Source organism: Choloepus didactylus, chromosome 8, assembly GCF_015220235.1.
Source record: "Choloepus didactylus isolate mChoDid1 chromosome 8, mChoDid1.pri, whole genome shotgun sequence".
NCBI classification, from domain to species: domain Eukaryota; kingdom Metazoa; phylum Chordata; class Mammalia; order Pilosa; family Megalonychidae; genus Choloepus; species Choloepus didactylus.
In genome coordinates this window covers 81,546,064-81,683,411 of record NC_051314.1, presented here as the reverse complement: position 1 = coordinate 81,683,411, position 137,348 = coordinate 81,546,064, and the positions used below count along the sequence as shown (strand labels likewise).

Below are 137,348 nucleotides of genomic sequence, written 5' to 3'. Positions count from 1 at the left end.
TTCCACCAGAAATTTCTGGAACTTCTCATATGGGGAGATGATAGAAAGATAGATAGATAGATAGACAGATAGACAGACAGGATACACACACACATACAGATATATAAAAATTCTAAGACTATTTCTATTTCGCAGGTTGTATAGCTGGAAGGGACCTTAGATTTTACAGTTAACTTTGGCATTTGATAGATAAGGAAACAGAGCCAGAGAGAAAGTGACTTACCAAAAAAGATATTTTGATACACTGCTATTAAGGACACATATGGGCTAATAATCCATATATTTTGACTCTTGAGTCAGTGCTCTTCCCTGTACAATACACATGATAGTAGGGGCTAGAGGCTAGCACTAATATCCTGTAGATCTTTCAGAAACTAAGGTGTTATTTTGCTTGTAGTTGGTTAGCTGGTGTTCTTTCTATACAGACAAAAGAATAAACAAGATTACTTAAATCCCTTTTTAATTGAGTAACATATATAACATAAAATTTGTTATCTTAACCATTTTAAGTGTACAATTCAGTGGCATTAATTACATTTACAATGTGTACCACCATCCATTACCAAATTATTTTTATGACCTAATAAATACAATTTTAAGTCTACTATCTTCTTAATCTTTTTGATAGCATACCTGTGAAATGAATAGCAGTTTTTCAACTATACTTGTGTCCTTATCTAGATGATAAATGTAGCTATGTATATCTGCATTTCTAATATATACTCAAAGGTTATTCAACATCTGTTTGTGTGGTATGGGGGGGTAGTATTTGTTTTTCCCTGTGGGTATGTTACTCAAAGTCTATCATTAGTCTACCTACTAATTTAATGCTCTAGTCTGTTGTTGTGCATTTTTTGAACAATTTTCTAGCGTTCTAAAGGAAACACAGTTTAAACACATAAAGATATATACATGCAGTTGTAGACATACATGCATACGCATAGACATATAGACAGACACTTGCTACCACACATTCCATAGCTCTTCCTTGGATATTCCTGCCAAAGCTGTCCAGATATTATTCAGACTGCAACCAGGGAAGCCATTTGATTTTTCTGTATCTGCCCTATATGGCTGACCAGAAATGACTGCATCTCCCTTGTTGACTTAGACTTTCTTTTCTAAAAGTAGGCAAAGCAAAGGCTTCTTCCTGTGAGTATTTTTGTCAGAAACACCTTTTTCCCAGAAATTTGTGTTTGGTTTCACCCTTTCCAACCAGCTTTATAATTCATCAGTTTCTCAACCTCTTCTCTCAGTACTCCCTGATGCAGAATGCTCAACCATACTCCTGCATTCTCTTCATGAACACATGCCTTGTCCTCTCCAATCTCTAAACTCACAAGTCATTGCCCAACTTAGGAACAAGTCTTTTTCTACTTCTATCCTCAATCCCATTCCAGCTCTCCTCCCCAACTCTGAGAGATTCTCCCCACCTCTGGGTCACTGCCTTGCCTGATTCCTTCAGCTTTTGCTGTAGCCCTCGCTCCTCCTCACCCTGCGTGGCTTTCTCTCACTTTTCTTGCCTCAGTTTTCTTATCTACCTTTTTGTCTGGGTCACATAGATGGAGTGAGGGCTCCCCAAATACAGGGATTGGCTTTATCTCTTGTTTTGTAAGAGATAAAACACCTCCCCCCTCCCCAAGGCAGTACCTCGTTCCTGACAGGGTGTTGATTGACAGACCGGCTGGAGTGGAAGCTACAGCCTTAATACATCTCCTATCTCTTTTCTTAATTAATTCGATGTGTTTGGCACCAGCTTTGCTGCTGGAGGGTTATTTTCTAGGAGGCAGAGGAGTGTTGGAGGCCTTGCTCCTTTTCCTTCCCTTCCCAAATAGACTAGTATTTCAACCTGACAGCTCCCAGCCGGTCCTCTGGCTATGGAGCATTGAATGTTTATTTTCCTGAAGTTTTTATTCCAAAGTCTTTGCCAGGGTCATGCTGTTGAATTCTGTCAAGTGACAGCAGCCCCTGACCCTGCTGCTGAATCTGACACATTTTACAGGTGCAGTTGTTGTCAGAAAATTATAAAAGCCAAAGGCAAAAATAGAGGCCTTGAGAGGTCATTTTGGACATGCCCCTCCCTGCAGTCTAGTATCCATTCATTTCTACTCAGGTAAATTAGAAAAGATTTAGTATTCAAAGTGCTATATAAGGGAAATGGATGTTCCACTCTTCATTCCCATTCTATTGTCTAGCAGACCTCACTGTCAGAATATATACCATTTTATGGACCCACAATCTCTCCTTTTGAATGTCAGGTCCTTTCCACTTCTGTTGCTCCTAGAAAGCAGATGATAGTGAGTATAACCCACTATACACTTGAAAAAGTGATTGGAAGACAGGAAATCATCCAGAGGAAGTGGGCCAATTGGTCACCCATGATGTAAATTCAGTGTTCAACCACTCTACATTCTTTCCAAAGATTGGAATAATTTCCAGACAGAGATTTAGCTATTAACTGTGGAATGCAAAACCTTCCCCGGTTCACAAGGATAAGCATGTTTCCAAGTTTGGATTAGTCTCAACCTTAGATTTCAGTGCATTTTGTCTGCCCACATCCACTCTACAGCTCTTCCCAGGCTCAGAGAGTGCTGGTGCCACTCAATAGCATGCACTTAATCAGGGTCTGTATAATTCCAAGAAACTGGTATTAAGAAGGAGGAAAATGTTATCTGGTTAATCCTTCCACTTGCTACCAAATATCTGGATATTTGGAAATAACCCTATGAAGGATTGAAGTTTTTCTTTTGCCAGCATGTAGACAGCCCTAGTATATTGTAGTTGAGCAGCATCCATAGAGAAAGTTATGTGCATCAATAACACTTCTTTTCTTCACTCTGCATGCTCTGACTGGACAGGCTTTATCCCACCTGATGACCCCAAGGCTGGTACAAGTGAGCACTGGTTATAAAGAGAGATGCCAGTGTTTTAAAAGTGCCAAGTCAGTGTGACTATCAGATGCTGTGATTTCCATAAGATAATAAGCAGAATGCAAAGCAGAACTTCAGGAAATATGTTGCCCAATTCTTGGTATTAGTAGGGGCCAAACAACAGGAACTCATTTCCTAAGATTATGTCTGTACATCCAGAGGAGAGGATGGGGAGAGATTGCATGAGGAATTTGAGTGAACCAATCCAAAGAAGTGTATCCTCATTACCTTTGAAGAAAATGCTTTCATACAAGCTACCTTTGCAAGGGACCAATTGGGGATGTTTCTACACACTCTGGTGAAATGAATGGTAGTTCTTTACTTAGATCTGAACATATTTCAAACTGAATAATTCAGAAAATCTACTTAAAATCCCAAATTATCCAGATCTATACTCTCTTGTGTATATGTCAAATTAACCAACTAAACTGCCAAAGCTCTGCTTCATTTGTAGCTATGTAGAGTTTTCACTATACTAGCCTTGACCTAGTGGGTTTTTCTCCACAACTCAAAATCACCCCCCACCCCCACTCTCTCTCTCCATCCCTTGAACCACTAGTAGGTCTGAAACAGCAGCTGGGAGTGGGAAGAGAAATACAAAAGATTAAGAAATAGAGAAGCCCAAAACACCTCCTATTTCCCTTGACAGGCTTCCCGACTGAAGCAATCCTGAGCTAGGGAAGGGAGAAGATTTAACATTACATCAAGCTCAGAGTATTGAAGAGACATTGGACTCGACATTCTAACCACTGGTTTGAAATTGTGCATGTGACTTGAAGTTGCTATAGGACTGTCTGTTACCTAAGAGCAAGCAGAAGAGTTGTGTGGCCTCCTGGAGTTTTAATCTGAGGGCAAGGAGGGGTTATTAACACCCATCAACATTTATAAGGGGTGATGGAAGATGAAATTAAGTTGCATTTTGTCTTTTAAAGACAGTGTGTTAGTTAAGGATGAACTGGGCTGTATTAATAAATAGACCCCAAAATATATAGTGGCTCACACTCAATGGGAGTTTATTTGTCCCTGAGATAAACAGTCCTAGGCAGATGATTCCTGTCAGTGGGCAGCTCTCCTCCACACGTGATTCAGGAACCCAGGCTCTTCCCACGTCATATCTCCACTATTCCCTAGAGTCTCAGGGTCTGCATTCAGACAAAGGAAGGGGACAGAGCGCATGGGAGAGGGGAATGGGGACACATCCACTTGTTAAATGCCTTGGCTGGGAAATGGCACACACATTTCATTGACTAGAACTTAGTCACATGGCCACATCAAACTGCAAAGGAAGCTGGGGGATGTAGTCTAGCTGTGGGCTTTGGAGAAGAGCTGCCAGATTTGGGAAGCAGAAGATGCCATAGAGACCAGCCTGAAAGATCTTCATGGAGAACCAGTGGTCCAACCAATGTAGAGTATACTTGATAATTACATTCTTCAAAAGGAACCCCAAAGGGATTTTTTCCAGATGGTGTGTGTGGATGGAGGGAGGGAATAAAGAGGAAATGGGGAGGAGGGGGAGAAAAGAGAGAATTCCTGTGGAAGATCAGTAGCAGAGGTGGCTGCTATCAACTGTGCCACAAAGATGGACAAGGCTGCTATAGCTTGACACTGAGACCTTCCACTTGCAGAAAACTAGTTCCTTTCCCCATGCAACTACTGGCCTCTTGTGTAATGAAGATGTGCCTGAAATCCCTAGGTGTAAGGAGCTTGAAAGGGGACACAAACCTTAAAAAAAAAAAAAAAAAAAAGCAACAATGACAACAACAATTTAAAAACATCCTTTTGCTACTGATAAGAATCCAGTAAAATTTGCCACTGGACACGGACATCAATAAAATTCATGAGGGCAAAAGAATTGTCTGTCCCTTCAACAAAATAAACATAGTCTACATTAGACTAATTCCAAAACTGGACTTAATCTTTTTTAAGTGCTTCATTCCAGTAGGGTCAGAAGACACATCTGGCAGGGATGAGGCCATCCTGAGAGGAGTCTGAATATTTACAAGAAAAGACACCCTCCCCCCTTGGATCCTCACTCGTGGTGGGGAGAAAAGACAGCTTCGGTGGATGGATCACGGAAGGCAAAGCGTCCGGCAGCTTGATCCCCGTTATCTATATTCCTGACTCTAGTTCGCTATTAAAACTAAAAGGGTATCTCCATTTGTCCCCCAAATGCATCGTTCTGCAGCAACACTCACTACTTTATTTACGTCTTTGTGAAGCGAATATTTTCCTGTTCTCCTATTTTCACTGGAATTTTGTTTTAAGCGTTCTTCCCTGCCTCGTTTCTAGAGAGGAGCTGGAACACAAGCTGGAAAAACAAATGGGGCGCGGGGCGTCAAATCCCAAAGCAAAGAGCAGCCAAAGGCTCCCTAAGTAAATGAAAAAGGACTTTGGGAAGAAATGATCCGTTAGTGTCGACACTTAGCAGTTGAAATTACTCCCCCCTCCCTCCAATACCATAACTAAGAAATAACTAGTAGACACCTTTTCGCTTGTGCAGTTCTGAGGGTCAAGAAGTTGGAACCTGCGGTCTTTAGAGACCGAGGTAGTCAGCAACTCGTGCGCGGTCTTCCCGCTCCGGCTGCTCCTTTTCGCTAGTGCACGCGCAGCCCTCGACGGTCTCCCCGACCCGCGCGGAAAGTGGGCTCGGCTTGCGAGGCGCCACATAACCTCTCCACCTCCCGCCCGCCGCGCTAGCCTCAGCTCCAATGCTGCCTGGAGAAGGGAAGGGACTGCCTCTCTTGAAAACCGGCTTTTGAGGACAGTGGGTCCAGGTAGAAAGAATGCGGGAACGTGACTTTCTGTCCCCTAATAATGGAGACACTTCAGCGGGACTCAGCTCCTGGGGAGGACGGGGTGGCGCTGGGCGAATGCCCGGCTCCAATGCAGCGCCAAGAGTCAGACGTTCCTCTAGAAATGTTTGAAAATACAAGTTTCTCCCCGGTTCGGGTTTTTTTCTTTTAAGCTATTCCCTTCAAAACAAAAACAGAACAAAAAAAAAAAAAAACAAAAAAAAAACAAAGATGTGGACAGACAGGCGCCACACGGTCTGGAAACTGAGGTTCAGGTTCGTGCTGTAGATTTCGTTTCATTCAGGTTGAACGAATAAGGGTCACTCTGACCCAGGCTGGGAATGTGGGGAGTCTTGTCTCCGAACTGCGCAAACCGTCTGGGGTTCCCTCTAAGGAGAGCACTCTCCCGGCCTGCCCAAAGCCTGGAGAAGGTTCCGTGGAGGCCGTGTCGGGACCACTGGAGTCCACATCATTAGAGAAGCAGTGATGAGAAAAAGCACTAACGCACCCCTCAAAGCCGCGAGCCAAAGCGCGCGGGTCTAAGGCACGCGTCTGTGTGGCGGGAAGGAAAAGGCGAAACCTCAACTGCGAGCCGGTGGTGCTGTTTCTGCCATTCCCTCCGCCTGATTTCGGCTGAAGGAGGTCCTCAGTTCTGAGGGGCGGAAAACGAAGCTTCTGGGATAATAGGTAGAGAGGCAATGTTCCCGGGCTCTTACAACAGCCCTGAGAGAGAGAGCAATTAAATAATGCGACTGTGTCTCTACAGCGAAGATCTGGATCGAGATTATGATCCCACTGGCTTTTCTGCTGAGCCTTCACGTCTGGATGGCTCCTTCCCGGAGGGGAGGTAAAGGAAACCTTTTCGACCTTGAGAAGGGGGACTGTCACCCGCAGCTTTGCATACTTGAAGCTGAAGCTGAGGCTGAAGTAACAGTTGAAGAAATGGTGGAGAGAGGGGTGCTGAGGGTGTTTTTCCCAATGTCCTAGGTGATTGCAACCAAGGAAGATTTTAAGGTTATTACAAATTTGTTCCCTGCTCAAATAGCAGGGACTTCATTCTGTAATCTCCACTGCCTGGGGGCGGGTCACAGTCCCCAAGCTTCTCCACGGCGTTGAGGAAGGGGCGCAGGAGGAGGGGAATATGCCAGCTTTCTAAGAAATGCCCTCAATGCGAAATTGTCGAAGAAGTGGGACAACTCTTCCTCTCCCTTCAGAAAAAGGTGAATTCTAATTTCTTATGGCGACTCACCACTGGAGCGGGAAAAGAGGGGGGGTGGGGAGGAAAACTCTAATAGAGACCCGTGCAGTGTCCTCCGAGATGGAGGAGAGGGTCCTCTGTGCGTTTTTCCTGGTGTATAAGGACAGAGTCTGTCTTCCTGGGAGCATCAATTCCTGAAGGATATTGTTTGTGTTGGGATAGAGGGCCTAGAAATAGATGAAATTATCAAAATGCAAATACATGAAGGCTTAGAGAGAAAGAAAACAAGCATTTTCTACTTGTGTCTATTGAAAACATATTGTCTGGGGGGAATATTTGTGTTACAGATTTTCCAAGATGGTAGATCCTGGGTGGGAGCACCAGCCCCCTCCACACCCTCCTTAGGCTTTGTAAGCACTTAAAGAGTGAGGTTGGGGCTTCAAACCACACAGCCTTCAGGTGAAAACTCGGCTTGAAACCACAGACTCACACCGGGTATCCCAGGCGCACAGGGCAGAGCATCTGAGAAATTCCTGCAGGTTTTAGAACCTTAGGAGTCAGCCCTGCCAGGCCAGCCAGAGACGGTAGGGGTGTCTCTGGACCTGGCCAGGGGCCCATTCTCCTAAAGGCTGCACCCAGAGGGCTCCTGAGGACCCACCAAACAGAGCAGTCATCTTGGGAGGAGAGATGCTGGGGTTGGGCTTTCGTCTTTTCAGGATAAATCGCATTTGGAAAACTTTTTTCAAGCGTGGAGGTAGCTTTGAAAGGTAGCGAGTCTGTTTTTCTAACTGGCAATCTTTGAAAGGAGAAATTCACCACTGTGTGTGGTCCTGTCCCTACTCTTTAAAGTAAAGAGGATTCTGAAGAAAAGATCTAATGTAGGATATATGTATACCCACAGTGCATCAGGTTTAGAGGTAAATTTGAAACGTGACCAGCTGTAGGGGGGATTGTGAGGATGGGTTTCTATAGGAAACCTCACCATCCAGCTTCATAGTTATTATATACAGCAAATGGCAACAAATACACAGTCACATAGAAATTAATACTGAGATTACAAACTTCTGTATAATTTGCTCTCCTTCTTTACCATTAGACCAGCTAAAATTTATCCAGTTTTGTCAAAGTCTGTTCCCACTGCCTTTCTCCCAACTTCCCTCTGCCCCCCTCCCCCACCCTTAAAAAATCCTTCATGTTTAATCATATTATTAATTTTGAGCCAGGGATTCTCCCTTTTCTGAGAAATCATTGTAGTTGTATGATTTTATTTTTACCACACTCCTCCCCCCAGACAGGGAATAGGGAACAGAAAAACGGTTGTATTTTTTTCTTTCCCCATTCTGAAGGTTCTCTTCTCACAGGAACGGAAAGCTGCTTCTTGGTCCTGGCAGTGGTTGATGATTGCTAATAGAGATCCTCAATCAGGAGGTGTCCCTGTAGATGATAAGCACATGAGTCTCGTAGGTTCAGGGACATAACTCCCATCTCTCTTTGCACACAACACGCCGTGAATGCCCAGGCACTCGCGTAAGAGCTCTCACGGATCTACCTCACGAATAAATGGACCCACCTGTGTGCTCAGCTGTAGGTGCACATAGTGCGCACGCCGTGCATCAGGATTACCTGTGTAACTGTGCGGGTTGCTCCTCAGCTCCCGCGGCGCCGCGGGGAGTGGGGCCGGCGCTTCCCAACGCGGGCACTCCTCCCGCTGTCCCCAGCGTGTCGGCCATTTATTGTCCTGTGTGGAAGCGGTTTTCGCCAAGCGTAAGCTTGGTGGGAGTTATTGTAATCAAATACTAAATAATTACCACACAACCGAAAAAAAAAATCAGTCCATTAAAGTAAACCGAGGAACTCAGAGTCTCGAGGTCTTGGGAGCAATCCAGAGAGAAAGAAAGAGCAGACATTAGATGCCGGTGCCCAGTTTCTGGCAGAGCCAGGCGGCGGCTGCCTATTTTGGCTGAAGAGACTCGCCATCGCGGCTCTGGGAGTGACCCGAATCTCCCAAAATCCGTGGGGAAAAAAAACTGCCCTGAAAGAACAATGCCAACGACAGGATACGGCCAAATTTGGCGAGATGGCAAGTTGGTTCAAGTGGCACAATTCCGTTAAATGATGGCTGGGGTTGAGGGTGGGGGTGGATCTGAAAATCATAGACTGTAAAGTTGCTCCTGGATAACCTCGGACCTCTTGTCTTTTTTTCTCTCCTAAAAATAATTTTTTTTAACTTCTCTTCACTTATGTATGCCTGAGTACCATTTCTACTTAGTAGCTAATTGCATCAGAGAAAACTGGTGGGGGTGGATTTTAATAAACTTATCTGTGCCAACATATGTCCTTACCCACAGAACTACAGATCCACCAACCCACTCACTGACCCATCCCCCACACACACACATCTCAGCATGGCCATAAAGACACTTAGAGGTTTTTAAATTTTTAACTAAACATGAGTATATTGTGATATTCAAGGGCAATAAAATTAAAAGAAAAAACAATATTTTTAAAAATTACCTAATTATATAGATATGAGTATCTGAAGGCACATATATTAATATTTGTCTAAGGTTCCCTTAACACCTAGCAACGCTTATATTACGCACTTATTTGTCTAGAGACAATGTCTATAATAAATGAGAAATAAATCTGTATAAATTCTTTGAAGAGAAACTAATTAATAAGCCAAGCACTGAAAGGAGCTACAAGTGTTTTAAATCACAAATGCAGAGTCTAGCAGAGAAAGATTTTCCTGGGTCCTTGGAGTAGGAGATGAATTTCACAAGCCCCCTTCCCCCAAGCCTTAAGAATTGTATCTCTGCAAAATCTGAGGATTGTCTTTCCTCCCCTGCATTTGCTTATGTGCTTATGGTGGCTCAGGTGGGCAAGAGATGACCGCTCATGGAGAGAGTGAAGGTTCACAGACTCACAGGGTCTCCCCTAAACTCATTCTAACAGTGCTTCCTTTCCTTTTGTCTCCACCCCATCACTCTGCCCCAACCAGCACCTGTCATGACTGACCTGCAGATCTCTCCATGCTACACATGCGCATGCACGGCTACCACAATACCTGTTACCGGGATGTTCACTGTCTAGTAGTTTCCAAACACCAGGATCCAGCAATCATGCACCTTGGAAATGCTGAAAGCCATCAAGCACAAGGACCCTGGGTTGGTCTCTATATCTTGAGAGGTATTTCCTCTTCTCTGAGTTGAATTTTCTCAGACTATGCAAGTGAGTGGAATAATCTTTGGGGAAAGGGAAAATGGATGTGCCCATCCTCTATTTCTGTTTTTTTTTTGTGTGTGTGTGTGTGTTTTTTTTTTTTTTAATTCTATCAGCTTTGCCACAAATACAAGGCAAAACCACATCTAGGGTGAAAAGTGCCTCTAAATACTCCTTAAAGAAGTAGGAAAAAAAAGAGTTAGGAAAAATCTAACAGCCCCCCCTCCCCTTGAACCCCCACTCAAGGAGAACAGAGTGACTGTTGCCTTCCAGCCACTAAAAGTGCACCAAGTATATCTTTTTAAGGAAGATTTAATTAAAATTGTCACCAGCAGGAATCTTGCCCCAGATGCTCCCAGACATACAACCTCCCTCCTGCCTTTCTGCTCCAAAGATCCCAAACAGAATTGGCCATTTTAGCCAAAAGGAGTTTCTTTTTCCCCTTTAGTTGATCCTTGTGTCTACTCTTTCTTGGAGATGGGGTAATTAAATTTTCTTTCTTTGGATGAGGTAGCTTCAGAAAGTCCTTCAATTTCTTGTGTTCTGCTCAATGATTTTCAAATTAAAGTGATTAGAATGTGCTTTCTGCTGCGACTGCTGAGGGTTTCTGGAAATGAGGAGGACTGACTGTAACCCTTTTAGGTTGTAATTTCTCTTCTTCCTCTGTAGTAAAATTTGCATACTGCCTCCACCATCTGACTTTTACAGTTTCACCAAACTCCAGTTCCCAACATCACAATGACATTAAGGGGATCGCTACACCTTTTCTCTTGCATAGTTAGAGATGAAATACTCAGCCCTTCTTAATTTTAGTCATTCTTTGGGACAGGTTAAACAATCCACTTTGACCCAGAAGAACGTGTATTGGATCCACAACTCCCTGCCCTGAGGGGGAAAATGTTATTTTTCAATATCTATTTTTTTTTAAATAACTGGAAATCTTTAAAAAGAAAACAACAACAACAACAACAAAAAAGAGTGACTGATCTGCCTCCCTTCTAGGAGCCCCGAACTTAAACTTTAAAAGATGGAGGAAATGATCAAAAGTGATAAATACCTTTTCCAGGCATTCAGTTTATTGGCTTTCTGACCAAAAGGGGCCTTTGTTAGATCGCTGCAAGGAAGCTAAATCCAGCCCCCAGCAAACACTCCTCCATCTCTTCCCCAACCCCCCTCAGCTCCCTTGTCTAACTTGAAAATGAACTTGGCCTTCTCTCTCAGACAGGCCCTAAAACCAGGAGAGATTTTATTTGTCTGTTTCTAAGGGCTTTCTAAAAGAGGTGTTGGGGGGGAGGGAGGGGGACAGAGAGCCCACTCATGAAGCAGAGGAAGGGGGGGATAGGGGTTGTGTGGAAGAGAGAAGAGGGAGGAGATACTTTGCTAATTTCTTAACTCTGCATCTTTTCCCTGAACTTCTTTTGTCAAAGGGAGGTGAGGGTAAGGGACCAAGTGACAGACGGAGATGTTGCAGAAAAAAAAAAAAAAAAAACAGGGGATGGAAAGGGTGAGGATTAGACCAAGGAAGGGGCTAGGGAAGGAGGAGATGAGGAGAATTGGGGAAAGGGCTCTTTGATGAGCTTGGAGGGGCTAGGAGGGCATGGAAGTTGTGGAAGCAAAAGGGTTAGGGCTGGGGACCCAGAGGCCATTCGGGGGATGCTTCCTGAGGGTTCCCCATGGAAGGGACCACTTGACCCTCCCAACCAAACCCAGTGCACCACAAGGCAGAGTCTGTGACTGGGGCAGGCTGGAGGGGAAGCCAGAAGATTGATGATAACAGCCTAAACCCAGACCCAGAATGGATCCCGGTGGAGCCAGAGAGAAAAAGTTGGGGATGGCCCCCAAACCTGGGGCCAGCACTGCAAGTCCTAACCAGGCAGCAGACAGGAATGGATTTCCCTGGTGTCTAAAAGGGGGAAGTGAGTGGGGACTGGAGGAAGGCAAGTTTGGGTTTGAGAGTGGAAAACTCTGAAACAAGGAGCAAAGTGATGCCTCAGACGCACTGATCCATCTTCCCTCAAGCTGGGGGCTGAGGAAGGGAGAACAATAAAGGTGGAAGACGCCAGAATGGCAGCTGCTGTCCAGGAGGTGAGTTCCCAGGCTGAGAGGAGAGGCTTGGCTGTGGGGGTGGAGAGATCAAAGTAGCGCAGGTTCCTGAGGGATAGAGGAGCCTGGGAGGCAGCATCGCGTCTGCACGCTCCTCAGGCCACCCCCGACATTTGCTGGGCCTGGAGAAGTGAATGGAATGAAGCAGGGAGGAGACTAGGCAGGGTCAAGGAGCCCTAGGATCAGCCACTTTTCTGTTCTTTCCCAACAATAACACCTTTTGCGGCCCACCAGGAATTTCCCGAGTATGTGGGAGGGTCTCCCTACTCAGACACACTCCCAAGGGGTGCCCCTCTCAGGCCTTCCCTGAATCCCCAATCCCTCCTTGTAAGTGGTCCTTCTCAATCTCATTCCTTTCTTTCCTGGATAGCTCAGATCCTGTGGCTTCTGTCCTCCACAAATCTCTCTCATTCCTGCAGCAGGGAACCTGCCCGGGAATGGGCCCCCCAAACTCTATGCCTGCCCACCAAGGCCCCAAGTCTGGGCCAGAATCCAGACCCCATGATGGTGAGGCTCTTTGTTCTCCTGCAGCCTCAACCCACCCTGTCCTTTTTTAAAAAAAACTGGAATTTCTCCCATAAAAGGGGAGGGGGGCAGGAGCTTCAGAGCTTGAAGCTCTTTTTTTCTAGGTAATATGGAGGAAACAGAGGAAAGGGGGCAGGAAGGGAAATCAACTAATGCTTAATCTCCAGAGCAGGGAATCTGACAGTTGAGCAGGGGGCACATGGGCCCCATTTCTCTCTTCCTTTTCCCTGGCCTGGTATTCAAGCTACACCTAGCCCTCAAGTATGTGCATCAGGTTTGCATCCTCCTGCTGCAGATGTTGCTAACTTACACCTCTGACTTTCCTCTTTAATACAGTGGGCTAGGAATTCCACCACTCAACTTCGGAAAGACACAGGTATCTGCCCCTTTATTTTCCAAGTATTTTGCTGGGGGATGTCTTTGTAAATAGAGACCAGGATGAGCATGTAAACATTCATTAAATGTGTAGACAGAGATAAGCAGACAAGGCCAGATCTTTATTTGCATATAGAGGTCATCGGCAGAAAGCTGGTTTCTTAATGAACATATTTGGGCCTGCATCCACAAGGGCATGAGCTGGAACACTGCGTGCAGCCTGCACACATTCCCAAACCCACAGGTACGCACGCACACACACAAGCACACACACACACAAACTTCCAGTGAGAAGGCACGTTGAATATCTCCTTTATATGTTGGAGCCTTTGAAAGGAAGAATTTCAGAGTTGAGCTTAGCCAGGAACTCGGCTCCCTGGAGGAATATAAGGACAAAATGTTTCCTGCCAGCCCCGTCGACTCGCCGTCGCAAACATCCCTTCGGAGCCTGGGCTTCCAGATCGAGCTGAGGGGCTGTTTTCCATTTTCCTTCGGTATAATTAAATGCGCGGTCTTTTTCCCCACACCAGCAGCTCAGGCAGAGACCAAGGAGCCACATTCCACCTCATTTCTCTTGATTTTCTCTAAACTTCATCCACGGGCAAGCCCCACAGTCCCATCTCCGAAGCCCGGCGGGGCGAGGTGTGGCCGCTTGGTGGGGGTGAGCGCCGCAACCGAGGGTTTCGGCGCCCGGCTTTCTAGGGCGGGATCGCCTCGGAGGTGTAATTACTACGTTTCCAGTGGCGTGTATTCTCCTGGAGTGTTTAATTTGGTTTTATTTGTGTCTCAGCGAGATCCACATTTTTTTGGGGGGGGAGGTGGGAGAAGCGACCCCAGGCTTAAAGTTAATCAACCAACAAAGCTTTACTTCCTGCCGCCTGCCCGCGGGCTCTTCCTTCCGTGCCTCCCTCTCGCTCCGGGTGCGCCCCAGCAGTGGAGCCTGCCATTGCAGGAGCGGAAGGTCTTGGGGAACCTAGCGGAAGATCGGAGCTAGTTCAGAGCATGCTGGCGCTTCCACAGCCGCTTTTAGCGCCTTTTGCCCCGAAACTTGCCCCTTCAGCCTTCCTATTCCCCCAAGTCGCTTCGGGGATCCCAGATTTGGGCTGGTCTTCTTGACGAAGGCAACTTAGATTCCCTCTCTTTCCTCTCGCCGCTAAATTTTGGCCGCACAGTGCACCTAATAAATGGAATTGTAAAGTTGCCGGGTTAATTAAATCTGTATCTCATTGCAAGAGGAATACTTAATGCCCTTATATAAACCTGGAAAAGAACATACTATTAATTTTATTTATTGCTGGGCCGCTGTGCACCCAGATCCTTCCCGGTGTTCTGTCCCCAAAGGCTAGAGGCCCTGTCTTTGGGTCTAGGCTTTGGGGGTACACTGAGCTGGAGAGTTATTGAACTGGGGAGGAAGCCGCAGGAATGGGGTGGATGTAGATGTTTCAGGTCCTTTGTTCCTCCTGGCGGTCCCACCAGCCGGGTCCTCATCGCCCGGGTTCTCCACGAAGGCCTGGCACTTCGTAGGAGGGGATGCAGGGGCCTCTACACCACCCCTAAGATCCAAAGACCTCCCCCTCACCAGCAGCCCAGCCACAGGCCAACCTGGGGGCCAAGGTCACTGGACCCAGTCTAGACTTGACCAGGCAGTGTTTGCTCTCCTCTTACCTTGACCTTGGACTCCCTGGGACAGGGAAGCCTGTTTCCTAGCTTAGAGCCCACTCCCAGTAAGACCCCACCTTCCCTGGGGCTCAGCTCTTCTCTCCCATTATCATCTTCAACACACATCCAGGTTGGCCTGAGTATGTTTCAAACCTCTTTCGTTTGTATTTTCCTTCTACTGCCAGCCCAGCCCAGCCTGCTTTCTGAACTTTGAACTGACCCTTCCGGATGAAGATCGCACTGATAAGAATTACATTTCTGGAGATCAGACATCCTAACTCACACACGCCTGGGGCTCTCCACCGTGAAACACCACCTTCCACCTACAGGGAGGAGGGAGACGGCCCGTGAGCCAGATCCCAGCGCAGACCCGGCCATTTGCTCTCAGGTTCGAGGGGTCCGGTGGGTCCCGCTTGGCTGGGCGCTATGTGGCCACGGCCTGGGCGCCGTCCAGAAGACGCGGGAACCCAGCATTTAAAAGCCGTGGCAGAGGCAGGAAAGCTTATACGCTTTGGGCTCTTTTTTCTCTCTCTTTATTATCTCTTCTCCTCAGGGAGGCCCTGTGCTGAAAGAGAACTTCCCTCAATTCCGTAGAGATGTGCCCAGAAAAGGGGTGACTCTATTGAGGCCCCAAGCTGAGCAAAGGAGGCCCGAAATGTTGAGAGACTGGGAAGGAAGAAGAGGGAGGGCTTTTGAAAAATCCGTACGTTGGTGTTAACTTTTTCTTTAAAATGGCGAGGGTGGGGGGTACAGCTTGAAAACACTCCACACTAAGAAGGAGTGACCCCAAGAAAGCCGTGGGAGCTAGGGTGGGGTTGCCAAGCTGGGCACTGCGTTGGTCTAGGTTCTCCCGGCCTCTCGACTCTCATCCGCCCGGCCCAGATCAGGCCGCTAAGGGGCCGAGGCAGAACCCGCGGAACTGAGGTCCCCCAGCCCGGACCCCCCCCCCCCCCGCCCCCAGAGTTGTCTCCGGGAAGGGTCCTTCCACTCTCCACGTTTCCTTTTGTACACTAAGCAGAGGGCACATGCTCTCATTCTCATCCAGGGCTTTGTAGCTTTCCTAGAACGAATCTATTTCCCCCAATATTCTTCGAAAAATCTCATTCTGGGACTTTTATTTCTATTGTATTTTGAAATATCAGTCTGTTTTATTTCACTCCTTTTATTCTTTCTCCATTTCTTGCTGAGAATAGTCCATCGCTTTCCTACCCCCCCCCCCTTCATGTAATGATGTGTGTGTTTTGGGGCTGTCACGTCCCCTCAGCCCCTTCCGCTCCGCTTGAGGAAGACCTGAGGATGAGGAGAGGAATGGGCCCATCTCAGACAATTGGGGCTTTGGGGAAAGTGGCTAAAGGTTGAAAATGAAAACAGAATCCCTGCATCAAAGTCTCGCTGCGCGTCATCGGGCTCCTTCCAGCAGCGAGCTGGACGGGAGTCTGCGGTGCTGAAGTCAAGGCTCCCCACACCCTGTACGCGCGCTCCTGCCCATTTTCCAGTTTCCTCATTTATTAAAAAAAAAAAAAAATCAGCTTTCTTCTCCACCCTTGGTCCCAAATCCCAATCCAGAGATTCTGGCAGTCACAGCAAGCAAACTTGGGGTAGGGGTCCGTCTACCCCCGACACATCCTAAGCCTAGAGGGAGGTGCCTAGGAACAGCCTTTGCCTCCCCAGATCCCTTTGCGTCGGCCAAATTTGGCTGCCCCCTCCTCCCTCTCCCTCCTGGGGGACCTACCAGGGGGCGTCGCCCTGTCCCTTTAAATCTCCCAGCTCCCTCCTCTTTGCCCCTTCTGAGAGCCAATCAGTAGAGGCCTCTTCCCTTCCGCCCCGCCCCACCTAAAGAAGAGAAAACCCCAGGGGATCAGGCCTGTGCATCACGTGCGCTGGCCGCGTCACGTGGGCGCGGGAGGGGTGCGAAGGGGAGGCATGCGGAAGCCGGAGGATTTCTTAATGAAGTGTCTCCGCATGCGTAGAGGGAATCTGGGGAAGGAGGTGGAAGCATCAGGAGGAGGAGGAGGGAAGAGGTGGGGAAGGGAGGAGGGATGGGGGAGGGGAAAAAAGAGCGAGGTGTCTCCCTAGCTCGCTGCCTCTGGCAAGTGGAGTTTTTAAAAAGCTTGAGCAGATCATGTCATGACGACTTCGCTGCTCCTGCATCCGCGCTGGCCAGAGAGCCTTATGTACGTCTATGAGGACAGCGCGGCGGAGAGCGGCGGCGGCGGCGGGGGAGGCGGCGGCGCTGGCGGAGCGGGGGGCGGCTGCAGCGGAGCGAGCCCCGGCAAAGCCCAAAGCATGGACGGGCTGGGCAGCAGCTGCCCTGCCAGCCACTGCCGCGACCTGCTTCCGCACCCCGTGCTGGGACGCCCGCCGGCTCCCCTGGGCGCTCCTCAGAGCGCCGTCTACACGGACATCCCAGCCCCCGAGGCGGCGCGCCAGTGCGCCCCGCCGCCGGCGCCCCCCACCTCTTCCAGCGCCACCCTGGGCTACGGCTACCCATTCGGGGGCAGCTACTACGGCTGCCGCCTGTCGCACAACGTGAACCTGCAGCAGAAGCCTTGCGCCTACCACCCGGGCGATAAGTATCCGGAGCCGTCGGGCGCCCTGCCCGGTGACGACCTATCCTCCAGGGCCAAGGAGTTCGCCTTCTACCCCAGCTTCGCCAGCTCTTACCAGGCGATGCCCGGCTACCTGGACGTGTCGGTGGTGCCCGGGATCAGCGGGCACCCGGAGCCGCGTCACGACGCGCTCATCCCCGTCGAAGGCTACCAGCACTGGGCTCTCTCCAACGGCTGGGACAGTCAGGTGTACTGCTCCAAGGAGCAGTCGCAGTCCGCCCACCTCTGGAAGTCTCCCTTCCCAGGTAAGGTAGGGGCCCGGCTGCCGCCGCCGCCGGGGACCCCTCCCCGCCCTGACTGCCCCGGGGCTTCGCGCCTCAGCCACCCCCGCCGTCTGGCCCCGGCGCGCCGGCTCGGCTGGGCTGCCGATGGAGCCGGCCGGGCGAGCTGCGCTAAGGAATGCGTCGGGGAAGAAATCTGCTCCGACACGTTCCCCGGAGCTGCCCGGCCGAGAGTGAAGCAATCACAGGCGCCCGAGCGCCAGGCTGCTGGCTCAACTCGGGTCGGGAGCTTGCCTCCTCCTCTCCCTGCCCGCTCCAGCTTCACGTGCTGCTCCGGGCCCCCGAAGCCGGCTTCCAGCCAGGAGTGGGGGTGGAGTGGGCCTCGGAAGCCACAAGCTCCAGGACAAAACCCTCAATCTACCGAAAAATTGAGGGGAAGGGGAATAAGAACCCCAAACATTTCTTTGCCCGAATTTTAGGGATCATTCAGGCACTCGACAGATTTTTCTTTTTAATAAGGATCTAATTTTCCGGGGGTCTACAGAAATGTAGGATGTTTTCATTTTTCTTTTCTTGATTTATTTTTCAAAATCCAACCACAAATTTCCCGATTGTTGAGGGAGCAGAAGAGCTAAAATCTCAGGAGAGGGTCTGGAGGGAAGGGGGTTGCATCTTTCTCCTGGAATGTAAGATTTTCTTTCTTCTCTGGTATATTGAGCTCCAATCAGTGGACTTTCCCAATACCAATTCTCCAAAATGTGGGCGAAAAAGAGAGTTAGTAACCCTGCCCCAGAAGAGAGGCTTGTAAGGATGGGACGTGGGGACCAAGACCTGTTCTGGGGTGAGACTGGGTTGGGGACCCGTTGTTCTTGTCCGACTGTGTATAGGGGGATTCACAGATGCCCTGCGCCCTCCTCTGTTGAGGCTATTTCTGAACAGGACAAGATCCTGAATCCCCATTGCTCCCCAAGGGAGAAAGACCAGTCCAGGTTTCCCAAAATCACATCAGAGCATCGGGATCCGCGCTGCGCTGAGAAATCCCAATTGTAGTTGAGCGAGTAGAGCGCTTGAGTCTGCTCTTGCCGCTGAGTGCAGTGAGAGAGGGTTGACTGGATCCTCCCTTCTGGTGCAGAGGAGTCCTGGGGGGCCCTGAGCTGCCACGGAGGTCTCTCCATGCTGTCTATACCCTCTCCCCCACTTCCACATGCTGGACCCAGGGACATTTTCATTGGAAAGTATAGAACTGAGGGCCTCCTCAGGGTGGGCCTGAAATTCCTTTGCAACTGGGCTTGGGAAGGGAGGCAGAGAGCGAAAAATTCCTGGGTGGTGGCAGTGAGTAGCAAATAGTATTCTTGTAAATATTATGAAATTACTTAGTATAACATAACTCAGTGCCAGGGTGGGACTCACACTAGGCAGTCCCCTTCTGGCTGCCGGAAAATTTAAGGATGTCAGGATTGTAGTGCGTGGTATCGTGCATTACCTACTCTGCATTGGCTGTAATACAATACATGATTCCTTGTAACTACCTCATGTGAAACATACAATAACACATTTCTAGAAGATAGGCAATTCACAGGTAGGTATGCCGTAGTGAATTATAAAGAGAAGGGCCCTTACTTCCCCACCTCACCCAAATGGAAAGCTCCTGAGGAGATAGGGGTACAGCAGGAATTCCTGCAAGGGGAGCTGGATTTGTCATGTCAATGAGCCCAGGGACCAAGGAGTCAAGGGATTGAGGGGCAAGGGAGCAGATGCCCACTGGCCCACTGTGGGTGGGGGCACAGGCCTGGAGTACTGGGCAGTGGGTTTAATGTGAGGAAGGAGAAGAGAGGAAGCTGCTCTGGCATCCCCATGTGTGCATGTGGCGTGGCATGGAATGAAAGGCTGGAGAGAAGCTCCGTAATATCTTTGAGCAAAATAAACATCTGGTAGATTCCCAGGGAAAAAAAAAAAAACCCTGCTAAAAGTAAACAATTCTTGATCACAGCCTCCTAGAGAAAAATATCTTTGAAATTTAAAAAAATACTGCTCAACTGAGATTTAATATACTTGCAAATTACAGCATGGAAATTAATATAAAACCCAGTATGTCTCAGCAGCTATGTGCTCACACACTCCCAGTGTGGAAATAGAATCAGGCTGGTGTATCTCAATGAGTAGAGAGGTCCAGGCAAGAGGCAGATGAAAAAGAAATTATCTTCAGACACCTTCCATCTTTCTACCCACACAGAGATCCTTTAGAAGTAGTGAGATTTTCAGATAACTCTGTCTATGCAATTGTGGTTTGTTCAGCAACATATAGGCATAAACACTACTGTCTCTCTTCAGCGCCTCTGGCTGAGAAACCTCATCTGTGGCAGTCTGGCCTGCTGTGGGAGATGGAGGCAATTGTTCAGAAAGATCCAGATAATTAGAGCCAAGATGTGTTGTGGCTTCTTCCTTCTCCCGAATATACAGACCCTTGCCTCATTTCTCCGTGATTTTTTTTTCTTCTCCCTGTTGTGAGTTAGACATTCTTTTTTTGACACAGAGAGGCAGAAAATTCCAAGGGAGAGTCAGAGGGGAGAGGAGGCTGGGGAGAGTGTAATAGAAGCTCTTTGGGCCTTTCCGAATAACCCTCCTGACAAGCCTTTGGGTTTAGGTTGAGAGGAGCAGCTAGGATTTCTCGCCCGAATGGACCAAAACAAGTTCCTCTTCAGTGCCCAGAGCCAGATGGTAGCGGTGAGCGGTCAAGAGCGGGTGGGCAATGGGGGGCTGTGCACGGAGGACACTCAGCCCCAAGAGCAAGCTACGGCTGAACATTGATCTGATTTTCTTTTGGTTCTCAAAGGTGTCTACTAAATTCCCAGGTATGGAGTGGTTTGTGTGTGTGTTCTGATGGAAAAGCTGACTGTAAAATTAATAGCCAAATCCCCACTCACTTTAGGCAGTACAGACACAATTCGAGTTCTAAGTTACCAGATGTTTCCATGTTTGTAGATCACAATTCCTTTCCAGACAAGGCACCAGACAGTGCAAAGGGGCTTCTCTGAGAAGGCAAGACAGGAGCTGTTGTCCCAGAAGGCCAAAACAACCAGTCCATGAAAACCTTGGCCAAATCAATCCTTGGCATCCTATAGAGAAAAAAATAACTGGTTTAGATCAGCTGTCTATTTGTTCTCTGATTATTATTTTGTTTGTTTGTTTTAGGGTTGTGTCGATTAAGCCTCAGTGAAAATTTAGAACTGGGGCTCAGGATACCCAAAATTGGGTAGGTAAATGGGAGAGTTTCCAGAAAGAGAAGTAAAAAAAAATTAGGAACAATAATCTGAGTAATTCAGGAACCCTAACCCAACTTTATTCTGCTTTGCTCTCAAGGGAAAGGAGGTGTTTTGAAGTTGGAATGTAGCAGGTGGACTGTTTCCATTTTAAAACTTACTGTATCATTGTTTAGAGTTAGAAAATCTGTGTTTAAAATCTGGTTCTGCCACTTACGTTATTTTACCCACTTTAAGCCTCGGATTCCTGATCTTGTAAAATGGATTTAATAAACTAAGCCTGAAGAAATGTTCTGAGGGGGAGGAAGAACTCACAGTATCACTAATTACTCCCTTCTTTTTACTTGTGTCCCCAAATCATCAGTTTCTTGAATCATATTTACATCTGTAAGAGGAAAACAAATGTGAGAACCAAGGGATTTTTTTTTAAAGTCACCTTATAGAAAAAAAATCCTTTTTCACCTAAAGGGTCTTAGTTATTTTGTTTCTCTGATTCGTTTTTAAATCCTTGGCCTAGTCAGTGAGAAATGATAAGTCCAATAATTTCCCTGAGAAATTGTCACCATGAAGACAGCCCAATCAGGCCATTGGAACTCCCTCTCTCCCATTTTCTTCCTAAGTATTTTTATTTTTCCCTGAGTTTGATTGTGACTTGTCTCCCCATCCTGTATAGACAGAGGTTCCTGGAGAGAGCAGAACCAATGGAAAAGGGAACAGGGAAGGTGTTTTGTGTGGGTGGGATGGGAACAAGCCTTTTAGGAAGAGCTCTGTCTTCACTCTGGGCTGTGTCGACACATTGAGAGCAGTGAGAATGAAGGGGAAACCCCAAGTATTCAGACCTCCTCATAAGCTTCCTCCTGAAGAAGTCTAATATGAAAAAAAAAAAATGAGGGATGAATTATTCACATAATCTCTCTAATTCCCCATTTCCCATTTAAAGTGTTGCTATGACTTTTTATTGGCAAGGGATGAGGGTGGAGTGGAAGGGGGGTGTAAGTGGCATATTATTATTATTATTATTATTATTATTATTATTATTATTATTATTATTATTATTATTATTATTATTATTATTTTAGTTCCTGTGAAATCCTCAGAGCCTAAAGAAAGGAGAGATTGGACTGGTAGTTGGGATGACAAGATATTCAGGGTTTAGGATTAGGGTTGGTGCATGGGGTAGAGAAGGTTCCCACCAGCCTTGCAGGAATGGAGAGGGGCGGAGGTTGGAGCAGAATTTGCTCTACTTTGATGGGTGGGAATTTGTGGGGGTGGGAGTGGGAATTGGGTTCATTTTTTAGAGGATTTATGCAAACAGCTAGTTTTAATCCAAGAAGGAAGCAACTGGAGTCTCCACTGACGAGCAGACATTGGGGTATGGACCTCCTACTTCCAGAGATTGGATTCCCTACATCTGAGTGCTAGGATTCCCTGCCTTGGGTATTGTGAGGTGCCTGTTGGGGATCATTGGGCCCCAATTTCTAGAGTGATTGCCCCCCGGGCAGTCTGACTTTACCCTGACACTTTTCTTCTATCTGTTGATGCAGGCTAGGGGACCTAGTGCAGAACCAGTGCCCAAAGGCATGAGGCCCCACTTGGTGGTCTGTGCCCAGTGAAGCTGTTCCTCCCTGCCATGCTGTACCCCAAACATACAACAGAACACTTTCTCCTGCTAATGGGGTAAATCGTAAGCTGACGGGCACCAAATAATCTAACTGCAGGGAAGAGGGATTTTTCTGAATTCCTGCAATTCTGCAAGGAACACAGGCCAGGGTGGAAATTGGGGTATGGGGTATGGGGGGAGGACTCCTCCCAGGGTCTGAGGGTCCTAATAGCCAGTGCTGCTCAGAGTCATATTGGAGTCTGAGGCAAAAGGAAAAATCGGTAGTACTGATCCTCTGTTTATTTCAATTTTTGATATTTTGTTCATCATAGACTTTTTGTATTCATTTTGATTGTTAAAACCATCGCATTAAAATGTTATCTACCTTGATCACTGAGTCTTTGGGTGCCCCATACTTAAATATTGCGCCCGAGAAAAGTGTCTCACTGGCCTCAGCCTAGTAGTGCCCTCGCTAATAACAGAGCTGCAAAATATTTGAGGGCTTAGCCAGACTGCGAGATCCGCCGGTCCCCTTCGAGTGCCTGCTCGCACCCTGCGCCTCCGCAGGGCGCCCCGGCCGGCCGCGCATCTCACTCCCGCCCGCCCTCTCTTCTCCTCAGATGTGGTTCCCCTACAGCCCGAAGTGAGCAGCTACCGGCGCGGGCGCAAGAAACGTGTGCCCTACACCAAGGTGCAGCTGAAGGAGCTAGAGAAAGAGTACGCGGCCAGCAAATTCATCACCAAAGAGAAGCGCCGGCGCATCTCCGCCACCACGAACCTCTCGGAGCGCCAGGTCACCATCTGGTTCCAGAACCGCCGGGTCAAAGAGAAAAAGGTGGTCAGCAAATCGAAAGCGCCTCACCTCCACTCCACTTGACCTCCCACACGGCCGCCCGCCCCGTCTATTTATGTCACAGCTTTGTAGCATAACCTAACCCACCGAAGGACGCTTCGCCGGTGCAGACAAATATTTAACAAAAAAAAGGAACCGCGCCGCCAGGAGGCAGAGAGGATCAGAGGCTGAGCTCTAGTGCTCCCTACTCCCCACTCCCATTCCCCCCACTCCCATCCAGACGGAACCCTCTGGCCTCGGCCTCGACAGCTTTGGAGATGGGTCCGGGTGGGCTATGGGAGAAAGGCTGTCGGCCACCACTCCCCCTACCCCTCACCCTAGCCGCGCCAGAAAGCTGAGTGGCAGCGAAAAAGAGCCCATTCTCTCCAGCCAAAGCAGGACTGGGGAGCTCCGGACGACCCCGATTCTTGCCTCCTTCTTTGCCCAGGAGGGTAGAAGATTCTCCTGAGCCTGCGGCCTCGAGGCAGGACCTGGCGAGTTCATACTGCCAGTTCCTCCTCCTTCTCCCTTCCTTCCCGCACTCCTTCGGCAAGATTTTCCAGTTAAGGTTTTCTGTGCATATCTTTAAAGTCGTATTAACATTCATAATAATTATTAAGGATCTGGCAGTGTGATTGGAGTTCAGACAGCGCACTAATTTTTCTTTCTTTCCTATTCGTTTCAACAAAAGCTGGAATTGGCAGAGCCCCTGTGCCCACCCCAACCAAGAAATGCTGAATTTCTCCACCTTTATTCTCACTGCCTCCCCTGTTCTGCTCTCTAAGTCAATAGCAAAAATACAAGGAAGACAAAAACTCCAATCATGCTGCTAAATTCATCTTACATCTCCCCTCTCTCTCTCTCTCTCTCTTTCTCTCTGTCAGTGGTGAGGTTGGGAATCAGGCCAGACACGGAAGCAGAACGTTTTTTGTTTGTTTGTTCGTTTCATTTTGTTTTTTTCTGAGGAAAAGACAAATTTCTCCTCCAAGGGGCTGAAGAGTGGGTCCCTCAGCAGAGTTTCTCTCAAGTCTCCCCCTTTCAGTTGCCTCTCTACCAAGGCAACAGCTCCGGAGGGGCCTCACACTTTCGCTTTTACTGATTGTCCAGGCGAAAGCAGTTTTCTTCCAGGAGGCTGGAATAACTGGCCTCCAATTATCCAGCTAGTATAGATGCTGCCTAACATTTCCCTCCTCAAAGGCCAACTTGGTGCTGTGGGGCCCCCTCACCTCCCCTTTTCCCACTGGCACATAACAAAAGTGTTTTTGGAAATGTTGGTCAGAAATAGACTCTCTTTTTTTTTAAATGTTGTGTATCTGTATATAGTATTGTGATGTCAGAATGGCAATGTAATGAATGCAAAAAGAAAAAAACCCACAAACTGTTTTTGAAATAAAATATCTTTTTTTTTCGGGCCTTGATTTTATCGCTCAGATTCCTTCTGAAGCCCCTTCTATCCAGCAGTTCTCTGAAGAACTGTCTAGGACACCCTGACCCAGCCAGTGTGGACAAGGGGGGAGAGTACAGACATCACCCCCAGCTGGGTAGATCCCAAACCCAGAATTTTGCTCCACTTAAGTTTTTTAGTGAGATATTCGGGTTGTCGATAATACAGGAGAAAATTCCTTCCCATCCTGAAACCCAACATAGATGAATGTGTGTTGAAGGGAGAGGAAATAATCAGCAACTGGAAAGCCTGGGAGCAGGTAAGTTAGAAAATTATTGCCATTCATGTCAATTAATAGTTGGAGCTCCAATCTGGATCTGGGTGCTGAGAATGTGGCTTCCTAGCTGGGTCACCAAAGTGGTTATGGGGAGCCAACCCTAGGCTTCTAGGGTACCACTGCCCCCAGAAGGTCCTGAATCCTTCCAGCCAGTTCCCTAACTGGGACTGGGGTGATGTGGCACAGGCTGCCAGAGGCAGCTCTGAACTCTGTGTCCCCTGTTCCCTCCTTGCTCTTGTAACTTCCCCATAAACTTACACAGAGACGTCGGATTGCTAGGACTCCTTGCATCCCCAAGCTGCCAAGTCAACCCACTTTTACTCTCCAGCTCCCAGGGAACCCCAGTCTTCCAGGGAATCAGGAGCCTGTGTAGACTCTGCCACTAATTTGTTTTCCCTGTCGCGTCGTGCCTATCTCCCTATCTGGCAGAGTTAATGAGATTGTTAAGTTGTCAGGTTAAGAGACTTTTAAAAAGCAATATAGCCTAAAACAATGTTATCTTAGATTAAATCTTTACTGCAGCAATTTTTATTTATATGTAATATTTTTCCTCTCCCAAGACGCTGAAAGACCGGAGGCATCAGGCTGGAAATCAGAGTTCTCCGATCTCCCTTTGCCTGATGGCTGAAGCTTTTTAAAATCTGATTTAAATAAATGGTTCTGGGGGTGAACACCCCCCCATAGATACACACGCACGCGCGCGTGCACACACACACACACACACACACACACACACACAGTCTGAGAGACAAAGAGCCTGAAGAATTCACCATCTGCAGAGGCTCCGCTACTGATCTGGCCAGCAGTCCTGTCCTACTTGGTCTCAACTCTGAGTTACCTACCACAGAACCACACACTGGGCAGCAGGATTTGGGAGGGAATAGGTGAATCACTAGGGAATAAGTTTCATTTTTAATTCCATTTCCCTTTCTATCTCCACCCTCCACCCCAACCTTTCTCCAGAATTCCTGTAGTCTTCCCTCAGATGGAAAGGGTTGAAGACTAAATGTGTGTGTTTGGTCAGAAAATGGAACTGAATGGACAAAAGGCCTGGGGTTCTTTTGGTATGGGCCCCCAACCCTCTTGACCTGAGAGTACATTTGGTAGTCCCATCATACAACTGTAGATGCCGGTGGATGTTGGGAGCTCAGTGGGGAAAGAAATCCAGAGTTCTCCTAGGGACCTCTCCACTTCAGCACACAAATCCACACATAAGCAAATCGGTGAATCTTCCCTTAGTAAGGGCCCCACCCTGAGGCCCCAGAAGGGGACAATGGAAAAGAGAAGGGGAATGCTTATGCAGGGTCATTGGGGGTGCATCAGGACACCCGCAAACCAGACATGGTTTGGAGTCCCTGTGAGCTACAGTGTGCCAGGTTGTTTAGGACCGTCTCATGCACTGGATTAATTATGCCTGGATTGATTTTGGAGACTCCTCTCCCATAAAAATAAGCAAGAATGTGAATGGAAATTCTTGTGTGCCAGAGGTATTGCATGGGTGTATGTGCATGCACGCGCGTGCGTGCACTCTGGGGAGGCAAATTCAAGAAGTATATAATTCTTTGCTTGATTGTGTTGGTCCTTTACCTTCCTTTCCCTCCCCCAAGAGTCTGTATTCTCCTTGGAAAACTCTGAGATACTCCTGTGAAGGGGGTTGGGGTGAGGGTGTATGGGAGAAGAGCTTCGATCAGCAGAGAATTCCCTTGGCCTTTCTTACCTGCATCTGTGTGAATGTGTAAGTAGGAACACTCATCTCAGGGTGTAAAATGTGTTTTCTTCTCTTTATCCAAACCTTTTTAAAAACCTTTCCCTCCAAGGCTACTCTACTAGCGTTTGTGAGAATGATCTGTGTGTGAGGGCAGACAGGAGGGTGCAGGGGGTAGGAGAGGTATGAAGGATTGTGAGCCCAGAGCTCACAACAGTCAGATGGCCCTTCTCCTTTGGGACTGAGGTGCCTGCTATCCTTTCTCACAATCCTCACAATCCTCACAATCCGAGCGTGCTGGGGCCTCACAAGACTTTCCGACCAGACGTCTTTCTCCCAGGCTGCCAGGGAGGGCTCAGCTGGACTCTTTCTTGAGCCTGGTGGAAAAACCCTTTCTCTCCCTCATCTTAGTCCCCAGACCCAGGGCCAGCAGAGTGAGCCTTTCAGCCAGTATTCCCATGACAGCAGGGAACCCACCTGAGGGGGCAAGTCCAGGGGTTCTCAGGAGATCCCTCAGCCACTGTCTTGAAGACCTTCTGCTTCTGAGGCTGAACAACAGGCAGCTGGGTGAGCGGTGTCAGGCCAGCAGGCCAGTGTGAGCACAAGGCAGGGGACAGGCCCCTGGGGCAACAGCCATCTCTCTGAACAGCCCTCCCCTTGGAGCTGGGGATTCTGCAGCAGCCCCCTCCGTGGATTCATCCTGTTCAAAAGAGAACTCCCCATGCTAGAATCCTCCTGGGCTGGTTTTGGATGGTGTTGGAACCCACACCCCCAAAACTCCAAGTGCTGGTTCAGACTGATGTGTATCCAGACCCACACTGGTGGAAGATTGAGGGACCCCGGGGAGCGAGGGGCTTCTGGGAGGAGGAGGGGGCCAGAGCCTTTTCCCAACCAACCAGGCTCTTCCTCTTTTAGCCTTGACCGTGACTAGGTCTTTCTGACCTTGACATCACAGGGCGCACAGAGAAGGGGGAGGGTGGAAAAGGCCTTGATCTTCCGGTGGCCAGCGAAGGGGAGGGCCGCTCACTCCCCTGACGCGCCGTCCCCCTTCCCGCCGGAGCCCGCCGCCTCTGTTTACACACAGAGGAGGTGTCGTCTCCAGTCTAGACAGGGGAGCTAATAACGCCCATAAAAGGCGGCCCCTCCAGAGATGCCGTGCAACTCAGCTCCCGGGCGCTGCCCATAGCCGCTCCCTCCGCCTCCCCCGCCCCGCCCTCCTCGGATACCTCGACTGGGCCTGCGGACCGCCTTGGGGAGGGGGGACCCAGAGGGATTCTAGAGGCAGAGAACCCCTGCCCCGCACCCGTCGGTCTCCAAAGGTAAGTGGACTCCTCTCTCCCTGTCCAGCCAGCCTCGGGTTTGGCAGTCTGTTCCCCCACCATCACCACCACCACCATCAGCCATCTAGGCTCGCCGGCTGTCCCTTCCGGATCCGCGGGCGCGCTCCACCCCGGGCTAGGGGCCTGGGTTTGGAAAGCAGCTGAGTTGCTGAGTCGAGCAGAACCCAAGCAGAGCTCAGCCCCTCCCCAGAGCTGGACATGGTTAAAGGCCATGGTCATGGCCAGCGGGGCCGGACTGAGGGGATAGAGCCCCCAGGATAGTCCTCACCCCACCCTGCCCATCAGGCTTCCAGGCCGGCGGAGACCAGGCCCAGGGCTCCCGGCTATGTTGCCGGCAGCTGTGGGTGTGGCATTTGAGGAGACTGTTTTTTTTAACTTGGTCCCCACACCTTTTCCTGACACTCAGTAATTCACTAGGTGGAGGAGATCCTCTGCTGGCGGAGGGAGAAAATGTCAGAGCCACGAAATTATTTAATGGCTATTGGACCTAAAGGAGAGAGAAAATGGGGGCCATTTAGGGAGGCTAGGGTGGGAGGTAGAAGGTCTCCCAGTTGCTCTGGCCTGGAAGCCCCCAACCCCTCCCCATTTCTGAGTTGTAATGTGGATGGGGTCTGGTGGTAGGAGGAGCTGCAGGAAGATTGGAGGTGGTAAGGACACTGCTGGCCCCAAGCCTCCTGTTTGAACCTGAAAGCCTGGCTTGTCCCCTTCACCCTGACAATAGTCCAAGCCCTCCCTCCCTCTCTCCCCCAGGCTACAGAAGTAAAGAAAGGAGAGGGGTGTCTCAATCTTCTCCTTAAGTCCTGGCATCCTCAGACAGCGCTGGGAGCCAGGTCGGTGAGCTCCCACCGCTGGAGGAATCTGTGAATCCACAAAAGAGGAGATTGAGCCCATCCCCACCCACAGCTTCATCTGGACCCGAATGTCCTTCCCAAACCTAAGCGGCCCCAAAGGGACGAAAATGGGAGGGCTGAGGAGTCGATCCCGGGCCAGAGCCTTCTCAACAGCCGCTTTTCATCTCCCCTCCTTCTGCCCTCCCGGCTGCTGCTCACATACCTTCGAGGCCCAGGTCCTGCCTTATTTGCATACGCGGCAGAACCGCTTTCTGCAGACCAGACAGTGAACTTGAACTGGGCCGCCGCGGCCTCTCGGTCCACCAGGGAGAAGGCAGTACCGCGCCTAATAGTTCCGACCTTGGGTGGGCTGGGAGCCGGAAAGCGGCTGCTCACAGCCGCCCCGCGGCGGCCTCGCCTCCCGCAGTCGCCTTGCCCTTGCCATCGGAGCCGGCGTAGATTTTACAATTAACTTCTTCCGCCAGGCTCGGCCGCAGCAGGGACTCGAGGCCCAATGCAGAGGCCGGGAGCTTGCGGGAGGGATAGAGACAGACAGAGAAGGCGCGGGAGAGGCGGTGAGGCATCCAGCCGGTGGATGCGCTGAAGGACGCGGACTGCCGAGGGTCTTCAAGGAAAGCCTTGGAACGCATCCTTGCCTTCAGCTTTAATTAACCCAGGAGTTAATGAGCGGGGCATGGTTGAGTCGGGCCATCTGCGGCGGGCGCCCATGGTCGGGGGATGGATAGGCAGGAGACCCCTTAATGAATATATGTAAGAGTGGGCGCAACCACCGCTCTGCGGTTCCGGAGCCTCGGCCCGGCCAATTACAGTTTTGCTTGTGGGCAGCGAAGTGCGGGCAGATTAATCTCCGGCTAGACGCTGCTGCCCAAGGCGTTGGGCTGCGACTTCCTACCAGTCTTCTCACCCAGCCCCAGCCGGCTCCGGGCTAGCAGTTCACGCTGGCCGAAGCTGGAATTAGATTTGAAGCTTCACACCCGAGCCTCCCGCCGGCCCCGGCGATCCAGGCTGGGAGCGGGGCTCTGGGGCCTTTTTGTCCCACTAAGAAGGGGGCTCCTGAGCTGCGCTTGCGGTGGAGTTCCTGAAAGACAGAGCAGTGCCGATGCACGGGGAAGCTAGGCGTTTAGATTGCCCGGGTCCTCGCCAGGGTCCTGGAAACGCCTACGTTTACAGGGGGTCTTGGGGAGCAGGATACTGGGGATGAGAATTTTGCTGACGGTTCTCGGCAACTCTCCCTGAGCGATATCGGGACCTACCGCTCGGAGGGGAGAGGGGTTTGTATGCGCCTGTGTGTTCAGCGTCGGAAACTTGGAGAAAACAGACTGGCGGCTGCCCACTGGACTCGGAGAAATGCATCTCTGGAAAAAGGAAGCCCTCATCCCATCCTCATTTTCCCGGCGTTGCCTCTGCCGCCCTGTGGCCGCTGCTCTGCGAGCTCAGCGGCCTGGCCCGGGAGGGCAGAGGGCAGAGCTCCAGCCTGAGGTCTGCGAGCGGGAAGGCAATGGGAAGAAGCTGAGACCCTCCTCCTGGGGTCACCCTTCTGGGAAACTGGAGTCATCTGGGAGGGGGCAAGAGAGTGGAAAGAAGCCCCATCTCCCACAAGGGCTAGTGCAGCCGGTCTCTGTATCCCTCACGCCAACAATAGCGGCAGAGAGCCGAGGCCTGGAGAGCCAGGACGGAGACCTCGCCGCCGACACAGTGTTGTGTTTGAAAACAGCAACAATATTAAACATCAACCCTCTTTATGACCAAAATAACCCCCAAATGATATTTTTAAAAAACTGAATTCTTAGTGGGGTTCATTAGTGCATCTTGAAAAGGCGGGTTATATAAGATGTTGGAGATGCTGTGACATGGAATTTGCAGCTGAAGGATGCTCCTTTCCTCATCCGCGCAGCCCCTTAATCAACTAAGGACAAAAAAGCCAGTCTCTGGCCCGCTCCTCGGTTCCCGGGCTCACCCGGCTCTGACCGGAGGTGGCTGCGCCGGGTTGGCATCCCACCACTCCTCCCCAGCTCCGGCCTCTGGGCCGGACTCAGGGCGGGCTTCTTGGGGCGGGAGGGGCCAGGCCCGGCAGCCTGGAAGACCAGGGCGGGGAAGGGGAACCGGCCAAGCGGGGAGAGGGGAGGGCGCCGAGCTGTGAGCTATGAGTTGCGCTCTGCGCGGGCCGCACGGCGCCCGCGGGGACACATTTCTGTCGGAGTGAGCAGCTATGGTTTTGGGATATGAAATCGCCCCGGGAGCAGTGGAATTCGAAGAATCTGTGTTTCTCCGTGCCGTGCCCTGCAGAGGAGCGAGGGGAAAGGAGAGAAAAGCAAAAGAGGGGGATGAGAATCCTCTCTGCTTCGATCTGCTTTTGTAGCTTGAGCTTATTCTCAGATATTTAATTTTCACCTACATGGGTTTCTCTTTCTTGTATCTCTCGGATTCCCTGGTCTCTTCAGTTTTCTCCAGATCATCCAGTGTTTTTTCATATTTAGCTGTTTGCTGTGCTATTTATTTAACCTTGTATTACTTGAAGTCCAAAACGATCACAGAGAAATCTATGTATTTTTTCTACTAGACCCCAGTGGGATACATCTCGTTTTGGAGGATTTTGTTTGGTTTTTATTTGATTTTCATTTTAATCTGCCTGCTGTGTTCTGTGGACCTAATTGAGATGGGATTGTGGTTTCACAGATGCCGATTATTCTCACCAATGGGCAGCGCTGGGTGCTCAGCCTTCTCCCAAACGAGCTGCTGAGATTAGCACCGTAAATATAATTTTAAATACCCAACAGGTATTTCCCTCATTCTCAGGTCATCTCAGGAGGTAACCTAATGCTGGCCTCTGTGTCCCTATCTGGTGGCCCCAGAGGCAAGGCTGGGCAGGGTCTGGGGTATAGCTGTCTTCTCCAGTGGGAATCAGGAGCCTCTTAGACCGGCCAAGCCCTGCTGGGAGCCCAGAGCCTCCAGTCACAAAAATGCTGGTGAACCCCAGCAGCCCCTCAGACTCTGGGAAGTCACAGCAGAAGAGTAGTTTGAGGTCCCTCACCCCCAGATTTTCAACAGCAGACAAGCGGGTCTACACCGAGCCTGGCTCCTCCTTTTTCTGCTTCTTCTGTCTCCTTTTTGCATTCCTCTTCTAATGGTAAGTGGAGGTAGGAGGCTGGGGTGGCTGCCTGATCCGAGGTAAGACTCTGCATTATCAATTCTGCCTGAGTGCTTTCTGGAGCAGAGGACCCCAGATGCCTCTCCAGATTCGTGAGAAGAAAGAGCTGAGGAAGACAAGGGAAGCAGCAGCAGGGTGGAGAGAGGCAGCGCAGGGAAACCTGTCCTTCCTCCCACTTCGCCTCTACTGTAAATAAACCCCGAGCCAAAGGGCTCATCCGTCTCCTTAAACAGCCAGTAAACTTTATATGACACAATATCTAATAGTAATTTATTGGGGAGATATTGTAAATTCCAACGGTTTTAGTTAATAAAGAAGCTAATTAAAGAGGGGCGGGCTGCACTCCGCCAGCTGTTGGCGAGAAGATAATACATCTGGGGGGTGTGGGGTGCAGGGGTGTTATGTACGTGTACTTTTGGTGTGGCTTTTTTCTCTTTTCCTCTAGCCCCGTGTCGGGCGGTTGCCTCACTCCGCCTTGGATTTTTATATGATTTTTTAAAAACCAGAATCCAGCGAATAAACTTGCCTCCTCCCTTCGCCACCCCCCCCACCCATGGGGAAGGGGGAATGTTGGAGTTGGCGCGGAGTGGTGGGTAGGGGGGTGATCCGCTGTCCCCACCCCTCCCCCTGGCGGCGGCGCCCACGTGAGCCGGGCGGCCAATGGGTGGATGGCGCAGGTTTAACTATGTTTAATGTCAGATAGCAATAAAGTAGAAGCTGCCGGTCGGGCCCCGCGGAAATGGGCGAGCATAATCTCCTGAATCCTGGGTTTGTGGGGCCGCTGGTGAACATCCACACTGGAGACACCTTCTATTTCCCCAACTTCCGCACGTCCGGGGCGCAGCTGCCCGGGCTGCCTTCGCTGTCCTACCCGCGCCGCGACAACGTGTGCTCGCTGCCCTGGCCGTCGGCGGAGCCTTGCAATGGCTACCCGCAGCCCTATCTCGGCAGCCCAGTGTCGCTCAACCCGCCCTTTGGCCGCACGTGCGAGCTGGCGCGCGTGGAGGACAGCAAGAGTTACTATCGCGAGCCGTGCGCTGAGGGCTCGGGAGGGGGCCTGAAACGTGAGGAGCGCGGGCGCGATCCGGTCCCGGGGGCCGGGCCTGGGACAGCACTGCTGCCGCTCGAGCCGTCGGGGCCGCCTACGCTTGGCTTCAAGTACGACTACGCGGCGGGCGGCGGCGGTGGCGACGGCGGCGCGGGACCCCCGCACAATCCGCCGTCGTGTCAGTCGCTGGAATCCGACTCTAGTTCGTCCCTGCTCAACGAGGGTAACAAGGGCGCCGGTGGCGGCGACTCCGGGAGCTTGGTGTCGCCACTGAACCCCGGCGGCGGGCTCTCGGCCAGCGGTAAGGACCCGGTTCCACCGGTGTAGCTCACAACAGGAGGTACATCTTACTAGGGCAGTCAGGGTAGGACAGATCTAGGGCAGCCCGGGGTGACAGAATGTGTGCTAAGGCCTTGTTTCTTTTAAAAAGTAGTGCGGATGCGGGAGAGCCCTATAAACGTGTAAATATTCCCATAAAAGAACTGGAGAGAGTCCTTTTTTCACCAGCCTGTGGCTGGAGGGGGCAGGGAGCTCTGGAAAGGGGGGAGAGATCCTGGTAGGGGTTTCCCCAGGCCTGAGAGGGTGGAGGCGGGAAAGTCTTGTCCCTGTTCTGGCAGGCGGCTCTCCCTCCTCCTTCCATAAGCCCCCATTACCTGCATTTTTCTTTTAAGAAACACCAGTGCACGTAACTGTTACAATTGCTCAGACGCCCAGTCCTAGAGGTTGTGGGAAGATGGGGACAGGAAACTGGGGGAAAGGAAAGAAGGAAGAAGCTTGGGGAGAGGTGATGGGCTTGGAACATCGAGGGATCAGAGATAGTGTGGCCAAAGGGTAGGGTTGAGGAGGCAATGGGAGGGATGAAAGATAAAGAAAGAGGGTGGTGAAGATTGGGGATTTGGTGGGAATGGGGGTCTGGGTAGAAGAGGATATGGCATGCCTGGCAGGGAGGAGAAGAGCCTAGGGCCTGGCGTGAGGCCAAAGTGAAAGGAATTGGGGAAGGACCGAGGGCGCTGGGCTGGTCACCCCTTGGTCCACCAGCCAACCTACGGTTCATCTCCACCCAGGCGCGCCCTGGTACCCTATCCACAGTCGATCACGGAAGAAGCGCAAGCCCTATTCGAAGTTGCAGCTGGCAGAGCTGGAGGGCGAGTTTCTGGTGAACGAGTTCATCACACGCCAGCGCCGGAGAGAACTCTCGGACCGCTTGAATCTTAGTGACCAGCAGGTCAAGATCTGGTTTCAGAACCGTAGAATGAAAAAGAAAAGACTTCTGTTGAGGGAGCAAGCCCTGTCTTTCTTTTAGGGGACGGGGACCGGGCGCTAGCCCCAGACTGAGCCTGGCCCTGGCAGACAGCAAAAGGGGGCGCCGCCTGGGACACTGTTCCCGCTTAGAACGCCAGGCGTCTCTGGCAGGCGCTCCCTGGACGTCCTCTTGTCTGTTTTGTTCGTGGTTCCCTCCCACATACACCCCAAGACCCTGCCAGGTCCCAGAGAGAAGGGAAGAAACCCAGCCAGGGAGAGAGGAAGCCCACAGCTACGGGAGGGTGTAAGGGATAAGGCTGAGGCGCTGCGGAGAGGTTCGTTTATTTGAGAACAGAGAGACTCGTTTATTTGGGACTGGGGAGCTGCTCCCCCGCTGCTGAGGATCTGGAGGAGCAGAGGCACAGGCGCTCCCACCCCCTTCCCACCACTTCCCTTCCCAGGTCTCAAGTCTCTCTGCCTGCAGTAGCAGGCGAGGGTGAGAACAGCAGAACCAAAGGGTCCCCAAACGCAGTTGGTGGGATTAGGAGAGGCTTGGGTGAGAGAAGGAGAGTGGAGGTTAAGTGAAGAGAGCGGAGGGGATCTAGGGTAGCTCCGGGAGGGAAGGAGGAAGTGAGGAACCAAGGAAGAAGTGCGATTTGGGTGAATAGAGTATGATCGGCAAGGCCCAACTCCGCTTGGGTCTGGGTCCTCCAGGCCCGGACTCCAAGAGGCAGAGGTGCAGGCGTTGGACAGACGGAGCTGACGACAAGGAGACATCAGCCTTACGTCCCTGTAGGGGAGTTGCCTGAACGGTCTCCTCGTCTGCAACCCTCTTCCAAGCCCCTGTCCGCTCCGGACGAACATCCGCTCCCAGGTGTGCCGCCATCCACTCTTCCCGGCGCCTAGGAGGCTGCGGACCCGAAACAGCAAGTGGGGAATGGAGAGCCCGGCGGATACAGCCCCAGGTTCAGTAGCCACTCCAGGTACCCCCACCTGGCTCTCTGAGAAGTTCAAGAGGCTGCGGAAGAGACTGCGGAGCATGGAATTGATTGGCCGGCAGAGTTTCTGGCAGCCTCGGAGGTGGTCGCTGATTCTCCCTTCCCTGCTGGCGTTCACGGTCACGGCCGGAGGCTGGACTGTAATTTACGATGCGGGAGGAGAAACCGCCCTTAAGGGGGCTACCGGCCTCGGAGGCTCCGCTCAGCCCCAGTTTCCCAGGCTGGTGACAATGAAGGAAGGGGACTCTGTGTCTCCCCCACCTCCTTTCTCTCTTTCCCCCACCCTCACCCCATCCACCCCCAACGTCGCCCTTTGTCTCCGGCCGGCCTGCCTCCGCCTCCAGCCCTGCAAGCCACCGAGTACAAGGAGCAGAGAAGAGGGAGGGGCCCATCCCAGGACCGGTTGGAGGCCAGAAAGTGGCTTCAAGCAAGTGGGGAGGCCTTTAATCCATAAGTACCTCCTGGTCCCAAACTCAGCCCAATAGATCCTGGGCTGGCTTCAGAGAAGAGAGCAGTGAAGAAGCCGCTGGCCTCCCTGCACTCATTTTTATCTTTCTATGTGACAGTCCCCCCACCCTCCCATCTTCTGTCCAGCCCTTGCCTTGCCGGGAGCAAGAAGGGTTAGAAACAAGGGACCGAGGGAATTAAGCCTGGCCTGGAGAGTGTGAAACTGACCTCTGGCATAGAGTTCTTCCCACCTGGAGAGGATCTCCCCTAACTCACCCTCCCACAGTAACCCAGGGAGCCCCCCACTCTCCCATCAGCACACAGCTTCAAGCCTCTGTACAGGATCGTGTAGAGGCGCTGGCAAACATTTTCACACACACACCCCTGGGCACATCCCACTCTCCCTACTGCACTTGCAGCCAGGCAGTCTCATACCCCCAGTACAGCCCTGCACAGTGGTGGCACAATCAAACTCCCCATCCCCATTGGGCACCTGACATCTGGCACACTTCTCCACCTATGCACACTTGCTTTGCCCACATACAAGTTCTCAGAAATCACAGCCATTCCAGCTGCCTGCAGAGTTCCCAACGGGCTGGACCAGGGTATGAGGCACCTCCCCCCCTTGCCTGGTCACTCACTGTGCCCTTCTGTGCATCCCTTGCTATGAGCTCATGGGGTCTGGAGTGCTGGGTTCCAGCTCCATCACCAGAAAGTGACTCCCACAGGCAGTACAGAAAAGAGACCAGAACACTCCAAAAGGGTTGGGGGGACAAAGATATGCAACATTCTCTTTCCGGCGCTTTAAACTTGACTTCCGTAAGCTTCTCTGTCAAGCTGTGTCCTGTTATCTGTGTCTGTCGCTAGTACCTAGTGTAGTCCCCACGGTTAGTCATCTCTCTCTTATTCCTTTTCCTGTCTCTGTAGTGTGCCCTTCTATTGAAACATCTGTCTGTAGCACGTTTTCCCTTTATATAGTCCTTGTACAGAATTGCTTCATCATATTAATATTAATAATAATTAAAACATGAATTATGATGATGTGATTTTTTGGTAACTTTTTTTAAAATGGGTCCCCCCACACATGATCTCCTCTACCCAGAAAGAATGGTTACCCCAGCCTCCTGGCTGTTTCCTACTTTATTTTCTCAACTTCAGGTGAATAATAAAAATAATAAAATGTACAATAATAATGGAAGAGCAGTTGCAACAAAAACATAAGAGCAACCAAGATCCACTGATAAGTCACCATCTCCAGTCCCAAGCAATTACTAGCAGAGAGATTGAGGAGAAAAGGGGTAGAACTGAGGAGGTGTGGGGCTGTCAAAATGTGGACAGCAGAAAGGTGGCTAATATCAATTTCAGAGCCAGGAAAGGGGGTCTGTATAGCAGGAACTCGAAGAAGAGAAGCCAGAGTGGGGTGGGAGTGTGTCTGGGCTGTGATTTGGAAGTGGTGAGAGTGTTCCAGGAGCTTGGATGGGGGGATGGTCCACAGCTCAGACTCTGTGGTCCTAGATCCCACAGCTTCACTCTGAGAGGACATTTTGTGCATTGCAAGATGAGTGATCTGAGGGCTAAAGACCCCTTGGGGCTGGTGAAATAGGCTCCACCTCTCACAGCCAACCACCCCCTCCAGGTCACGCCAGGAATAGCTCTGGGTCCAGGCCAGTGGAGGCCTTTGGCAGAGCCCAAGAGCCCTCGGCGCCTCCACACTACCACCCCGGCATGTTCTTTCCAGGTGTGATGCTTTCCTCTGCCTCCACCCTTGCGCCTCTGCCCTCCAAGTTTCCCTTTCTTGTCTCCTGGCTCCAGTCACTGAGTCTCCTCCAAATTCCCCCTCCAGCCTCCCAGGCTTGCACCAGAATACCAGAGGCCCCACTGAGCCCAGCCTCCGAGCCACGCCTGCTGCCCTGAAATCTTTCCCTCCCTCCCTTTCCTTATTTCTTTATGCCTGCAACTAAAGAAACTAACATACTTAGACCAGATCCCATTCTCCGTTTGCCCTTATTCCCAGCTGCCCTGCACGACTGAGAGGTGCAGGCAGGAAGGAGATTGCAAGCTTTGGGGGTACTCCTATAAACGTCCCACAGAGTGCACGAGGGGCAAGGGTGCTGAAAGCTTCAGGCAGCCATGGGTCTAAATAAAGGGGTGCAGGCTGGTAGAGCCCCAGTAAACCTAGGCAAGAGGCTACCTGCTTCTTAAAATGTGTCTACACAGGAAGGATCAACAATGGAGGCATTTTTGGGTAAAAAGGAAGGAGGGGATTTAGGAGAGTCCTGAATTTATTTCTGGGGACAAGGCACCTTGTTGGGTAGTGTCTTCCAGGCCCTAAGACTCATGGGGAAGCTGTCAGAGGTGGAAAGACACTATAGTCTCCTCCCGCTGGGCTAAAAAGCAAGTCTTGGGTCTCCCGGTCAAAGAGGAGGTCATGGTTTGAGCCACTACCCAAATACAGCGAAGGGAGGCTGAGGCCTGGATCTGGGTGAGGATTGCATCTATTTTGCAACTCTTTGGTTTAAGCCCCCAAACTATAATTTATTCTGCTAACTGGGTCTTGAGGAGCAAGTAAAAGGAGAGTCGTATCTGGATGATTTCGATAGAAAACAATTCTGTTGCTGTGTTGTGTAAACGTGTATCCAAATGGGTTGCCGTACTTGGCCCTGGTTATCCACACAATTGCTCTACTTGGCTCTGACTTGCATAGATGCCGCTAGGTTATTTAAAGCCACTATTGAGTCGACAGGAGATGGGCTCGGCGGCCTGGGTTCTGTGGATGCTAATGCAGCCGGAAACCCGGACAGATCGATGGCTCAGACCCGGATCGGAGCAGGGACCGCCGCGCTTCATCCGAGAACAAAGCAAACCCCTGGGACCTTGGGTTCCGGCCAGTCCTGAGCCTCCACCTCCTCTCTCCGCCATGTCCAGGAAAGCAGGAGCTGCTTTTAGGGCCCGGGCCGCGGGGGAAACGCACCCTGGAGCCCCCAGCCCTCTCGGAGCGGAAGGCAGGCAGAGGCGCCGAAGGTTCTGGTGTAATTCGGCGCGGCGACTGCCTGCAGGCCCGGGATTTCACAGCCGCGCGTATGACAAGCCTTAGGCACGAGTGGCAGCCTTTCTACCTCTGTCTTTGTCGAGACTGAGTGGCCAGTGTTCTGCGGAGAGGCGTGCGGGACCCGCCCGGGTCTCTCCCGCTGCCCCACCGCTGCAGCCCGGCGCTCGCGGTTGCTGTTCAAGGGGAGGCCTCCGAGACAAAGGCGCATAGGCCGCTGATGGATGACGCGGAGGTCTGAGCAGCTCCCTAACCCACGCCTGGAGCCCTCAGTGCTTGGGTGCGGTGGAGAGGGCGCTGGGACCCCGGTCCGACTGCCCGCAGGCCCGGGATCCGGTCCGCTCTAGAGTCAGGAGGAGACAAAACCCCGCGCGCCTCCTAGCCCCGGGTGAACCACGTAGCTCCCAGCGCAAGAGCGCCGGCAGCTCCGTCGCTGCCCGAGGGCCTCCAGGCCCCCGCAAAGGACGGGATGACCCCTGCTGGCCGGAGCAGTGGAGGCTGCCGCGCCGAGACTCGACCCGGGCCCGCCCAGCCGCCAACCCTGCGCACCCCGGGCCCCGGGGCCGCCCCTTGAGTTTGTGAGAGCTCTCGAAGAGCAGCCGGGTTCTGTGGCACTCGCGGGCTGTGGGAACCAGACCTTTCTCCTTAAGTGCGCTCTCTCTACCCGGCATGCGGCAGACCCACAGCAGCGGCCCGCCAGCCCGCCCGGCTTTTCCCCGCCGGCTGCTCTGCGGCGGGAGACTCCTCAGGCCTGGGCCGCCTGATGGAGTCTGGCACAGGAGCCGAGGAACTGGGCTTCGAGGAGACCGAACCAACCAGACCTTTGGTCAGTATGACCCAGCCTGTTGGCGGTAGGTGATTTCTCCTCTCTGAGACTGAGTCGGCTTCCGAGGTGCCTCGAAGACAAGCCTTCGCTCTGTCAGTTTCCCGGAAGGAGAGTGGAGAAGTTCTTTCAAGGGACAGGACTGTGCAGAAAAAACCCGCAGACAGCCCTGGCTGGGGAAGCTCTCTGTGAAAGGTGCATAGTCTACATGCGGAATGTGGAAAACATGTTTCGTAAAATACACACCCGGCTGTAGTACAGCCAGAACCAATATATTGAAATAAAGTCTAAAATGCACAGGCATCTATATTACATGCACAATCTGGGCACGGAAAATATATTTCTCTACCAAAAATATATACAGAGACACTTTTATCTACTGTGTGGGAAAGCAATCTACTGTGAAAAGATTACATATAGCATGCATTTCCACCACATGTAAAAATTCATGTACATATATAAACAGTACACTTGCATACATCCTACACGGAGAATGTACTATTTAGCTACATGTGCTTATACACTCCAAAGGGTATATAAAATCAATGCATGGAAAATGCATCCAGATATTTATATATCCACAAAAAAGACTTCATGGAAAATACATCATGTTATTATACATATACACAAAGTGCATATCCAGCCAGTGTATGAAAAATATATAAAAATTCTGTAAATTATGTCTATACACGTGGTGTGCATCTACCAAATACTCTGAAAGTACGTGGTTTGGATTAATATATTATTGTGTTTATAAGACAGATTTCTCTCATGACCATTAAAACAGGAGTGGGAGGAAGCTCAGGCATTGACAGTGGCAATCTCCATCTGCTGAGCTCCTTCCTTATCCTTCTGTATTTCTATCTGTCTATGAGTCCCATCTTTTAAAGCTCCCTTCTGTGTCTACCTGAATTCTTCATATAGGTGGGTCTCCTATCTCTTTGACTGTAACATCTCCTGTCTGAAGTCAGGGTCTATATTTAGAGCCATGAATCCTCTTTGCAGCCATGTCAGACTGATTGGCCTCTATAGAATCAGCCCTAGATAATTAGGTCCCTCCATGCTTCTCAGAACACATTCTCCTAGACCTCATATAAATATAGCGTTATTCTGTGCCACCAGTTAGGAAAGGGGGGTGCAACGGGCAGACTGATTCCCCGGTGTGTGCTGGGGGCTCAGGAACTCCCTGAAGGCCCTATCAGCTAAAGTTTATTTTGAATTTTAAAAATTTATGTTTTAACCCCAAGTCAAGGGGGCAGTGGGAAACAAAGGCTGGACCTCGACTTCTATGCTCCTTGAAAACAGGGAAACAATCTCCACACCCCCTCCCATCAACTTCTGGTCTACTAAGAGTCCTGGCTCCCATCTTTAACCCGGGTTCCACACGAACAGCAGGGAAAGGTGATCTCATAATCTAAGGTTTCCCCTACAAAACGCATGCCCAATGCTTTTTGAGAGCCAGTACTAACCCAAAGCATTTTCTGGTGCTGATCTAATTCTGTTTGACCCTCTACAAATTAGTCCCACTCGGTCTTTCCTTAGCAGCTAAAATTCAGGTCTACCTGATACATGTCTATGGAAAATTTCCTTGAGAGACTGTGTACTCACACTCAGCCGAGATATTGTTTATGAGTCAATGGGTTCCGTGTAGACGCGGCCATATTTTACCTTCCAAAGGAATCAATTAATTAACGCCTAGCCACCAGTTCCCCTACTGCCTCTGCTCGGCTGAGCGCTCGCGGCTGAGATAGATGTGCATGGCCAGCTCGCTGGTCTTGTTAACAAGCCTCGTCATAAAGATGGAGATGATAAGGAGAGCGAGGAAGCCCCGGAGGCTGGGAGGGGGGCTACCAGGGCTCAACCGGGCAGTCTACCGGGCCGAACCTGACCCGAACCCTGTGATGACCTGGCTCCTGCACGGGTTTATCCAGCCTTCTCCTCTTCTAGAACGTTCACGTTGTGACCAAGGACCTAGGTAATTCTGTCTTCCCACCCCTTTCTCAACTTTTCCCTTTTCTTCAGGAGCCCCCAATGGAGATTTTAAAAATATATATGAAAATATATGAACCTCAGTCCATGAGTGCCTGCCTTGCTCTTTGCCCAGTTCAGTCCAGGACCTGTCGCATCTCCTCCCCACATTTCTCTGCATGGCTTCCTTTCATCAATTTCTGGTGCTTTCTTCCCTCCTTTGACTCTCTCTCTGGCTTCTGGTTGCTTTTTCTATCGGATCAGCAGTGGCTCAGTCCCCAACGAGCTTGTAAAAAAAAAAAAATCCCCTGTTATCTGACAGCGGAGGGAACACCCCAGATAAGCCAGACCCAATGAAATTAAAATTAAAAAAAAAAAAAAAACCTTGAATGTAATTGCTGGTTTGGGTCGCAGCACTTAATTCTGTTTATTCTCACCAATGTGCATACTTAACTGAGAGATATTGATATTAAAGGGCAGGGGGAATTAATTTTACTTTTATAGTCATCTATTAAGAGCAGAAGATGATCTGAGTCTCCTTTAAAGGGACCAAAAAAAGGAGAGCGGGAGAGAGAAAGAAGGGAGGGGGAACAAAGATCTTTGCCTGAAGAAACAATGTAACACTAGACAGAACTATAAAGTCTGGGAATGTAAGAACGGAGGACTCGCTCATCTCCTCCCCACCCCCCATTTGGAATCCTGTCCCCTACACTTCCGGCTGAAATCTTGATCCTTACTACACAGCAGTATTCAAGGAAGAATTCATGCAATTATCTGAATAGTTGTAGGGGAGACAGAAAGCATTTCCCTCTGGTGTTTGTGCAGAGGAGGAGGGGCAGGGGCATACGGGGGATACAGAGGATTAGGAGGTGGCAGGATCTCCTAGTGTCACCCTACCACTACACAAAATGGCTATCCTAAACCAAGGAGGTCTAGGTAGGATTTAACAGATTCTGGAACATACTCAAGAAGGGACAAGAGATTTTGAATGCCCAATTGCTCCAGTTTCATTTCCTAGGATATTTGCTTAGCTTTACTTGATCGGCGGAGACATGCCTCCTCTAGTATTGTAATCATCACAAGTAAGCGGATAATAGATAATTACAGGGGTGTCGATAATATTATTTTGTAGCCACACAAGATATGATTAGTGTTAATGTTGAAGGCTCTATATTGGAGCTGGGAAGCAGCAAAAGTCCTTGGAGTTCAAGGTAGAGAGGGCCCGGTAGTCCTTCTTTTTCCTATTTTTATGTGTGCATGAATCTTCAGAAATCCCCAAATTTCTAGATTCCCTCCCCAGATCTTAAGGAAAATCTCTAGGATTTTAAGGACTGTAAGCCCAGAGAAGGGCAAACAACAATTTGGAAATTGAACCCCCCCAGCTCCCCCACCCCCGCTTAGTCCCAGGAGCTGTGGGCTCTGTTCTTCCCATGCCCCCACAATTGAGGGCTTCACCCCCCTGCAGGCCACCTAGGTCACAGAGTCTTGGCAGGTGAGGCCAGAAAGGGAAAGACAGGGTCTTAGCATTGAACCAAGTTCATTATTGTCCCTGGGTGGGCACCGGGCCCCCAGACCGGCTTTCTTTCATGGAGCCTCCTCCCCAGGGTCATTTGGATGGGGGAAGAAGCTAGGAAGGCGCTGAGAAGGACAGTTGGTGGGGTGGAGGCTTGAAAATATTTTTCCTTGTTTCTGGGATTCAAGACAACAGAAGGCCGTGGGAAAGAAAGAAATTGATAGAGGCAGTGCCTGGGAGCCAGGCGAGAGAGAATCAAGGTGAGCCATGAACCCAGGAGGCAAGAACAAAAAGAAAGAGTGAAAGAAAAGGAACAGGAAGAGGAACATAAAAAGGTTTTTTGTTTTCTTTTTTTTTAAGGAAGGAAAAGACAGAAGGACAAAGGGGGGAATGAAAAAAAGGAAAGAAGAGAAAGAGAAAGACGGAGAGGGAAAGAGAAAAGGAGGGAGGGAGGCAGGGGCGAGGGTCGGCGGTTGATTTCGCTCTGCCTGGCTGCCTGCTGCAGTCTGGGTGGGCGGGGGGTGCCATGACAAAGTGAAGGTCAAGTTAGCTTCGTACCTTATAAGGAAGGCGTCGGTCCTCCATTTCAGCCTTTCTCTGTGCCAGGACGTGGCCATGGCATTTCTGGGCTTGTAAACACCGGACTCTTTGGGGTCTTAAAAAAAAAAATAAAGACCCCCTCCTTCCTTTATTGGGGGTGAGCTCGGCCAGCTGGGAGAAGCGGCGGACAGAGAAGTCGGCTAATGAAGACTCCAGGAAACTTTTCTCTCCTTTTCTCTCTCTCTGGCTCCCCTCCCCGCCAGCTGGGGCCCCCTCCGTCCCTCCCTCCTCCCCACCTCAACGCCTCTTTTTCTCTCTGTGTCTGGCTTCTTCCAGTATCTCTCGCCACTGTCTGTAACTCTGGGCTCGGTCTCTCCACTACCTTCCTTCCCCTACTGCAGACTTCTAAATCCGTTCCGTTCCACAGCGAAGCAGAAACAGGACATAAGAATTGGAGAGAAAATTAAACGTCATAAAGAAAATGTCATTTACAGCTTAAATGTCTGAATATTACGGTGTCCTTCAGAAAACAAGGCGGTACACTCGGTAAGGAGGAGGAGAAGTGAGGCAGCAGGGGAGGGAAGGGCTGGAATGGTAGGAGACTTGGATGTATTTATTTCTCAGATCCAGAGGCGGAAAGAAAAGGGGAGAAGCAGGGAAGCGAGAGAGAAGCCTTTTAAACCGGCAACTAGCAAAGAAGAAGGCTGCAGCCTATGGGGTGGGGAGCAAAGCCCACTTCGGCAGCAATCCGCGAGCGACGGGCGGGCTCAGCGGAGGCCTTGGGTATGGAGAAACAAGTATATTAAATGTTTGTTAGTCTGAGAAGAGGGTGGAGGTAGGGACGGGGGCTAGGAAGAGAGAGCCGGGGAGTAAGGCTGAGCCGCAGCGGGCTGGCGAGACAGAACGTGAGCTTCGGAGCGGCGGCGGCGGCGGCGACCCCCGGCGGCGGGCAGCGGGCGGGCTCTGCGGAAACCGCTGGGAGGAAGGAGCCTGAACTGGGATCCTTTCCCTCCAGGTTAGCACGGGGACCGGGGGTGGTGCAGATGGAGAGCGCGCGCGCCAGAGAGACAGAGAAACTGGTAAGGGAGGTATTTCCGGAGGACTCACCTTCTTTCTCCTGGAACTCACAGCTTGTTTTCGTCTCCTCTGTGCCTGCGGAGCCCTTTTTAGGCCTAATCATTGCTTTTTTAATTAGAATTTTAATGACAGAGGAAGGGAGGAGTGCTCTGAAAGCAATGATGGGGGCTTCTGGTTAAATCTGATGTTCCATAAGTCTCTAATTGTTGTCACCTCCGCCCTCCCCACCTGGAAAACTGGCCGCTGAGATCAACCCCCTCCCACTTTACCTACCTGGCCGAGGGTGCTCAAGGGCTGTTAGGGACCTGAGGTGTGGTCCGGGGCCTGGGAGGAAGTAGGCAGGAGCAGCAGAGGCAGACAGTGGAGCTCCCAGGCCTCAATGCCTGGCGCCCTCCCACCCTGTGTTCTGATAATGAAAAACAAAGGGGAAGGATTTGATGATTTCTGTTGATGTTAGAGGAACCTGGCTTTCAAAACAGCTTTTGACCCCGGGATCTAAAGTGATAAGCTTCTCTCCTGCAGACATCTAATCTGGGCAAAGTGCCACTTACATCCAATTGCTTGGGCTCAAGGGGCTAAAGGGGTGGCCAGTGTGGGAATATTTGCTGCCAGGAAGCTCCCGGAAGGGAGCAGCAGGCCCTCTTTGGCAATATCTAGAGTTCCATGGAGAGTATTCCAAAAGGCCAGAATGGACTGGGGAAACACTTTCCGATGCCCCCGCAGCCCTGGGTAGAAGGGCCCCTGGAAGTGAGGGGGTTTCCAAGCTGGGGAGCTTCCCCCTAGTGTGGGAAGACAAAGACAGCCAGACCTCACCCCACAAAATACAATAATGTGCTTGTGTCTGTGACAAAAAAAAAATTAATTTAAATTTTTAAAGAATTGGCAGTCACTTGGATGATTTAGGGCTTTGCAGGGAGTGGGGTAGAATCAGACACCCTGGTGAAGGCAGAGGCTAAGTGTGATTCAGGGTAGGCGGGGGAATCTGAGGGGGTAAGTCTGGGAAGGTGCCCCCCAAACCCATTTCCTCCAAGAAGCCAAACACAATAGGACTCAATATTGAAAAACACCAGATCATCTGCTTCTAAGGGGCATAAACAGGCCAAGCGGATGCATGTTAATAAAACCCGCAAAAGCCCAGACAGGAACACTTAAAATGCCCCAGAAACAAAGCACACCGTGACAAATTCTCCCCAGCACACAAGGACATGCACCAGAATGTTCCCAGGCACGGAGAGACCTTCCCCACCTCAGACCTTCACCCGAGGATACTCAGGTGTACCTGCCCACCAAGAACACATGCAAATTTGTGCACTCTCCTAACCCTACCCACAGAAACCCGGGGGTGGGGTAGGGTGGGGGTGTCAAGGGGACAGTCACCCGCTGCACACATACCCCACAGAGCCAGGCCGGTGTCTCCTGAGCCTCGCTAATACACGATCCATACCCGGAGATAGAAGTCTAGACAATAGACGGCTGTTTATGACAAGAAGGCTCTCCAAGTTTGGGGCTGGGCGATAAATCTCTGGCGAATCTTCCTGTAACTCAACTTCTGGCTGTAGTGGCGAGAGATCCACAGAGACCACAGAGAGGAAAGCAGCAAAATGGGGGAGTCTTTAAAATCATGAGCAGAGACTGCTTGCCCGCTGGGGTTAGCGCAGGCCGCCACCCTCGCCCCCCTCACGCCATGCAGCGTGTCCACACTGTGGAAGCTTTCGGATTAAGCCTCAGAACACAGGGAAGTCAGCCCGCCCTGGCTTCCAGGCTCCCGGAAGGAAATCAGGGTTAAATGTGTAGGCAGACAGCAGACACTGGAGGCTGGAACAGACTCAAAAACCGTTCTTACTGGAGGCAAAACGTCTTTTTTGTTGATGACTGGAGATCTTGCTATGTGTCACCTGAATTTTTTCACCCTACGCCTCTCTCTCATTCTCTCTCCCCCTTTTCCTTTTTGGATTGATGGGCTGTTCCCTTTTGCATTTTCCACCCAGGCGTCTGATTACAAGTAAAGAGCCACTGAAGTTGATCTCATAAAAATGCCACGGGCTCACTTTGATCAGCTTAGACTGGGTCCGAGCCTAAATAGGCGCTAAAGTCAGGGAATGGAGGCCTCGGTCAACCGGTCCCGGATCCCGCCGCTGCGAAATGGGAGATCCAGGTGGCCCGGCGACGCAAGCCCTCTGGGAAAAGGCATTTTCTGTGCTGCTACAACTGGGTTTAGGTACTGAGGCCCAGTGATAACGGCTCTATTTTCAGACTGTTTTAAAGACAGTTCCTTCATTTTAGAGCATTTGGCAAGGGGGCCAATGAAACTGGCTCGTAAAATGGTTTTTTTATAGGGAGAAATGGGACCGCTTGCTAGCCTCCTGGGACAATCTCTCCGCTGAGGAAGCTGGGTGGGGTCGCGGGGGTGGAGTAGCTGTGGTTCTCCCCCCCACTCCCAGGCGGCTCATGGGCCAGAGGAACTTCCAAGCCGGGTCCAATTCCCTTAGGTGCTCTGACTTGGGGACCGCAGGCTTGGGATGCCCAGGGTTAAGGGGAGGTGGGAGTCCTGAACCCGCGATGCCTGCCCCTTTCCACTTCCCTGGTTGAGAGTCCAGAGTGTCCCCAGTGCCTGATAAACCTCTGGCCTGAGAATCCCACTGGCACACTAAAGGCAAGGATTATTCTCTAAGGGAGGGAAATATGCTCAAAAAGGTGCAAGCCAATTTCTAAGGAAGATTCCTCTTCGACATCCCAGCCTCGGTACCACTGAGAGTGTCCCTGTGTGGGACTCTCTCTCTCTGCCTATCTTATGACTCCACGCAGGGGCTGAACTCACAGCCCAAACCTAAGGGAGCTCTAACAGCTCCATTTCTCACCCCAGAGTTTTCCTCTCTGCTCATGGTCTATGGGGTGGGCCCCTTTCCCTACCACGATCTGCTTTCTAGAACCCAGGAGGTGGACATTCTGCTTTCCAGCACCCAGGAGGTAAACAGTCTGCAAGGCAGCTCCAGCGCCGTGTGCAGGAGGCTGAGCTGGGAATCTCCCAAGCTGGAATTCAGGAGATACTGCCCCTTCTGAAGTCACCCCTGGTGTATGTGTGTGGGAGGCAAGGGCACTGGAGTCCGTGGTGGCTCTGGCCAGACTAAAGCGGCTGCCGCCCAGACCGCAGCTGCCTGCTAGCGGCAAGGCTGGAGGGCGGTGCTGACCGAGGCCATCGAGAGCCAGTAGGGAGGACAGGATGGATGCTGCTTCTGAGGATTTCAGGTGAAGGCTGGAACTCCAGGTCTTTGGAGGGGCCCGAGGCCCCACAGGGTGAAAAAAAAAAAAAAAAAAAAAACCGCCTCCACTCTAGGGAGTGGGGTCTACAGGGCTGTTGGGGAGGAATTTTGGGGGCCACAGATGGATCCCAGGTTGGGGGAAGTGTGTGTGCCCTGGCCAGAAGCCGCTGTGAGAGAGTGCAGCCTGGGGCAAGCAGCTTAGCAATGCTTCAGGGTGGCCTAGACCCAGGACCTGTCAGGGAGGCCGCTACCCCACACCACGGGCATTTTTGCCAATCAACACCTTGCTGACCTCAGCGGCCAGAGCTCTCTCTCCTTGACCCCAGCAGGTACTGCCAGTTGCTGGAATTTTTTAAAGTTGTTGAAAAATTAAATCAGACCAAAACCAGAAAAAAAATTAAATTTGGTGCCTCATTTTTAGGGAAACAGTACTGTTTCCCAGAAACCTCAGTTGGGAGACCCGAGAGTTTCCTGGAGATCAACTCCTTTGACATTCTTTCTTGCCTTCCTTTTTTGTTTCAAGGAAACAGAGCCGCCAGCAGCTCCTTGCAGCTGCCCGGGTCACTTTTATGGTGGCCCTGGAATAAACTTTGGTGGTCAAATTCAAGTGCTCAGGCCCACAGCTGTTTCTTTACAGGAAGCCCCCCACCCCCAACCATCAGCCCCTGGCTGGGTAGAATTCACCCAGGGGACTTGGGCCCTACATGGCCCTGAAAGCCGGGAAGGGGAAGAAGGCAGGGCCTTGGGTGGCACATGGGAAAAGTGGGAGCTAAGACTCTGGACTCTCACCCATACCTCTGCAAGGGATAGGGGTACTTCTCACCTCCTCTCACTGGTTCATATCACTGGGGAACAGTTTGCCTCCAATACACTGGAGTTTAATGATGACAGTGTGGACCCCATAAAAGGCACAGTCTGTAGTTCCCCACCATTATAATTTAAAACGCTGGCCCCAGCTCACCCTATAAAAAGGACTAGAGGAAGGAGGACAAGCAACAGATTCTTCTTCTCCAGGCCCCTTCCTAACCAAGAAGTCCCACACTTTTGATCCTCCAATCTATTTCCTCTATGCCTTCAGTTAAGATCTGGTCCGGAATAAAGAAGCACGTGGGAAGCAACACCAGGTACTGAGTGGAGAGAGGGTGCCAGAGGCCTGTCTCCAGAAATTTCACAGCCACTCTGAGAAGCCCACCTCACAGAAGGGACCCATGGCCAAGGAAGACTCTACCTTAGTTGTTACTCTAAAGGATGAGCAAGTTTGGGGAGGCAGGAAGGTTAAGGAGGAATGAATTTGGGGGGTAGTATTTGGAGACAAGGTACCATTTTTAGTGCCCCTTCCCCCTTATGTTTTGGGGACCTCAGTACCCCTTCCTGCTTAGGAAAGAAAAATCAAGCCCAAATACAAATTTACAGTGAAAACCAATTTTAATCAAGATATAAAGAGGGTTTGGATCATTTGGGGCTTTCCTTGAGACACAGTGGACTGAGTCTTTGGAGGCTTTAGTTCCTCCCCTCCTTCCCAAACAAATTGTGCCCAGTTTGGATCCCAGTTGTGCTCCTCCTTGGATCTAAGGTTGCTTTCTGTTCATGCTGGTTGCCCCGGCTCCTTGGACTCAGTCCAGAACCTTTCAATAAACAGATTTTCAGCTGTCCAGCTGTGCCCTGTGGTGCCCAGAGGGATGGGGAGCAAGTGAGGGCAGAACCGCCAAGTCTGCCCCTTGGTCACAGCCATCTAAGAGGCAGGCAGATGTGAAGGAGGGCAGGACAGGGCTAAGAGAGAGGAAGGGGGCACCACAGAGTGGCTGCAATTTTAGGGAGCCGAGCTGGGGGCTTTCACTACAGAACAGCCCTTGGCCCTTTCCTGCCAACCCGGGGACCACAGCTTTCTTCCATTGCCCTGCTCCTCTGTCCTAAAGACCCAGTCCTGGCCCCACCGCCCACTGCATAACCCCCAAATCAGTGAAGGATGGGAGTCCCAAACCCAGTCCCTCCACCATACCCTTCCTGAGTCCTGACCCCAGGCTCCTTTTCAGTCCACTGACTGAGGCTGAGCCTTCAACCCAAAGGGCCCTGACAGAGAAGATACATAGCTCTGGTTCCAACCTTTTTCCTTGGGGCTTGGGATTTTTTAAATCCACAGTGGATGCAGCTTTCTGCACATTGATTGACAATAAAGGCAGGCATGAAATATTCACCCAGGGCCACTCTCTCATACTAAATATTTAACACAACATTAGAGAAGGTTTTTCCCAGACTTCGCCAGGCACCGGCTGGGCGGCTGGCGCACTGCTCACCACTCGTTTATGACTAATTCGGAGTCCCTGGCTGGCGGCAGCACAGCAAGCCAGGCAAAGTTGGGACTCTGGCTTGCAGCTGGGCTGCCTCACCTTTGGGAAACTTCATATACTCTTCTCAGAGAGTCTCCCCAAAGGAGAAAGGGAGTCTTGACACCCAGCCCCGGCCAGGAGAAGAACCAACTTCAAACTCTTGTAAACAGACACTGACCTTCTGTGGGTCGGAGGGGTAAGAGTCCCTGAGACTTGGGGTGGGGAGGTAAGGATTCACTTCTCTCTGGAAATCAGGCAGAGGGGAAAGATTTCCTCGTCCCCAGCCCCCACCTCAGTAGTGGGCTGATCACTGGGAGGAGGCAAGACCCCCCCATAGGAGAGCGCTCCCCTCCATCCCCCAATCCTGGGGAAAAAAAAAAAAAGCGAGAGAGCAGCAGCTAGAAAAAAACACAATTACCCCCTCCCAGCCGCCGCCCCCGCCCATCCCACCGCCCACCCCACCCCAACCCTCTCTCTCCTCCTTTGCTCGCTCTATGGAATGGAGAGGAGGGGAGTGAGGAAAGAAAAACGAATACAAATCTGCAATTGATTTTCATAATGTTTCTGCGGTGTTTGCAAACCAATCGCCTGAACGTCCCCGATCTTACCTAAGAGAGAACCCCTCCTACGTCTGCGAAGTGCTCGGAACTGATATATGACAATATCTACTTTGGATCACGTGCTCGGGGAGAGAGACTAAGACGGATAACGCGTCATCTTGCCTTCCCAAATTTTCCCCCCTCGCTACACCGGGTCCAAAACCTCCATCCGGAGCCGGCAGGAGAGGAGAACGATGTTTAACTCGGTCAACCTGGGCAACTTCTGCTCGCCGTCGCGCAAGGAAAGGGGCGCTGATTTCGGCGAGCGAGGGAGCTGCGCCTCCAACCTCTATCTGCCCAGTTGCACTTACTACGTGCCCGAGTTCTCCACGGTCTCCTCGTTCCTGCCCCAGGGCCCCTCTCGTCAGATTTCCTATCCCTACTCGGCCCAAGTGCCCCCGGTCCGGGAGGTCTCCTACGGCCTGGAGCCATCCGGCAAGTGGCACCACCGGAACAGCTACTCCTCCTGCTATGCGGCGGCCGACGAGCTTATGCACCGAGAATGCCTGCCTCCTTCCACCGTCACTGAGATCCTCATGAAAAACGAAGGCTCCTACGGCGGCCACCACCACCCCAGCGCCCCGCACGCAGCCCCCGCCGGCTTCTACTCCTCAGTCAACAAGAACAGCGTCCTGCCTCAAGCTTTCGACCGCTTCTTCGACAACGCCTACTGCGGTGGCGGCGACGCACCCGCCGAGCCCCCCTGCTCCGGCAAGGGCGAGGCCAAGGGGGAGCCCGAGGCGCCCCCGGCCTCGGGACTGGCGTCCCGGGCCGAGGCGGGTGCCGAAGCCGAGGAGGAGAACACGAATCCCAGCTCGTCCGGTTCAGCCCACTCGGCCGCCAAGGAGCCGGTCAAGGGAGCCGCCCCCAGTAGGTAGCAGCGGCCGGGAACTGGAGGGCAGCGAGGGAAGGAAGGGCAGAGGGAGGGCGAGAGTAGGGGCGAGGCGAGGGGAGTGGGGACGGCCTCGTGTTTTGGGTCAGTCCGATTTTATGTGGAGTTTTATAAGCATTCAAAGGATTTTATTATAACCTACAAAGCCCTGTCTCCCAACGACTCGACTTTTTACGATGGAGAAGGGGTGGGGAGGGAGGGAAAAGGGCTCTTTAGAAAAGCCGGGTGAACCCCCCTCCCCCGTTATGCCCCTCGGTCTGTGAAATTTTTAAAAGTGCCACCATCGCGGACGATATTAACTTTGATCGTGAACTTAGAGGAGCATTTAAGGACGGATGGGGAGCCGGGCTGCCGTGGGGTGGGAGGGAGGGGAGGGGTGGAGGGGGAGAAAGGGAGGGCGAGGGAAAGACACAGGGAGAAACCCAGAGAGGGGGAGAGGTGGGGGAGAGGCAATGGAGCAGAACCTGAGGCCAGAGAGGCGAGCCAGGGCCGCTCTGCTTCTTTTAAAAACAAATTTTGAAAATGTTCAAACTATGTGTCCGCGGGTCCTGGAGCAGAAACCTCAGCAGCCCAGGGGTCGGCGGCCGCACGGGAATGGGGTGAGGAGGCTCAGAGGCCACTCTGTTGCAAGCGGGGGTCTCAGCGCTTCTCCCGGGTCCCGGACCTCCGCGCCGGCCTAGCCCGGCAGCTTGGAAGGAGCGGCCCCGCCGGCGTCCCGCGGCGCCAGGGCCCCGGAAGCGGCTCTCGGGTGTCTTTGGGGTCTGTTGTCTCTCTTCCTCCCCGCCACCCCAGTGCTCTCTTCGGATCTCACTTCTTCGCGCCTATTCTCCGGGGTTCCCCCAGATTTCTGGGGGAGGGGATGGGGGGTTTTCAGAGCCACTGGGAGGGCAGCAGGGTCGAGACTGAGCAGGCAGGGGGCCCGCGGGCACGCACGTGGCTCCGGCGGCTGGCTCTCCTTCTCCCCCAGACCCCGTCTGCCCCGGCTCTCAGGCTCTCGCGTGGGGGGCGAAGTGGGGCGCGGGTCCCTCAGCAGCCGGGGATTGGGATGAGCTGTTAGACACGGCAGGGTGGTCGCGGCTTCCCCACGCGCTGCGGACCCGCAAGGAGAGCCGGCCGGCCTGGCGGGAGGGCTGGGAGAAGGGCCTCTGAGCGCTCCGCGGGCTGGGGTCGCCCGGGTCTCACGTGTCTCTCTCCCCCTCTCCTCGCACTTGCCCCCTCTCCTCCCTCCAGACGCCCCCCGCACCCGCAAGAAGCGCTGTCCTTATTCGAAATTCCAGATCCGGGAACTGGAGCGAGAATTTTTCTTCAACGTGTATATCAACAAAGAGAAGCGGCTGCAGCTGTCCCGGATGCTGAACCTGACGGACCGACAAGTGAAAATTTGGTTTCAGAACAGAAGGATGAAAGAAAAAAAACTGAGCAGAGACCGGCTGCAGTATTTCTCGGGAAATCCTCTGCTGTAACCGCAGACCAGGCCCTTTTACGGGACGGGGGAGAGGGGGAAATTATTTTATTTTATTTTTTATTTTTATTTTCGAACTCGCCTTCTTTCCGCGGGTGGAAGACTAGACTGTGGCCCCGGCTGGCCCCCACTCTCCTTGCCGACACTTCTTTCGGGAATCTCCTTCACCTACGACCTAACTCTCGCTGTGGGCCCGGGGACCAGGCCTGAAAGGGGGTAAAGGGAAGTGTCTGACCCACGGCGAGTGGACACCGTTGGCGCCGAGGCCAAGACTCTTGATTTAAAAGAAAACTCGCCTCGCGACAAATGTCTTGCTGCTCGGATTGGGTGGGGGGAGGGGCGAGAGTAGTGGGCGCCTGAGACCAACAATCCTTGAACTAAAAGCCTTCCCTTGCCCAAGTGAAAGAATTCGCCAAGACACCGTGTCTGCGAGGGAAAACCTCTCGGGCTCCACGCCCCTACCCCACCTCGCCCCACTGCTAGGGGGCAGCTAAATGTGATCCTGCCTTGCTGTGAAATTTCTGTAACTTTGACCTGATGTTAAGTGTGCAAAGTCCGTGTCCTACCTCCGTCTGTGCCCAGACCCCGCCCGAGCCTAGCTGTTCTCCCTGTAAATGTGTAGAGCCCTCCTTTGAAATTTCTTAAGTGGTGCACTGAGGTTTCCTAACCTTTTTCCAAGCCTTGCCCCACTCCATGGGTTTATAGCTATACTCTATGCAGTTGTTACCTCTTTTTTTTTTTTTTTTTAAGAAAAAAAAAAAAGATTGGGGTGGAGGTAGCTTTAAGGAGTTGGGTTTGGGCGCCTCCCCCATGCTGGGGCCTGAATATTTGTAAATACATTTCGCAAGCGTTTCTTTCTACCCGAAGGGGATGGGGGTGGGGGGACGCGCCTGGAATGAGATTCCAATCGCCCACCCCTCTCCATGTGCGTGGGTGAGTGTGTACATGTGCAATCCCTGTCCTGCTCCTGTCCCAGAGGGATTGCTGTGAATTTTTTTTTTTTGGTGGCAAATAAAGATATTTCATTCTGTTCAATATTATGATTTTATTTGACCCTTTTATTCTCCCATCTCCTCTTAAAACCCTGGGTGCTCCCAAGATAGAGGAGAATGGGCAGGAGTGGGGTCGGAGAGCACAGGCCTGAAGAGGTGAAGTAGGCCGGTAGGCCGGAGCCCGCGGGCCTGCACCATTCTGCGCTGGCAGGGGCATGAGTGTGCGGGAGCTTTCTCCCGCTCTCAAGCTGCGGATATTCCACAGTTACTCTTAAGCTCTCCTTTCTCACGTGCAGCTCGAGCTGTGTCCAAACGCCCAGCAATGCTTTCCGTTTAAGTACACGTTTGTTGTGGAGTTAATTGTAACCATCATCGAATTTAAATTTATAGGAATTTTCTTGGCTCCACCGCCCTCCCACCAGATGTCTCCGTCTGTCGCAGTTAAATGTGTAGGGCTGAGGATAGGGCTTTCGTTTTTTTCTCTGTGAGATGACTGTATTAGAATTTTTATATACAGTTTTGAAGGAAGGAGGGGAGAGGAGGGGAAACCAGCCCCCTCCTTTTCCTTTCAGATGCCCCTGGGGGTAGGAAGGTGGGGCCAGGCTCTTCCCTTCAGGCACAAATGGCTCCTCCAGAGACAACAAGATGCCTAGGCTGGGGCACCATGAGGTTTATACATTGGGTCTCCTAGAGCAGAGAACCCCAGAGATTAGTTTTGTATGGGGCTGGCATGTGGAGCGGCCCTGGGGAAGGAGGCGACCCATGGTGACAGTTGCCACACCCATCTATATTTGCTGCATGTTTCTTCTGTATAAAGATAACCATGGTCCTTTCAGTGCTTTCGGTAAGGGGACTTGGGCAGTGTATGTTACCAAATTTGTTGTTTGGGGGCAGAGGTTAGGAAACAGTACTCTCATCATTCCCCTCTCTTTCAACTGTTCTTGTGTAATTCACAGAAAATGTTTTTGTCACTATAATTCTGTTGGATGAAAGATAAAAGCACCATGACTGTCGCTTCTGGGGTCCATCATTTTTAATGGCAGGGATTCTGCAGTTTAGGTGTCTGAATCCTTAATTTGCAAATGTGGGTTTCGAGACAAGATACACAAACTTGGGTGTACATATAGCCCCACAATTTCCCCATGTGCCCTCATAAGTAGTTTATTTTAGTCAATGTGCCTGTGGGTACACATGAGAAAGAATGTTATTTGTACACTTTTGCCTATAATATGGAGTAAATATGAGCACTTGCCCCACTGGTGTCCTCCAGCATGTGTGACCATCCACAGTGTTTGGTGAGTGCCGGCAGGAATGCAACTGAGGGTCTTGTGTATGTATGTGTGTGTGTGTGTGTGTGTGTGCACGCACCCGAGCACGACAATTCTCTGGCTGTATTTATCCACTAATCACAACGGGAAGCATTGGCCTGCTAGCTATGTTTTCTGTAGAACAGGATGGAGATAATTCTTTAGAATGGACCAGTTTATAAAGCAAAATATTAATCTCCAACTGACTCCTGATTTGGGAGAAAAATATTTAAAATCCACAGTTGCCACTTTCCTTGCCTTGTGCAGCCCCAGAATGGGTTTCTGAAGGAGTGGTGGTCATCTTGAAGGAAAAACAAAGGTTTCTGTGATCCAAGCCCAGCAACCTGTCAGTCTTTAGCTACCCTATGAAAAGAAGAAAAAAGGGGGTCTCTGTCCCCCAAACAAACCCACCTTCTGGCCCCTAGGATGTCCAGCCCCCCATGCCTTGGGCACAGCTTCTCTGGGTAATCCCCTTCAGCAGTGGCGCTGCCAGGGAACAAAAGAACCTCGTCTAGACGCCGCCATAAAGCGCCCCCCCTCCCCGCCTTCTAAACCCAGTTTCATTTCGCCCTTAACGACCCAGTCTGGCCTGTGTTAGAAAACGCTTCCGCCCTAAATAGTAAACAAATCTGCAGCGGACGGTCTTGGCTCCTCCAGCCCACCCCAGGCCCCCCTCCCCTTGCCCCACATTTTCCTTCTTCTTCAGCCTTTCTCAGCTCCCCAGCCTCTCCAACCCCCCCCCCCCAGTAAATAAACCCGAGGCCGAGTTCAAAGTTTCCTGGAGCTAAGGAGGAATGTTGGTTGTAAAAATCCAAGTTTATAGCGCACGTGGGAGTTTACAAGGGTATTAAGTGGTGTGGGCTGAGAAAGAGCGCCCCGGATCCCTCCCCTCCCTCTATGGGCTTTGGGGGTGCATGGGGAACCTGGGGGACTTGAAAGGAGAAATCGGTTGGGGAAACCCACATTTGGTGTTACTTTGTCTCTCAGACCCCCTAGTTTGTTGGGGAAGGGCAGTGCAAAGGCCTCTTGGAAGAAAGCTCACAACCCCCACTGAGCATCTCTGAGAGAAAGCCCCCAGGTCTTGGGTGTCCTATATGGAGGCTTTGGGGGAACTCTGCTTTGCAGGAAGCCAGAAAGGTGCAGACCAGGCATCTGCAAGGTGAGCAGATTTGGAGATACCTAGATCCAGTATTCAAGCAGAGGGGAAGGAACTACCTTGGGCTAATTTCTCGAGTGGGCTGAGGGCAGAGAGGGTTTTTCTCACCAGGGCAAAGAACTTTGAACTTCAAGGGAGTCAAGGGCACCTCCCCTTTCCTCTCTCCGCCCCTCTCAGGAATCTGTAGGACAATTCCTTTCTGGACCAATATTCCCTGAAGGGGGCAGCCCCTGAGGTTTTCTGGTGCCCCCGGGCTGGATAACTCTGCTACACCCTCCCTGCTCATAGCCTGCCAGAACTGTGTACACGCGACTGCACTCTTTATTATTCATATAAACCTTTGCAAAAGGCAACGCCTGGGAAGTTTTTATAACTTTGTTTGGTATAAAAGTTTTACAAGATTCTCCCCTCCTTTAAAAAAAAAAAACTTAAAGTTTTGGTCCTGCCATGGAATAAACTCTCAGAATCCTGGGGAGGGAAAGGAAAGAGGGGCTCTGGGACCCAGAGGGTGTCTGGGGTGGCCTCTTTTTGCCTAAAGCAAACAAGTCTTGAAGATTTGGATCAATCCTTTCTGAGGTCCACTTTGAACTCTGCTTTTGGGGCTGCCAGCTGGCAGGGGCTGCAGACCTCAGGAGATTCCTGTCGATGTTGTTCTTGAGATGTGCCCTCAGAGCCCCCAAAGTTTGGAGATATATGTATATATATATATAAAATGTCTTCTGGGGTTGCCTAAAAATGAACAAGAACCCGTATCAGCATGACCAGACTTTTCCTATCACAACTGCTTGTCCTCATCCAGGCACTATGCTTTCTCTCTCTCTCACACACACACACATACACTCACATGCACACACACACAGCCCTGCATACACACCCCAATCCACTACACAGACTAGAGACCCATAACCTTGACCCAGACCGCCAGTTTGTGAGGGTCTGTGCACACACAGCCCTGCAGCCCACCGCCTGCAAAGTTAACAATGGGTTTGAAGAAAGGCAGAATCCAAAAAGCCAAGAAACTCCTGGTTGCAGGAGTGAAGGAGACAGAGGCCGGCAGGCTGCAACCCAGGATCCAGGAGAACAAAGCTGCCCGTGTGGCAATATAGCCTTGGGCTGCCGAGCTCACAGTGACCCCTCGGGCTTGCCCCCACCCGGGACCAACAGAGCCCCACACCCTCATTTCCTCTAACTCCAGCCTTGGGGACACCAATAGGGCTCAATTGGAGCCATTTTAGTGTTTGATTCTGGAAGTCCGGACACAGATGGGGCGACTTCTCCAAAGGCAGCCCTGTTGGACAAGGCTCCTTTGGGGTGAAGGAAGAGAAGATACCTCACCCCTGGAACTGGGAGCTTCAGGGAGCCATCTGTGTCAAAGGAGAAGTCCCCAGAGCCCACTTTTCCTTCCTTCTAATGGCGACTGCGGAGGCCCGGCTGCTGGAGGCACCTTGTGGGGAGCCAAGCTAAGACTGAAGGCGGAAGAAAGTCAACTCAAGCCTTAGCGGCAGGGCTGGGAAGCAATGCGACTGAGCCTGGTGCTTTCCCCCTCATCAAGTCCAATACAACAGAGAAAAATAAGAACGGCCAGGGGAGAAAGTCAAGAGGGAGGAAAAAAAATAGGGAAGAAAGAAAAGTTCAGACTAAATTGTGCAATAAAGAAAGAAGGAAAGATAAGAGGAAACTGTGAAATCAGAAAAACGAATTAAGAAAGAAAGAATGGATCGGGAAAAGAGAAGAAAGAAAAAAGTATTTTAAAAAAATGAAAAAGAAGGGAAGAAGGAAAGAGAAATGGAAAGAGAAAGAAGCAAATAAAGAGAAAGGATGAGGAAGACATGAGAAAGAAAGAAAGAAAGAAAGAAAGGAGATGGAAAACAGAGCAGACTGGCTAGGTCTCTGGATCCTCTGAAAGAAATTTAGCCGGTGAAGGAGGAGCCGGGTTTTCCTTCCGAGAAAGCTGATCCAACTGCAGCCCCCACTGCGGCTGGAAACTCGACCTTCTGGGACAACTTGGAAGCAAACCATTTAAGTGGGGAGCAGAGGCCTCCCTCCCCCCAAATATCCTCCCATCCATCTCCTCCTCCCAAAGCTTCTCTCCGAGGTGTTTGCTGTCTGGTTTCGATTCAGGAGGCAAAAGTTAAATAACTGGCAGTCTTCAGCAGAGCCAGGAAGCAGTCGGGCTGGTGGGATTTCAGACCTCGGGATGCAGGGATCGCAGGGAGTACTTTGGGTAAAAGTGAATATTTGTGGCTGTGTACACACAATTAAATGTAAGGTAAACACGTGTATAGATGCACAACTCCAGAGCATCTGTGTGCAAGTGTGTACTACATCCAGATGTGATAGCGGATTCCGCTGACTTGGCTGCTACCGGTGTGGCTGCAAGATCCGGAGTAGACCAAGTAGGCACTCCAAGTGTCCGTGGCCTCCCGCTCCCTCTTCTACCTGTTTAATAATCTTTTTCTCCGAGCCTCGGAGCACACCGCATTTCGCCTGGGATTTCCCTGATCCCAATTCAGCAGGAGCTGAGCCTGGTGCTGGTGAGAAAAGAAGCAAATCTTTCCTTCAAGTTTTGGGAAGAGCATGATTTATCTGTGCCTCCAAAATGAGAGGGGGAAAAATTCTGCAATCGCCGCCACTAGTTTGATTTTGTTTTCCATTTCGCTTGAAGAGATTTCGATACCCACTTTATCATTTTATTTTATCATTTTACCCTTAAGGTAGAGACACTCTTCCTGTTTCACTTCATCGTTGGAATTTCCCAAATGGCTTCCTTAACCTCATGGAGAAACTCCACTAATTTTCAATGGAGAAATCAGGGTGCTTCTGGGAGTAGTTTGAGGGCAAGAGCCCCCAAACCAGCCGAGCTTGAGCTTCGTTTCTGTTCGTTGAGCACGACATCTTCCTTCTTCTGCTTTCACATGGGGACCCCTAGCGCCCCAGACCTCCGCATGCCCTCTGCAAACCCACCGGATCCTCCTGGAGCAGGCAAAGAGCACCCACACCTCGAAAACTGTGCTGCCTCTGCGTCCTTGCTCATAGCCCCGCGGGCGGCAGGAGGCCCGCCCTCCTCCCTGCTGCGCCTCCGGGTTCTGGATAGCATAGCCGGAGGAAGGGCGCCACGGGCAAGGGCTCTCGGGGTGGGTGGGATTGGTGAAGACATAGGTGTTGTCTAAGCCCCTCTGTGGCCCACCAACCCCTGGATGTTCACATCTCCAAACTGAGGCAAGAAGGGGGAGTCCCGGAGCCAGGCAAAGGCGCAGTTCTCTCCTCACCGGTGGAAAGTTGGGGAAATAGCTCAACAGGGTCCGTAAGGGGGTGATCGTGGCAACACAGAGACGTCCCCTGGACCCCATCCAGACTCCCTGAGGGTTCAGGAGGAAGGGTCCCGACCATGTGGGCCAGGGCCTCTGGGTGCCTGGCAGCAGTGGCAGGCGGGATGGCCAGGGCGGCCCGCGTGCCTTTGAACGCCAGGCGGGGACAATAGGACGGAAACGGCCCTTTGCTCGTGGCCTCGGGAAAGACGGATCCCAAAGGGGCAGGGCTGGGACCCAGACCCGGCTGGATTTTCCAGGATCAGCACAAATGCTCCCCTCGCCAGGTCCTCGTGCTCACTTCTTTCTTTTTGCCTTCACCGGGGCAGAATTCAAAGTCTGCGAAAACCCAACAAGTTACACAAGTCTGCGGCAGCTCTGGCTCTTAACAGCTCCGGGTTTGCGTTTATCCTGCGTAATTAGAGGCAAACATTTGTCCCACCGGGGGTCCCACTTAGGCTGATGAATTTGATTTCTTTTTTCATTAATGGGCCGTGTTTATCATACTTCTAATTATTTCAACTTTAAACACTATTTGTTCTTGTGAGGAGGTAGGAGTAAAGGCGGGAGGCTCCTTCTCCCCCCCGGGATTATTTCCATCAGTAATGATATGGATTGTGAAGACACTCCATCCCTTCTTGTCGCCGAAGTGAGGGGTGGACTTGGAGTCCGGGTCTGGCTGAGAGGGGAAGACAGGCCTCAAGGCCGAGTAACTCCTGTCCTGTCTGGCAGGTTCCCGAGGTTAAACCTCCTGGCTGGTTGTTTTCAAGGAGAAATCTGGAGTTTCTCTCCTTCGCCCTCCTCCGTCGCCTCCCCGACACTCTCCCAGGCTGGGCTCAGATTCATCCCCTGTGCGGCTCTTCCCGACCTTCCATGGCCCCAGCTTAGTCCCAGCCTGTCTTCGGGAGAGACTGTGATAGTGCAGCCGGGCGCCCAGCTACTAACAAGGAGAGAAAAGCCAGGAGAAGTTGAGGTCAAGTGGCACCTAGACCCAGGGGAAAGGGCCCACCAGGACCCCAAACCGGGGGGCAAGGGCAGGGGACCGGTTGGCCAAACACCAGGGACAGGCACACTAAGCAGGAAAATAAAGGAGACGTGAAAGAGGGGGGAGGGAACCCCTTAAAGCCATATAATTCTCAATTGCTTTGGTCTTTAATTTCATCGCCCCATAAATGAGGAAATATCAGTTCCCATACTAAATTTTTATCCCCGGCTGATAAATATGATGGGGAATTTTCGTTGGGTCCTCGTAAAAACGAAGGGTTTCGATCAAACTGGTGGGGAAAGACTTATGCAGATAATACAAACAGAGTGGCCATAAAGTCTCAGCCGCTTCCCGCGGGGTGGGCGGTGGGACAAATGGCTCCCTGGCTTGGTTGCTGCCGGGGCTGTCCCAAGTCGCGTCCGGGGCCTAAACAGCCTAACCTTGCCCGGGACAACACCCCGTGCCAGAGCCCACACCAACCCCTGCAAAGGAAAACACAAAACTATTTCGAATCTCCCCTGGCCGGCCTTGAAAATAAGTCACACGCTCTGCATTTCCTTCCAGTTTCCCGGGGTTCAGGGAGCCCTCCAGCCTTCTCTCTTGTCCCCTGGATGGGAAAATTCGGCGGAATTCTTTCCGCGGTCCCCTTCTAGCAGCTGCTGGTTTGAGCTTCTCTAGCTGCGGTCGAGCCTCCTCACTCCTCCAGCCAGGGCGTCTGGAGCCCCGGTCCTTTCCCCGCCAGGCTCCAGCCCTTCCGAAAGTCCAAATCGCAGGCTCGGTCCAGGGAAAAACGAGAAGCGACAGGAAAGACAACTTATTCTTCAGATTCCGTTTCCTGAGGAAGGGGTGGAGAGTTTAGCTTGCTTTGGGAGAAAGGCGACGGAGGAATGGAGAAAAAAACTATTTGGAGCACACATTTCCCCTTATTTCTCGCTTCCCTTTATTAAACAACAGCCAAAACAACAAAAATGCACTGACCACTCTTCTTTCAAAAATGCCCCCTACCCATTCCTTCAGTAAAGGACGCTTCTGTAGATCGCATTTTGTCCGTCTCCTGTCCTGATTTCCCGTGTGATACGTGGCTCTCTCAAACCAGCCGAGGCCCCGCTGGTTCCCACTTTCTCTCCGAGAATATTCCCTGTTTTAGTGGGGGCAAGGTCAAGAGGCAAGAGAGGGCCGCCAGGGCCTGGGGCAAAGCCGCTGAGCCCTGTCCAAGGCCAAAGCCTTCCCACCCCTGAGATGGTGACCCAGGAGCCGCCCACCCAGCCAGGCCCAGGCCACAGCTCCCGAGACCCCGGAGCTGACGCCTCCGGTCGCCAGCCGGTTTCCTTGTACCCGGCCCCTACACCCGCTCAGAACCTCCTTTCCTGAGCAACCCTGAAGTGACCGTGACCCCTCACTGGTCCACCCCTGACACGGGAGTTTTCCTGCCAACCCCCATTGGAAACTTGCAACTCAACCAACCTCGGAAACAGGCGGTCCACGGAGCGCCCAGACTCAAGGGCCGAGCCAGAGGGAAGAGGAGGCAGGGGGGTAGAAACTTTAGTCCTCTTGGGGATTCCTTAACTTTTCTCCCTTTCTCTGCTCACAGAAGCACCCCCCGCCAAACCTCACCCCACTCCCACCCCCGGGGAAGAAGCGGAGAAGGGGGGTGCGAGGAGAGGAAAAGGAAAGGTGAGGAGAGGGAAAGAAGTACCTGAATCGTGTCTTGACCTTTTAATTTGAATTTGACTGTTTTGAGCCCCGAGTTGAGTTGCCTAGCTCTCTCCCTCTCTCCTGCATTTCCCCCCTCTCCGCCCCCCTCTCCCCAGGAGTTACAGACTGGTTCCCGAGTAAACAAACCCCATTCTACCCAGAAACCGCACCCCCCTCCCTCCACTCCCCTCCCGCCCTTGCCGCCCCGGGGGCGCTTCCTTTGTTCGCGGGGAAGGGCTCCGGCACCCCTACCCGGAGGTGGCTGCTAGGTGGCGCTGTTACTCCATGCTGCGCGCTCCGCCTGTCGACAACTTGACCCCGCTGACGTCACGGCCGTCTGAATCATCAAGGCCATTTTCAAATCCCATTGGTCTAGCCGTCACATGGTGAGGACCGAATGCGCGGATAATTATGGAGCTGATATTTCCCCCCCTCCCCTTCTTTTCCCTCCAGCCCCTCCAACCGCCCCCCCCCTCCCGGATGGGGAAAAAAAAGATGTCAGCTCCTCCGCTGTAGTGTTGCTCCTTAAAAACCCCTCTCTCTGAAAATGACATGCCCTCGCAATGTAACTCCGAACTCGTACGCGGAGCCCTTGGCTGTGCCGGGCGGAGGAGAGCGCTATAGCCGGAGCGCAGGCATGTATATGCAATCTGGAAATGAGTTCAACTGCGGGGTGATGAGGGGCTGCGGGCTCGCGCCCTCGCTCTCCAAGAGGGACGAGGGCGGCAGCCCTAACCTGGCCCTCAATACCTACCCGTCCTACCTCTCGCAGCTGGACTCCTGGGGCGATCCCAAAGCCACCTACCGCCTGGAACAACCTGTTGGCAGGCCGCTGTCCTCCTGCTCCTACCCACCTAGTGTCAAGGAGGAGAATGTCTGTTGCATGTACAGCGCAGAGAAGCGAGCGAAAAGTGGCCCCGAGGCAGCTCTCTACTCCCACCCCCTGCCGGAGTCCTGCCTCGGGGAGCACGAGGTGCCCGTGCCCAGCTACTACCGCGCCAGCCCGAGCTACTCGGCGCTGGACAAGCCGCCCCACTGTGCCGGGGCCAACGACTTCGAAGCCCCTTTCGAGCAGCGTGCCAGTCTTAACCCGCGCGCCGAACATCTGGAGTCACCCCAGCTCGGGGGCAAAGTGAGTTTCCCTGAGACCCCCAAGTCCGACAGCCAGACCCCTAGCCCCAATGAGATCAAGACCGAGCACAGCCTGGGGGGCCCCAAAGGCAGCCCCTCAGAGAGCGAAAAGGAGCGGGCCAAGACCGCTGAATCCAGCCCAGACACCTCGGATAACGAAGCGAAAGGTAAGGACGCCTGGGCCGCGGGCCGGGCTGGGACGCTTGGGCACTTGGTCTTCCTGGCTGGGGCGAGGGGCGGAGGGGGCGGGGGTTGGGCCGAGGAGGCCCTGGACTGTCTTGGGAATGCGACCCCAGCTTGAGACTCGTGTCTGTTGAGCGCCGGGCTGGTGGTGCATTATTTGGCTAGAGAAGGTAAGCGGCGATGTGGAAGTGCCGGGCGGGCCGCGATCGCCAGCGCTGAGGCGGGGTGGTGCGCACCGCGGGAGGCCTGCGGGCGCGGAGGGCTGCCCGGGGCGGGTGTTCGCTCCCGGGCGCCTGCTGGCTTTGGTTTGCTTGCTCTAGGCTGGTGTCCTGGGGGGCTGATTTCCCCTCTCAGGTCAGAGGCTTGCAAAAAGCTTAAAATGGCGTTCTTGGGCCAGGGTCTAGAGAAGTCTTGGGAGAAGGAGAATATCGCTTTACCGCGTTTTCCCAGTTGAAAATTGTTTCCTGCGAAACACGATTTGTTGTTTGTGGGTCTGATTTGTGCGTGCGGTTTGGGCTCCTGCGGTTTTTGACTCCGCCCGGCCTCGGGCAGCGGGGCTGGGTCCGGAAGAGGTGGAGGTGAAGGGCTGCCTGCCACGTCCCTCCTGCCCCCAAATACCCGCTTAGGGGTGGCATTGGAGCAGGACATTTAGAATGTTCCAAGTTTGTTTTTGTTTGAGGTTTTATTTTTCTATCTTTTTTTTTTTTTCCTTTTCCTTTTTTTCTGGTTAATTTTTTTTCTTTGGTTTCCAAAAGCAGCTTTATAAATGAGTGGTTGGGAAATTTCGGTGTGCGTGGCAAGCGGTTTTCTCTGGAAGGGGAATGTGAGTTTGGCGGATTTCATTGTGGTTTGGGTTGGAGAGAGAAAACCTAGTCAGAGTTCAAGCTCAGGGTTCAAGATTCATTTCTACTGCAGGAACTGGGGGCCTCTAGGACCTTTCTCTGACACCTGGAGAAAAACATGTGGAGGAAACCGGAGCAGGAGAGGAAGGTGGAAGAGAACGACTTTCCCTGAAAAGTTGGTGCAAACAGCATTAGAAAAGGCCCAATGGGAAGAATAAACTTGTTCCCCCAATACTGAGGGCTGCATATAAGAGTAGCTCATTTGGGTGTAGAGACAAATGAAATATCGAGAGCAAAGCAGGTTGAGGGCGGCCTGGATCTTGTGGTGCTTTGTATATGGATGCGGCACACACATGCATGCCTGGAGGCGACCTGTGTCACACTCACATACACCCCTCTCACACACTTTGCGTACACTCACGCATGTCCGTTCACACAGGCATACACTCTTTTGGCGGGCAAGGGCAGAGCCTCACCCTCTTGGGTCTGCTCTGCAGAGGTGGCCTTGGCAATTCAGCCCACAGAGACCCTGTTCAGAAAATGAGCAAGGGTGTGTGCACAAGGGTGAGGAGGAGAGTGGAGGTACCCACATTCTTGAAACCTTCATTGTAGCACGTTAAGAATTGTGAGGGTTTAATTTTACACCCACTCCCCAAACTCTGGGTGTGGGTGGGGTGCAGATTTTGGGCAGGAAAACCTGTGTTCTAGCTTTACCGAATGCAAAGTCAAGGTTAACAAGCCCACTTCTTAACTGAGACTGCCCCCGTTCTGGTAGATGCCCCTTTCTTTCCTGCCCTCCCCCAACAGCTTAAGCCCCCCATTCCCCCAGCTAGGCCGCTCTCAGCCTGCACTTTTCTTGTGTCCTTCTTGTCCCCCACTTTGGTGTCTCCTCCAGGCCAGAGTCAAGAGGGCATGATTAAACCTTCCTCATTTGTAATTGCTGTCTTTCCCCCAAAAAACCCAACAACCCCAATAAGAAAATAAGCAGGACAGAATTTGATATGCAGAGGGTTTAAACAAGTTGGCAGGAGACTGCAGATGCAGAGGCGAGAGAAGAATTAAGGAAATTCAGATTTTTTAGAGAGCAGCTTCAAGTTTGCATTTTTCTGGTGATTTCTGGTTCTCTTAGAGCCCTGCAAATAAGATCCAGGAACCAGACAGCTTCATTTGGCATAAGGAGGATATCAGAGCACAGAGCCATCAGCAGAACCCTTTGATGGGTGTGCCCCTCTGGAGTCTCCAGATTCAAGGTTTTTCCCTAGAAAAGATGACCAAAGTCCCTTCTGCTGCTTAAGGAGCAGGGCTGGTCCATTTCAGCAAGAATGTGTGCCAGAGAGAGAAGCTGTCAATAAGATCATGGGAAATACACACTATCCTTACAGTGTCTCCTTATATAAATAGACACATGTGTACTTATCTATGTGTGTAGGTGTATGTACATCTGTAGAGGTATGCACATGTACATACACATAGATTGGGCAGGAGGTTTCCAGGAGACTGTGTTTCCTCAGATATCTCTCCCCCTTGACCTTAGCTCCTATGGCCAGGGGAGTTGTTTGAGGGCCCCTCAGTGTGCCCTAGAGCTGTTGCCCCTGACCTCTGCTGCCACATACAAGCTCCCCTTCCCCAGCTACATAAACCTGAGGGAAATGGCCAGGAGAGGAAGAGCTGGCAATGGGGAGATCAAGTGGGACAGAGTGGGTCTCAGACACCTCAGGTGGGAGCAAGGGCTGGGGACCTAATGAAGGGAAAGTTTGCAATGGCTTCTGGCCACAGAGACTGGGGCAAAGTACCTCCACCGAGTTTAGAGAGGTCAAAGCTCTCTGGGAATTGTTCTGGGCAGTGGGATGGACTCTGCACCCCTGTCTGGGGCCTGGAGAACTCTTTCCCTTCTGGTTGGATTTTTCCAGAGTTGTAGTGGAGCAGAGAGGAGGGAGGGCCTGGTGAGGTTTCAGGCATCCACTAGAATCAGCAATCTGCGGGAAAGCAAGAAAACGCAGGTCTGCTAGGTCAAGATGGACTTGGGTAATTAAAATTCAATAAGTGTTTGGATGCAAGGACCTCCTCTCTTTCTCCCCTTTAAGTCTAGACCCCAAGGAAAATCTAAGAGCCTTGAGCCCCCAGAGGACCCCACCGGCCAGGCCGGTGAGGAGAGAGCAGCTCCCCTGAGCTCCCTCGGCCGCCCCCACAGCAGGCTGGCAAAGGCTGCCGCGCGCTGCGAGGGTTTGCGTCTTCGAGGGATACTTATGTAAATAATGTTATTTTTAACAGAGGAGATAAAGGCAGAGAACACCACAGGAAACTGGCTGACAGCAAAGAGCGGAAGGAAGAAGAGGTGCCCCTATACTAAACACCAGACGCTGGAATTGGAGAAAGAATTTCTGTTCAATATGTATTTGACGCGAGAGCGCCGCCTGGAGATTAGCAAGACCATTAACCTTACAGACAGACAAGTCAAAATCTGGTTTCAAAATCGCAGAATGAAACTCAAGAAAATGAACCGAGAGAATCGGATCCGGGAACTGACCTCCAATTTTAATTTCACCTGAGCGCGCTGCCCTCCCCTCCCCCTCCCCTCTCCCCCCTTCCTTTCCCCGCCCCTCCTCCCTTTGTGCCTGGTGGTATATTTTTTTTCCTCCCTGAGTATAAATGCAAAAAGGGCAAAGACCTCAGACTCTCCTTCCAAAGGACCTATGGTTCGTGCTGCGAAGATGCTGCCATCTAAATCAGGAGAAACGGGGTGCTGGGGTGCGGGGTGTGGTGTGTGCCCGCATAGAGGGGGTGGGAGTGTGGCTGATGTGTGTGTCAACCCTTCACTCACCCACGCACTCACACACAGCATCCTGTTCTCCATGCAAAGTTAAGGTCGAATCCACCCGATTGTAGGGGGAAAAAGAGGGGAAAAAATCAGTCAGAGAGGGTCTGTAATTCCGCAGAGCACAGTCAGAATCGCTCCGTCCTTGCTGTATTTCCTCCTTAGAATAATAGATGTTTCAGAAAGTTCAGCTAGTGTTTGTGTGTTTGTCCTAGCGCCCAGCGCCTCCACGGAACCCCTCTCCATGTCTTTAGCTCCCAGTCGCTCTGAGAATCTGCTTGAAGTCTCTTATTTGTACTGCTTTCTGCTTTTCTCTCATCCGTCCCAGCACCCCCATATCCCCCTTTCCATTGACATCTCAGAAATTCCCTCCAAAAGAAAAAAAAATTAAAAATGAGAAAGAACATAGTGAAGCAAAGACAGAATGCCCCCCCCCCCAAAAAAAACCACCCTGTCCCTGTCTGGGAATTGCGTTATTTAAAGATATTCTGTATGTTGTATCTTTTGCATGTAGCTTCCTTAATGGAGAAAAAAATCTTAATAAATTTCCAGAATCGTAGTCCTCAAATGGATGTTTTCTTTTTAGTGTCTTTTAGCGACACCCCCCCCCCCATAAAGAGGCTGACTGTGTGGATGTGTGTGTTTTGTGTTTGACTCATCTCCTAGAGTCTTTCTAGAATGTCTCTTGGCGGGTTTAATGTAAGTGAGAGACCATAACGTTGATTTAAATATTATCCAGGTGACCACAATAAGTCAAGGTCATAAAACAGTAATGTCAGGACGGTCTTGGTGCGCGCGAGAGGTGGATTTTATGATCTGCAAATATAATGTGGTGCTGCAGTAAAAGATGCATTTAAAGGTGACTGGAGGAGGGAAAGAGGCAGAGAGCAAACTGCAATCTTGAGGAGCAGACGGATCTGATTGCCTGGGGTGCTGGGCCGGGCGCACCCCACCACTGCTGGGGGCACCCCAAGAGCCCCACCCCCACCCCCAAGGAGAGGAATAAACTTAACCGCCGGAGGGGGACGAGGAGCTCAGCCTCCCCCCCCCCTCGCCCCGACAGCAGCAGCAGAAGCGCGGGCAGCGGCAGGAGGAGGCGGCGACAAGGTAAGAGAAGCGGTTTCTTGTTCTTCTCTTGGCGGCGGAGTGGGGACTAGCGGCGTCCCCAGGTGCCCGGCGCGCGGCGGGCAGATCAGGAGGGAAGATGTTTCGGGCATCCGGGCTTGCTGAGAGCCCAGGATTGCCCTGTGGCTGCTCGCAGCGGAGGGTAGCGCTGTGAGCTCCCTCTCTTCCCGTCCCCGGCCTGTTGCCGCGGGGTTCGGCTGTTGAAGGGGTGAATTGGTGGTTTTTGGCTTCTTTCTCCTAGCGGATGCTTAGGGTCGCCTCGAGGTGGAAACAAGGGGCTAGGTGTTGCTCAGTTTGGTCATCTGCTAGACAGGAGTGGGCTAGAAAGGATTGGGGTTTGAAGCTTGGGTTTTCCTGCTAATTTTACTGGTTTGGTCATGAACCTTGTCTTGGCTCTCAGCCCCCACGTTCCCTGGCTGCAGGGCTTTGCCAGACAAGTGACCTAATTGGAAGTGGCTTCAGAGCTCAGGCACGATGGTTCCGCCACCCATAGAAGCTGGAGCTCAGCTGTGAGAGAGAAGGGATGAAAGAGAGTCTAGGAGAGGAGGACAGGAGAGACAGATGAACCCGACAGGAGACCCAGCTCCAGAGTTAAAGGACACTCCAGCTGCCCCCAGGGCCAGGGCCAGAGGCAGGGGAATCTCTCCACTGCCAAGTGGTGTGGGGTGGGGGGGCGGGGCAGGGGTTTGGTGGCCAGCAGTCCCATTTCACCAGATTTTCCCTTAGCGATTTACTTAGACCGCAGAAGCTGATGAGGCATTCAGAGCCCCCTACCCACCCAACCACCTAAAGTCTATTCTCTAGTCCTTAGGGAGGTTGTGGGGGCGGAAAGGGGGACGGGGCTGAATTTCTTCCTTCCCCAACCCCCTTCCCTTCTCCTCCGGATAGATGCAAAGCCGAATCTCCCGCCCTGCTCGCTCAGCTGATCTGTGGCTTAGGTAGTTTCATGTTGTTGGGATTGAGTTTTGAACTCGGCAACAAGAAACTGCCTGAGTTACATCAGTCGGTTTTCGTCGAGGGCCCCAACCCTTCTGCCCCAGAGGACTCCTTTCTTCCCAATGGGACTGCCCCTTAGCCCCCGGCTAGATAGGGCAAAGTGGGTACAGACCTAGGAGGACAAGCTGTGAGTTGGGCTGTGGGACCATTCTGCAGAGGCCTGCTTTATACCATCCCCTTCTCATACTGTCCCAATCCCTGTGGCTGAAGGAGAGTTCTCCCTGAAGCTATTGTCTCCTGGGCCCAGCTGATGGAGACAGACAAAGAAGGTCCAGTCAATTCCTAGGAAATTCAGGAGTTTCAGTAAGAGGTGGCCTGGCAGCTGAGTTGGGCAGCAGGGTGGGGCAGGACCATTAGGAAAGAGAGAGGCATAGAAAGAGAAGGGAATCTCTGGAAAGATTAGCTTCTCCCACCTACCATGTCTAAGGAAAGAATCTGCTTCTGGTAGGTTGGGGCTGGGGCTTCCCTTCAGAAAAGTAGGGTGTGTGGGGGTCCCAAGAGTTGGGGAACTCTGAGCAACAGCCCAGCCACCTCCCCTTTCCCTTCCAAAGCTTCATCTCCAGGGGAAAGGGCATATTTTGGTGGCTGGTAGGTTAGAGGAAAGCCATCAAGTCCAAGTAGGAACCCACCCCCCCACACACAAACACACACCCACACACCCTACTGGCTCTGGTCTCTGTCTAGCTGTCTGTGGCTGTAGGCCTTGGTCTGTGTGTCCGTTTGTCTGTGGTTGTCAGGCGGCTGCCTGTCCTTGCATCATGTGGAAATGTCTGGGTGCAGGGAGGCTGCCAGCGCCCACCATCACCATGCTGGGAAGGCTGTAGACTGATGCCACGAGGAGGAGGGAGGATAATGGGGGGAAGGGAATCTGAGAAATGTAAAAACTTTGCAAATATTCCTCTCTTTTTTACCTCTGGTTCCTCAATTCCACCTGGTTACTAGAGAGAAGGCCCTCAGAAGAGGTTTCACTGACTGCAGCAAAAAATGGGGGATCAGGGATCAGCGGGATGGGGAGATGCACCCATGTTCTCAGAGAGTCTGAGAAAGAGAAAGCCAAAAGGAGGGCAGATTCTTGGTTCTCTTACTTTGGAATTATTGAAATTGTTGGAATATTTTAAACTTTCAAACAGGGGAACAAACCATGTCCCTGTAATAATATATATGCTTTGAGTTCTATATTTCAGTGGTCTGCTAGGGGCATATATGTGACCTGTGTGAGTGGAGGTCTCTGTTCTTTATATCTCTGCCTCCTGCAGGCTCTCTTAAACCCCATGTACCCATTTACTTCTCTCTCTCTCTCTCTCTCCTCCTCTCCCTCTCCCTCTCTCTCATACAAAGGCATCTCTTTTAACCCCATGGAGATTGGAGGAGAAAATGGAAATAAAGCCTTTCCTCTCTCCAACTGAATTTGTCAGTCTGTCTTTCTGTCTGTCACTATCCTTTTCTGGGGGGAAAATAAATCTCTACTTCCCTGGGGGGGGGGAAGTTTTCAAACCCCTTCGTGGCTTTGAGAGAAATGGGGAGACTTCCAGAGAAGCAGGCCAGCTGGTTGGAGATAGGCAAGGGGCTCCCCTGGCTTGGGATCCACTAGCAGCCTCTAGGTCTTCAGGCTGCTGGAGGCACGGGGTGCCAGTTGGGGTGAAGGGAGTCTCAAGACAGGGGCGGGGCGCTCTGGTGTTCCTGGTCTGGAGACAGCGTCCCCCGATGGGCCGAAATTCACCAATGAACGACTTCTGAGCTCTGGGTCTTTCTGCCCCCATTTCTGCTTCAGAGCCCGTGGGCTTATAGGGGTTGTGGATGGCCACAGAGTCGGGGGCCAGGTTCCCCTCTCCCCAAATCCCAGGAAATGGGGGAAGGTCTCCTAGGGCCAAGGTGAGGACCAGCCTGGTGGCTAGAGTCCACCCCCGGGGCCCTGGGGCCGTGGATCATGGCTAAGACGATGGTGATTATTTATTCGCTTCGCTGGAAGGGAGTCTTCAGAAGGAACAGCGTGAAGAGGAGGGAAAAAATGATCTCTCTCCTCTGCGGATATTAAGATGGATTTTTATTTCTTAAAGGACCCTCCCCGCCGAGAGCGCATAAGCGTAAACTTAATATATGCTCCGCGGCCCAACTCCAGAAATCGCAATAAAAGTTAAAACCTCCCCTACTGGTTTTTTTTAATTATGATACGGGAAAGAGGAGCAGGATTTATAGAGCTGAACTCTCGGCGTGTGTTTGAGACCTGCGGGAGAAGGAGGAAAAGGCAAGAGCTCGCCAAGGAAAGCCTTGGTCTCAGAGATCTCGCCGGCTTCGGGGGCTTCAGCTCGACCCGGGCGGATCCCTGGGGTGGCCTGCAGGGGACCTCGGCTCCCTCGCACCCGCCGCCCCGGTCCATGGCCTGGCCTCGGCTCCGAGATGCAGCCCTTCTCGGGAACAGGTGAAGGGCGGCGGCGATCGAGGACTGGAGGCTGTGGGTGGAACGCCAGGGCGGGGTCTTTGTGTGGGTTCCGTGCAGGGGACGAGATGAGATTTGAAGGCCGAGTGTGGTCGGCGGACGGCTTGGGTAGGAGCGCGGTCGGGGCAGGGCGGAGAGCACCGACAAGGTGGATTGCATGTGGACTTTGGCCGCAGACGGAGCCGAGTGAGCTCCCGGGAAGAGGCCGGCGGCGAGGCGGGCAACCGGATGCTGAGTCAGTTGGAAGGACCTTGAGGTCTGCTTGGTGTTTGGGCGGCCGGAGTGGGGAGGCAGGGGGTGGCCCAGAGTGTGGAGCGCGCGGTGCGCTGGGCGCGGTGGTCAGCCTGCGCAAGGCGGCAGGCCCCGCACACCTCTGCGACTGGAGGGCCGTGTCCAGTACGACGGAACTGAGGCCGACCAATGATTAGAGTATGAAAAATAAATGCAGTTAAGGGTCTTTCTTTTTTCTTTCTTTCTTTTTTTCTTTTCCACATAAGAGGTCCTTTCTTTTTTCTCTCTTTCGGAGATACCTGGATTTGGTCCAGAGCAGGTTGCCCGCGGGAGGGCCCGGCGAGCGGCAGCGCGCGAGGGAGGGCGAGAGGAAGGGAGGGCGAGAAGGAGGGAGGGAAGAAAGGAGGGCGGGCGGCGGCAGCGGTGGCCGGGGCTTCCCTCCCCTGATGGGAGGCGGCTGCCCTGCATCTGTGGCCCTGGGGAACCGAGGAGCAGGTGACGAAGGAGCTTCCCGAGGCGGGGCTGGACCAAGCTCGAGGGACCGAGTCTTCCGGGTCTCGGCCCCAGGCCATAGAAGGGAGAGAAGGTAGGGAGATCGGCGTCCGCTGGGACTGGCAGAGAGGCCTCGGAAAATGTTGAACCTGTATTTGATTTCAGGCTCACACTCATGTTGTGCGTCTGTATACCTCGGGAGATGCGGTTTGTCTGTCTGTCTGTTTGAGGTGTCCCAAACCCTGGGTTCTCCTTCAAAACGCTGGGGGGAAAAGCAGGAAAATTCCTCGGGTCGTGCACTTTACATTCATTGAAATCTCTGCAATTCAGAGGGACTGGTTGCCGCGCCCCCCAGCTGAAAGGGAGCTTTCCTCCTGCGTTCTGGATGCGGGGTCCTCTGGCTCCCTCCGCCACGGGCTGAGTTTCCGGCTCCAGGTTCGCGGGTCGCCCTGAGGTTTGAGGCCAGACAGCTCTCAGTCGGGCAGGCAGGGCGGGGGAGAGACGAACGGCTCTGGCCCCTTAATTGTACTTCGGTCCCGTATTGTCTCTCCTTTCGCCACCTCCATTTCCTCAGTCTGGGCTCCAAAGTCACTGCAAATTTCTTTGCGACACACATCACACAAAAGATCAGGTAACAACGCGCTCAGGGCCATGGAGGTTCCCTGCAGAGAGCACCCCTAGCTCTGGGGCCGCTCCCTCTGCAACCACTCCCTAGGCTGGGAAACCAGACCGGGTTGGGGGAGCCGGAAATAGCCCCGTTTGGAAAGGGGAGGCAGGGCGGGGGCGCCGGCGGGAATGCAGGCCCCGCAGGCCGTGGCGTTGAGGGCCATGTTCACAGGCCCTGGGGGGTTTACTCCTGCTGAGCTTGGGGGCCTGACTCCTGGTGTGTAGGGATCCCGGATACCCACCTGGGGTGGGGGCAGAACGTGGATCTCCTCTCCGCAGGCTAGGAGAACTCAGTTTCTTCTTCCAGCGCAGGCCTTTGCTAGGAGGAGTTTTGTGTGGGTGTTTTGTTGTTTTTTTTTTTTTCCCAACAAAGAGGAATCAGGGAAGAGAAGGGGGGAAAGTAGAGGGGAACCGGGGAGGGGGTGGGGAGGGGGAGAGGGCAGCGGAGAGGAGGTGAAATGAGCCCATTTCAGGGAGAGAAGAAAAATGAAAGCAAATGGAGCACGGCCTCCTCCGTGCGGGGCGGGTGCTGACGAGCCCGGGAGAGGGCTCCCTGCCTGAGGCGGCTGGGGATGGCCCGCTGGGGGCACCAAGAAAAGCCTGTTTTAAATTTAATCCGAACTTGACGGTGTGGATTGAACCGGAGGGAATTTAAATCACTAAAAGGGAGGCGCAGGGCAGGGGGAGGAGACGACTTCAGCCTGTCTGTCTTTCTGTCTGTCCTTCCCGCCGAGCTGGCCCTGTCTTGGATGTGGCTGCAGCTGCCCAGGTTTGAGGTGACGGAGTACGGGTGCCCCTCCCCCTTAGGAGGCTCTTGCGTGCCCCAGTGAGAAATCTTTTGGGGTGGGAGGAGAGCTCTAAGAACCAGAATAAATGCAGAGCTCCTAGCTAAAGCTGGGGTCCCCCCCTCCCAAACAGAAACCCCCAGCAGCCTCTAGTCCCTCGGATTTGCCCCAACAGTGCTGAGGAAAATTGAAGGGAGTGGTGGGGGGTGAAAAGGAGTCATGGAATCTGGCAGGAAATTCAGGGGTAACTGAACCTGGTAAGATGAGCCCCTCCTTCCGGGTGTCCCACCACACCCACAGGCTTGGGTTTGGGGGGAGCCTGAAGGTCTGTTTCAGCTCCCTGACCTGCCACCCCACCTCCAAATGTGAAGAATGGGGGCTAAAACCCACATGCAGTTGTGGAACCCGCGGATCCTGGCCTGGTGGGCACCAGGACTCAGCCTCTTCCAGCCCCCCTCCCCAATGCCCCCACACACAAGGAATTGGCGAGATGGGGCTTTCTCAGGGAGGGGGCATGGGCGAGGTCTGCTTCCTGATCTACAGCTGTGCCTAAGCCTGTGTGGGGAGGGTCCGAGTTCACCGTCCTAAAGGAAGGTGACAATCTCCCCTCGGTTTCACGGGAGATTTGACAGCAGCAGGGAGCGTGGCCCGGGTGATCCCAGCTGCCCCGCTGCTGCTGTCGCCTCTTCCGCCAGGTGGGTAAGGCAGGGTGGGCAGACAGCTCTAGAGTTGAAAAGAAGGTGGTGGCCAAAGGAGATGGAAAGGGGCGTCTATTTACAGCCACCATGTCTATTTGAGGGGCTCTCCCAAATAGGAGGCCCATAGGAAAGAGTCCTGAGGGGAGAATGTCCTCTAGGAAAGCTGATGCTCGGGACAGACGGGCCCTGCCGCCTAGCGAAGACGCAAAAGAGGAGCGGGGCATCAAACCTTCTCGGTCTTCTTCGCTCCTAGAATAGAACGTGGCTCAGCCGGAGCCGCCTGGGTCAAGACAGGGTTCTCTATCCCGGAGGCCTAGTGTGCCCACCAGAGCAGGTCGCCCGGGAGGGGCAGGAGAGGAGGCCTCTTCCTCCTTTGTGTCGGGCTGAAGTGGCTGCCGCGCGCGGAGCGGGTCCCGCGGCAAAGGCCCGGCAAGCGGCGTGCACAATGCCACGGCTGCGCCGGCAGCCCGCGCCCGGCCCGGTCCTGCCTGCGTCTTGCCTGGGGCTCGCCGCCTTTCCTCGGCCTCGCTCCCCGCGCGCCTTCCTTTCCCGGCTCTCCTGTCTCTTTTTATCTTGCCTTATTTCTTTTCTTTAATTCTCCCGCTCGTTTTGTTCCTTTCTTTCCTAATCCTCCGTTGCCTTCTTTCCGTCCCTCCTTCCTGCCCTCCTCTCTGCGGGCCCGGCGCCGTGTTTCAGTTGGTCTGTCTCAGGCTGTCTCAGGCTCGGTCTCTCTCGGGATCTGTCCCCTGACGTCCTCTTGGTCGCAGTCTGGCCCCGGGCCCCGCTGAAGGCTAAATGTCCCTGTTCATCGCTGCCAGTAACCGCCCAAGAGCCGGTCCGCGTCTTCAGCCACCCGAGGCTGGGGGAGGTGCTGGCAGCGATGGGGATTTGGAGAAAGCCTCAGCAAGGGGACGGGAACCTCCTGTCTTTTCCTTGAACTAGTGAGGGAGATTTTTTGATTGACAGCTAACCCGACTCCATCAAGGCCAAAGAGATATTCTGTTTCTTGCTGCAATTTGGGTCTCCCATCTCGGTGGAGCCCGGGGGAGGGGAAGACAGTCGGAGCCAGGGCAGCGAGGCTGAGGCCTGAGGTCGCCTCTCCCCAGCCAGGCACTTCCCTCATGCCCCCGTGCGTCGAAATCCCAGCCCCGCTTGACCGAAAAGGAAAGAACTGGCGAGGGGGAGGAGCAGAGGCTGGGGAGGGGGCCTAGCCATGCCGTGGGCTCCAGCTCTACCCTCCCCCCCAACTCTCCCCCACCCCCCATATGCACCCTTTCAGACACCACACTCCAGCCCTTCTCCACCCCAGAGGAGGAAGGTCCAGAGATGCGGGAGAAAACCAGCCCCCGCCCCCACCCCTGGCATTTGGTCCCCTCCTGGGGACAGAGAGGAAAGAAGGGCAGGCGTCTGGGGTCTGGGAAGACGCCTTCCCTGCTGCCTCAGAGCCTACCTCTCAGCCTCAGCTCTTGCCTATTTCCCCCAGCAAGGTCTGGCTCTCTTCCCCTCTGACCCTGAAATTGCACCCCTCCTTCAAACTCACTCTGCCCCACCTCACCTCCGGTGCACGGTGTCTCTGGGGACATATCCTTACCTGCCCCTCTCCCCCCAGCTAACCTCCTGCTCCATTTCCTGCACCCAGTGAGAATTTCCTGCCTGTCTAAAGTCCCCCTTTACTAAGCCACTTTGGGGCAGCCTAATGGAAAGCAGGGAGCTGGGCAACGAATCCCAAATTCAAGAGGGAGGGTAGCAACCAAACTTATTGGGGGGAGGAATCCAACTGCCTAATCTTCCCCTAAATCACACTGCCCCCTCCGGAATTCCTGCATCCGACCCCAAAGAAATTGCTCTTTCCCATCCTTCCGTTGCCTTTTTTCCCGTTCCAAAAACAGCCTACAATTTTATTTAATGAAAGACACATTTATGAACAATCAAATGATCCTCATAAAAATTTTATTGAAGGACGTAAAAACAAGCTACTTGCCCACGACCGAGGTCGCTCTCCTGCCTTGCCCGCTCTCACCCTGGCTCTCTGCAGACTGAGCCTGGGAGTGACTTCTCTTTTTTGGGGGGAGGGGGGGTCGCAGAGATGGAGTTGGGGGCAAAGGAGGGTGAGCAGGAAGATGGGATGGGGATGCCCCACTTAAGTTGTGTAGGTCTCTCCTCCACTTCTTCGAACTGGCAAAGAAAGATAAATAGATACAGACAATAAATTTAAAATAAAGGCGCTTGTATTATCTGTGCCAAGGCAAAAAGAGGACTTCTGAGGCTGATGATAAAGGTGTATGAGATCCCGAGGTCCCACCCCTCCCACCCCTGGATCACCTTCCCCAAGCTTTCCCTGCCCCAGATTTGGGGGGCTGAGTTGGCCAGTGGCAGAAGGACGCTCCCCTTTCCCTCCTTCCCGCCCTCCACCCCAGCTTCCCCAGTCCCCTCCCACCCTCCCTCCCTCCCTCGCTGCTGCTGCTCCTGAAAGAAATACATACATACACACTATTTAAAAACGCATTTTTAAAAGCCACGTTCCGAACTGACAATCGCTGATCTCGGCTCGCGCAGAGACTGCGGGAGCGTCGGGGCCGACAGAGACGGATTACGTCAAGAAATAGTTCCTCCACCTACCTCGGCCGGCCTCCCCGCCCCTGAGCGGCTCCTGCGCCCGGCTTGGCCCTGGGGGTCTTGAGACCCGGGTTTCGGGGACAGGCATTTTCACCCACTAAAAAAAATCCTCCTGAGCGGGGGCGTGGAGGCCCTCTGGTTACGAGTGGACATGGGCCAAGGGGGGTCTCTGATGAGATAGGAGCCGTCCTGAGGGGGTAGCCGGCGCCTTGAGTCCAGTGTTCTGGACCCCCAGGAAAACGCAGGTCGCGGGGATCAGCAGAGAGAAGAGTGTGGGTGAAGGGGGGAAAAAAAAAAAAAAAAGCAAGGGAAAAAAAAAAAGCCCCTGCGCATTGATCCGCGCCGTATTTTTGGGTAAATACGATCACGTGGGGGCCGGGGAACCAATGAGCTGCGGGGAAAAGGCTGGAAAAATAATTACCTGCCTTGATTGTTCTGTGAGCAGATAAAAAGTACATATACAGTTCATACAATAATCTTATGTATGTAAAACCCTGTTACGATGTCGGCGACGGGGCCCATCAGTAACTATTACGTGGACTCGCTCATCTCTCACGACAATGAAGACCTCCTAGCGTCCAGGTTTCCGGCCACCGGGGCTCACCCCGCCGCCGCCAGACCCAGCGGTTTGGTGCCGGACTGTAGCGATTTTCCGTCCTGTAGCTTCGCGCCCAAGCCGGCAGTGTTCAGCACGTCGTGGGCGCCCGTGCCCTCGCAGTCGTCCGTGGTATACCACCCGTACGGCCCCCAGCCCCACCTCGGCGCCGACACGCGCTACATGCGGACTTGGCTCGAGCCGCTGTCCGGCGCCGTCTCCTTCCCCAGCTTCCCGGCCGGGGGCCGTCACTACGCCCTCAAGCCGGACGCCTACCCCGGGCGCCGCGCTGACTGCGGCCCAGGAGACGGCCGCAGCTACCCGGACTACATGTACGGCTCTCCCGGGGAGCTGCGCGACCGCGCCCCGCAGACACTGCCCTCGCCCGAGGCGGACGCCCTCGCCGGCAGCAAGCACAAAGAGGAGAAGGCCGACCTGGACCCCAGTAAGTTGGGAGCAATTTTCCTTTACAACCGGCGCGGGAGGGGAGAGGAGGACGGGCAGGGGGGGGAGCCGGATTACAGCCCCTCTGAGCGGCCGCAGGGAGCGCGGGAGAGGGGCGAGGGCGAGGGGGCGAGGACTCAATAAAAGCGAATTACCTTAGGGAGCTTTCAGGGACACGGAGGTCTGAGAAGGGGGCCCAGGGAGCCAGGCTGGGAGAGGGCTGAGGGGGGCTCCTCTCCCTGGAGCTGGCTTTGATGAGAGACCCCCCTCCACCCCCACCCCAAGCTTTTTTGGCTCAGTCGCCACTTTCGAAGAAATGCAGCCAGGGCCAGGAGGAGAGATTCATTTTATAGTTTGAGGTGGGCTGGGGGAAAGGTGGGGAGGGCACTGGAGACAGAGGGGAAGTACCCCGGGGAGAAAAATCACTCCTACCTCCCAGCCAGCATGGGTCCTCACCCCACCAGAGAGTCATAAAACAGAAGGTCCATAGACTTTTCCCCCAAGAGCACTGGGGTAAGAGGTCGGGGGGAATTTCGCAGCTTGGGAACTTGGAGGGATCAGGACTTCCAGAGTTGGGGGCAAGTAGTGGGATCTGAGTCTCCTGAAACTTGGAGTACCCTCTTTTGATGGTCTGCAGGAGAAAGGGTTGAGAATGAGGTCCAGGGATGAGGAGTGAGGGAGGCTTCTCCCCAGATTAGAGAATTCTGCAAACACACACACGCACTCCAGTCAGCAGGAAAAGTCTTCTGAGCATTGCAGAGAAGTGCTGGGGTAGTTGTGGGGCAGGTGGGAGCTGCAGGACCAGAGAAAGGAGAAAGAAGGAGAAACAGCAGGAGAGGGAGAGCAGTCCCTTGGGGGTGAGGAAGTGTCTAGGGGAGTCCCAGGATGGGGCTGCAGGAAATCCTTTCCTTCAGCTCCACAAGGGGCCAGGGCCTATTATCCTCCTCTGAAGGCTCCCCTCCCTGTCCTCAGCTACTCCCATAAACCTGAAATTGGAGACTTGGCTCCTGCAGAGCCTGTCCTAGGACTGGTAGAGGGGGCACTGGAAGCCAAATAGGGGAGCTAAGGGATGTAGGAGAGCCTGTCCCCAAGGCCAGCAGCTTTCGTGGGGAGAGGAGAAAGGCGTTCCTCATCCCAACATCACCCTGAGAATTCGCCTCAGCAGGGTTGAACTCCGAGCGGGAGGCGGGCGCTGGAGAGGGTGGTGAGGGGCTTGAGAACTCTCAGGGTCAGGAAGCAGAATTGCTGAAATTTCAGGACTTGGTCGTGGGCTGGGAGGATGGGAGGGGGCAGAGGAGGAGGGAGGTGGGGAGGAGAGGGACCTCGCTATAAAAATAAAAAACAAGAGAGAGAAGCGTTTATGGTCCTATGAAACGGTTGGGAATTTGGACTTTTTTATGAGGATATTCTCGAATTACTACTCTTGAAGCTGAGGACCAGACTTCAGGGGCTTTGATAGCTTCTGATTTCCTATAATTTAAGGTGCTGGAAACTGCAAAGAGAGGAGATGGGGAGGGGGGAGAATGCAAAAGGAGGAAGGGGGGAAATTCCTAAAGCAAAACAAAACGTGTCCAAATTCAGGTTCAATTATTGGGTTTGGGGAGCCTGGCTAAGCCTGGGGGTGGGGTTGCAGGGGACCTGGGCTGGAAAGGGGCTCCACTGACCCCTGCCTGTGTTTGGCCCTCCAGGCAACCCCGTGGCCAACTGGATCCACGCCCGCTCCACAAGGAAGAAGCGCTGCCCCTACACAAAGTACCAGACGCTGGAACTGGAGAAGGAGTTTCTCTTCAATATGTATTTAACCAGGGACCGTCGGTACGAGGTGGCCCGGGTGCTCAACCTGACCGAGAGGCAGGTCAAAATCTGGTTTCAGAACCGGAGGATGAAGATGAAAAAGATGAACAAAGAGAAAACCGACAAGGAGCAATCCTAAACCCTGCCCCGGCCTGCTGCCTCGGCACAGCCAAGGGAAAAACAAAAATCCCACAAAAAAATACCCTAACCCAGGCGGGAGAGAGCACGAAAAGGAAAAGGAAAGAGCAAGATAGAGAGAAGCCAATCAGCTTAAAAAGAAAAAAAAAAAAAGAGAGAGAGAGAAGGGGAAAAAGAAAACTCTTTCGATTTGGGAGGGTTCAGTGTTAAGAAATTGGTGTTTTAGAGTTAGTTCTATCCAGCGAGGAGGAGGCAGGGAGAGAAACCGAGTTCTCTTCCCTCAGCGCAACTGAAATAAATGACACACACAAATGTGATTTTCCCCCCTCCTTTCTTCAGAGAAGCCAGTACTTGAATCGCTATATTTCTGTTTTTTGTTTTGTTTTGTTGTTTTGTTTTGTTTTGTTTTTCTTGTATCGTATTTGGTCCAGGCTATCCCTCCCTGGGCCTGGGGCACTCTGCGTGCAGATTTTGTACAAAAAAGACACACACGCACACACACACACATACACAATAGTGATTCCCAGCCCAGGAGCTGAGGGGTGAGGGCTCAGGACCGAGCTGCAGGCCGAGTCTGGCAGAGCAGGCCGGCGCCTCGGGCATGTACATAGCAGTGTTTCCTCTCATCCCCAGCACCCGTCCCCAGCGTCCGTCTGTAATGTGCTTCTGTTTGTTATGGTAGAACAGCTCTGTGTTAATATATCGAAGTCACTTAAAAAAACAGAAACCCAACTGCATCCAGTTCTCGTTATTTCTCCTCCCTGTGGCTCCCAGGCTGCTGTCGTGGAGGAGGCAAGTGCTCTCAGATCTTCTGAGGGAGGCCGAAGCTGGAGAAGGGGCTCCCTCCATCTCAGAAGTGCAAGTGCCTGCCCCTTCTCTCCAGGCAGGGCGGGGGGCTTGAGGGGCGGGGTGGAGGCTGCTGAGGCCGGGGCCCAGCTTCTGCCTGCCCGGGCTGGCTGCCTGCGAGCTTTCTGGTGGATAGATGGAGCCTGGGGAGTGGGGGGGGGGCAGGGAGCGACAAGGCAAGAATGGTTTTCCCTGGCTGTAATTAATTGTAATAATTTATGAGTACATGAGATCGGAGGGAAGAGATAGGTGAAGATGAAAGTTGGGTGCTGGGTGAGGGCTTGGGCTGGATTCTTGCCTAGCTGCATCGGTGCTTAAAGAGATGGCTGGGAAAAAAGGCTGGAGGGGAGGGTGCGGTGAGGAGAGAGGCCGAGCAGGCCTCAGGGAGCAGGACAGGCCCTGGGGGACCCTGTTGAGAGAAAAAGAAAGGAAAATGCAGAGAGAGAGAGAGAAGAGAAGGAAGGAAGGAAGGGAGGGTGGGTGGAAGGAAGGAAGGAAGGAAGAGGAAGGGAAGGAGAGAAAGAAGTAGGGAAGGAAGAAAGGGAGAACAAGAGGAGAAAGATGGTAATACCAGTACAATTAGAATTGGATTGATTTCTACTTCTTATTGCTTCTCAGCTCCTCTCTCTCTCCATTTCCTATTTCTTTCTTTTCCTCTCAGTCTCTCTCCCTGGTGTTTATTTTGAATGTTGGTCATAGGGTGACCAGGATTGTGCTGAGCTGGCTGCAGCATTTCTGGGGAGATGGTGCAGCCAAGCGCCAGAGGAAGCATGGTCAGGGATTAGCCAAGGGTGGGGTGCTCCCTGGTGGCTGTGGGACCCCCAGGTGCAAGAATGTGCGTATGTGTGTGTAATAGCCCGGTGGGGCTGGTCCACTGCATTGCACCCCAGAGCGTCTTCCCCAGAACCGACAGTTTCCATCTGCTAATCAGAAGCAGACACAAGCTGCCGGGTATGCCTCAGCCAGGCGCCCCCTTTCTCGGAAATCCCCCAATCTGGAAACTATTAAACTCAGACTGCTTGAAATATAGCCCCTTAATATCTTAGGCTGCCCATTCTGGCGAGAGTGCAGGGTGTCGCTCTGAATACTTAGGGTAACAGTAATGTAAAATAAAATAATTGGGGTGCCCAGTCCATTTGCAGCTTCCCCCCTCCCCCCCTTGAATCACCTTACAGGATGGGTGAGGCCCTTGAAGAGACCTGCCCCTTCTCCGTCATTTGAATCTCCACCCCTTCCCTCCGTTAAATACGCCAGTTTCGGGGCTGGAGAAAGATGGGAATGGGAATGGGGTGAAATTTTTGTTTCGATAATATTTTGAAGAGGGCAATCAGAAATCGTAAACAATGGACTTCGCAGTCGCTGCATTTGCCTTTCCCGCTTGGAACTCCAACCCAATTCCAGAGGCGCTTGTTTTCTTGGTCCTTTTGAAAGATGTTTTGCCTGTAGTTTTCTGTCTTTCCTCGGTTCCTCGCTTCTTCCCCCTGGCCTTTTCTTGTTCTGGGACCCTGGCCCCAGTTCAGCACCGCGTGGAGGCCAAGGCACCCTTCTCCCTCCGTGAGTGCAAGCGCGACCCGAACTTCTCTCCGAGCCCGAGCCCGGCAGCGTTTCCCGGCTTCCATCCCGTCCCTGTTCCAAGGCCCCGTCGCCTACCCTTAGCGTCCGTCTGCGCGGCCTGTTTCCTGCAGCCCGCCCGAGCCGGCCTTCCTGCGGACAGGAAGGAGGGCCGCAGGGCTCCGAGGGCCCTGGCCAGAGCTTGGAATCTAGAGCCAGGCCCTCCCGGCCTCGGCCCACTGTTCAGTCCCAACCCATCCCCCAGCCTGCAGGTCAGGATTGGATTCGATTTTTATTCATTACCATTTATGAATTAACCACAGCATAACACGCATCCGGGGAAAGGAATGAAAGCTGAGGGAGAGAGGGGTTGGCAAATGCCCTCCTTCCCTAACCTTCCCCTCCCACCTCTCCTCTGCTCCTTTGTCAGAATCACAAAACCTAAAGGTTGTTCCACTCGGGAAGGCAGCGGATAGGTACATTTCCGCAGCTCCGAAATGCCACTTTTATGGCGCTGTTTGTCTCCCTGCGCTGGATTCTGAATGGAGCCGAACAAAACAGCAGCGCGGAGCTGGCTAGACGTCTGGGCTTAATTGTTTTATGGTTTAAATAAGGTGGACACTCTTCCCTTTGAAATCGGATTATAGGAATGTTTTGTCTATGGCCCACGGAGAACAGGACCTCACTGGCTGGGAGGGAGAGGTGGAGAGAGTGCGCGCAAGAGAGGGCTGGGCTACAAACCAGGGGGCAAACCGCCGTGGGAAGTCAGAGTCCCACCCCAAAGTCCGGCAGGCGGCGGCGGAATAGCGGTGCGGGTCCAGCATCAGGGTAAGAGGAGCGAAGACCTTAGGGTGCGCGCCGCGGGCAGGTGGTCGTGGGAGCCCCCGAGTGTGCATCTGCGTGCGCGGAGGTTCTCGGAGCCCCGAAATGCGCCGGAATGGGGGGAGATCGAGGCAGTTCCTTTGCACCGTCTCTCTCAACGCGGGAAGGGAGGTTAACGAAAAAGAGAAAACAGTGTGGAACCTTTGACAAGGTTTATTTCAAGAACTTAGAAAACAAACTAACAGCGGCCGGGGGGGGGGCGGGAATTCCTTTCCGGGGAATCCCTCTCTCGCGCACCTATTTAGAGTCTCCTTCCTCCTACTTCCCACCTTTGGGCCAAGCCTGGGGGACCCGCTCTCTCTGTTGGCTTTTCCCCGGCTGGGCTGCATTGGAGTAAGTGGACGCGAGGTGGCGCTGTTGCTCAATGTTAGAGATGGCGGTAGCCCGAGCCTGCCCCGCAGTGCTGACATTAGAGGACCGGCCGGGAGCCGTGGCCAGAAGGCCCGGCGCCCCGGCCGGGTCCGGCCCCACTGGCTCTGAGCAAATCAATCCTCTCACCTGCGAGGTGTAAATAAATCGCGAGTGGCGGCGGGAGATGGGCCCTCGCTCTGGCAGCGGGCTCGGGAGGCGCAGGAGGGCGGCGTCGAGAATAATCACTTTGAGGAGGAGATAAGCGCGAAGCAGGCAGCACGTAATTAACACAAAAAGGCAAAATGACCCGGACAAACGAACATAAATCCGTGGTACCTAGGAGAGCGGTGCAGGCCTGGGGGCGAAGGGCAGAGACAGTCCCGGAGAGGATGGCTGCTTGTGGTTTCTTTATTTCCGAATTCTGGGAGCGAAATAAACCAGATAAGTGTAAAATAAAAATAAATCAAGTGAAAATAGAAAAGGCGACGTACCCCCAAAAGGGGAAACCGAGTCCAGCCGGGAGTTGCGGGACTGGTGGGCTCTCTGGGCAGGCGGCGTCGGCGGCACATTCGGGACAGTCGCATTCCAAGACACAAAAGCCCGGAAGAATAGCTCTGTGGCAGGGTTTTCGCTGGACCATAAAATGTCGAGCTTCCCCCCCCCCCCCCCCCTAAAAGATAAGGCGCAGGCCCCGGAGCGGATCCGGCCTGGAGCCGTCTCTTTCCAGGCAGGGAAGCAAAGTATTTATGATAGTCCCCGGTGACCCAGAGGCTGGGATCCCAGAGTCCACCTGGCTCAGCTCGGCACCCACAGGGCAGGCTCGGAGAAGACAGGGCTGGAACCAAGGCTGGAGCGTGCTCTTACAGCGGAGACAACCCCCCCTCCAGTCATAACCCCATCTTCCTGGACCCTGGGGAGTCCCACCACCATGACCCAGCCCTCCTCTGACCCCTTCCCTCCTGCTGCTTCAGGGTTGGAGTTCTGGGTGTCGCAGAGTTTGGGTAGTCCCTGACTTGGATGGGGGTGGGTGCCCCTAAATGCAGGGAATCCTGAAAAAGTCTCTTGCTGGAGCATCAGAGAATCTCCTTTGGGAATTTATCTGAGAGTGACCATTTCCCCAGGAATTATTTAGAGGGACTCTGGGGCCCTCTTTCTCTCTAAACCATGCTGCCCTGCACTGCCACTCCTTCCTCCATCCTTAGAGCTGGGCTCCAGATGGAGAAGGAAAAAATCTGGTTTTCCAACCACCTCCTTCCTCATGCATCCTTGAAACACCAGGATGTGGAAGGAAAACAGGTAGTGATTTTTTTTTTTCCATGATGCAGAGACTTAAAGAGGGCTCTCTGTCAGGCATTATCTGTATTGTATGCGTGCTTGTGTATGCGTGAAGCCTGGGTGTGCACGTGTGTGTGCAGTGTCTGTGAGGTGACAAGGGTGCTTCCAGGCACACATACTGGCTTACAGTGAGCATGCACTGATGTGTCTCAGGGCAAGAAGGTAGCATGGCCATTGTATGTGCATCTGGAGTGTGCCCTGGTGTTGCCCTGTGTGTAACAACCTCACATACTGAGGAGCGGGAGGACTGGAAAAGTCATTCTTATTTCTCTCCATTCGTATGCATACAGCAAACACATACATGGCTCTCTCCTTTCTCCTTTTTTTCTCTCTGACTGTGTTAAGCCCACAGAACTGTACACACACAGGGAAGGATGTTGATGGACTGAGGTTCTTTTATCCATTAGAATTAACTTGAATTTGTCAAGTCTTTGGAGATGGGGAGAACCCCCCAGTGAGAGTGTGGGTAAATATTTAAAGAGTGTCTGTTGACAGTTCCCATCACATCCTGGCCTGGGCAGTCTGCCTGGAGAAGAGGGGCTTGCAAGGAAGCCAGGGAGCCCCTCCAGGCAGAGCTGGCATTTCCTAGGGAGTAAGGGTATGTGGGGACAAGTAAGAGGCCTGTTTCAGTCCCCTCCAAACCAGATATACAAATAGTCTCCTAAGGAAAAAACATCCAGGGCTAGCCCAGCCAGAAGCCAGGGACCTACAAGCTGACCTCTCCTACCTAGTCCCCACAAGCAGCTTTGCTCTCCGAGTCCCCAGCCAAATTCGTGGCCATTGCCTCAGCTTTCTGCCCCAGGCAGAGGCTCCTTTTTGAAGGGGCAGTGCAGCCTTGACACGGGATATGGAGAGCCCCTCTGCCTCTGAGCCTCTTCTGTACCCATAGCAACCAGGCAAGAGAGTCTTAAGGATCTAAGAAAGTGGGGCAGCACCCCACCCTAGGGAGGGGCCAGAGGACATGGAGGGCTCTGATGCATATATCTGGGGGAAGTGATGTGCTTGTTCCTCCCCCAAAGTCCCTCCACTTAAGGTTCCCCTTGGGAGTACATGTTTTGGGCTTGAGGACTTGCTCTAGCTTGCTGGCATCCAACCCCCTCAGGGGCCTTATACCTGTTGAGGTAACCTGAGTTGACCTACTGGCTCAGGTATCTCTCCGAAAGAGGAAGGAAAAGAGAAGGAGGGGAGAGGCACCTTCAAATCTGAATGCACACCTTGGAGAAGCAGCCCCAGCCATTAGCTGGGGCTGGCTCGCCACCCCCCCCATCCCTCCCCCTCTCCTCCCCTCCCTTTCCTCCTTGTCCCCCCCAGCCCTGAACCCCTCAACTCCCACCACCATCTCCCCTCTCCCTTCCTCTCTCTCTCTCTCTCTCTCTCTCTCTCTCTCTCTCTCTCTCTCTCGCCTGTCTTCATGTCGTGGATTGATGAACGCGAATCGCGTGTAAGCGCCGCCACCGCCGGGAGTCTGAGGAATTCGCCTGGGCTGTTAAAGGAAAGAGCTAAGTGAGAGAGCGCGAGCTCTACCTACCGACAGTGAAGAGAGCCGCCGCCGCCGCCGCCGCCCGCTAGCCGCCCGCCGCCGCCGCCCGCGCCCCAGACCCGGGAGCTCTGCTGAGCCGACCGAGCTCAGCACCGAGGCGCCCCCCCACCTGCCCAGCCCCCAGCCCACCAGCCCAGCCCAGCCCAGGGGAGCCAGCCGGCCTGGGGTTCGGTCCCGGGGGGAGGGGAGTTTCGGGGGTACCGGGCGGGGAGTCGTGAGCCAGAGGGGAGGGGGCCACGGGTTTTCATGTGCCCAGCATGAGCTCCTACTTCGTCAACCCCCTGTTCTCCAAATACAAAGGCGGCGAGTCCCTGGAACCGGCCTATTACGACTGCCGGTTCCCTCAGAGCGTGGGCAGGAGCCATGCGCTGGTGTACGGGCCCGGCGGCTCGGCGCCCGGCTTCCAGCATGCCTCGCACCACGTCCAAGACTTCTTCCACCACGGCACCTCGGGCATCTCCAACTCGGGCTACCAGCAGAACCCGTGCTCGCTTAGCTGCCACGGAGACGCCTCCAAATTCTATGGCTACGAGGCGCTCCCCAGACAGTCCCTTTATGGGGCTCAGCAAGAGGCGAGCGTGGTGCAATATCCCGACTGTAAATCCTCCGCCAACACTAACAGTAGCGAAGGACAAGGCCACTTAAATCAAAACTCGTCTCCCAGCCTCATGTTTCCATGGATGAGACCCCACGGTGAGAAGCCTTTTCTCTTTCCCCCTTGGTCTCCTGCGCTCCGGGGTCTCCCCCCCCCCCCCGCCTCCTTTTTGTTTGCCCTCGCTTTTCTTCCTAGCTTTGGGTTCTCTCCCCATCCCCGTTCCTGGGTGGGTTTCTTGAGGTTGGGAAGGTTCGTCTGGGGGTGGGGTGAGGGGCTCGCCTGGGACATTTTGAGGGCTGGGGTAAAGGTGGAGGAAAGGTGGTGTCTGGGTGCAAAGGGTTAAAAAACGTTTTCTCCATCTCTGTGTCTCTATCGCTGTCTCTTCCTCTCTGCATCTCTAAAGTCAAAGTTAGAGGGGTGTCTAGGAAGCAACCCCAATACTTCATGAGGAAGAAAACCTGAGTCCAGGATAGCGGTCAGGCTGTCTTGGGGTGAAAGGAGACCCCTGTTTTCCTTCTCTGATCTGAGGCCCCAAGGACAGGTGCTCTGTCTGTCTGGGGTACCCACTACCCCCTCTCAGAGAACTAGTCTGAGAGCCACTACCCCAAGTTTGCCCTATTTCCCCCAGTTGGAGAGAAGAGAGAGAGAGCCAGAGAGAGAGGGAGAAAAGAGTGCTTGTGGGAGAGAGGCCATACAGATCAGGGGGCTCTGAGGTCCAAGAACCCTGGCCAGGCTGCCCCCAACCAAAGGCTTGTGGGCTCTCCCTTGAGTCCCTCAGAAGGGGACTCAGGTCAGGAGCCCCTCCAAGGGCAGGCCCCTCATAGCCCAATTTCGAAGTAAAAGGGGAAGAGAGAAAGCGACAAGTTCCGTCGGGGATGGCCCGTGATTTATTTGCTGGTCTACAGTTAGCAATCAGGCTGAGCAGTGATACATTCCAGGAATCAATTATTTTTCTTATTGGAAAAGCATTAGGCAGAGAGAGGCGAAGAGGGGGCTGTGAGCAGTGTCCTTCTTCACCCCCAGCCCCTTTGCCTTTCTTTTGGAAACAGACTCTGTCCCCAGCCCTGCTCTCCAAATGCCACTCTGCACTTGTAAACAAAGCTGCAAGGGCCAGTTTCCTGGGATTGGCAGGCCTGGGGGGACTCTGCAGGCTCCTCTGACTCCTGCAAGTCCCCAGTTCCTGACAGATCCCAGTCCCCACCCCCACCCTGTCCAAGGTGAAGCTAAACCAAAACAATCCCCTAAACTTTCCTGCCTTTGCCTGCTTTCCACTCTCGCCTTTTCCACAGGAGGGAGGAGAACTGGGGAGAGCAGAGCGGGGACTTTTAGAGAGGAAGGGTGGCAGGAGAAAACCGAGCCCCCACCCAAACATAACCAGACTGGGGTTCTGTTCTGTCTAGCTCCGGGGCGGCGCAGCGGACGGCAAACTTACAGCCGGTATCAGACCTTGGAACTAGAAAAGGAGTTTCTCTTTAATCCTTACTTGACACGAAAGCGCCGGATTGAAGTCTCTCACGCCCTGGGACTGACGGAGAGACAAGTGAAGATCTGGTTCCAGAACCGGAGGATGAAGTGGAAAAAGGAGAACAACAAGGATAAACTGCCTGGAGCCCGAGATGAGGAGAAGGCAGAGGAAGAAGGGAACGAGGAAGAAGAGAAAGAGGAGGAGGAAAAGGAAGAAAACAAGGACTAAGCAAAAAAGAGAGACCCGCCCCCATCCCTTTAGCAACTCCCTTGAAGTTTCGTTTTATGGTAGCGGATAAATTGAGAAGTTTACGACTGTCATTTGCTTTTATAGAGAATAGAATGACACTCACAACTCTAACTACCTGTCAGATACTTGCAGCTCTGGTTTTATTACCTTTGGACTTCCCCCACTCTTTATTTGTCTGGGGGAGAGAGGGGGGAGACCGAGACACAGCAAAAAGTTCGGACTCTGTCTCAGTCCTTGCCCCCAACATACATACTTGTCCCTACCCCCACCCTTTCCAGTCCTTCCTGGATTTTAAGGTCTGAGACCTGGCCTCCTTGCCCCTTCTCTCAGCCCCTCTTGCCACACTCCCACCCCCTGCTTCTTTGGTATTTATTTTAAAAGGGAGTTCCCTCAAAATGCAGAAGAGGCTCATGACTTTGTTTTTATGCTAGGATTAGTTCATTAGATTTCCTTTAAAAAAAAAAAAAAGGAAAGAAAAGGAAAAAAATTAAAAGAAAAATTAAAAAAAAATAGCAAGGAATATACCCTATTCCCTTCCAGGGCTCCCCATCTAGAATGACCCTCTTGAATTTCTCTAGGAACCTGAGGGAAACCTGAAGGAGACATGGGTCTCTCCCCTCCCTCCCTTTCCACGGGGTAGACAGGAGCCTGCAGTCACCTCTAAAATCCTACCTAACCATCCCATGGTCACTTGGGCCCAAGCCTTCCTCCCCTTCGATGTCTGACTTCTGTTCTGTTGGGCCCAGCTTCCTCTGAGATGCACTAGTGTTAGCGCTCAGAAATCACCATAATCATGAAACTAATAATAATAAAATAATAATAATAAATTTTTAACATACTACCTAAAGGGAACCTGCAATAATCTTGAAAAAAAAAAAAAAGAGAGAGAGAGAGAAATCCTAATACAGGAAAAAAAAAAAAAGAAAAAAATTAAAATAAAAAAAAAAGAAAGAAAGAAACCTCCAACGTATTTTATCACTACCTATAGAAAGAAATCCTGCTTTGAGAGTATTCGTAATGCCGTTTTGTTGTCGTTTGTTGCTGCTTATTTCACTAAGAAAAACCCAACAACTGAGACTGCCTAGCCCGCTGATCCTGTGCGCTTTTATTGTGCTTCTAACCCCAGTAGAGTAGAACTAAATTGCACTGAATGTATAGTTAACTCTGTCTTGAATTCTCTGTTTATGCAATGTGCTCGAAAGGAAAAAAAAAATGTTAAAATATATCTATAAGAATAATTTTTGGTCATTTGTCTTTATGTCCAGCTATGAATGTAGATTTTGTGTCCCAACAGCCCTGTTCCTGGTCCAAGTACTTTGTATTGTATACGTGAGTCATAATAAAAAAGAAAAAAATATTTGAAATTGGAATGCCTTACCTTTCTCTTCACTCTGTCCCTCCCTCTCTACCCCTTTGCCTTCCTTACCCCCTTTTTCCAGTACTTTGGGAAAGATCTCCTGAACTGGTCTATCCTGGGGTGGAGGACCTCATGGGGAGAGAGGCCTGGGAGTTGACAGGCAGGCTGGGAAAGGAGGGCAAGTGAAGGGGGGAGAGGTGGAAGAGGAAGAGGGACAATCCAGTGTTGAGGGAGAGGTACGGAGGTATCAATATACTCTTGTAGGAGCTTTGGTTCCAAACAAAGTAGGTTTCTTGATCCTCGGACCCCAATGGGAAGAAAGTACTTTCCCATATCTCCACCCTCCTCCTCCTTAGTGGTGGGCTAGACTCAGATGAAGAATCTACTCCATGACCCTCCTGCAAACTAGGCCTTTTTCTTCCAGGGGCTGGGGCTGAGGAGAGGCAGCAGGGTCCTTTCTGATCTCCACAGGTCCCTCATGGCTAGCCCCCTGACACCCAGTATCCAGCACTGGAACAGTGAACAGGGTGGGGGTAATGTGAGACTCAAGGTAGCTTGGTAGGAAGAAGCCTAAAGATGGGGGTCTCTAAGGGAGGGGGGGGATGAGAAGGCTAAGCCCGGGGGATAAGAAGGTTAAGTTGAATAAGCTGATGGACAAGCCAGCCTAGGTCCACCTCCTGAAACTGCTGGCACAGAGCCATCACTGTCATCCAGTCCCCACTGTCCACTCTAGCCTCTGTTCCAGCTGTTTCAAGCCTGTTCCTATTCACCTTGGCAATTGGGCAGCCTGCCCTGCCACCATATCCCAGGCCATTGGTCTGGGGGTGGGGGATTGGTCTACTGAGTGGAGCCCCTCACCCCCAACCATAGTGGGGAAGGTCTTCTTTATTCCTCACTCCCCAAAATATAGAGTTGAAGGCTCAGGGACTCACAGGGCAAAGGAGTCCCTCACTTCTCCCTGGAGGATTCTAGACAGAGAAATCTGTTTATGCCCATGAGATTCTGGTCAAATAACCCCAAATTCCAGAGATACAAGTCATCTGACTCAGCCAAGAGAGGGGGAAAGGGGAGGAGATGGGATCTTCTGGTCTTAAAAACCAGACCCCAAAGACTGCAGTATTTTTTAAGGCCAGATTTCTTCTTTTCTCTCTTTTCCTCTCTCTCTCTCTTCTAGTCAATGATTTCCCCAGACCCAGGCCCAGGCTGACTCTTGTTTTGAACTCTTGTTTTGCGTAGTTTCACCCAGAACCGGTTCCCTGGCTCTGAGGCAAAGTGGTCTTGAATAAAGGGTTGGGTTAGGCGTCGTTGGTAGAGAACTCCTGCAGCCTGCAGGAGGTCGCGGACTGGAAATGGTGTAGGCTGCGGGCAGCCAGGGACAGCTTTGAGCAGGAGCTCCCGGGAATTCTCGAACCTGGAGTCCCTGCTGCTGGTTGCGGCGCCAGGCAGGTAACCACATTTGCTGAGGGAGGCTCCAGCTATTCACTGGCAGGCTCAAAGAGAGAGCATTTCGCTCGACCCCAGGCCTTCCTACAGACGATCCCTCTAGATTGAGAGGGCCGGCCCGGCCGTTTCATTTTTAATGTGGAATTATGATTGCTATTAATAGAAATCTCTGGTCCAGTAAACGAATGGGGTGAACCCCCACATTAAGTGACTTGGACGAACTTCGCCGTTTTTTTGTTTTGTTTTTGGTTTTTTGTTTTCTCATATCGAATGTCCCATTCATCCCTGGCCCTGCTCAGCAACGCCCGTGGCCCCGAGCCCGCCGCGTCGCAGGGCGGGGTGCGTCTGGCACCCGGCTTCTCTCGAAGTGCGAGACATTGGGAGGGCCAGACCAAGAGAGCCCAGCTGCCCCTTCTTGCAGCACCCACTCTCCCACCCCTCCTGCCCACCGCTTCTGTTTTCTCGTTTGGAGAAAAAAGGAGGTAAAAACCCGTTTTATGGGGGGAATGTAATTGCGAGCGGGATGCGCTCTCTTTAGAAACGCGTCTTCCCAATCGCTCCCGCCGACCCATTACCGGAATGGGGATCATTCGGCTGCAGCAGATAGGACTTTCTCCCATTCTTTACTTTTTTATTAGCCAATCAAAGTGGCTTCCGAAAGCTATTTGTGATTTGTGAAAAATAGTATCTTTCAAAATGCTGAGTTGAAGCATCTCGCTCATTTCGCCTTAAATTTATTATTCTAATCTCAACCATAGAGACGGGATAATGCAGCTATTAAGTTGGGGGCAAATTCGTTTCTCTGTCTTTTTTATTTTTATTTTTTTAATCCTAGGCATTTTCTCTCCCTCCCACTCCTTCATTGCAGAGGCCACGGTAGACGCGGGCCTGCCCCGTGTCTGGGGGGCAAGTGAGGCGGTGAGCACCCTGACGGTCTCCTTGGGGGACCTTTAGATGCAGGAGTGGGTTGGCCTCCCCAGCCTTCTCCTCCGCAATTGAGGGGCCCCAGCGACTGCCTGACAGCTGGGGAAAGTTACTCCCGCCCCAGTGAGAGCCAACTCCGGACAGGTTGTGCCACTGACTAGAAGTAAAATTTCCGGTGAGCTGCCCGCAGCGCTGTCCCATTCTCCCTACTGCCCATTGTGAAAAGCTGGGCCAGAGCTTCCTCCTCGTAATTTTTAACTACCTGTTATAAAATTTATGGGTCGGTTTGTAAAAGGAACGAGGTCCCTACATCCAGCTGAGGGGACTGCTTCACTTACTGTGGAGGAAGTTTGGGGAGGGGTGAGGGACCCCCTGTTGGTTGGGGTGGGGCACCCAGGCATCCGAGTCCTTTGCCTAGCCCAATGCAAGACCAAGGGGTGAGCCCCCTACCTTCATCTCTCTAGCTGGTGGGCAGAAAGGTCCAGCTGCAACCCACCAGCATATAGTCTCTATGGGGGATTAATTCTGCCCCTCCACTGGACTCCACCACAATGAGGGGTCTGGAGAAGCAGGGTGCTCTCCTAGGAACTTTAGCAGGGAAAGTGGCATTCAGGGCAAGAAAAGGTTCTTTTCTCAGGGCTTCTGAGGCACCTCCCAGCTACCCAGATCCTAAAGCAGGACATGTTTCCGAAAAAAGGCAGGCGAATGTGGGTTACCTTGAAAAGGTTTCAAACAGCATGTGCACTCCAAAGGAAAAGGAAGTGGGAACCAAGATCTTGGGCTTTAATTTTAATTCTTAAAAGATTGGTGGTGAGCTGCCATCTGAACCTGAGAAATGAGGAGACCTGATCCCACGCATGGTCTTGGGGAAAACGTTTTTGCTCTATAAGAAAGGGACCTGGGGATGAGGGGCCCTTTGGGGGTCCTGGAGGCAGCCTCCAATTCTCACCCCTCCAGCTGCCTCCGCAGGACTGCCCAGGGCTGATCCGGTCCTCTCGGCTTTAGCTCTTCAGACCACGGCCAGGTTAGGCTTCGTTGTGAAGCTGATAACCGCCTGAGCCTCCCCTTCCCGTCTGGGGTGGGGTGGGGTGGGGGTCTGCGGGGACACCCGGGTGGGTGGTGAGGATGTTGTTCTCTTCCTAGGAAAATGGTAGGGGTGGGGAGCATCCCTCCTCAGTCTCTTCACCCCACCAGCTGTCACTGCCCTAATGCCACAGACCTTTCTTTGGTTCCCCCAGATCTAATCTAAATCCCCATTTATTAAGGAAAATATTTAAAATTCGGCACAGCGAGAGGAGGCAGCCGACTTCCAGCGCCAGAACCCTTCTCTCCCTCCTTCCGGGTCCCCTCTCTGCCCTTTCCGTCCTCGCCTGGAGTAGCCGGCCGGAGGGGAGCGGACGGTGGGTGGGGGTGGGGGTGGGGTGAGGGTCGAGGGATGCTCCCTCTCCGAGAGAATTGGGTAAACATGGCGACCGCGGCGCCCATTTGCACACGCTACACAAATGCATCGCATTCCCGGTTGTTTGCAGAAAATTTACAGCTGAGTAATAAAAGTTTACGATCGACTCACAAGTTGGATTGGCCACAAGAAGTCATGTGGATTCCATCCATGAACGTGAACTTTTTATTGTGGTTTGTCCGTTCGGAGCGCTCCGCAGAACAGTCCTCCCTGTAAGAGCCTAACCATTGCCAGGGAAACCTGCGCTGGGCGCTCCCTTCATTACGAATATTTTGTTCTTTTATTAATCTGATTAATAATTATTTTCTCCCCCATTTAATTTTTTCCCTCCCAGGTGGAGTTGCCGGAAGCTGGGAGCACCTGGGGAGGGTGGGGATGGGGGATGGGGAGAGGCAGGAGTTGAGGGCATCTCTCTCTCCCCTTCCCTACCCTCCAGCCCCCCAAGGGCCAGGAGGAATGCGGGAGCAGGAGTTGAGATGGGGAGCTGCGGATGCTTCCGCCCCTCCCCTCTCCCGGGCTTTTCCCCTCGCCCCCTTCTTGCAACTCTCCTTAATTTTATTTGGCTTTTTTTATTATTAAGACTATTCTTTTTTATTTTTAAATTTATATAAAGTATATATGTGTGTGTGGAGCTGAGACAGGCTCGGCAGCGGCACAGAATGAGGAAAGACACGAGAAAGAGAGAGAGTGGGAGAGAGAGAGAGGCAGAGAGAGAGGGAGAGGGAGAGTGACAGCAGCGCCCGGTAAGTGTTTCCTTATTGGTTCAAATATGTAACTAATGGTCCGTAGCTGGGTGGCGGTTTCAAGATAAGGACAGCAGCGGCTTGTCTTGGTTAGAGAGGAGAGGGGGCTGGCGAGAGGGTGGGCGCGTGGGCAATTGTGGAGTGGAAAAGTGGGGGGAGGAGGAAGAAAAGGGTTAAACTGGAATATCGGTGGTGGTGCTGGGGGTTGTCCTGATGTCACTGTGCGCCGAAGTTGGGAGGCGGGGGTGGGGGGTGGGGGCAGGGGGACTGTGCCCCTGGGGCCCAAGGCCGGGTCTAGGGCGCAGGCCCCCTACCTGATGCCCGCGGTGTCCCTGGTACCCATTCATTATAGATCTGCGGCCTCTTGGCTAATGGAACCGGAAAGGAAGGGACCCGAAAGCTCAAACTCCAGGGTAGGAGAGAGAACCTGTACGCTGTGTCCATTTCCCCTTGTGCAAAGTGAGGCCCCCAACCTCCAAACAAACTTTTGAGTACCCCCTCCCTGCTTTGCAGCCCCCTCCCTCCGGGAGAGCGCCTTCGGGAGAGTTCACACATGCGCAATGCTGTCCCAGCGCCCGGTCGCGGAGCAGGAAGGAAGCGCAGCTAGGCGGGCGGCGGAGCCTGTTAATTGGCAATTAGAGGGGAGGCTGGTGGCTGGTGCGCGTCAGCCGAAGGGAGAGCGTCTGCCCACCCCTTGCGCCCGCCCCTACCCGGGCGGATGGAAAGGAGGGAGGCGCCCTGCACTGTGGGTTGAGGGGTGGGGTTGGGGGATGCGGTACTCAAAAGCCATCTTGTGCTTGGAGAAAGGGGCCTATCCGGCTTCTCTTCCCCCAGGGTCCCCCCACCTCAAAACGCGGCCACCCCATTCGGAATGCCCACTGGACTGCTTCATCCGCCTCGCCTAGCTGCACTGGGCTAGGACCTGCCCTGTCTGGGGGGAAGGTGGGAATAGGACAGGCCCCAGGCTGGGCGGGGACAGGCCCAGACCTCTCTAGCCGGACCTCCTGGTTGCACGGGGGCAGTGAGGACTCAAGAGGAGGCTGCCTCGTGGGGTAGGGGCAACAGAATGGGACTGCCCGGAGGGTCTCGGACGCTCGTGGTTCTCCCAATAATTGGTGCTAATGGCACGTTATATAGTCTTAACCCGATACATATGGTTTCATAACACAGTGGCTTAATTTCTTCCTAATGTACGTGGCCCTGAATGTGTCGCAGTTTGATGTATGACCCGCCCTGGTCCCCTATATTGTGTGAGCTTCTGTTTATAAAGGGCGACGCACATGCAAACGCCTACGCTCCCAGGCAATCGTATCCCAGAACCTGGGGTGGTGGTGGAAGTGGCGGCGCATATTCCTGGGGAGGTCCGAGAGTCTGGGAGCCGGACTCACCTTCAGTCAGAGCCAAGCTCCCACCCCACCCCACCCCACACCCACAGCCATCCTCTCCGAGAGGCGCGACTGGGCTCCGATGCCGAGCCCGAGTGGGGGAGGGGATGCTCCTCGGTTTCCTGTTTAAACCCTGACTCGTCGTCTGAGGAGGGGGAACGGTGGAGGAGAAAACCCGTTTTTATCAAATTCTTAAAAATACAGTTCAACTTCATTCAAATCAAACCCTTTGGGCCCCAGGTGATGGTGAATCTTCCCTCCCCTTCCCCCACAATCCTCTTCCCCTCCCCTCCTGCCCCCCCAAAATTCCCCTTTTGCAGTCGACATAAAGGCCTCTGAGGTATTCTCCCGGGGGAAGAAATGGTATTTTCTCTCCCCCTTCCCACCGACCCCCCCCCCCCCCATAGGAGTTGTGTGTCGGCAGAGGCGTCTGCCGAGGGGCTAATTTCGCTTTCCTTGTTTACGATCGAGAAAAGCGCCTGGCTCTCCCCAAATGGGCCCAGCCCGCCGCCTGCTTCTGCCGCCGCGCGCTCTCCCGCCGCTCCCGCGCGGCCTAAGGGCTGATGTCCGGGGGAGCCAGGCCGCGGCCACCCGGAACCCCGCGTCTGTGGGACTTGAGAAAGGCACGGGAAGTGCGGTGGGCAAAGGAGGGGCCCAGGCGGCCCGAAAATGGGAGCCTTTATCCTGGAGTAATGTGGGAGCAGCGGACCGGTGAGGCCTCTATTTCTCTATTTCGCCTGTATTTTGTCTGCCGCTACCCCCGCGGATGGCCGCACAGACGGGGGTGGTAGGGGGCAAGTCTCCTTTGTTCACGCCCGAGAGGAAGCAGTTTCCAGAGAAGGCCACTCAGGCCGGTGGGGATTCACCTGGGATATTAGAGGACTCCCCCCTTCGGAGGCGCCTGTCTGGATGAGGGTAGGGTATCCCTATGGGGATCTAGCTGAATGTGCTGAGGGCCACATTTCGGGGTGCTAAGGAGCGAGGTTGAGGGCTTAACAGTATTGTCCTGAAGTGTCCTTGTGTAATATTTTCATCACTTGATTTTCTGTTCCTTCCTGGCTAAAGTCCTGCAAGGTCCCCACTTTTCCCTGGGTCCTTCACCCCCAGACCCATCCTCATGAAGCCGGGGATATAGAGAAAGCAAAGCAGCAGGGGCTTGTTTGGTCCTAGTTTTCCAGTGTTCCAGTCTGGCAAGAGGATAAACTGGGCCCAAATGCTAGCCGCCTCCTGCCCCATTACTTTCACTTTTCTTTCCCTTCTTTCTCTCCATCTCTGGCATCTCTGGTGTTCCAACAGAAGTGCAAGAGGGGCCACTAGTGACAACCCCCAGTCTCCTTCCAGGCCAAATTCCCTGTAGACATGATCCTTAGTGCAGGACAGTGCTGCTGTGATTATCTAATAATAGCCAGGGCAGCTGAGAATAGAAGCTCGCTCAAGGACTCTGCACACCCAAGGCAGAGGCTGGGCAGAGACACGGAATCTGCCGGTCAGAGCTTGGCTACGATCCCCGGATCCCAGGGCCCCAGCATACCACACTGGGTCCGCTCTTTGGGCACCCTTGGTCAGCCTGGGGCCTTCCTGTTTCGTGCTTTGTCAGCCCTGCCATCCTCTGTGTTTCATGCGAAGGTTCCTAACTAAGGAGAAATGGGCAGAGCAAACCCTTTCTCTTCCTGGTCTGACAGTTGTGATCTGCACGGAAAATGAGACCTTGTTTGGAGAAGGCAACCTTGCTGGGTTGGCTGTTGTGTTCAGAAACCAGTCTTTGTAATTTTATACGTTTATTATATACAGGCTCAAATGTACAGGCTCAGAGTTATGCATGAATATATACAGACTCATATTTCCTCAGTGGTTGTGTATTGCGATTCTTCTATTTACTCAAATGCCGTTTTATATGCATGCGAAATTTTGTTAGCCCTCACTAGATGAGAACGGGCTCATGGAAGCACGGGTTCCACCAAGTAGGCCTTTCTGTGCATGCTCTGCTGGAAATGTGTGTGCACTGGAATCGGAGTATGCGGGTTCCAGTAACCAGCGGGTGCCACAAAGGCTTTCTCAGACCTTACTGCCTTTGCTTTCCAAGCAGCCGGGCAGAGTAAACACTAAAGCCCTCCTGCTTTCCACACCTCCCCCAAACTTCCCTAACTCGGAGACCATTTTAAAAGGGGAACCCAGTTGTGTTGAAAGTGAGTTCTGTTGGAAACTCTCTCGTGGGTACGGTGGGCCTGTGAGCAGTTCTGAGCAGGCGGGGCTGGTGCTGGAAGCCCTGCTGCACATGAAGGGATCCGAGTGGTTAAGAAGGTGGCCTCAAGGTAGTGGTCCGAGGCGGTTGCCGGCCAGGAGACCTTGGAGAGGCCAGTGGAAAGGGTAAGCCAGAAGGGGTAAGGATGGATGCTGTGAACATCTGTCCCTTGCGTGCCCTAGCTGCTCACCCCGCCTCAGATTTGCCTGTCTGTGGTGGAGATTAGAGGCTCTCTAAGGTTCCCCCAAATGCCCAGATCTGGTTACTGGCTGACTGCTTTTTAATCCTCCCTGACGACCGTGGGGAGACCAAGCTGGGCCCGGCAGCCTGTAGGCCTGGAGCGCCGAGTATGGGCCTTGGCTGGAAATTCAAGGGCCTCCTCTCCCAACCTTTCTCTCTTCGGAGGCTACCAGAAGACAGAGCAAGGGGGAAGTAGAAATGTCAGTAGAAAATGCCATAAAAGAAAGTAAGGACAGGAGCCGGGCTGGAGGGTTTTTTCGCCGCTCCCTAGATCAGGTTGCTCCGAAGACTCGCGTGCCCAGACACGCTGCCGGCGCCGGAGCGAGCAGCTTTCTTCCACCTTCCCTCCGCCGGCATCGATGGCGGCCTCGGGCTTTCGGGCCTCCGCCACCCCGGAAACTGGGGTAATATTAACCCAGGACTGTTCCCCTCACCCCGACCCACTGCCTCTGCCATGGCGCCCCAGCTATCCCTGTTTATTGTGTCTGTGAGTTGTTTACTTGTTTTGTCTGCTGCCACCCTGCGTCAGAAACCCGCCAAACCAGCAAACTCGCCCGGGAGAACAAAGTGCAGCGCTGTCCCGAACTCCCTCCCCTTTCAAGCACCCCCTCCTGCCGCTACCCCCTCCCTTATTTTTCCTTTCCGAGAGGAGGAAGCAGAAATCGTCCTAAAATAGGGCAGCTGTTTATAGGGTCGGGGAATTATGGGGACACCATAAACCTCCGGGTGTCCCGGTGGTGGAGAGACTTGGAACAGCCCTCCCCTTGCCTCGGTCTTTTCTTCCTTTCCCCTGGTAACGGCTGGGTTAAGGGTGGGAACAGTCATTGAGAAAGTTGAGCCCCCTCATCCCATTACTCCCTCCTTTTTGCAGTTTTCCCTGAGACACAGGTTGTTGCCTTTTAAATCAGCATAATGTTGGCGGATTCATAAAGCAAGATAAAGCATGTCGCTCTTCCCGCACACTCCCCTTTCCTCAGCCCCCCAAAATAGCAGTGAATTTAAGCAAATCCTACAAAATAAAGTGCCCCTTTGCAAAAGATTCTATAAATCTCCAATCCCACCAGGTGTAGAGTCAGAGGGGCCACTGTTCGCCTTGAATTTTGATCCTGGCTATCAAATCTAATAGAGTATCACAGAAATAAGTAGTATTTGTGTTTCTGAAATTAATTCCTCCCTCCTCATCTTTCTCCCTCTTTTCACCAGCACAGATCAAATGGTTCTTTCAGATCTGCAAATAATAAGGATAAAATTATTTATAGGGAAATGCAGATGATGTTTCATTTTTGGCTTATTGTTTCAGCACATAATAACATTTTATTTTCAAGGGGGAGAAGTTAGGGGGAAAAGAAGGGGTGGAGGACAGTGAAGGGAAGTGGGGCACCCCCATGCAAAACTCCTGCATATATAACTTTTATGACATTTACAATTTCCTCATGACAAGTCACTGTGACGTCATAAATGCTGAGTTCTTGAATTTTACAATTCTCATAAAGCCCCAACAAGGGTTCAAGCAATGCTCCTCATGGAGGGGTGTGAGAGAATTCAGGAAGATTGGGGGTCCTTTGGCCCAGGGTTCATCCTCTGTTACCCTTCCTTCCTCATCTGATACCCTCTTGAGGCCCCATTTTGGGGACTGAAAATATTCAGATTATTTTGGATTTTTATTTTTCCTCCTGGGCCAAGCAGGGCCACTTGTCTTGCCCGTTGAAATGTCCCTCAGCATCTACTCTCCCTCTGCACTCCCAGAGGCTGTGTCTGGAGGTTCTCTGACCAGCCCTTCCCCAGCTGATATTCAGCTGCTTGGGATAACAGGGGGACGCTTGGGGGCCAGGCCCCCAAAATCCGGAAATTATTTCTTCCACATGAAACTGGAAGGGGGCTCAGCGCTGAGTGCAATGGGACAGAGATGCCTGGGACCTATTTGCCTTTTTAACCATAAGCCAGATAAGTGAATTGAAAAGCCAAACAAATGTCGATGTGGGGTTTGTGTCTGCTGACGGTAGCAGCAATAAGCAGAGTGGCAGTTTGGAAAGATCAGGCAGAAATCTGGAAAGAGAGGGAGGAGAGAAAATATGGCATGAATTAGCAGATCCCCTCCGTATACCTTTCTTCTCTGTTTAATTGCAAATAAAGCAAAAGCAGCTCAGACAGCCTCTCAACCTCCTCTTAACTCAAAAGAGGAGTCACAGTGCAGGCCTCCTCCGAGGTGTTTGGGGCAGTTCTCAGCAACTTGACATGCCTCTTCCGCCCTATCCCCCCATCCATTCCCTGTTGACCCTCAACTCCATTCAGCCGGCCAGCCTGGGCTCTGTCCCCAGAATATCAGCACCCACAAATGAGATCCATTTCCGGGTTGGGTGTGTCAAATTTCACTTTTCTCCATGTCTCCATGCCCGAACTTTGAAAAAGAAGGAGCAGGAGTGGTAATTTTTGGAATGCAGTATGTGTATACGTGCGTGGGGTGGGGGTGGGGGGGCGCTCAGACAACTCCCGACACACACCATATCTATGAGAAACTGGGGGCCATTTGGGTGAGTCATGCTTTGGAGTCCCAGAGCAGCCGCGTTCAGGTTCTCTGGTGGACTGGGAGACTACAGTCTTTTTACTCGGAGTTCCGCAGAGATCAAAGGAGCTCTTTACAAAACACCAGGCATTTGGAGTAGGATTTATTGTTTTTTGTTTAATTTTTAAATTTTAAAAAATGTTGTCATAATCCACTCGAACCAACTGAACAGTCACCCTAGAACAGTAAAGCCGTAACCAAATAATGCAATTGTGAGGTGAGCTGAGTAATTATTGAAACACGGCTTTCTCTACAAGAGGGATTCCAGCCCTCGCCCAGTGGCACAAAAGGGGCTGGCGTGGCAGCCGCTCCTCTCCCGGTATCACAAGAGAGAACTGGTGTGTGTGTATGCGTGCGTGCGTGTGTGTACAGGGCCTGGCAGCTGCAGTGGCTTCCAGCGACCAAGCACCCAGGCGGACCGCTGGTCCTGCGGCTCCAGTGCCCAGGTCCCTGAGCAGCCCAGGGAGGCGCCGAGCTGTAGTCTGTGGCGCCGGCAGCCAGGAATGTAGTGTGTGTATCCGTGTGCGAGGGTGGGTGAGTCACAAACATCTGCACAGAGTTGGAAGACCTGGAGAAAGAGAGGAGATTGGCAGAGCACAAACTAAGGAGGATCTCTGGGGAAGATCGTCCCCAAATAAAAATTACAGATCTCATTCCCCTCACTTCAGATACTCCTCTCCAAGAAACAATATCTTTCTCAGAGCATAGTGGAAAGTAGAAGCAGGCAAAGTAAGGCCTGCCCACGAACCCCTTCAGCTGGGGGTCCAGTTCCTCTCACCCTCTTCCAGTTCAGCCCCACACTGGCCCCCAGCCCTTCTATGGCCTGGCGCAGAGCCTTGCTGGAGGAGGGGCGCTTGACCGGCCTGGGGAAACCCCTAAGTGATCAGCCTCCAACGGAACCCTCAGCCTTGGGGGATCCTGGCCAGTGACTGCCCGCAACTCAGGCCCAAGGCGCCTGCAGTAAGTTCCTTTCCAATAATTAGCGCTCGTGGCAAGCATGTGTTTTGGATTGGGGCGGGGGCGGAGCGGGAGCAGCTAGCAGCAACTTTCCCCCTTTATTCCTTCTTTCTGTTTTTGAACTCCGTTTTCCAATACACTAATTACAGCTCCGAAAGCAAAAATCTGCTCTCACCGCCAACCCCCTTCGGAATGCCTGATGCCAGAGGCCGAGGGAGCAGAGAAGCGCCGAGACCTGCAGGCTTGATGTGGAGGGTGGGGTAGGGTGGGGGGGAGTGTTGTGATTTCTCTAGGCTTATTTTATAGAAACAAAGACCAAGTACAGCCCCCTCCCCCCTCCCAGGACTTGTGCATATTTACAGAGCTCAACTGCAGTTTTAATAAAACATCTGTTCTTGCTTCTGCTGATGAGTTTCCATAATTGTTTTCAGACAAATTTAACAGGAAAATATAAATATGTTTAGAAAAATCCAAGTCCCAGCTTTCCCCCCATAGATAGGCATTTTTTTTCGCCAAAAATTAAATTAACATGAAATGGGAAAAGGGATGATCGAGCTCACCCGACTTGCTCTCCCCCCTTAGAGCGAATCCTTCCAGCAATTTTCAGCTGCGTAATTAAAGATCTAACCGAAAGGAAGAGGTTTCTTTCCTCAGGAATGGAAGATGATGGGGAGAACGTGTTGGAAACCAATTTTGCTGAAAATCTTTAAGCAGTGGGGGAATTTATTTGTATTTCTGCTTCCCCTTCTCTCCCCTTCCAGCATTTTTGCCTTTTCCTCACAGCAGCTGGTTTCTGTTCATTATAAATCTGCGAGACCTTTCAGTCTCTGCCCTCTGTTTAGGGACGTAATAAAACACTTAACTTTCCGAGGCTGAGACTTACATTCTGCTCCTCAGGTCACCCACCCCCGCACCCACTGCCTTTAGGCCCCAAGGGATGTTCTCCCCATATTTGGGTCCTCTCCCCTCCTTGGGCTTGGTTGAAGAGGGGCTCAAGGAAACCCAGGCATCCTTGTTGGGAGAGTGCAGCACAAGCTTCCCCAGAAGCTCCTTCTTTCTTCCAAGGTCTGAGATCTCTCTCCCTTTCCCCACTCACCCATAAAAGAAATTTAAAAATACATAGAAAGTCAACATTCATTGAAAGTGAAACCTCATTAAGACATCCTATCTTCCATCATTCAATTTGTTGTACATTGCAACAATTTAATATCTTGAAGGAAATATCACTGACATGATTTATCCCACTAACAATTCCTCTCTGAATTGGGGTGTAGGGGGTGGCATTTATTCTCTCTTCTGGCCTCTTATACTTGCTACACCGCTACCCTCAGGGCAGAAAGGAGGCTGCAAACTCTTAGAGCTGCTACTTGTGTCCAGGGGTGCACTGACTTGTCCCTGGCTCAGCCCAGGTGTCCTCCCTTCCTTGTTCTCTCTCCCCCTACCTTTTGCCCTCCAGGGGGCCTGGAGTCCCAGCCAGCTGTTGGAAACCTCTGCCCAGGCACGTCACGAATTCTAGGACAGCTGGATTCTAGAGCAAAAAACAACTCACTGGTGTCTCTGTGGGTGTGCCTGCCGCGTCACCCCAGAATGAAATAATTCAAGTTGAATTTCTTTCTTAGTTTAAGAATCCTCTTCTATCCTTTCACCTTCATCTCTCTGGGGAGAAGAAACTGTGGTTCAAGGGGAGTACCTTTATAATTACAGTGGTCTTTCCCTCACCCTTCTAAATAGCAACAAATTTCCCCCCTTTCTGAGGGGTTGGGTCTGTATTTTTAAAAGCCAGCACAAATTGTCTGGCAAGGAGGCTCTTCAACCCCGAAATGAGGTTCATGTTTTAACTAATATGTTGTCTCCTCCAGCTCCTACACACTGTCTGCTTTTGGGTTCGAAACTTTATTTTTCCCCCCTAGTGACACTCCAGGGAAACCTTAACGTTTCAGAAGATGAATAAACGAGTTTTTTCCCAGCGTAGTCCCGTTTATGGCTTTATTGCTACCCATTGATTACTCCGCTTTGTTACACAGAAGGAAAAGATCATAAAATCCGGCGACATCCGGGTTCTTGTTATAGCCAGTTCCGCAACCCCCCCCCCAAATGGTGAGGAGAAAATATGAGCTTTCACTGCTCCCTGCGCTCGCCCCGCCGCCCCCTCTTTGTCAATTCAAAGCACTTCAAGCCCATGTCAGGATATCAGATTAAGTTTGGATTAATCAGGAGAAAAACCCCATCTGCACCCCTTCCCCTGTTTCTATTCATTCACAGCGGCTCCCTCAGAAGCCTTGGACTCAGATGCCTTTTCCTAACCTTCTCTTACTTTCCCTCAGCCCTAAGGTGTAAAGAATATGGGATAGGGACAGCTGAGAGGCCAACCCCCACAGAGGATGTCTGGCACTTCAGGGAAAGCTCCCAGGAGCCCTTTGCTGGAGTCTCCACGCCCCAAAGCTCAGGTCCAGGGGCACCTCCCCTGGCAGGACAGGGAGTTCGGAGAAGGCAGCAGGGAACTTCTGCTCTGGGCAGGGGCTTGAGCCTACAAGACCCTAACTGTCCATCAGAGACCCACCAGCCTTCCCTTTCTGGCTGGATCCTAGGTGAATTATCCTACCGGCCCTGGCTGGCTCCAAATCATAAATTCTCACCAACATAAACAGGAGTTCATGTCTCTAGAAAGGCTCTCAGAGTTTTCTTTCTTCCTTTCTTCCTTCTCTCTCTCTCACTCTCCCACCTTTTATTACTTTCTCTCCCTTTTCTATTGCATTTTTATACTTTTTACCTTTTAGGCAAAAATGCTGTGAGTGTCCCCCAAAAGGGGGTCCTGAGGAGGAGGCAGAAGGGGGCTGGAGGAAAACAGAAGCAGGCTCTGGGCCCACTTCAGCTCTGCCAATGCACCCTTCAGTCTTTTCCTGACCCCTTTAGACCTAGTCTCTCCCCATGTGCCCCCTACTCTCAAGCTCTCAGACATACTCTCCTTCTCTGGGCTCTATGTTTTATTAAATTTCTTTCTACTTAAAAAAATTATTTTAGTAACATGTACAACCTCAAATTTCTTTCTACTTTTGCTTCTTTTTTTAACTATTGGAAAAAAAATATTCCAGGTTAGTGATGGAGACTTATTCCATGAGTGTCAAATCAGGATTGCCTGTAGCATTTCTGGGGACCCTCCCTGAGCTGGGAAGGTGCTCCTCCCGTGGAGAGATCAGGATGTAATTTTAGAAGGGGAGAGATATAAAGGATGAAATTGGATTGAAAATACAGGGCTTTCTCTGGCCTGGCTCTGGCCAGAGCACAGCAAAATTATCTGTGGCTGAGAGGTTTCCTGGGAGTGCAGCTCTCCTTCCCTGGGCCCCAAGGCCCTGCTCCTGGACATTCCTGCCTGCTTCACCCCTAAACCAGTTCATATGTGTATATATATAATTTTTAAAAAAGAAATCCAAGTCTTACTTTCAAAGCACACACTTAGTCTCAACTAGGGAATCAACAGAAGCAGAAGCGATTTTTTTCCCCCTTCTTGACATCTGGTTTGTGATTGGCTGGAAGGGGGTCAGCTGACTTTGTCATTTTGTCTGTCCTGGATTGGAGCCGTCCCTATAACCATCTAGTTCCGAGTACAAACTGGAGACAGAAATAAATATTAAAGAAATCATAGCCCGACCAGGTAAAGGCAAAGGGATGAATTCCTACTTCACTAACCCTTCCTTATCCTGCCACCTCGCCGGGGGCCAGGACGTCCTCCCCAACGTCGCCCTCAATTCCACTGCCTATGATCCTGTGAGGCATTTCTCGACCTATGGAGCGGCCGTTGCCCAGAACCGGATCTACTCGACTCCCTTTTATTCGCCACAGGAGAATGTCGTGTTCAGTTCCAGCCGGGGGCCGTATGACTATGGATCTAATTCCTTTTACCAGGAGAAAGACATGCTCTCAAACTGCAGACAAAACACCTTAGGACATAACACACAGACCTCAATCGCTCAGGATTTTAGTTCTGAGCAGGGCAGGACTGCGCCCCAGGACCAGAAAGCCAGTATCCAGATTTACCCCTGGATGCAGCGAATGAATTCGCACAGTGGTGAGTTTTACAGCTCCGAGATATAAATTAAATAAACTGAACTGGCTTTATGACCGGCTTCCCTAGAAGAACGGGCGGAGAGAGTTTTTTATGGCCCCATAAAAACAATCACGCTCGTCTCCTCGCCGACGCCGAGACAGGGCCCCCTCTTCTGCCCCCTCTACTCGCCTCCCGCTCTCTTGCAGGGGCCTGGCCCCCTCAGCCCCTGACGGATTGGAAGGCTGGAAAGCGAGCTGAGGGGGCAGGAACTGGGCAGGGTATGAGGGGAGGGGGTAAGGGTTGGGGAGACCCCCAAAGTCAGGCTGAGGAGCAGAGAGGGAGAGAGGACAGAGAAGAGGGGAGAACTTTCCAAGGAGCTAGGGTGCTTGGGGAGGTGGGGGAGCCTAGTCCTTGAGAAATAAAGCCCTCCACCCCAGTATTTGGGATTTTTTTTTTTTTAATCAGCTTTTAGACTTGCATCTCTCTGCTTGAACCAGGCAAGGTCCCCCCACCCCTTTTTTGGGGACATGCACCTCCCAACCTATGGGAGGACCGAGTGAAGTTGGGGTCCTCGTTGCACCCCAGTGGGGGTGGGGCAGGGCAAAGTGGAGAAAGCTGGAGCCTAAGGTCCCGTGAGCTGACCAAGTGGTCAAGTTGGGAGGGTCAGGACTTTGGTAGGCGAAACCGGCTGCGGAGGATGCTTCGCTGATTGTTTTTAGTGTGTTTTGTGCCCGGATCTCTAGGGGTCGGCTACGGAGCAGACCGGAGGCGCGGCCGCCAGATCTACTCGCGGTACCAGACCCTGGAGCTGGAGAAGGAATTTCACTTCAACCGCTACCTAACGCGGCGCCGGCGCATCGAGATCGCCAACGCGCTCTGCCTGACCGAGCGACAGATCAAAATCTGGTTCCAGAACCGCCGGATGAAGTGGAAAAAGGAATCTAATCTCACGTCCACGCTCTCGGGGGGCGGCGGAGGGGCCGCGGCCGACAGCCTGGGAGGAAAAGAGGAAAAGCGGGAAGAGACAGAAGAGGAGAAGCAGAAAGAGTGACCAGGACTGTTCCTGCCACCCCTCTCTCTCCTCCTCCCTCGTTCTTCCCAACTCCCTCCTTCTCACACACTCTGTATTTATCACTGGCACAATTGATGTGTTTTGACTCCTTGAAACAAAATTAGGGAGTTAAACGTGGACCTGAAAGTCAGCTCTGGAGCCCCCTCCCTCACCGCACAAACTCCCTTTCGCCACGCGCCTCCTCCTCGCTGCTCCCTCGCTAGCTCGTTCTCAGCTTGTCTGCAGGCCCCTTCCCCCGCCCAGGCCTTGGGGGTTCGGTCCCTGAATCTCCCCTCGGACCCCACAGATCTCCCTCCAAAAGAGGTCTTGGCCTTCCACCCCTTGGACGCCCTCACCCCCTCGCAGAGCCGGTTGCTGGGCCCCGGGGCCTCTGCTTCGGGGCCTCGGGACCGGCCTGGCAGCCGCGGAGGGCGGGAGGGGGGGTGGGCCCAAAAAGGGCGCGTTTTGGCCCCACTGCAATCCCCCGGGCCTCCCTGCAGCCTCCTTGCCCGGCCCCCTCTGCCCCAGCAAATGCCCAGCCAAGGCGAATTGTATTTAATGAATCCTGGGGGTCATTACTTCATATTACAAACTGTGACCGTTTCTGTGTGAATATTTTTAGCTGTATTTGTGGTCTCTGTATTTATATTTATGTTTAGCACCGTCAGTGTTCCAATCACGTCTTAAAAAGAAAAAAAAAAGAGGGAAAATTACAAAAAGAGAAAAAAAGTGAATGACGTTTGTTTAGCCAGTAGAAGAAAAAAATAAATTAAAAAAGATCCCCTCTTGTTACCCTCCTGTATAAGTCTGACCTCTGGATCCGTTCTCGAATATTTAATAAAACTGATATTATTTTTAAAAGTTTATATCGAGATTTCTGTTAATTCGCTCGCCCGCCGCCTCGGGGTGAAAGTTGGAGCAGGCTCCGCGCGCTCCCGCGTCTCCCCGCCGCAGCAAGCCCTCAGCCCCCTGCACTCGCCCTCCCCGGGAGCCGGGCGCCGAGCCCGGGCCTCTCTATTCTCCTGTGATCGCGCTGGGGGGGCTGGAAGGCCTCTCAGGTCTCCCTACTCGGAGCAACACACTCACCCCGCAAAAAAAGGCAGCATAGGATTTCGTTGGAGGAAAAGAAGCCTGGCTTAGTCGGGTTGGGTTCCAGTCCTACACAGGCCTTTCTTCCTGTCTGTGGTAGTGGTGGCCTGGGGGCCTCGGCTTCTGAACCCAGAGCCCCAAAAGGCCGGAAAAAGAAGCATTATCCAGGCCCCAGGGTCGCCCCCGCCCACTCTTCCGAGCCGGGTGGGGCACTGCGGGAGCAGCCCCGGACCCGCGCGAGGCGGCTGTTGCGAAACGTGGCGGAGGCGGAGAGCGGAGGGGAAAAGAGAAGACCGCGGGATTCCAGCCCTTCAGAAGGGATTTTGGAACCATTCAAGGACATCTTGAAAAAGAAAGCCTGGAAACTGAGCTCTCTCCCTGCTCTGGGACTCCTGACGTGGCCGGGACAAAATTCCTCCTGCCTTACAGCCCCCGCCCTAGTCTGGTTCCTCTTTCTTCTCCCCTGAAACCCGGCGGGAGAAGAGCGCAGGCGGCCCCTAACCCTTTCCTAGCTCCGGCCTTCTCTCCCTAAGCCCAGCCAGCGAAACCTGAGTGGGCCTAGAGGGAGAGGTGGTGAGGAGGGTCTCCCACAGGGAAACAATCCACCAGAGTTTTCCAGACCTTCCAGATCCCAGCCAGCGCCCCCTCCAGCACCTCCGCCTGCCAGGAGGGTGGGCTTCTCATGGCAGGGGCGGAGATTTCCTGGGGGAGAGGCAGGCAGGAAAGAGTAAGACTTGGGGCTAGGGGAGGGAGGAAAAGGGTGGAATGGCTGTGGAGACCCAGACCACTGGCTGCCCAGATTGCCCAGGAGCCTGCCCTGCCACCCACTAGCCGGGGCCTCTCTGGGCCTCAAAAGAGCTCAGAAATTGTTCTGTGGCCCGTCTGGAGTCCTGGAGCAACCTTCCCCAGGTCCAAGTCCTTCGAAAGCCTGGTCCAGAGACATTTTCCCCAAAGATCACAAAGTGGCCCTTTTGCTCTGCTCTGCTCATAGATTTGTGGAGGCTTGAATCTTGCTGCCCCATGCCCTCACATAACATCTATTTTCTATCCAAAATATCTGATAAAGGTACCACATGAAGGTGATACACAGGATGCAGAGCAGCCCTCCAGCCCATTGTGTTTGTTTCTTTACACACACACACACACACACACACACACACACAGTGAAAATTGTCTGGGGTGTCTGGCTTGGTGAGGGTATGCTCAACTCCACCTGGCTCCTCACCTCCAGACTCATCCCAGAGATGCCTCAGCACTCTCAGCTTCATTTCACCTCCCCTGCCCCCCTCACTACCTAGTTTTACCCACTGAGGACCCCCTCCTCCTGGGCACCCTGTCTACCTCTCCAGAGGTTGGGTTCACTTTCCCATGCTAACAGGCACCCTTCTCAGCTCTAGTGGGGTCTTGAGGCCTTCTAGGGCAGAGATCTCCGTCCTTGATTTAAGAAACCTGAGATAAGCCTTCTTGGATCTCCAGCCTGGGCAGAGGCTACCCATGCCTAAACCCTTTTCCCTCAGCCATTTTTGCATCCTGGAGGGCTCTGGGGGAAGAAGGGATGGGACTATCCCCTTATAAAAAGCCCCTATGAGAATCCTAAATGAAACATCATCTTTTCTTAAAATTAAGTACGATTTAAAAGGCCAGCTCAGGAGGGTTTGTTGCAGCAACTGCCCTCTTCTCCTCCACAGGAGAAAATCTGGTCGCCGAAAGGCGAGCCCGGCCGGCTAGGGTGCGATTCCTCCAAGCAGGCACCAGATGTCGCTGTGGGCTCGTTGTCCCGGCTACCCCCAATTCCAACTCCAAGAACCTTTTTTTTCCTTCCTCTTCCCTCTTTCTCTCACTCCCTCTCCCCCTTGGTTGGGCTTTGCCAACATATCAAGATGCGTTTCGCCGGCTTCCATCACTAACCTCCCAGAGGTCATCAAGCCAAATTTATGAGTGGCCGCTACAGTCACGTGACTCTATTTAAGGCTCCCTTATTTGGGAAGAGCGCATAGGATAAAGAAAGAGATATCTCCACCTATAAATTGTGCACTTTGGAGAACAAAAAAACCCTCAACTTCAAAGAGTCACAAATCACCCTTAATCAAAAAGGGTGCAGATATTTTTTTTGGGCCCTCCCCGCCATGAGCTCCTACGTAACCAATTCATTCTATAAGCAGAGCCCCAATATCCCTGCCTATAACATGCAAACTTGTGGGAACTATGGATCGGCCTCAGAGGTGCAGGCATCCAGGTACTGCTACGGCGGATTGGACTTAAGCATCACTTTCCCACCGCCTGCGCCTTCCAACTCTCTCCACGGGGTAGACATGGCTGCCAACCCCCGGGCTCACCCCGACCGCCCCGCCTGCAGCGCTGCGGCCGCTCCGGGACACGCTCTGGGCAGAGACGAAGCGGCTCCTCTGAACCCCGGGATGTACAGTCAGAAGGCGGCTCGCCCAGCGCTGGAGGAGCGAGCTAAGAGCAGTGGGGAGATCAAAGAGGAGCAGGCGCAGACAGGGCAGCCCGCCGGACTGAGCCAGCCACCGGCCCCGCCACAGATTTACCCGTGGATGACCAAACTGCACATGAGCCACGGTAAACTTTAGGACTTCATTTTGCGCGCTCGGGTCCGCCTGGGTTTTATAGGCCATGCGGGGCAAATAAAGAAAAAAAAACCTGCGGCCATAAATTTTACGATCCAGGCATCAATGGCTCGTAAAACTGTCCACTAAAAGGCTTAGAGGCTGTGTGCGCCCAAATTTACGACGACATAATTGGATCATAGGAACAAAACGTGTATAAAAGGCAATATTCAATTTTTGGGGGAGAGGGAGGGAGTTAAAAAAATAGAGGAATCTGAAGGGGTGAGGAGCTCGGGGCTCCTGAGTGGGGATCCCCCCGCGGCTCCCTCCCTCCCTCCCCTGCGGAGCCGGCTCGGCGGGCGCTCGCGGCTCCGGAGGATTCCAGAGACTCGGGAGGGGCGGGAGGGGGGTCCCCGGTGCTCGGATCTCGAGGGTGCTTATTGTTCGGTCCGAGCCTGGGTCTCCCTCTCCCCCTCACCCCCTCAGCCCCTCCGGCTGCTGAGTGAAGGCTACGGCGGAAAGTTTCCTGCCAGGGCGGAGGCGCCTCTCCCGTGGCTGGGCTGGGCTGGGCTGAGTCGCGCCCGCCTGCGGCCAGCCGGGCCTGTCTTACCCCGCTCGCTTCTCTCCCCAGGCCGCGGGTGGGGGGCCTGGGATCTGGGTGGGGGCGCTGGGGCGCTGCACGCTATTCACCCCTTCCTGGCTTGGGGTGGGGGGTTTATGTTCCAGAGACGGATGGCAAGCGATCCCGAACCAGTTACACCCGCTACCAGACTCTGGAACTCGAGAAAGAATTCCACTTTAACCGCTACCTCACTCGCCGCAGGCGCATAGAGATCGCCAACAACTTGTGTCTCAACGAGAGACAAATCAAGATCTGGTTCCAGAACCGCAGGATGAAATGGAAGAAAGATTCCAAAATGAAAAGCAAAGAGGCTCTTTAGGGCAGTGGGGAGGCCCACAGAGAGCTTCAGCCCCTGCGCCTTTCCTTTCCGTTTTCCTCTATTTTGGGGCTGGGTAGGGGACTGGAGCACCCGCTCCTGGGCCCCACAGACAAAAGCGCGTTCCCTTGGCATTTCGCATCCCCATCGACCCCTGGTTCCCACGGGGCTGACCCTTCTCTCCTCAGCTCTGCTTAGTACCCGGGTCCCAGGACGAGCTCCGCAGGGGCTCCCTAGAGGGCTGAGGCCACAGGCTGGCTCCTGAAGGGAACCCCGACCTGGGCCGCCTCGCTGGGCTCCCAGCCCCACCGCGGCTCGTCCGAGTCTAGGTGGGCCTGGAGCCGTAGGCCCCTCGCCCCGATCCTCCCGGCCTCGCCCTCTCCTTTGTTCCCGGTTAGGTTAGCCAGGCGGCCGCGGGCTGGCGAGAGAGTGGTTGTGCCTGGTGGAGCCCAGCGCCACATTCGGGGTGCTCCGTTGACGCGACAAAACTCGATCTTCATTTTTTAATGATTTGCATATGAAAGGGGGAGATGACTGAACGTCTGCCTGGGGCCCCCTCGGTTGCGCTCTGCTTTCCAAACCTTTTCCCCGGGAATGCCCGGGAATCTCCCCAGCCCCCGCCGCTGCATGCCCACTCAGGCCCGCAGCCCAGCCCGCTAACTCAACTATTGTGGTCCCCTGTCACTGGACCCGAGCAAGCAGTCCTAGAGGCTCCTGGCTGCCCCGTAGTCCCTGCTACGACTTTCTGTGCCCTTCTGCCCCATCGCTGTTGCCCAACTATTTATTGACTCCGGGTCCTTCCTGAAACTATATTTTGTCATATCAAATAAAGACGATTAGAAGACAGTACTGAAGGTGTAGTGCCTCCTGTCTGTTTCGGGCATGTATTTGGTAAAAGTGTCTAAATGGGCTGTGAGGTTTAGGGGAAGTTCCCACAGTCTTCTAGTCTCTCCTTAAAAACAAACAAACAAACAAACAAACAAACAAAACACAGGAGCTTCTAGGGGCCACAATAAGAGGGAGAAGAGGAAGGTGAAATTGAGCTATTTTCCTGATCCTTGACTCCAAGTGCCTCTGGGGAAAGGAGAGTGCACCCAAGGTCTCTTGCTCCGGCTTTGCCTATGTGGTGACTGTCTAAGGCTCTGTGCTCAATTGCCCCTTGGCTGGATGTATCTGGGGCCTCTGGATTGGCAATAACCCCCACCCCATGTTGAGCTGATGTGCAGGTACCGGTGGTTCCACTGTACTCAGACTTGGGCCCTCATGGACTTCCAAAGATCTGTCCTGAAGTTGGGTGGCCCTGAGGGGACTTGCTGCACACTGGGGGAAGTCTGAGCCCTGCCTAAAGGCCCATTTTGGTCCCAGAAGGACCCCCCTCCCCCAGAGGGAGTTGGTACTGCTTGGTGGTACATAAGTGCTGAGAGAGTTGGATGAGATGTGCCTCGGCTTTTAAGGTTCTGGGGAAGGTGAGAGCAAGGAAGGTGGTCTCCAGCGTCTATCTGCCTGGCAAGAAATGTTCTGACCTTCCCTCCACTTTCTAGGGCTCTGGGCTATGCAGGGCAATTAATGTGAAAGGAGCTGCATAGACCAGTGCCAGAGTCACATCAGTTTGCCATCATTCATCTAGTCTCTAGGACTTCATATGGAGGGGGAGGGTGGGCTAAAGGCAGATAACTCAGGTGGTGCCTGAGGCTGGCCCAGGCCCTGCTTAGTGCTGCTCAGCTCCAGGCTCCTGGGATGGGGTGGGGGAGGAAGCACTTTACAGGAGAAACAAATGTGGGAAGGGTCCATAAAACTTTACTGCATTTCCTCTCCCGCCACCCCCAACAGAGTGATTTCCTGGAGCTGAGCCTAGGCCCCCCACACTGGGGGGTGGTGGTGGGGGGAAGGTATCAGGAGCTGGGCTAGGGGGCTGCCTCAGCAGCCAAGAGGGAAAGGGAGCAGAAAGGCTCTAGGGAGGGCCAGGGGGGATATTTATGATTATTAATGTTGATGCTCCTTGGATTTATTATAAGGACTGGCTTCTCTGCATCCCACTGCCTCAGCTACCTGTCTGTCATTTTTAAAAAGACCCAGGAGCTTCTCCTCACCCCATGCCTGGCACGTAGGAGGTCCCGACAAGTGCTTCTTGAACTGCACCCATTGCTACCACCCTTCCCCCTCACACTGCACTCACTCAGGCCAGGTTAGGACACGCTCCTCAACTGGAACACAGTAGTCAGTCCAGCCCCGCCCAACACCAACTCCTTCTCCCTCTCTCCCTCACTGAAATAAAATGTGTAATTTTCTTCAGGGAGTTATTTTAATTTATTCTTCATGCTGAGGAAAACTATTGGGTGAGCAGTGAAGCTCAGAGAAGCCCTGGCGTCTCCAATGGGTAACAGTTAACTAAGGAAGAGGCCACATTGCCCGCGCTCACTCTCCCCAGCCTCCCAGGCTGTCGAGGCCCTGTGCTTCCTCCCCTGGGGAGAGATGGCCAAGCGCTTTGCCAGGGGTGGGGACAATGGTGGTCAGAGCCGCCCAGCAAGACGCACCAGCCCCACTGTGTAGTGACTGCCTCCTCTTGGCAGGACCTGGGCCTCTCCTCCCTGGAGCAGCCAGAGGACAGCCTCAACTTGGCCAGGCTCGGGTAACTGCAGCCGTGCCTGCCAGCTCCCCCGCTCCTGTCACAGTCTGCAGGCCTGCGCGGAGGCCCCAGCCTCTGCTTCAGCCGCATCAGCGTAGGCAACTGAGCCTGCTGCTTCAGACCTACTCCCCCGCACTACAAAGGGGGTGGATACGGCCCAGACCTTGCTTTCTCCCTGAACAGAGGCTTCTGCTTCAGGGTCTGGAGCGGTCCCCCACCCCACCAGCCAGCCTCCTGGCACAATCTTCAAATACCAGGGTTTGGCATTGCTCTGGGGGAGTTGGTGGCAGGGCTTCTGGGTCCCAAACAGAGACCATGGAGCTTGTCCCTCCACTTCACCCTGGAACCCACCCCCTCTGGCAGCAAGAAAGAAGGGGAAGAAGCATGACTTACCTTCCCTGGGGAGTGGAAAGAGGGGGACACAGCCCACTCTGAGCAATTAGAGGAGAGAGGAGGAAAAAAATAGGAGGAAAAAAATATCAACACGACCTCGAAGGCGACAGGTCCTTATGGAAACAAGTAAGTAAATAAATAAGTAAAGATCCACCCTCTCCCCGCTCCCCACCCTGCAAGGGCGGTGTGGGGGTGGGGCAAAGGAGCAGCGCAAGGGCTTTTTAGTGTAACTGAGCATTAGAGAAATATGCACAGCTTCTATGTGAATTTAGGAGTTTGAAACTTTTGGAGGTTATTTATGTGAATGGCCCGAAGGCAAGCCTGTGAGTGGCTCTTGGGGGACCACGTGATGTCATTAAACCAAGTTTTATGGTGTAGGGAGAGCTGACAAACCCACAATATATTTACATCATATATAATCTTAACTGTCCAGCCACGCAGCTGCTGGTGAGGTTTAATGCTAGGACAGAGGGTCTGGCAGTTAGAGGGGATTACGGCGCTGAGGATGATGGTGAGAGAGGTTACATCTTCGCAAATGAATCCCAGGCGAATGCTGTAAGTTAATTTTTTTTTCTTTCTCTCTCTGACCCCCTCTCCCGTTTACCAACACCACCACCCCCTACTTCCATGATAGAAAGCTGTTCCGTCTCATTAAGGAGAGGGGAAGAAAGCTTCCCCAGTCACCCCAAGTGGGGTGCAGGTTGAAGGGAAAGGAGGAAAGGAAGGAAGACAGGTGGTGGAAGAAGAGAAGAGGCCTCTGGGAGGTAAAAGAGGGCTGGGGGCCTTGTCTCCCCAGACAAGCCAACCCCCTACACACTTTATTCCCTCCGGCTGCAAGTCAACTGGATAGAGAGAGGCCCCAGTTGGGAGGAAACGCGCAGCAGAGGCGGGAGGGTGTTTGGTGTTTGTAGGAATGTGTAAACTCTAGGCACAAGCGCAAAGTGCCTCTGGGCCCCCCGACCCAGAGAGGGGTCAGTTCAGGCCCTGGCCTATGGCCTAGAGTCCAAGTAGGGCAGGTATCTGGGGAGGAAGCCAGGGAAGGAGGGCTTTGGGGCTTTTGAGCCTGAAGCCTGATGCCTGGACTGGCAGAAGCATCTTGAAGATGGCGGGTTGGATTGAGTCCAGGGGTCCTGAAGCAGCCCTGCCCCCCTCCCCACCAGGCCTGGGTGGGTAGCTGTCCCAGTCTCTGGAGCCTGGGATCTTTCTCTGGGCTGATGTGGTTTTGTGCTTCCTCCTCTTTCTAGCTGCTAGGGCCTTCCCTGACTTGCCTCGCCTTTGCCTGGGGTATAACTAGGCCCCAGGAGGCCTAGAGGTTCGCTCTGTGAGTGGAGTATAAATGTGTGTTGCATGAGTGGAAGCAACTTCTTTACTAGGCTGGACTGGGAAACTGGGGGCTCCCAGGAGAAAGTGACCACTGGGTTGGAGAGGTTAGCTCAGCAAGGCCCAAGCTGGGCATTGTGTCCTGGGGCTGATCCTCCAGCTGAGGCTTCTTTCAGGTTTCTGGGAAGGAGTAGCAGAGGCCTTGGGCATGGGAAGCACATGTCCTCTTCACCTGCGAGTGCACATCCCTTCCCGTGCCTCACTGCGAGTTATGCCAGGAAAACAACCACAGGTGAACTCAGGCTCCTCAACACCCGAGAATCGCGAGGGGTTCCACAGCAGGGAGGAGGGCGGGCGAGCAGGCCCATGGAGGGCGACTCCAGCAGGCCGCTGGAAGGGAGAGGAGAGCAGAGCAGAGGTGGCGAGGCAGGTCTGTGCCTTCCTGGGGTGGGGGTGGGGGGCCACTTTGATGTACGAGGGGGCCTGGGCAGCCCTTTTGTGGAAAGGTGAGGTTAGGAGATGGGGGAGAGCTCTGTTAGCGTCACCCCTGCCGCGCAAGGGACTGAAGGAAAGGCAGGAATCAAGTAGTGACCCAGCGACTCCAGGAGGGGGGAAAGGGACAGGGGCCCAAAGACAGGGGAACTAAGCCACAGCCCCAGGCCATGCTCTAGCGGCCTCAGTCCTGCACCACGACTCAGTCTCCCTTCACCCCCCTCCCGACACCTTTATTTCCTGGGGAGAGTTAGGACCCCAGATGATTCCCCCACCCCCCGCTTCGGTAGCTCATTAGAAAGTTAACTCTCAAGCCTACCTTTCCTCATTACCTGCCATTTTCGACCCCCATCCCCACCCCAGGGGTTTCCCTTGGGCTATAATTTGATTCTTCTCTTCCCTCCGCCTCCCTACAACTTTAGGAAGTGAGTCCAATTGTCATTAACCAAGACTTCGGCCAGAGCCAAAGTCCCACACTCAGGCAAGGCTCCTCCCCCGATTCCTGGCCAAATCTCATTCGCAGTCCCTTCCTCTCGGTCTAGAGGGGAGTATGAGTGTGTGGTTTCTATGCTTTACAGATTTACATAGCGTCTCTTGGGGATTCAATGATTTCCTCGCCCCACCCCCACCCCCCTTTCTGTTCCTTAGGCGCAAAGTTCCACTTAAATCCCACCACCACTGGCCCCGCTCGGTAATAGATCCTCCTTCCCCTCAAATAATTTGCCTCGGCCAGTTTTGTATTGTCTTGACAGTTCCACCCTGAAGCAGGACAGATACAAACCGGGCCTGAGGTTCTTGGTTCCCCCCCCCCCCCCACGCACCCGCGCCGGCACTTGGGGTCTCTTGGAGCGGGGGTGGGCGGGGTGGGGAGGATGGGCTGTCAATCAGGTGCCTGTGTGCCCCAGCTAACCCGGAAAGCTTTTAATTTTGTTCCTAGGTCTTTAATCCTAAGAAGAGGTCAAACAACCAATCAGGCATGAGCTAAGCAGGGTCACATGCCCCCCCACCAACCAATCAGCAAAAAGTACTTGGGTCTCTGGCGCGGTCTGGCTCTTCCCGTCCGCCCTTCTCCCTCCCTCCTGCCCTCCCCGCCACTCCCCTTAGTTCCCGGGCCTGCCCAGTGTCAGATACCGAGGGGAGGAGGGATGCTGAGAACATTCCTCCCGCACCCTCCCCTCCCTCTGTCTCTGAGCCAGTTATGAGGAGTCTTTGGCTTGTGTCCTCCGGTTCTGACAAAGTTGTGTCTCTAGATGAATCTGAATTGTACAGGGATCGGAAGTTGTGGAGGCGTCTTCTGTATTATTCCCATGTTCGCCTGCGTTATTCTACTTAATTCTCTGGGTTTTATGGGTGTGGACTTTAGATAAGGCTATAGAGAAGGTGTGGATATGAAGTCCAGCCCTGAATTCAAATTCTGACTCTGATTACTCCTTATACACTTACTCTTTACAAGTTTTCATTCTGGTCCGATCCTCAAAGGGCGGGTGAGGAGGTTAGAACAGACGCCTTTTGATTTATCTTTCTGAGAGTGTTCCAGGAGACAGTAACTTTATCAAACTGCTTCAGGCATGGCTGAGGAAGGGAGTAAAGGTGTGGAGACTTTTTGAAAGTTGTGTGTGGTACCCCTAATTTGTTGGATTACTTTGAACCAGTTGAGAGAAGGGTTCCAGAAAAGGGAGTGGGCACAGAGAAACAGGACACCCCCATATTAAACAGTTGATGGATCTGTTTAAGCTCCTTTCCCTTCCATTTGTTTAACAACATGGTAATGATGATGATGATAATAATAGACTAAATAAAGAGCCTCCTGTGACATGGCCACTGAAGGTATGGATCTCAGAGTTTGTTTACGTAAGTCAGGTCAGAATAAGCAATGGGTGAGAAACTGTTTCTGAGTCAGAGCATCTGATGGCACACACTGTGCATGTATGACAGAAGTACTTGTGCTTCTGGAACACCTGGGCTAGGTCTCTAGCCAACTGGCTCCTGGGTCCAGATCCAGGCACTCCCCATACCACACCCCCTCCTGTCTCCAGGGCTTTGTTTCAAGGTAAATTTTTCAGATTGGGTTCCCCTCCCTTCCCTGTTTCTCCTGATCTTCTGCCCTCTGTGAGCTGACTGAGGGTCAGGAGTTCTGATATGCTGCGCCATTCAGACCACCGAACCCTCCTCTGGGAGCATCAGGGACGTAGGCAAGGGAGGAATAGCCCATTCTAAGCTTGCTTGTCAACCACCCCCCTGCTTGTTTGTCTTCTGGGTGGGGCTGGTTTGGAGACAATGCCACAGGTCAGATGGGAAGGATTAGGATAGGAAGCCAGAGAGAGGGCAGTGCTTCTTAGAAACCATTGACATGCTCCCCTCCCCCTCGCATCTTCAACCACACTGCTTCACTTTGCTTCTTTCTGAGTTGGCATTAAAGCAAGCACACACTTATTTTTTCCTTGGTGGATGTTGGGGTACTGTTGTTTGAGACCAACTCTTACCTATAATGTGGATCTGTTCACACTGGGGTGGGGAAAGAAAGAGAGGGGAAGATTGGCTGTTTGAGACACTGTGAAGAGTTTTTATCAGAGTGCATCAATCCCTCCTAATATCCAAGTAAACTTTCTAACTCTTGGACTCTGCTTCTCTGTATGTAATTCCATTGGACTGAATTTTTGAAAAGAGGAATGCTGAAACATCATTGTTCTCGGTTTCAGTTCTGTGTTTTCTTTGGTTGGGAAGATAAATAGACATTCTGAGCCCTCTCCTTTGTGGGACTGGAGTCCCTGGAGGCCTCTGAGTTGGACAAGGGGAGACAATCTGGTATCAGGACCCCAAGTTAGGGCCTTTTGGGTTAGGAATTCAATTTAAGGAAGAGTCTGTGCTGCTAGAAAGCCAAGAAAGTCATATCCCTCTCCTTCCTTTCCCCTTTTTATTTGGGTCCCTGTAACCTGGAGAGATATTTCTGTTCTGATCATATCTCCCTTGCTGCTTTGATGGGTGGGGGCCCAGGAGGCAGGGGTCTGGACAAGGAACCTTGGTGATAGAGATCTCTTTGTCCTTGATTCTACAGAACTCTAGGATCCATTTCCCTCTTGCTTCCCTAAGGCTTACTGAGGGGTGAGTGGGGGAAACAGAAAGACCCCGAGGTAGGGAGGAGTGCAATTTGGGACTTGGAAAGTTGGGCTAGGTTATCCAGGACTGTATTCCACCTCTGATGATCAGGCATTAGGAATACAATGAGATGTGGAATAGAAGGTTCTGGGCATGTTGGGGAACAAGTGCAGGGAGGAGACTACTTCTCCACCACCTGGGCACATGTATGGAGAAAGTTCTTCGATGATATGCAGTCCCACATGGGGCTGGAGAAATGTTTTGGCACAGGTACCTGGGATCCCTTCAGTGCTGTAGGTGCCACAGGTCTCGGAGAGGAATCCCTAGTTCTCCCAACCCCCAGCCCTGAACATCAAGGCTAGGTGTATACAGGCAGAAGTGCCCAAGTATGGTGGTATGAAAGAGATCAGAAGCCCAGGCTGGACACTGTACACCAGCCTTAAGGCTTTTGCTACATTAACTTCCTGCTACTTCCTTCCCATTGCATTACTCTTATGGGCCCAGCCTGAAGATCATTTGTCCTCCTTATCCTACCCTACTCCACCCTACCAGCCCAGGGCCACTGTGGAGTTTTGTCCCTTCTGCTTCCCAGAGAAACCCAAACCATGGAGTGATTCCCACGGATTGTGGAAGCTGGCTCTCTGTGATGTTTAGAGTCCTGTTGGCCCAAATTGGGTTGTGGAGGGTGGGAGGGCAGTGGAGGGACCATGATGCCAGGCCTTTATCTAATCAAATCCCCCTTTGCCCACTGTTCTGGGCTTAAATCCCAAAACCCCTCAGGGCTGCTGCTTCACTCACTCAGTGGAGAAAAATCTTGACTAGGGAATACCTTTTGAAAAAGTCAACTTCTGGCCGGAAAAGCCCACGGTGTGTGTGTGAAGGGAGGAGGTTAGGGCCAGGCCCCTAATTTTAGACTGTGTCTCCCCCCACACCTCCCCGGGGTGGAGGGTAGAGTGCGGGCCCAGGTTTTATTGAAGGTGCTTTTCCTGTCGGGAGTAGAGATGGGTCATAAACTCCCAGAGGAGGCTGTTTTGATCTGGTGACTTCTCAGGAAGTAGCATCTGAGGTTTTGCTTTGTAAATCACTCTCCCCCAAGATGGCCAGATAGATTGGATTGCACTTCCCCAAGCCCATTTGGGGCCCCATCCTAGCCTCCTTTTCCTAGTAAACCAAAGGAGAAAAAGAAAAGGAAGCCCAGAGCTCCAACATCTTCTGCCTCAAAAAAAAAAAAAAAAAAAAAAAGTACTCTCTGGTGAGTTTTTTTTCCCCTCAAGATTCAAAAAAATTGTGCAATCTTTCATTTCTTTTGCCTACACAGACTCTCTGGTCCCCCAACCCCTCAATCAAAAAAGGAACTAACATCAAAGGATGATTAAGCTTGAGTCTGGTGGTGGATGCCAGGTCTCCTGGGGGCACTCCTCTCTTCCCTGGGCTGCTGTCTCTCTGTGACCCCTTTCCTGAACCCAAAGCCCTTTCTTGACAAGGTGGGACTTCCAGTGCATGTAAGAGAGAGCTTATGGGAACCATAGAAGAGAGGGGATGGGAGTGAAGAATATAGAAAACTCTAGTGCTCTGGAGTGAAGGAAACTCTCTCTGAGGTCAGTGACTGGGTTTTATGTAATTAAGATAGGTGCAGGGGTATGTGTGAATGTGTGTACAGTCTTCTCATATCTCTCTCTACCGAGCCCAGCTGTCTCCAAACAAAATAATATTTTACCTAAATAGCTCCATTTTGTAATGTTAATGAGCCTTTTCCTCCTAAAGACACCCCGCCCTTCAAGGGCCTTTCCTCTGAACCTTGGGTTAAATAAGGACCAGAAGGAGAAAGAAGTGAAGAGCCCTCTACCTCTTCCTCAGTTTGGGCTCCATCAGGCCAGGATGTTTTGGAGCCCAGATTCAGAGCTCACACCATCTCCAGAGAAGTGCCGCCGTATGCTGGAAGTGAGGCCCTAGAGTATATGAGTTCCTGGGCCCTCTTAATAATTGCACAGGCTCTACTTTGCCCCCATCAATTTCCCAGAGAAATCTGGGCTGGGACACCCCAATCCCACAAGCATCAGAGAAATACTCCCTTCCCGTTCCTAGGAGTCCATGTACATACTTGTGTTTGTTTAGAGAGCTGAGTGCTCCTTATAGCTGCATAGGTGAAAATGTATTTATAGAGCATTCTGTGTCTGTATAACAGGATGTATGTTTTACACCCTTCTCTACTTCACATTTAAATGCAGATTTATCAATCTTTAGATTTATAGATCCATAGTGAATATAGTGAATATAACATTTCTCTGTCGGTTTCCTGTGTGCACATTATGGCTCTTTCTATAGTGGCTGGTTGTATATGCAAGGATGTATTGGTACAGCTCTCTCTAAATGTCTAAATGAATGTTTAGATTTTTTTCTCTGTTGGAAAGAACTATGCGTTTGTTGCTCAGTCTCTATTTTGAAATTCTTATCTAGATTTATTCAAGGGTCCCACCTCATAAAATAGCTATATATTGAAACTGCATATTTGGAGATCTTACAGTCTTTGCAGTTTTGCTTCAAACTTAAATATTTGAACATATGTTTAGAAGTGGTTCCATAATGCATATGTGTAGGTCTCCCTCTAAGAGAACTTAAACTTACTGCATCTTTCTGTCTCTCTCTCTGTCTCCATGATCTATAAAGATATCAGGTGAGTGGGAAACAAATGTCTTTCAGATGTTTTGCTTATTAAAGTGAACGATTCTGTTGCTATCTCCAAGGCTATCACCGAGTATAGTCCAATGGAGTTATCTGCTCCCTGATAATCCACTGTAGGGGCTACTTTCAGGCTGTCTCTGTGACCTGAGGTCCCAGCCCAAGCACCCCAACCTTCAGCACCTTCCAAAGTGGCCACTTCTTCTAAAGAGAAGGGGGGAAGCTCCAGCCCAGCTCCTCTTGGCTTCCAGGACAGAGAGGCTGACAGACGTGTAGGTCCTAAATCCCCGATCAGGCCCTTGAAATTTGGGAAAAAGGGCGTTCCAAGTGCCCAACTTTTTTTTTAGGGTGCCCAAATGGTGCCAGGGTCGCTGCACGATCCGCAAGTGCCCTTTCCCCAACTGCACGTAGTGCCCAGGGCCCAGTTAAGCAGGCTGCCTCGCTCTCTCGCGGCAGCCTCGCTCTTATCGGCCGGGATTGATGCCTCCGCGGCTCCTGTATATCATTTCCAAGATTTTTTCCGTCCAACTCTTCGGCTCCTTTGGCTTCCACGGCTTTGACTAATGATTGCTACAGATGCCAACGTCTCCAGAATCCTAATAGCCAGGCAGGCCGACTCTTATTTACCCGGCAGTTGCGGGGGGCTGGGGGTGGGGGGACGGGGGTGTTGTGGGTCCCGGAACCGGAGAAGGTTGTGACCAACTCAAGTTTTGCTGAAGTTCTTCCCCAGTGGGAAAAACATCCCCCAACCCCCTTCACTTTCTGGGAGAAAATAAAATCATAAAGCACTCCTAATAGTATTAATTAGTAAATAGTAAAAACACTCATCGCTGCCTTGTTGGAAAGGATCAAAGAATGAACAGGACGTGGGAGAATAAGCAGAGAAGTGTTTATTAGTTGTAAATTGATGGGAGATTGAGCGGGAAGCCAGGGCTCAGGGAGGAAAAGAGTTTCTTTTTCGGGATGAGAGAAAGGGAAAGAGGTCAGCCACGGTGGGAGAAGAGGCTCCATTTCTCAATTTCCTGCCTTCCCCTCTTTTTCCCCACCCAAAATCTCCTCCTTTCATAAATTAAAATTCCTCCCCTCTTTCTCTTGTTTTACCTGTCCTTCAGTCTTCGGGTGCAGGGGATAAACAGCGCGTTCAGGGACGGAGGTGGCTGCCGAGGCGGCTGCGGGTACCCGCTGGGGCTGCCACGGTGAGGGGGCCTCTGTCGCGGCTGTTGGAGCGAAAAGCAGATCCAAGCGCCTACGCGGGTTGGGGGCCGCGGCCAGCACCGCCAGCCCTGCGGCCCGCTCGCGCTCTGCAGGGCAAAGTTGGGGCCGAATTTACTCCTCCCGGCGCTTCTCACCCGCCCGCCTGGCCCAGGTCTTTGGGGGAAGGGGCTCGAGTTTCCCGCCGAGCCTGGGGCCCGGCGTCGTGCTTTTTCGGGTCCCTATTCAGATCTTCTTCCTACACACACCTCGTTCGTGTGAAGAGAAAACGCAAATACGCCGAGAGCCCAGCTCCAAGCCCAGGCCTGGAGTGACAACCCAAACAGGGACCATTTTTTTTCTTCTATCAGAGAATAATGGAGTACAAAATACTTCAGAGATGCGAATGGGCAGGACCACAGTATCAGAGCCCCGCGCGGTGCGCAGGCTGCAGATCTGGCCGCGCCGAGAACCGTGGGAGGACCATTTCGTTGGCGTGTAGGGCGAGGCAGCGGCCCCGGAGCCCGGACCGAAGCCGCACAATGCGCGCTGGCTGCCCGAGGGGCAGTCTCTAAATTACAGCCCGTCAGGAGGACTCGGAAAATACAAACAGGGAGCGGAAAGATTTTAACAGTCGGAAGCAGAGGCGTCCGTATGCGGCCAAAGCGAAAATCAATCACGTAATTAAAATGGGGAAGGGGCGAGGCCCAAGGCTCGGGGTCCCGGGTTCGAAGGAGGCTACAAGGTGCGGGCGAGGTGGGCGAGCGGCCCGGGCGATAGATCTCGCCCGCCGTGGCCGGGAGCGCGCGGAGGGGCGGCGGGGAAGTTTGTAACAGATCGCTACTGATTACCCCTTGGCTAGGAGGAGCAGGCTGCGTGCCCTCTCCCGGGCCGGACCCTGAAGCCACCGATGGCCCCTTCTCGGGCTCCCCGGTTTTAATGAGTTTGTGGCGGTTAGTTGAAAGCTGCTTCCCGGATCCCAATGGTGCCAGGGATTTGCCCAGGCCAAGTTTGGCAGAGAGCCCAGGTGGCACCAAGATGCTGACTGTGACTTTGCGGTGATGGAGGGAAGTGGCACCCCAGTTTCAGGCCCTCCATGTTTCCCTCCGCCTTGATTCCCCGAATCCAGGACTCGGAATGACTGCAATCTGTGAACTGAGGCTTGGGGTGGGTGGGAGTGGGCTGATTAAAGGGGGAACTTGAGGCTGACAAACTGGACCCTTTTGGGAAGGGGAGGAGAAGGGACAGTTCCCGAAAGAAGGAAAAAATAAGGCACTCAGGGAACTCTGGTTTGTGGGGGGAAGATATTCTTGTTATTATTTAGGTTAATAATGGGTAATGATCGAATATGGCTGGGTCAGCTCTGAGAGACCCTGCTCTGTACAGTCCTTTCTTGCTTCTCTGGAGGAATCAAGGGCTCCTCCACTTTTTTTGTGGCTGGGGAGAATAAAATTAAGACATTCTCTCCCTTCCTCTGCCCTTTCCTCTCCCACTTGCTTCCTCTGCCCTTTCCTCTTCCAATTCTTGAGAACTCCAGAAATAGAGGACCCTAATAAAATCTGTATAACCCCCCCCCGCCCCCATAATTTTCTTCTGCTCTCTTCAGTTCACTAAAATGCACCTTCTTCTGGCATTGGGCTTTCCCCGACATCTCTTCTTATGGTTCGGCAAGCAGAATCTGACCAAGTCCCCATGAATTCTGTCGCTGACCCTGAAGGGGACACAGGATTCGCTTTCCTGCTCCATGGAATTCTCCCTCTATTCTCAGCCTTTCCCCAGTCTTTGACTTCCTTGGTCCTGGGTTCCTAGTTCCATGGATCTCTGGTAGCTCAGAGGCCAGGGACAGATTAAGACACCTTGAGATGCCCTCATCAACCCACCAAAAGGGTCACCAATTGCCTATCTTCTCCTTAATTCAGGGAGCACCAGGCCGGAGTCGGTAAGCTGCCCTAAGGCCAGCCGAATTCCTAGATCTTTCAAAACCACACTTAGGCACCTTTAAAAGTAAGTCTTCCCCCCACGCCCCCAACAGGAAACTTCAGGTTACAAACCTCCAGCAGCGCAAGCTTCCTGCATCCACAAGTCAGAATTTTCAACAACAGTATTCATAATAGTAAGAATTAAAGCTTGCATCATAGGGATAAATGGACAACCTAGCCCAAGTTTTGAAGGGGTTATAATCCAGCAGCCTGGGATGGGAGTCAGTGAGGTGGGATGCCCAAGGAAGACGGTGGGGAACCCAACCTCTAACTAACAATTTCTCTGGCATAAAAATGAAACATCAAATTCGTTAGCTCAGGGCCTTCATTTTTCCCCTTCCACATTATAACTAGTTATTGAACTCGCTGGAAGATCTAAAGGCCATTTGCGAAGAGACAAATTTCAATGGAGTTTCCCCATCAATAACCCCATGGCAGTGACCTATTGGAACAAGTCAAACACCCGAGGTGAAATGCAGGTCACTCTGTCTAACCAATATTAAAATGCGGCCACTTTTAAAAAAGCCACTTTAAACGAGATTTGAGGAAAATTGAATTCCAAGGAAGGCAAGGCAAGGTGGAGGAAATCCATGAGAAGACCTTGCCTATGGTCTCCAAACAAACAAGGAAGATTCATCTTTAATATTTTAAAGGGGGGCAAATTAACATTTCATGATTGCTTTTTAAAAAAAAAATTTTTGAGACTATAAGCGATTCCAGGAGGAAAAAAAGGTTGAGTATTTTCTGGTGACATGTCCGGGTTATTAAAATCATTTTAGACCAATTCATTACTTTTACTGACAAGAGATTTAAAAAAAAATCAATTAAGTATTTGCATATTCTTTTGCATACATTAGCCTTGCCTGCTGGCATCAAAAAGGGACAAACACACACATGCACACACATACACGCACAAAAGAAAAAACGATGGGATAAAAGTCTTGCTTTAGTTTGAGATTTTCAAGCTGCGGAGAAAAAATTAAAATGAAATGAACTGCTTGATTGCATACCATCTAAAAGTCAATTTACTTGAGGAAGAGGGAAGAGAAATGTTGCCGTTTTTAATTTCTAAACAAACAAAAAACAAAACAAACCCCCACACAAAAAAAGCGCGCGCGTGCGCGCACACACACACACACACACACACACACATACACACACATACACCACCCTGCACTTTGGAGAGTGAGGAAAGGAATGACCCTCATTTTTATCTTTCCTTTTACACTCCAAATCCTAAGTTGGTTCTCCATTTATTTCTCTCCTTAGGAAAATCCAGGGCATCTGAGAGGTGAGATTTTACTGCAACACAGAATCTTTGGAGCCGCTGAGGTCTCTCAGCCGGCAGCTTGTTACTGGGGAGGGGAGGAACATGGGTTATCCAACGGTCAGTATGGTAATCCGGCACAATAAGGCCTCGCACACAATGGACACATATTTTTCTTCAGCAGTGTCAGAAGGGAAGTGCTTTGTACTGCAACCTGTTTCCGAAAGAGAAATCAGATCGAAATACAGAAAGGAGATTGGGGCAAGGGCTAGTGGTGGTGAGTGTATAGAGAGTGTTTGGATGCTGGCAAAAGGTGGTCATAAAAAATAAAAATAAAATCAGGGCACAGTGAGGTGGAGGGCAGAGCAGAGGTGGAGGTCCTTGAACTGGCAAAGCAGGAGGGTGAAGCACAAAAGAAGACTGGACCAGATACCAGGATTCATCACAGGCGAGATCCACTTCATACACCGCCCCACCCCCCACCATCCCAATTAAGCCAATGCTAAGTGCAGGAATCCTCCGAAAGGATTTTATTTTTGTGCTTGTAATAATAGCCAGGTGAAAGTGGTGTGTGTGTGTGTGTGTGTGTGTGTGTGTGTGTGTGTTGGGGACCTGCATGCTATTTTACCCATGTGATAGTTGGCTTCATTGCTATTAAGCAATAGGAGCCCAAAGAAATTTTTTTGTAAGTGATGTAGATGAGTGTAGGCATATTTGAGGCAATCACCCAGGTTTCACTTTCTGGATGTGCATATTGAATTAGCTGTGCAAACGTGGGATGAGAATCCTACATATTTATGGATGCATAAGGAGGCATTTAATGTGTTAGTATTAATGGCATGTTTGCATATATATTTTTGTTAACCATAATAACCAAAGACAGACTTGATTCAGTTGGAGACATCTCAACCCCTTGCATCTACTCGCACGTACTAGTCGGAAGTGGGTTTCCTGCTCCAGTTCTCTGGACCCGCCTGCTGCAAGAGCTCAGAAACCTTGGCCAGGGGGCACTGGTGTGTGCAATGGGCAATTCCTTGGGGTGGACTCCCTGACAAGCCCAAGAGAGTGAAGAGATTGAAGAAAAGAAGATTGAGGTGGGAAAAGAACTGGCAGAGATAGGTATGAGGGCTGGGAGGAAGGGAGCCAGGCCGAAAGCTCACTATTCCAGTTGGGGAAAAGATTATTCTGGGTTGGGATGGGGTGGGGCAGCTGCATCCAGGTGCACGCTTATCAACATTCCCCACAACCTACCTGAGCTCTCTGGGAACTTGCCACTCCTCCCTCACCCCCCATGGGGCAGTTTGGGGTTGCTGTTCAGACTTTCTTCATAGTCCAGATTCAGCTTTGATTTTCTTTTACCCTCTTCCAGGAACTTATCATTAACCCGCCCCACCACCAAAACAAAACAAAACAAACAAAAAACCCAAAACCCTCACACAACAACTCTAAACCACTACCAGCCAAGCAGCAGCCTCCCGCTCCTCACTCACAGTCTCAATTGCCTCTTCCATCCACACAAGGCAGAGGGTCTAGGAGAGGAGTGGGCAGGGGTTCTCAACTAACTTTGGAAACTTGAAAATCTCCTAAGACATGGGCCGACCTGCAAGGAATTCGTGTGCCTTAGCCCTACCCGGAGACAGTGGGGGTGGGGCACCGTCCTCTTGAAGAAGAGGGTATCCAAGGACTCCCATCCACCGGCTCTCCCCAGCTGAGCCCCCACCCTGATGAGCTTGAGGTGATGGTGGTGGGGTCTGAAGCATAGGAACAGGGAAGGAGGCCAGGTCTCGTCTCCAGGCGAAGACTCGGCCCCTTTGGGCATGGCCTGGGGCTCCGCTTCCTTCCCATTCCAGCCCACAGCGCAAGCCCTGATTTGGAAGTGGGGACCCTTTCCTGCTTCCCAAACGTGGTGAGGAAAGGGGCTGGGAATCTCCGCCTTCAGTCTCTCCCTCTCACAAGGGCTTTATTATTTTTTTTCTCTTTCCCCTCCTCATTCTCTTAATTGCAGATGTTCTAATTAAACCCTCAAATAGTTGTTATGCCGTTTTAAAAGGTACTTATTCAAGTGTCAACCAGGCTGGGCTGGGAGGAGGCAGCATAGGGCGGCGAATTAAAGGTAGATTGACTAATCACGGCGGCGATCATAATAATAAAATCAGAGGGAAAAAAATCACATTACGACTTTTCGTGGAAAGGAGGGAGAAGGCAGCCAGCGGCCGCCAGCCCTGCGCCGCCGCCGACACAAAGAGTGCGGGCGATTCCGCGAGACTGATTTATGACGTTTTACAGCCCTATAAAAGCTGTAGCGACGAGGCAAGCGCTCCTACCACCGTTGGCAGATTTAGTCTAATAAATAAAACATAAACAGTTAACTTTATGTGTCACTTTTATTGTTATCAAGTAAAATATAGCCGAGCCCGGCAAGCTATGATTTTAAACTATAATTGTTATCAAGTACAAGGGGACCCGGCTCCCTCCCTGGGCTCTCCCCTCCAGGCCCCCCCCCACCCCCAACTTTTGAGTTATGAAGGAGCAGTTAATTGGAATTGGTGGCATGAGGTGGCCACCCCTGGGGGGGGGGCTGAGAACAGCCCCTCCTTTGCCCCCACCTTCCTCCATGGCGCTCCCCCCCCCATTGGGGTATTATTGTGGGTGGGTGGCTAGGAGAGGGGAGGGGGCAGGAATGAGCTGGAGACCCCCAAGGCTGGCCCTGCCTCCCCAGCGTGGTAAGCTCAGCTTTTGGAAGGCAGCCTGGAGCTGGCCCTTTGGGATGCATGTTTACATGTAAACACACGTGTTACATGGAGACATTCCCTGGCCGGAAGCAGGCTCTACCCAAACAGGCCTCCTTCTTAGCCAGATCTGCCTTCTGTGGAGATGGAGAAGGAAGAGCTCTCAGGGTCTTGGCTGGGCTGTCACAGGATGTGGACTCCTGGCAAAGAGTTCTACCCCTTGTCCCAGCTCCTTAGGAGCCAGCCTTGGAGGTTGCTGTCGGAAAGCAGGAGGCCCTTGGCAGATCACAGAGTGGAAACAAGAGCCAGCAGAAGAGATCCTCTGCTCTGGGGCTGGAGCAGGGATGGTCAATGGGTACTAAGGGAGGGCAAGACATCTGAGGTCTGCTTTTGCCAACCACTTCCTGTCTCTCTTCAGCGGGGTCTCAACCCCCAGACCTGCAGGCATGACGTCAGAATCATTTGCATCCCGCTGCCTCTACCTGCCCGGTCCAGCTGGGACCCTACCTCGCCTGGGCCATGGCCAGAGGGTTGGGTGAGTGTGTCTGGGGGAGGAGGCTGGACTCTGGTGTTCTTGGACGGAGGGACACCACAGGGTCTCCAGCCTCCTTGGCTCAGGCGGAGCCCCTCCCTATCCAACCTCCACTCCAGTCCTCAGACAACTTCCTCTTCCTGCGAAAGAGGGGCGCTGCCCGATGACCTACGCAGACTGAGGCCAGACTGCCATGAATGGAGATCTGGAAAAGCTCAGAAGCTGAGGCCCGCGCGGCCCACCGGAGACCCGAGGGGAGACCCTGGGCGGGGGCGGAATCACGGCCTCCCGACAGCCCCCAGATGCCTAGGATTCGGAGGGAAGATGGGGGCTCCCCACCTCCTTCTGCAGGGGAGGGTTGTCAATATGGTGGGGTGTGCACTGGGGGCACCTCAGCCCCTGCCAGCTAATCCCACATCACACACCCCCAGCAGCAACACCACCACACAAAAAAAATTGGATACATTTTGAATAAAGCGATTCGGTTCCTTATCCGGGGACTGGGTTGCTCTGTGTGATTGGCCGGCGGAGTCACATGGTGAAAGTAACTTTACAGGGTCGCTAGCTAGTAGGAGGGCTTTATGGAGCAGAAAAACGACAAAGCGAGAAAAATTATTTTCCACTCCAGAAATTAATGATCATGAGCTCGTATTTGATGGACTCTAACTACATCGATCCGAAATTTCCTCCATGCGAAGAATATTCGCAAAATAGCTACATCCCTGAACACAGTCCGGAATATTACGGCCGGACCAGGGAATCGGGATTCCAGCATCACCACCAGGAGCTGTACCCACCACCGCCTCCGCGCCCTAGCTACCCTGAGCGCCAGTATAACTGCACCAGTCTCCAGGGGCCGGGCAATTCGCGAGGCCACGGGCCGGCCCAGGCGGGCCACCACCACCCTGAGAAATCGCAGCCGCTCTGCGAGCCGGCGCCTCTCTCAGGCGCCTCCGCCTCCCCGTCCCCAGCCCCGCCAGCCTGCAGCCAGCCAGCCCCCGACCATCCCTCCAGCGCCGCCAGCAAGCAACCCATAGTCTACCCATGGATGAAAAAAATCCACGTTAGCACGGGTAGGCAACTTTGCTTTTTGCTCTCCCCCTCCCTCCCCTCTTCCTTAGTGCTCCCCACCCTCCTCGGGCCCCCTCCGGCCCCCGTCCTCCTTTCTCTCCTTCCCTCTCTCTCTCCAGGAGCGACTCTGGGTTAGCACAATTGAACTGGATTTACGAGCGAGAATGGGTAATTACATCCCCCATAAATTTTATGGCTTAGCTACTCTGGGCAGTCCGAGCCATGTGCTACGATCTGTTATGTATGTGTGAAAACTATGCTCGCTTTCTAAGGGCGCATAAATAATTCAGTGTCGTTACAATGAGGATTCCCCTCTTATTACACTACAAAGTCTCCAGCTTCCTTCAACTTCTTTATAACCCATTTAGCTTGATGACTTTATTTCCACCACCCCCCCTCCTCCGGTACCTCAAAGCTGAGGATGGGGTGAGGATGGGGGGCGGGGAACCTGCTGCCTCTGAACCCCACTATTTGCTTTTCCCCTCCCCCTCCCCCAGTGAACCCCAATTATAACGGAGGGGAACCCAAGCGCTCGAGGACAGCCTACACCCGGCAGCAAGTCCTGGAATTAGAGAAAGAGTTTCATTACAACCGCTACCTGACCCGGAGGAGAAGGATCGAGATCGCCCACTCGCTGTGCCTCTCTGAGAGGCAGATCAAAATCTGGTTCCAAAACCGCCGCATGAAATGGAAGAAGGACCACCGACTCCCCAACACCAAAGTCAGGTCAGCGCCCCCGGCCGGCGCTGCGCCCAGCACCCTCTCGGCAGCCACCCCGGGCACTTCTGAAGACCACTCCCAGAGCGCCACGCCGCCGGAGCAGCAACGGGCAGAGGACATTACCAGGTTATAAAACATAACTCACACCCCTGCCCCCAACTCCCCGTGCCCCCACCCTCCCCTCACACACAAATTGACTCTTATTTATAGAATTTAATATATATATATATTTTGGTTCTTTTCTCTCTTCCTCCCCACCTTGTCCCTTGTCAATTCCAAACAGACAAAACAGATAAACAAACAAGCCCCCTGCCCTTCTCTCCTTTCCACTGTTAAGGAACCCTTTAAGCATGTGATGTTGTCTTAGCATGGTACCTGCTGGGTTTTTTCTCAAAGGCCACTTTGGGGGGTTATTTATTTTTTAAGAAAAAAAAAAAGCTGCAAAAATTATATATTACACAGTGCGATGGTCTGGTTTGGGTGAATTCAGGGGAAATGAGGAAAAGAAAAAAGGAAAGAGATTTTTAAGCCAATTCTCATCCTTCTTCTCCTCCTCCTCCTTCCCCCCTCTTTCTTTAGGCCTTTTGCATTGAAAATGCACCAGGGGAGGTTAGAGAGGGGGAAGTCATTTTAAGGAGAACAAAGCTATGAAGTTCTTTTGTATCATTGTTGGGGGGGGGTGGGAGGAGAGGGGGGGAAAGAGAGCAGACAAAGCTAAATGCATCTGGAGAGCCTCTCAGAGCTGTTCAGTTTGAGGAGCCAAAAGAAAATCAAAATGAACTTTCAGTTCAGAGAGGCAGTGTATAGGTAGAATCCTCCCTCTCCCATCGTGGTTATTGTGTTTTTGGACTGAATTTACTTGATTATTGTAAAACTTGCAATAAAGAATTTTAGTGTCGATGTGAAATGCCCCGTGATCAATAATAAACCAGTGGATGTGAATTAGTTTTACGTCAATGTCTGATGGTTTCTTTTTGTCCCCCTGCCCCTTCTGGCCTGGTAACATCCCACCTTCTCTGTAGTTGCCTAAGTTTACTCTAAGCAAACACACAGATCCTAACTCTCAACTCCAGTTTTCCAGTGTCCTTGAGAGAACCAGCAAAGGGGTCAGGGTAGGAAATCCTCAGAGGAGGGCTACGGAATGGAAGACTAGGGTTGGTTTCTTCTGTCCCGTTCCCTCTGAGTTTGAGGAGATGCCAGACTCTCTTGGAGGTACTTATTTATGGTGGAGCTAGGGGATCTCACTTTTCTGTAGTTAGGTACAGTCCCTTCTTTTTGTCTATTTTTCTCCCCTCCCTTCTCTTTTCTCTCTGCTGAGCAGGCCTGCCTAATTTCTAGACAAGAAAGCAAGTTTAGGGAGTGGGAGGAAGAAGAGTTTTCATCTTTTAAGGGCTCTTTTGGGATGAGAGATGAAGGGTGGTGCCCCCTCAACATGCATGTTCTCCTTAAAAAAAAAGATTTTGAGCTGGTGATTTTGAAGCAGCAAAGGGGCCTGTCAGGATGGTTTCTCTGTTTATTTAGACTTGGAAAGAAGGGTGAAGTGGAGGCCAGAGGCCTGGGAGGCCCCCTTGCATGGGTAGGCCTCAAAGCCTGATGCTTGGAGATAATGAAGGACTTTTTTTTTCCCCCTAACTTTTATCATGGACCTGCCAGGTATTGAGAAGGGACGCAGGGAGAAGCTGGAAGACTCCCTTTTCCTATGACCTCCCAGGTTCCAACAGGGCTTGAGGAGGACCTGAACAAGACTCTCTGGCTATGAAAAACAGTGATTCCTTAGCATTAAAAGGAAAAAGAAACAAAAGACTGGCCTAGATTGCCTGAATAATTAATTTAAGCCAACAACTCCCAAATAATTCTGGTCCTGAAGACCAGGCCTTAAGAAAGACCTGCTCAAATTTTTGTTTATTGGGAAAAAGGGGAAGAGGGGTCAGTGAACTTCTTTCTCAGGCAATTTCTCCAAATTTCAGGACCAAGGAGTATCAGAAGAAGAAGAGAGAGGGAGAATAGATCTGAGAAGTGTGGGGAAGCCAAGGATGCCCCTTTCCTCTATCGCCAAATTCTGGAGTGAAAGGCAAACAGCGGGACTAAGTTGCGGAAATCTGCTTGGTGTGCTTTGGATTTATTTCCTCTTGAAACCACTTGCTTCTTGGAGAGGAATGTGTGTGTGTGTGTGTATGTGTGTGTTGGGGGGAATTGCTTGTTCCCATAGGTCTACTTTCTCCTCCCTCAATGATGCCCTGGAGACAGCAAAACATGCTGCTTACAGTGTGAGGAAGCAGGGCCAACAATTATCTGGAGTTATTTTATGTAATCAAGTGAATTAGGGGCCAAATCTATCTAAAGCCCCTATCATCTTGAGGGAACTGACTTTGGGGCAGGAAAAGGAGGGGTCTAACCCCGCTGGAGAAAAGGGAGGGAAGGACTGAGGGGTGGACCAGGGTGTCTTTTCAAGCCCGTAAAGAAGCTAAGGTGGAAAGGAGGGAAAAAAGAAAATTAAGATCCATAGTCTTTTCCTAAGTTTACTCCTTTGGATTTGGGAAGTTTATTTCCTCTCCCCCTGAAAGTGGAAGAGATGAGAGCAAGAAGGCAGAAATCACGACGCTTTTTCCCCCCTGTTCAATTTCTACCTGAACTTGCTGAAAGGACACTCTTTAGCTCAGGAAAAGCAGCATGGAAGTGTTGGGACATTTGTTTTATTTCCCTTCTTTACAGGCTTCTGTTTTCCCTTCCTCTTCTCACACATACACACATAGTCAATCTCTGTGTGTCTCTTTCTGTCCCTCTTTATCTGAAAAGAGGAAACAGCAAAAATCCATAATTCTTGACAAAAGAAACAAAACTAAAACACTTACATTTGAATTTTTCAAGATTTTGGCCACTGGCCTTCCCTCCAGTGGGTTCCATTCTCTCCTTTCTCCAAAGCTCTGCTTTGCCTTGGACCTGACCACACAGAAAAGGAGAGCTGCTGCGGGAGGGGAGACAGGTGCGGGGGAGGGGGCAGCCTAGTTTGGGGCCCCTAGCTCCAGCCGCCTTGGTCCCGGCTGCACCCGATGCTGCTACAGCCTCACTGGGAAGCCCAGAGCTGGGGCTTTTATTGAAGTTGGGTTGAGCAGTGGGGAAAGGCTGGGGGGAGGATGCAGCCCAGGTTCACCGGGAGGACACAGCATTTTCTCTCCCATCGCCTTTATATTCGGCAGCGCTTCTGACCTCTCTCCCACCCCCATCCCCAACCCTCCCAAGCCAGCCCTTGCTCAGCCCCTGGTCTCCAGATAGGATGCCACTGCTTTTGTAGGGCTGGGGATTTCTTGCCCAGAGTAATGGGAGAGGCAAGGCGCAGTGAATGCCTGCTAGCGCATTGTATCTCTCCCGAATGGCTAAATGAAAAGAAGACCGGGTGAAACGGCGAGCAGTCTTCCAAGGTCCTTCTCTTCAAGCACCGGGAGATCCCCACAGGTCAAAATTCCCCTTGACATGTAAGTAGTTAGCACTTGATCTGCTCTGGCGTGAGGAGGCACAAACATTTAAACTCTGTCTCTGTTTGCCATTCAGTTTTTACCTCAACTCCTGGTCTTGGGGAGGGAAGGCGGGAAATCCAGTCTTGAATGGAGGGCTTCTGCTTAGAGCTTGGAGAAAGTGGAAAGTCCGTATACCTGGGTAGTGAAGAAACTTGGCTCATAAAAGGAGAGCGAGTGTGAGGGGGGAAAGGACTGGGGAACTGTGTTTCTCTGAGGGTCCCTCTCTGCTGTTTGTATGAAGTTTCCTACAAAGTTTTCTCTGTAGTCTGTGCCTTCTTCCCGTGTGGACTTGGTGGATTAGAAAACAGGGACATCTTCTCACTGTTAGGTGTGTTTTGTGTGTGTGTGTGTGTGTGTATGAGTGAGAGAGAGAGAGTTTGAGTGGGGGGAATGGTAGGGAAGGTAACACAATAAGGGGGTTCACAGGAACTTAGGGCCAGGATGCACTCTGGGCTAGGCAGGTTTTGACTGTTTCTCTGGGATTCAGGGAGATTGACTCCGAAGGGTGCCTTGAGGTTCAGGGTGCTGAGATGGGGAAGGGCAGTGTGCTGGGGCACGTCCATCATCGTTTTCTCTGCTTTTTATCCAGTCCTGGGGAACATGGATTCACCCTCAGAGAGCTACTCTTCGAGGTTTTCCACAACTTCTGCCTGGCATCCCACCTTTGGAAAACTAATTCTAATTAAAAGGCTCCCCTTCCATAAGACCTTTCCAAGGCTGGGAAAAAGAGATGGAGGATCCCCACCTCACAGCGGCCACCAGAGCAGAGAGAATATTTATTACCCCTCTGGATGTCATTACCTAAGAATACAATTTTATGAACTTCCTAATCTGTTAGCTTGATTTATCTGGATGGACAGAGACCCAAAATAAACATTTGGGGGATTTGATGGGGAAAAAAGTCTTGCCTCTGACCAATCTTTCTAGTAGAACTGACCACTCCCGCCCTCCCTGGCTGGCTTTTTCTGCACCCTGCATCGCTCCCATTTTGATTTTTCTCCTGCAGTATGGGCTGCTCCGAGTTTTAGCTGGCTCCTGAGGATTAAAAATGGTGGGACATGCTGTTTGAGCAAGGGACCTGAAGGGGTCCCTCAGCCACCTTTAAAACCTGTGCAGCACAAGGAGCTTGGACTGCTTTTGGATTTTGGGGACAGAGA

The 137,348-nt window shown here is 52.3% G+C and overlaps 10 protein-coding genes across 11 annotated transcripts; all 10 read left to right on the top strand.

Moving 5' to 3' along the window:
- The first annotated feature begins 16,931 nt into the window (after positions 1 to 16,931).
- HOXC13 (homeobox C13) lies at positions 16,932 to 23,371 on the top strand. Its single transcript, XM_037847842.1, has 2 exons — positions 16,932 to 17,658; positions 23,115 to 23,371. The coding sequence occupies exons 1-2, from the start codon at positions 16,932 to 16,934 to the stop codon at positions 23,369 to 23,371; spliced, it is 984 nt and encodes a 327-aa protein (XP_037703770.1).
- Positions 23,372 to 32,830: 9,459 nt separating this feature from the next.
- On the top strand, positions 32,831 to 34,442 carry HOXC12 (homeobox C12). The gene is made up of 2 exons (XM_037848445.1): positions 32,831 to 33,440; positions 34,204 to 34,442. Exons 1-2 carry the CDS (start codon positions 32,831 to 32,833, stop codon positions 34,440 to 34,442), a joined length of 849 nt encoding a protein of 282 aa, XP_037704373.1.
- A 16,731-nt stretch (positions 34,443 to 51,173) lies between these two features.
- On the top strand, positions 51,174 to 53,334 carry HOXC11 (homeobox C11). The gene is made up of 2 exons (XM_037847912.1): positions 51,174 to 51,849; positions 53,102 to 53,334. The coding sequence occupies exons 1-2, from the start codon at positions 51,174 to 51,176 to the stop codon at positions 53,332 to 53,334; spliced, it is 909 nt and encodes a 302-aa protein (XP_037703840.1).
- A 9,938-nt stretch (positions 53,335 to 63,272) lies between these two features.
- On the top strand, positions 63,273 to 67,481 carry HOXC10 (homeobox C10). Its single transcript, XM_037846923.1, has 2 exons — positions 63,273 to 64,074; positions 67,204 to 67,481. The coding sequence occupies exons 1-2, from the start codon at positions 63,324 to 63,326 to the stop codon at positions 67,479 to 67,481; spliced, it is 1,029 nt and encodes a 342-aa protein (XP_037702851.1). The 5' UTR covers positions 63,273 to 63,323.
- A 4,762-nt stretch (positions 67,482 to 72,243) lies between these two features.
- LOC119542777 (collagen alpha-2(I) chain-like) lies at positions 72,244 to 131,356 on the top strand. The gene is made up of 4 exons (XM_037847434.1): positions 72,244 to 72,287; positions 72,832 to 73,122; positions 130,772 to 130,888; positions 131,005 to 131,356. The coding sequence occupies exons 1-4, from the start codon at positions 72,244 to 72,246 to the stop codon at positions 131,354 to 131,356; spliced, it is 804 nt and encodes a 267-aa protein (XP_037703362.1).
- Positions 78,110 to 81,226, top strand: HOXC9 (homeobox C9). Its single transcript, XM_037846860.1, has 2 exons — positions 78,110 to 78,833; positions 80,521 to 81,226. The coding sequence occupies exons 1-2, from the start codon at positions 78,296 to 78,298 to the stop codon at positions 80,763 to 80,765; spliced, it is 783 nt and encodes a 260-aa protein (XP_037702788.1). The 5' UTR covers positions 78,110 to 78,295; the 3' UTR covers positions 80,766 to 81,226.
- HOXC8 (homeobox C8) lies at positions 87,527 to 89,557 on the top strand. The gene is made up of 2 exons (XM_037846864.1): positions 87,527 to 87,962; positions 89,265 to 89,557. Exons 1-2 carry the CDS (start codon positions 87,527 to 87,529, stop codon positions 89,555 to 89,557), a joined length of 729 nt encoding a protein of 242 aa, XP_037702792.1.
- HOXC6 (homeobox C6) lies at positions 95,208 to 108,804 on the top strand. Of its 2 annotated transcripts, XM_037846862.1 has the most exons (3): positions 95,208 to 95,504; positions 106,732 to 106,957; positions 107,680 to 108,804. In XM_037846862.1, exons 2-3 carry the CDS (start codon positions 106,804 to 106,806, stop codon positions 107,985 to 107,987), a joined length of 462 nt encoding a protein of 153 aa, XP_037702790.1. In that variant the 5' UTR covers positions 95,208 to 95,504; positions 106,732 to 106,803; the 3' UTR covers positions 107,988 to 108,804. The 2 variants fall into 2 exon arrangements, with proteins under 2 accessions (XP_037702790.1, XP_037702789.1); XM_037846861.1 differs by lacking the exon at positions 95,208 to 95,504 and having other exon boundaries at positions 106,536 to 106,957.
- On the top strand, positions 111,008 to 113,411 carry HOXC5 (homeobox C5). The gene is made up of 2 exons (XM_037846865.1): positions 111,008 to 111,656; positions 112,370 to 113,411. The coding sequence occupies exons 1-2, from the start codon at positions 111,203 to 111,205 to the stop codon at positions 112,582 to 112,584; spliced, it is 669 nt and encodes a 222-aa protein (XP_037702793.1). The 5' UTR covers positions 111,008 to 111,202; the 3' UTR covers positions 112,585 to 113,411.
- A 124-nt stretch (positions 131,357 to 131,480) lies between the features above and the next one.
- Positions 131,481 to 133,394, top strand: HOXC4 (homeobox C4). The gene is made up of 2 exons (XM_037846652.1): positions 131,481 to 131,958; positions 132,454 to 133,394. The coding sequence occupies exons 1-2, from the start codon at positions 131,520 to 131,522 to the stop codon at positions 132,807 to 132,809; spliced, it is 795 nt and encodes a 264-aa protein (XP_037702580.1). The 5' UTR covers positions 131,481 to 131,519; the 3' UTR covers positions 132,810 to 133,394.
- The last annotated feature ends 3,954 nt before the right edge of the window (positions 133,395 to 137,348 follow it).

Coding starts and splice junctions, on each gene's coding strand:
- HOXC11 (XM_037847912.1), top strand. CDS start 51,174: ATGTTTAACTCGGTCAACCTGGGCAACTTCTGCTCGCCGTCGCGCAAG. Junction 51,850..53,101: donor GGTCAAGGGAGCCGCCCCCA/GTAGGTAGCAGC, acceptor TCCTCCCTCCAG/ACGCCCCCCGCACCCGCAAG.
- HOXC6 (XM_037846861.1), top strand. CDS start 106,558: ATGAATTCCTACTTCACTAACCCTTCCTTATCCTGCCACCTCGCCGGG. Junction 106,958..107,679: donor GCGAATGAATTCGCACAGTG/GTGAGTTTTACA, acceptor CCGGATCTCTAG/GGGTCGGCTACGGAGCAGAC.
- LOC119542777 (XM_037847434.1), top strand. CDS start 72,244: ATGGCCTGGCCTCGGCTCCGAGATGCAGCCCTTCTCGGGAACAG. Junction 73,123..130,771: donor GGCCATAGAAGGGAGAGAAG/GTAGGGAGATCG, acceptor GTCTCTCTTCAG/CGGGGTCTCAACCCCCAGAC. Junction 130,889..131,004: donor GGCCATGGCCAGAGGGTTGG/GTGAGTGTGTCT, acceptor CCTCCACTCCAG/TCCTCAGACAACTTCCTCTT.
- HOXC4 (XM_037846652.1), top strand. CDS start 131,520: ATGATCATGAGCTCGTATTTGATGGACTCTAACTACATCGATCCGAAA. Junction 131,959..132,453: donor AAAAATCCACGTTAGCACGG/GTAGGCAACTTT, acceptor CCCCTCCCCCAG/TGAACCCCAATTATAACGGA.
- HOXC10 (XM_037846923.1), top strand. CDS start 63,324: ATGACATGCCCTCGCAATGTAACTCCGAACTCGTACGCGGAGCCCTTG. Junction 64,075..67,203: donor CTCGGATAACGAAGCGAAAG/GTAAGGACGCCT, acceptor TATTTTTAACAG/AGGAGATAAAGGCAGAGAAC.
- HOXC8 (XM_037846864.1), top strand. CDS start 87,527: ATGAGCTCCTACTTCGTCAACCCCCTGTTCTCCAAATACAAAGGCGGC. Junction 87,963..89,264: donor TCCATGGATGAGACCCCACG/GTGAGAAGCCTT, acceptor TGTTCTGTCTAG/CTCCGGGGCGGCGCAGCGGA.
- HOXC12 (XM_037848445.1), top strand. CDS start 32,831: ATGGGCGAGCATAATCTCCTGAATCCTGGGTTTGTGGGGCCGCTGGTG. Junction 33,441..34,203: donor CGGCGGGCTCTCGGCCAGCG/GTAAGGACCCGG, acceptor ATCTCCACCCAG/GCGCGCCCTGGTACCCTATC.
- HOXC5 (XM_037846865.1), top strand. CDS start 111,203: ATGAGCTCCTACGTAACCAATTCATTCTATAAGCAGAGCCCCAATATC. Junction 111,657..112,369: donor CAAACTGCACATGAGCCACG/GTAAACTTTAGG, acceptor TTTATGTTCCAG/AGACGGATGGCAAGCGATCC.
- HOXC13 (XM_037847842.1), top strand. CDS start 16,932: ATGACGACTTCGCTGCTCCTGCATCCGCGCTGGCCAGAGAGCCTTATG. Junction 17,659..23,114: donor CTGGAAGTCTCCCTTCCCAG/GTAAGGTAGGGG, acceptor TCTTCTCCTCAG/ATGTGGTTCCCCTACAGCCC.
- HOXC9 (XM_037846860.1), top strand. CDS start 78,296: ATGTCGGCGACGGGGCCCATCAGTAACTATTACGTGGACTCGCTCATC. Junction 78,834..80,520: donor GAAGGCCGACCTGGACCCCA/GTAAGTTGGGAG, acceptor TTGGCCCTCCAG/GCAACCCCGTGGCCAACTGG.